The sequence below is a fragment of the Caretta caretta genome, chromosome 1 (genome assembly GCF_965140235.1).
Source record: "Caretta caretta isolate rCarCar2 chromosome 1, rCarCar1.hap1, whole genome shotgun sequence".
NCBI lineage: Eukaryota > Metazoa > Chordata > Testudines > Cheloniidae > Caretta > Caretta caretta.
This window is the reverse complement of record NC_134206.1, coordinates 148,329,326-148,473,504: the sequence shown is the minus strand read 5'-3', so window position 1 is coordinate 148,473,504 and position 144,179 is coordinate 148,329,326. Positions and strand designations below refer to the sequence as shown.

The following is a 144,179-nucleotide window of genomic DNA, read 5'->3' as shown; positions in this document are numbered from 1 at the left end:
TGAAATTGACAAGAAAAGCTGGTAGGCTCCCTGCTGTGAACCCTGCACTGGGAGCTGTGACCCTGGGGAAGGTGCGGGGGCTCCAGCTGTGAGTCCGGCTACCACCCGGAGCGCTCAACTCCCTGCTCCCTGCAGAGCTAGCCAGCTGGAGCCAGGCTGGCACCAAGGCTCTTGTTTCCCCCTCAGCTAATCAGCTGGGAGAGAGACGCTGAGAGTCTAGGTGGCAGCCGGGCTCAGGGAGCTGAAAGCCCAGACTCTCAGCCTCCCCACTGCACCTCTTAAGTCAATGCAGGTGAGGACACGCACCACCAATAAAGAGTACTGCGGACATGAAAAACAACTGTATGTCAACTTAAATTAAGTCGACTTAAGTTTGTAGTGTAGACATTGTCAGACAATTACAGTTGTGTTGGATCATCTATACTGTATCATCTATATTCTGCCTTTATTATTGCTTCTGAATGTCACTCATTTATTACTAAGGATGCACTCCAAGTGCTAGGGAGCACCATAATACAATAAATTAGAGAATAACCCTTGTATTTTCAGATGATATTTTATTCCAAATTCCTTAGTGTTCTCCACCCATTTATGAACCAATATTTTTTGCTTTTCTCATTGTTACTTGAAGCTTTGCAGCAATCGGCTACCAGCTAAGACACTTACTTTCATTCATCAGGCAGGCTGTTTTCATCAGTAGTCTAATTCATTTATTGCTATATGTAACTCAAATTTATTCTTGCTTTTATTAACTGTAGATCAGCAAAGTCTCAAATCTTCAAAGCTGTTGGCCTTTTAAAGATACAACTATGACAATTTCTATAAGGTAGCATAACACAAAGTACCAACTGGGGAGACTGAACAATACTGTATTTGGGACATTTTCCAGATTAAGATCCAATTTGACCTACCGCTATACCTTTTCCTCCTGTATCTGTCTGCAAAGTCCAGGTAACTTTTTCATTTGTAAGTTTTCTTTAAAATAAAAACCAAAATAGTTGAAATAGCCTTATAGTAACAAATCAGCGTGTGCAATGGAGCAATACGTTATCTGTTGCATAGATGTTCTATGGTCTTCTGCTGGATGTAATGTCAGAAGTACTCAAGGATTATGTTGTCATTTAGTGGTTGGCCAACAAAGGGGATTTAAGCCTTAAAGGTAAACTTCAAATGTGAACTGATGATTTCCTGAGTCTGTGACTGAACAATGCCCCGACTGTACAGAGCCAACAAGGGAGACCCATTTATAGTGTGTCAGTGGGAATTCTGCACATGGACTGAGGGCTGTGTGTGGACCTCAGCTATGGCCACAGTATAAGACCCATAGACTTTTTTCCCAAAGTTCCAGTCACTTCGAAACATTACATACTTAGAAAAAATATTAAAGGCTTCTAGTTTACTAGTCAGATTGTATTTTCCAAATAGTTGAATTAAATAGCTTTGAAAATGAATGTTTCACATTGCAAGCCTTTGACGAGGTAGGAATGAATTATTTTCAAAGTACTGAACAAGAGGAATGGGGATATTTCTTTAACAAGCATAATAAGGAAAATAGGAGTATTTAGATCCCGGTCCTGCAAAGACACATGCATGTGCTTGGCTTTCAACAAGTGAGTCAACCCACTGAAGTACCTTCAGGTATGTGAGTAGTTTCATTAAAGTTAAGCATGCAAAATCTTTGATGGACGGGGGCCTTATTTAGCATGGAAGACCTTGTAAATAGCTGTTGATGAGAAGCCAGTGAGAATATACTTCTGTGCAGCTGCAATAGGGGCACAAATTATCAGCCTATGATACAAGAAAGGAAAAATGTCAGATTTCATCCTAGTTACTGTTTACTGCACAATGACCATTTACTTCAGTATTACTGCAAAGATCAGTGTAGTATCTTGCAGCCCCTCACTGCGCTATATCCTCAAACAAGTCATGTATACTGTCAAAGATGTTTGTTTCAAAAAGAGAGTGGAGCATCATTTTTGTAGCAGATTCCATAAATGTCAGTGAAGATGTAAATATGTCAACCACATGTTCTTTGATTGTGACATGCCTTTGAAGCCACACTAGTCACTGCTAGTTTGACACAGAGTAAGTGGCATGCCACAAAAAGCAAATATGTACTATGCCATTATCTTCAATGACACGCGCACAACATGCCAATTAATGCTGTAAACCTCACTCAGATTTAGATTCCAAAATGGAGAAGAACCCAAAAATATCAAGTAAAACTGGCAGGGTATAAAATTGGATTAGAAAAGCTAAAGATGATGATGAGAGGATTGCCTTAGAAATTAACAAACAATATGGGTATTTTTAAATGCATTTTGGTGCTTATGATAAGTTCTGAACTGACATCTCTAGTGAATTGAAGTCTTCTGTTTAATTTCCAGGACAGCTATAGAAGAGGCAGTAGAAATTCAAGTTTCCTCACAATGCGCCACTAATGTACCTCCATTCTAACCTAGAATCAACATTTCTAATGATGATAGTATGTCTGACATAGGCAGGCAGGTCTCCATTTATAAATGGACAACTCCTGCAGACATAACCCATTCATGTCCACATACTTGCCACCTGATTGTGATATTATACGCACTGGGCTGTAACATCAATGGAAGAATCAGAGAGCACGTTGATTGCTAGAAACCTAATTCTGTAAAAATATCCATGTTTCCACATCACAAAATCTCATGGAAGAGAGGGGAACTGTATAGTCTACTGTTTCTGCAGTCCTGCAAGGGTATTTGTAGAACGACCCAAACTTTTAAATATAGAAATGGGGGTGAGTCCAAGATAAACTAGTGTTACCAAGAGCAGAATTTGGCCCAGTGTCTGTCATTGCCAGTGACATACGTACAAACATGCACAACTATTTTGATTTGATATGGGATGTGGTTGGTTGTTTTATAAGCACAGGGGTGTTTTGAATTTATTTTTGGAATCAGCTAGGAGCATTCGTGTTTCAGAGCGAGGCAGTTACATTAAATCTTATTTGCATTAGACACACTACCAAGTTCCAAAATCCTGACTTAGCAACACATTGTCTGGCTTAAGAAAAAACACCTTGTCTCAGCTGTTTACCTTTCTGACAACAGTACTCAAGTGTCAGATCTCATCCATTCCTTGCCATGCTGCCATGAGGAGAAATCCAGATGATATATGAAACAGGCCAGAACATCTTTATGCCTGCTTCTGTGCTCTGAGTGTGTCCTAAGATCCTTGCAAGTCTTGGCATAGCTGATCTGCAGGCCCCACTGATTATGAATATAAAGGAGGATCTCCACTTTCAGTTTAAATAAGTTTCTACACCTTTTCCTTGCAAAGATAACTTTGAAGACATGCATTGTTATAAACCAATGTAAATGAATTGCAGTTGCCAAGAGGCTCTTGGGTGGGAATGAGGAAACAGATCAAATGCTCCTTCTTCCATGTTCCACTTACTGCTGATATTAAAGATGGATTCTTCCCCCCACCCTTCCCCATCTGATCCAGTGACAGCACTCTGGTAGATAATCTCAGCAGCTTCCTCTTTCCCAGCAGTTGGAGGTAGGGATTGGCTTCTCACTGGGCTGGTGTTCCCCTCAATCTTGCACTACACTCCTTTGCCTGATGGATGTAATTCTCTAGCTACTAGTTGTCCATTAAAATTCCTAAGCCCTATGTGAGAGTAGATGAGGAGGAGAAGATGGGTGTGAATTGTTAGATGGAGAGAGGAGGAAAGTCATGGGGAAAGAAAAGAGAACCATGGTGTCATACAGAAATTCTGATGGGACAAGAGTGGAGAGACCTAAAATCTAGGGCAAGCGGTAGAGAACACAAGCAAGGGAGAGAGAGATGAACAAGTGTTTACGGGGAGAGAGAAGAATCAGATGCTGAGACAGCATAGGAAGACACATGCATGGATCTACTTTTTTCTTTTAAACACCATTCTCAAGCCACTCTTCATTCCTCTCTATCATTTGCTGTTGCTTCCATTTGCTCTGTGGTAGAGAGAAGAACTATTCTGCCCTCTGTGCTCAGGGTTCTTCTTAAGATTTCTTTTGGGCTCCCTCTTTTCTCACACCAGTTGGTTTCCACGTGATAGCTTCATGTGGGAGTCTATATGTTGCCATTGAGAGTACATGCCCCAAATATGTCTAGTGCTTCTTTTGAGTCGGGTGGAAATGAGCTGCTGATTGATGATTTCTCAGATCTCTTTGGTGATATCTTTCCACCTAATTCCCAGAATCTTTCCTAGGCCTTTATTTTTGAAGGCATCTAGTTTACTAACACTAGTAGAATTCCAGCTCTCACAGCCATGTGTTAGCACTGAGATTATATTTGAATAAAAAAAGTGTTTTTGTTCTGGTGCTGTTTATCTTTGATTTCTATATGTTGTGTTCAGCGAATGCTGTGGATACTTTTCCTATCCTCGATGTTGCTTCTTTCTTGAGATCTCCCTTGGCAAATATAGAGCTGCCAAGGTAGGCAAACTGTTCTACTTCCTTGATATTTTTTCCTTCTAATGTGATGTTACTGCTTGACATCTGGGTTTCAAGGATATTTTAGCATAAATAATTGAGCCCTGCTTGGTCTGCTGTTTTTGCCAAGTTGTCAGTGTTTGTTTGTTTTTAACTTTTCTGGGGGGTGTTGCTCAGTAGCGCAATGTCACCAGCAAAGTCTGGGGATTTGCCACATATTAATGCAGTACCAGTATTTGCATTGCTAATACAATTCTTCATTATCCAGTCTGAAGCAAAGCCAAACAACAAGTGGAGTGAAACCAGAGAGGATAAGGAGGTCTAAGAAAAGCAACAGATGTCATAAGTCACATTTAAAATATCAACTTTTTTCAGAAAGTTGATTGACAATTAAATACTGTACACAATGGGAGGGGTATATGGCCTTGTGGGAGGTGACATATCCTTCTTGCCAGCATGAAAGATGCCTTAAATGGGCAGGTAGGTGAGAAGCAATTTTTCTAACCCTATAGTTTACTCTTCACAGAATCCTTAAGCTGATCATGTAAACAGTGGCTTAATAATGGTGGACATGAATGGGTTATGTCTGTAGAGGTGGGAGGAATGGAATTGTTTCACATGCTAAGACTGATTCTTTATGTAAGGATTTCACAAGCCTGAAACAGAATCCTGCAGTCATTTCCATGGGGAATAAAGGCCAGCTTAGAAGTAACATGTCCTTCTGTCTTTATGCATGCCTGTGCAACTCCAGTGACTTCACCAAGGGGACAGAAGTGTAACTGAGGGTGAATTTGGCCCCATGACAGCAACGTTTTGCACTAAATGCCAATTTCTGTTTGTTCTTCTTGTATATGGATGAACATAACCATGAATACATGCGCAACAGTGACCCGCTGTGGGCCCTAGGTTGCTTTAGGCAGGTTCAGGCGGGTCTAGAATTCAAAGATGGCAGAAAGACATCTTCGTCCTCACCTGGGCTAAGTCTTCTGCAAGGTGCAGCACCGAATATGGCCCATTATTCTGAATGATTGCAGATGGGGCCATTTATGAAGTCAAGACTCACTTAGAAAACACATTCATACTAACAATATTCCTTTCAGAAACAAGAAATCAGGAGAGCATCAGTGTGAAAGTTTTAACTATTTCATGTCTGTTGTGGTTCACCCTAATGACATCACAAAAAATACTAACCTTTTCTGATTAGCCTTGCTTATACAACTCTTATTTTCATGTAAATAAACAAAGTGCATTCAACTAATATTGCAAAGCATATAAACATTCTGAGTTAGAGATTCTAATTGTGGCATGCCAGCTGTGTACCTAAAAGCTACTATTTAGGGCCAAATCCTGCCTCCTGTTTCATGGTCATGCAGGGCCTCTGGCAGCAAAACTGCTGCACCTTTGTAGTACAAGAAGGAAGCAGGCTTTGGGGAAGGAGATCATGGTGTATGGACCCCTGAATGTGGTGTGGAACTCCACTTTATGGTGCTTTTCTGTGCAGTTCGGGCAAAGCAGGATGAGGCTAGAGGAACTGACCCTTTGCAGATCCTCCAGCCCTCCCCACATAATTAATTTTACCTAGTTCTTGTATAACACTTTTTTCATCCACAGGTCTCAAAGCACTTTACAAAGGAGGTCAGTATCATTATCCCCATATTACAGGTGATAAAACTGAGGCAGAGAGAAGTGATGACTTGCCCCAGGACACCCAGCAGGATAGTGGTAGAGTTGGGCAACAGAATCCATGACCCCCGAGTCCTGATTCAGTGCACTATCCGGTAGACCACACAGCTTAGAAGATAGGAGTTACATTTGGGTCATGCTGCACCCTTCAGCCTGCAAAAATGGTCATGGAGTGGCTCCCCTCAGTTGAGAGAGCCTAACATTTAGGCTCGTGTGTTGAAGGGAAGTGTAATGGGTTGTGCTCACCACTGTGGCACCTCCTGCTGGTTGCTTGGGAATTAGCTCTGCCCCTCAGAAGGGCACCCTCCTCTTGTGGTGTCTCACTTTCCATCACTGCTTCTCCACCATCTCTGCTGTCTGTGGGGACCCGCATTGCTCCCGGACCTTGGTGTCATCTTCAGGGCATGGGTCCTCCGGCAGTGCCCCAACTCTGTTGTCTTCTCCACCCTTCCGGGGCAACCGGCAATCCTTTGCCTGGCCTCTTGCCTCAGTGGCAAACCGAAGCCGCTAGTCCAGCCCCTTGCTCAGGGGCAAACTGCAGTTCTTTGGCTGGCCACTTCCCTCAGCAGCCAGTAGGGCAAGAGGGGGGCCCAGGCCCCCCTGCTACTCTGGGCCCCGACCCAGGGACCCTATAGCTGTCAGCCGCTCACTGCCTCTCCTTCCCCTCTGCCACTACGTGCTTTCCCTGGGCCACTTCCCTGTAGCCCCAGCACCTACTCAGCCCCTGTATTAAGGCCACAGTCTGGGAGCCAGCCAGGCTGGAGCTCCGCTTGCTCCCCTGACTCTGCCCAATACTGCTCTGTGACAGGTACTTCTCTCTACAGGCAGCTAGTTCTTCTCCCTCACGCTCCAGGAAGAGACTGCGCTCCTCTCTGCCCTACAGCTGTTCTGATAGGGCCCAGCCTGGCTGGGTTCTGCGCAGCTGCTCCAAGGGCTGCTATTAACCCTTTGCCAACCAGTGAGGGGCAGCTGCTCCATCACAGGAAGGATTTGCTTGTAAGCATACATTAGATCTTCAAGATCCTACACAAGGATTTTGATGAACAAAGCATATTCAAATAGGGTGTGATTCTGCATGGTGAGTATTGTGTGACTAATTGAGTATCTTGCAAAATGCAGGTGGGAAGTGGGTGGGAAGAGCAACCATCTAAGCATAGAAATTAAATTAAATTATTAACAAAAGATGTTGGGCAACTTTAAACAATACAAATCAATGACTGTAAGAACATAAAAGGAACAGGAGTACTTGTGGCACCTTAGAGACTAACAAATTTATTTGAATGGAAGCTTTCGTGAGCTACAGCTCACTTCATCGGATGCATTCAGTGGAAAAAATGCATCCAATGAAGTGAGCTGTTGCTCACGAAAGCTTATGCTCAAATAAATTTGTTAGTCTCTAAGGTGCCACAAGTACTCCTGTTCTTTTTGCGAATACAGATTAACACGGCTGCTACTCTGAAACCTGTAAGAACATATAGACTGTATAACTAAACAAACTTTGGCAGGAATGCCTCTAATTACCCATGTTCATTACCGTCTTAAAATACTTTGGGGTGGGAGTTTGGATTAGAGTAAGAGAGACGCCCTACAGAGTATTGTTTAGTAAGCAGCTGAACCATTTCAGACTGCAAGGAAGATCAAATTTTAGCTAAACCTATGACCAAAAGAAATACTTTGATTTGACAGTTTCTCAGGAGGAGCTGTATTTTAACTACAGTGGCAAAATGCGTGATCATTCAAACAAGTTAATAACACACAACCTCACAAATTGTGGGCCAAATGCTGAACTCAGTTACATGCATGTAACTTCCCTGAGGCTGCACTGGTGTAACTGGGGCAGATATTTGTCCAACTATTCAAAGTGAAGGCCTGATTCTCCATTTTCTTACACAAGTGACTACACCCAGGGCAAAATGCTACCATTCTGGTCCTGGGAGCATTACACACACTTTGATTTCACTCTGCACAGGTATAAATGATTACACAAGGTGCAAGACAATGGAAAATGAGGCCCTAAATACATACCATTTATTCTGCCCTCTTGTATAGGATCATATCTTCATCTGGTAAGTTCAGCATTACTCTGCATTGGCTTCAGTGGAGCTGTGCTGGTTTACATCAGTTGAGGATCTGGTCTAAGATCTTTCATTACCTGATCACAGAAATCTAGGCAATATGATGTACTGTTTGGCAAATAATATATTGCATTTGGGCCCCAGCAAAATGTAATGAGCAGAAGAGCCCCTGGGCCTGCATGGAGCCCCACAGAAGTTAACAGGGATTATACAGGTACAGCAGTTTGGGCTGTGTGGACCAAGTTGCAGGATTGGGACTTTTAATTGACACTTTAAAAAAAAAAAGAGCGAGAATAAAACATAATTCAGTCAAAAAGGAACATTTTGGAGAAAGTTATAAACGGATGAAAAGAAGGTTTTTAGACTAGAATGTCCATCTCAGTCTTAACTACAGGGCTCCTCATGCCAATATACTCTTAAACTGAGTGGACAAAAGCCCTTGTTTTAGTTAAGATTCCAGGATTCAGTCAAGATAGTAAAAGGAAAGTTCTTGGACTACTAGATACACAACATCAAATTTCAAATAACGTAGCCTCTAGTAACCTAGACCTAGAGAGCAACTCTGCTGTTTTGGTATGTTAAACTTTAATAAGTCTACAGGTCTTTTCAGACGCTGTTGTGGTCATTTGATTTCAGGGGTATTGGCCTCCTGAGAGTATCATAGAGAAACGTGGATAAATCTCTCTGCCCACAATGACAGATAGTTCTGAGAGAGAGAACTGAAAACAAGTAAATGACACTTACAGGTATCTCTCATATCTAGGGAATGTGTCACTGGCAACTAAAAATTACACACAATCACAATATTCATGTTGTCATAATTCAAATGAGAGGGAGTTCACTTGAAAACTAAATAAAAAGGATTTTCTACAAAAACAAAAATGTGATTAGTAATATTTTGAATTCTCATTCATAGAATATTTCTTGCTTTTAATTCTTCTGTCAGTGATTAAGGCCCAAACCCAACGTCCAACAAAGTCCATTTATGTCTGTGGTTAAATTTGTTGCAATAAATTTCTGGATTTTGAAATACAAATTCCCCTGTGACTGGTTTCAGTTTTAAATATCTATACATTATAATCACTTTATACTGTTACCTTTATCTTTTTTAAGTGTCCAAAACTGAGTACATACAACTATTGTCCTATAATCACCTCATTCTTAAATATAACCAGATGGTTGGAGAATCCAAGCATAAATTACAGTCCTTGTAAATCATGTTGACTTCAGAGGGAGTTCTGTGGGTCCTGCAGCTTCACTCAGACAGAATTTGGTATGATTTACTTTTGTTTATGTAAATCCTGGCAAAGGCACCCATTGGTGGAAAGATTGCAATGGGGGAGGAATTTGAGAGGGTACAAACTAGTCTCAATCTCCTCCCTGCTGAAGGGTCCCAAGAGACTGGCGGTATCATCCAGGGAGGGGATGTGGCCAGGGCAGTGATTTACACCCCTTAGGAAGTTGCCACTGACAGAGTTGCAGTGGTATCTGATCGCAATGTAAAGCGGCTTGCCCACCCTTTCACGTGAATTTCTTCTGGGTTGCAGGAGGAGTAACTTGTGCAATGAGGTGTAATTTATGCACCTGGTGCCAGCTTATGTGCAAGTGGCCTATGAGTTCAATGTGACCAGGATCTGGCCCAACGTGAGTGAGTCTGAAACGGTATTATTTAAACAAACTGATAAAAATGGACTATGGATTTTGTACTCGTATGTACTAGGTATACCAAAAAAGGCAATCCTATCAGTCTTGTATTGCCATGCTGTGTGTTCCAGCTCACAAGCCATCTCTCTGTCAAGGCTTCTTACTTTTAGAATTTTTTCTTTTCAAATTTAGAATGTATAAATCCTGCCGTTTTTCTTAAATTTTTTACAGTAATCTGTTCAAGGATGAATAACATCACTTGATGTACTGGAGAGCTGGGGTTATTCAGTGGTTCTCAAACTGTGGGTTGGGACCCCAAAGTGGATCATGACCCCATTTTAATGGGGTCGCCAGGGCTAGTGTTAGACTTGCTGGGTCCCGGGGCCAAAGCCCAAGCCTGTGGGCTTCAGCCCTGGGTAGTAGGGATCAGGTTTCAGGCCACCTGCCTGGGGCTTTGGTCCCCCCCACCTGGGGGAAAGGGGCTCAGGCTTTGGTCCCCCCCCCTCCTGGGATCATGTAGTAATTTTTGCTGTCAGAAGGGTGTCGCGGTGCAATGAAGTTTGAGACCCCGTGGCTTAGATTTTCAAAGGCTTCTAGGTGCCTGGTGCATGAGTGCCATTTAAACCCTTGAAAATCTACCCAGGTTAAAAAAAAAAAAAAAGTGTGTGCGGGGGAGGGGAGAGAAAGGTTGTGAACATTTTGTCAACTGTCCGGTTTTCATTGAAACTTGAAATTTCAATGATTTTTTTGTCAAAATTTAAAAATAAACCCTTATCCAGCTCCAACTGTAGTTATTACAGGCTCCCCTCTGCTGAACAGTGCTGAGAAGAGGAAAGGGGCAGGAAAACTAGAGTGGACAGGAGACAGAAATAGCAGAAGGAAATTGAAGGCAGGAACTGTTGTATGTTCACTCCTCTGGCCAAGCATGTAGAAGTGCCTCCACAAAAAGAGTTTGTAGATAGGGCTCCACAGGAAGTCAAGTCACATGTGTATGGTCATCTTAGAGTCAGGGCCGCAGCTATGGAGGTAATAGCTGCTACTCATGGTATAGGTCATATATACATATCTACGTATTTGCAAGAGAAAAAGTCCAAGGATGTTGCATGTTGCTCAGAGTAACATGAAGTTTCGCTCTATGCATTTGGAGGGAATGGGTGTATGCAGGCAGAGGAAGGAGGATCAAGGGTGCACAGGTCTAGAATGAGACAGATTGTCATGGAAAGAGGTGACTCTAACCATCATAGTTTGGGGATAGAATTTTCTATGGATCATTAGCCTGTGACAATACAATCTAACCCTCAAGTTGGTGGCTTACTCCTCCCCACTAAAAGTGCTGATCCAGCCCCCACTTAAACCAGTGGCAAAGCCCCCATTGATTTCAATGGGTGAAGGATTGGGCTTTTAGATAAGAATCTGTTGGGTCAATCATTAATACTCCTTCACCCATTGTGTGTTGCATTGTGAAAGGGACGCATTTGGGCATACGGTGGGGAACACCAATAAAAATAGTTACTTCATTTTATTTTTGCATCAAAAATGAAAGAAACAAGCTGGCTGCCCGAAAAGTGTTTCTTGCAGTGTTGCAGATGATTTCTCCCATTTGACTGTACACTACTTTCTCTGTTCAGAAATGAACAAGTGCCTCATTTTTACATTTGATTGAGTGGCTTGATGAAGAGAACATTTCCAGGGGTAGATGAGGAAAAGTGTTCGTTTGTGCGGGGGGGCGTGTCATTCACTGTCATTAAAATGAAATTTAAGATGTCACCTGATAACTCCCTTCTGCTTCCAGATTAGTAGTTACAATTGACCTTTTATCTGTGACATGGGATATTCATTTTCTTTAGTGTATATTCTGTCAACACATTGTAAAACTAGTTTTTTCAGGTCTGCCAGTAACTTGATTTCAGCAGTAGCAATGTTGATATAATATCATGGATAGACTGCATAACCAATGAAAAAGTATTGGAGATTAATTGGAGGATTGGGCCAAATTGGAGGATTGGGCCAAAAGAAATCTGATGAGGTTCAATAAGGATAAGTGCAGGGTCCTGCACTTAGGATGGAAGAATCCAATGCACCGCTACAGACTAGGGACCGAATGGCTAGGCAGCAGTTCTGCAGAAAAGGACCTAGGGGTGACAGTGGACGAGAAGCTGGATATGAGTCAGCAGTGTGCCATTGTTGCCAAGAAGGCCAATGGCATTTTGGGATGTATAAGTAGGAGTATAGCGAGCAGATCGAGGGACGTGATCGTTCCCCTCTATTCGACATTGGTGAGGCCTCATCTGGAGTACTGTGTCCAGTTTTGGGCCCCACACTACAAGAAGGATGTGGATAAATTGGAGAGAGTCCAGCGAAGGGCAACAAAAATGATTAGGGGTCTAGAACACATGACTTATGAGGAGAGGCTGAGGGAGCTGGGATTGTTTAGCCTGCAGAAGAGAAGAATGAGGGGGGATTTGATAGCTGCTTTCAACTACCTGAAAGGGGGTTCCAAAGAGGATGGCTCTAGACTGTTCTCAATGGTAGCAGATGACAGAACGAGGAGTAATGGTCTCAAGTTGCAGTGGGGGAGGTTTAGATTGGATATTAGGAAAAACTTTTTCACTAAGAGGGTGGTGAAACACTGGAATGCGTTACCTAGGGAGGTGGTAGAATCTCCTTCCTTAGAGATTTTTAAGGTCAGGCTTAACAAAGCCCTGGCTGGGATGATTTAACTGGGAATTGGTCCTGCTTTGAGCAGGGGGTTGGACTAGATGACCTTCAGGGGTCCCTTCCAACCCTGATATTCTATGATTCTATGATTCTATGAAAAGGCACCATGATTATTTTCATCTACAACAGCATTAATGACAATGACAAACAAAATGGTAAGCACAAATTAAACAGAGTGAATGTGTTTATTCGACATGAGGGAGAATGTATCACCCTCCCTTTTTTCATCAGTGGAAAGCTGCATCTCAGGGTGAAAAACGATATTTACAAGATGCTATTTTCGTGCATTGTTTGTCAGCAATACTCCATATTCATTTTCTCTTCTCCCAATCACAATGCTACGGTTTTGAAACTGTTAGCTGGAAGAATACCACCTATCGCATTTGTGTTAGTGTTACTCAACAGCGCTCCTATCTCCTCTTCCTCCTTCATTGCCCCATTACTCATGAAAAAGCTGCCAGAAAGCTAATGAGAACATATTTCTGCACCCTGCTGACCTGCCTGTACCTGTACACTGCTTGGTTGTGATAGCATCGAGTAGCTTGATTTCTTTGGGTTTTATACTGCCACCCATAATCCTTGTATCTGAGCACCTTCTGTAACAAGAGATTTCACGCTGAATGTTCTGAGATACCTTGCAGCACCTTAAATAAAGGCTTGCAGAAAAACCTTGGAAAGGGGTTTAAATATCATAGCAATTTTTACCTTTCCCAACTGACATAATTAAGGTGGCGACAGTATCAGGGCACTTTGACTTGCATAAAACAGTAGTCAGTTTTTAAGATTAAGGCAGTAATTCAGTAGAAATTAATGATAGTTCAAAATTAGAAAATCCAACATGGAGGACCAAAATGGCAGAGACGGGAATGACAGTGGAAAGTTCTAGCAAACAAGGGTGTCAGGGGGAGGAGCTTAGAAAGATCTAGACTCTAAGATGGTGTCAGAAGGAAGAACTTAGAAAGATCTAGAATCCAAGATGGCATCAGGGAGCTTTTCCTATCTAAAAATAGCTATGATGTCATGGGGAGACAGGAAGTACAAATATGTTAATAAAAAGGGGAGGATTTAGACAGGAAGAAGAATTATACTAATATCTAGAAGCTGCCTGACTAAAGTCAGGCTAGTACATTATGTTAATGAGCAGACCTTGAGAGAGCAACCAGTCTATAAGGCCAGCAGCCATGAGGCTTATGTGTGGGATTTTGGGGGTTTGTGAAGATCAGAAGCCTCGACAAGCAGCAAGAACAGCAGCCGGGACAACTGCAGCAGCATCCTAAGAAGAGTCTGGAAAAGCAGCAGCAGACCTCTGAGGTTGCCTTGGCAACAGCGTTCGGAACCGCTACCTACAGCAGCAGCAGCAGCACTAGACTCTTCCAGAGGGCAGCAGCTTTAGAGCCCAGTAGCTACAGAAGCCTCTAAGGCAGCAGCCGCCAAGACTTCTGAGACAAGCGTCACTGCAGCTTCCATAACAACCAAGCAACTACCTGCAGGCAGCAACCGCCATTACCACAGCGTCTGAGGTAGCAGCAGCAGCTGCAGTTGAAGATAAAGGTGGCATGTTCAGCTTGTGTAACATCTTATTGGCAGAACAGACGGCCCATCCGATGTAACAGGGAGAATTTTAGAAGAAAGAGTGTAAGTCAGATTTTCCTATGTATTACTAAGGAATGATTGAGTCTGTCTGTCAATAAAGCTGGATACGTGTGTTTTGAGTGAGATATACCCCACCCCATTCTGCGGCATACTGATCACTGCTCACAGACTGGTAATATTAAAATATAACATTTAAAAGTAATTATTGTATCCTCCAGATGTGATATGGAAATATTCCATATAATCTGTCTTTTATTTTGCTGTGCCGCTTTATTGTATAGTTCTTAAATATAATTCTATTATGTTTTGTTAAATCCTACATATCTTTGCTTGCTCTATTAAACTTTTTTTTAATTTCTGTTAAAGACATAAGCCTTCTGTTTTCGAAGAATTTCTGCTTGTGTGTGTCAGTCCTGGAGCAGAAGAGTGTATCTGTGTCCCTCCGGGAGTTAGCAAGACTAGCTTGCTCTAGGGTTGGAGAAAAGCCCCCTGGCAATTCCTTTAGCGCGGGCCACAACCTTGTTAATCTTCTGTTAAATTAAGTGTGTTATCATAGGCTAACACTTTCATGAAATAGCAAAGCCCCTAGTGGACTTCATGGAGTCTCTGGCCCTTCTCACTTTATGGGGACAAAATTCTGGTTGGGTCGGGGTTTTTTGTTTGTGTTTTTTGAAAGGGGTTGATAGGGGTTTGGAAACAGAAGGGATGTTTATACTATCAGCATCACTTAGGGTGGACAGGCTTTCTCATAGAGGCACACTTTGTAACATTTCCTAAAGATGGTAGAACTGGATTCTCCTGATCTCCTCTGGAAGATTGTGCCATAGTTCGATCCCCATGCCTCAGCAACTGAGAATGCTTTGTCCCTGCTCTCAAATGGTCCATCTTAGGCTTTGTGATCTGCATTGTCTCAGCAGAGCAGTGGTTCATAGATCAAAATTTAGTCTTTAATCTATCATAGAATATCAGGGTTGGCAGGGACCTCAGGAGGTCATCTAGTCCAACCCCCTGCTCAAAGCAGGAACAATCCCCAAATCATCCCAGCCACGGCTTTGTCAAGCCTGACCTTAAAAACTTCTAAGGAAGGAGATTCCACCACCTCCCTAGGCAACGCATTCCAGTGCTTCACCACCCTCCTAGTGAAAAAGTTTTTCCTAATATCCAGCCTAAACCTCCCCCACTGTAACTTGAGACCATTACTCCTTCTTCTGTCATCTGCTACCACTGAGAACAGTCTAGATCCATCCTCTTTGGAACCCCCTTTCAAGTAGTTTGAAAGCAGCTATCAAATCCCCCCCCCCCATTCTTCTTTTCTGCAGACTAAACAACCCCAGTTCCCTCAACCTCTCCTCATAAGTCATGTGTTCCAGTCCCTTAATCATTTTTATTGCCCTCCGCTGGATGCTTTCCAATTTTTCCACATCCTTCTTTTAGTGTGGGGCCCAAAACTGGACACAGTACTCCAGGTGAGGCCTCACCAATGTCAAATAGAGGGGAACGATCACGTCCTTCGATCTGCTGGCAATGCCCCTACTTATACATCCCAAAATGCCATTTGCCTTCTTGGCAACAAGGGCACAGTGTTGACTCATATCCATCTTCTTGTCCACTGTAACCCCTAGGTCCTTTTCTGCAGAACTGCTGCCTAGCCATTCGGTCCCTAGTCTGTAGCAGTGCATGGGATTCTTCCATCCTAAATGCAGGACTCTGCACTTGTCCTTGTTGAACCTCATCAGATTTCTTTTGGCCCAGTCCTCTAATTTGTCTAGGTCTCTCTGTATCCTATCCCTACCCTCCAGCGTATCTACCACTCCTCCCAGTTTAGTGTCATCTGCAAGCTTGCTGAGGGTGCAGTCCACGCCATCCTCCAGATCATTAATGAAGATATTGATCAAAACCGGCCCCAGGACCGACCCTTGGGGCACTCTGCTTGATACTGGCTGCCAACTAGACATGGAGCCATTGATCACTTCCTGTTGAGCCCAACAATCTAGCCAGCTTTCTATCCACCTTATAGTGCTTATGTAGCTCTGGCTTGATCCATTAATTGCTTTGAAAAATAAGAACCAAGCCCTTAAAATGGCATCAGAAGTGGAGAGACGGGCATGATGTGCTCACGGTGGCTCTATAGAAGATGGACAGCTTCTTCCTATACCAGCTAGAGCCTGTGCAGCATCTTAACATTCAGATACAGTGAGTTACAGTAATCCAGCCTGGAGGTGACAAATTCATATATTATTGTGGCCAGGTCTTTGCCAGGGGAAAGGGATGAAGTTTCCAGGTAAGCTAGACCTGAAAGGAGGCATTTTTGGAAACTAACCTTTCCTGCTCATCCCAGCTCTGTGAGAAGGCCTCACACAGGTTTGATGAATGGAGGTTGAAGCCTTCAGTGGCCAACGTCTTGGCTAGTTCTTTGATGTGTTTCTATTTTGTGACTACATCACTTTGGTTTTGCCTGGATTCAGCTTCAGCCAGCTTCCTTCATTCAAGAGCTGATTTCTTGGAGGCACTCTGACATGTTAGTCGAGATGGTGGCTGCATCAGTTGAGAATGAGATATACAGTTAAGTATCAGCAGCATACTGGTGGTGGCTAAGCCTGTGGCTTCTCATTATCTCTCCCAGTGCTCTCTTGTAGATATTGAAGAGAAGTGGGGACTGTCTGGGTCCCTACAGGTGAGGGTTTTTGAAGAAAAGGAGTAGTTACCCATCACCACTATAAGTTCTGCTAGAGACGAATGAATAGAGCCACTATGTCCTCGCCCATCTATTCCTGCAATGTCATATAGGTGTGTTAGTAATACCTTTTGGAATGTATTAAAGGCTGCAAAGAGGTCTGGCAGTATAAGATCTTAGTTCATGGCCATGAGGAGATTATCTTTTAGTGCCACTAGAGTTATATCTGTGTCCTGCTCTCTACCAATTGTAAGGCATCCAGGATGTTGGCTGACATTACATGTTGTGGTTACTGTTTTTTATCAATCATTGCCCAGGAAAAGGAAGTTGGAGATGGGATGGTAGAGATCTTCAGGATCAAGTTTTAGCTTATTATAGATTTAGTTTTAGCTTATTATATTGGGACTAATGCTGGTCTCCTGTGAAAAGGCTGAGTAAATGGCCCTTGCAAAGTGGCTTAGAACAAAATCTTCCATCTAAGTTAGCAAAATATATGGGGCATGCATGTAGCCACTCTGCAACCACTATTTCAGCCCATGTACTGTAACAGCACCTAAAGGCTCTGTACCTCTTCGGTGGATTTTTTTTTTTTTTGGCTGATTGAATCTGCATAGTCTCATGTCCCTCCAACAAACCACTCTTTGGGCCTTCCCCATTAGACTCTAATAGCAATGAAACCACTGGAGTTTGACAGAAATGACTAAAAAACACAACAGAATTGAATAGAATAGGAGGGTTTTTTTTCCTTCTGAGCCATTGTATAGAATTCTACAGCAGGGTTAAAATTCTCAATTGAATTTGTATAGAACGGTTCAAAAATGTTTTCTGTTAAATTCTATAAGACTTTGCATAAGATTTACAACCCCTAACCTGAAGGTGTATCCTGTTCACAACCTAAGCACTCTGCTCCCAAACCTGCAGTAGACCCACACTGGTTGCACCATACTTTAGGCCCTGCATGCTTGCAGGATGTGTAGGGGAGGGAGAGAAACGATGAGAAACATTTGGTCCTTAGCCAAATAATGTTCCCCTTTATTTCTTGTGCAGCACCTTTCTACATGGCCTGAAAAGTTATTTCTTAAAAGTACTCCAGTTAAGACTAGATTTGTAATGGCATTTCACTTATACAGCTTGTGTGTTTCTGGCAGGTTTGGGTGTTTCTGTCTGAGATTTCTCTCCCCACCAAGCAGACATGATGCTACTGTATGTGATGTGTTGATCTGCTGGCTGCCTATTTTCATGCTCACATATTAAAATGGCATTGTGTCTATTCCTAAGCTGTCGAGCCAGTTTGACTAGGTTATAGATGGTAAGAGATTATTAGTTTAGACAGGCAGTCAGAACAACTCAGAAAATACGATCTCTTTCAAATGCCTAAACTTTCACATCTCATGAAAAATCTCCTGCGTGGAAAAAGCAGTGTCACCACGAGAACAACTCAGTCACAACTGAATCCCATTAAAGAAAAAGTAAAAATGATAGTCCGACACTGAATGGACTGCAATCCATCAAAGTCACCTACGATATGTGACTAAGAACAGGGCATGTGATGTTCTTTCATGATTTACAAATATATAATACCGCTCATTCATGAGGATTTCAAAAAGCTTTACCAATATATTTTACAAAATCACATATCCATCCATCTAGATATATCTGTTTAGTCATAAGTCATTTTGCCAGTCTGACTAGGTCACAGGTGGTGAGATGGATACACACACAACTCATTCCCCCCCCCCCCCCCCCCCCACAGATGAAGTACAGCCACCTCTGAGGAAAGGTGGCACCTACTTTTATAGTGCACCATAATACCACACAACAGCATTAGAACAGGAACAGTAGAGTAACATCTCCAATTTAAATTATTGAAACTACAGGGAAAATTCAGAATCTCTTTACATGAGTTTGAAGGGCATTTGACCAGGACACCAAGGTTAATGAAAAGTGCAAAAGGGAAGACTGTCAGTCATATCACACCAAAACCAAACGTAAGTCTCATGCAGGTTAAAGGCAAGCTCCCCCTCCCCCCTCCCCCATAACAAATCCTCAAGCCCACACGTCCTTCTCCCATTGTTATTACAAATACCTGTGAGCCTGAGTATAAAAATGCACTGAGACATAAGCAAGAAGCATGTCTTTTTAGGTTTAGTGGCCCCTTTAAGAACATCGTGACTGCCAGTAGTTCAGACCTCTTCCATACTACCCACCCTGCTCATATAATCAGAAAATACTCTATAAGCCACCATGCTTAATATCTGACAGTCCCAAACACTGTCAGATATTAGTAACCAGAAAATATCAACCTCCGCAAGGAGGGATAGCTCAGTGGTTTGAGCATTGGCCTGCTAAACCCAGGGTTGTGAGTTCAATCCTTGAGGGGGCCATTTAGGGATCTGGGGCAAAAATTGGGGATTGGTCCTGCTTTGAGCAGGGGGTTGGACTAGATGATCTCCTGAGGTCCCCTCCAACCCTGATATTCTATGATTCCATTCCAGGTGCACCAGGTGTGGGCAGGCAGGCTCAGCAAGGCAGCATCCAAGTGTGGAGGGGCTTAGTGTGGGGGGATCCAGATGTGGGTTGAGAGGGTTCTGTATTGGGCAATCTGGGTGCGGGCAGCTCAGTGCGGGACCGGGTGTGTGGGGGATCTGGATGCACAGGGGCTTGTTGTGGACTTGTCATGGACTTGTCATAAACATACAGCTAAGGGTTGTATAAAATCCCTCCTTTACCTGTAAGGGGTTAAGAAGCTCAAATAACCTGGTTGGCACCTGACCAAAAGGACCAATAAGAAAAAAAGATACTTTCAAATCTGTGCGCGGGGGGGGGAGGGAGGTTTTGTTTGGGCTCTCTTTGTTGTGCTCTCTCGAGACAGAGAGAGGGACCAGGCAGGTAAAAAACCTCTCCTAAAACCCTACCTGAAATAAGCATCTAAGATTACAAAAATTGTAAGTAAAGCAAGGAAATGCGTTAGATTATCTTTTGTTTTAGCTTGTGAATTTTCACTATGACAGGAGGGAGGTTTATTCCTGTTTTTGGAACTTTGAAGTTGAGCCTAGAGGGGAATCCTCTGTGTTTTAAATCTTTTTATTACCCTGCAAAATTACCTTCCATCCTGATTTTGCAGAGGTGCTTCTTTTACCTTTTTCTTTATAATAAAGTTCTTCTTTTAAGAACCTGATTGATTTTAGTGCCCTAAAGATAAATGGTCTGGTCTGTACTTTTATTAAAGGCAATTGGTTAGTATATTATTCTCAAGCCTCCCCAGGAAAGGGGGTGAAGGGTCTAGGGGAATATTTTGGGGAAACAGGAACTCCAAGTGGCCCTTTTCCCTGGATGTTTGTCTAAATCACTTGGTGGTGGCAGCAATACCATCCAAGGACAAAGAAAGGATTTTTGCCTTGGGGAGGTTTTAACCTAAGCTGGTAGAAATAAACTTAGGGGGTCTTTCATGCGGGTCCCCACATCTGTACCCCAGAGTTGAGTGGGGAGGGAACCCTGACAAGGCTTGAGTGCAACGGTAATGGGACTCTGCAGGGGGGTCCAGGTGAAGGTAATTGAGGCTCAGCAGTGTGGGGTCTGGGTGTGGAGGGCTCAGTGGGGGGGTCCAGATGCTAGGGAGTGGGGCTCAGTGGGGTGGGGATCCAGGTGCAGCTGGTTGGGGCTCAGTGGGGTAGGGATCTGGGTGTGGGTGGCTCGTTGGATTGGTGTAGGGGGAGTGGGGCTCATCAGGAAGGGGGTTCTGAGTGCAGAGGGGTGAGGCTCGGCGGGAGAGTCTGGGTATGACGGCGTCTAGATGCATGGTGGTTCGGTGCATGGGGGAGCAGCTCCCTGTACAGGGATCCCTCCCCCTGTAGCGGAGGACCTATGGGCGCAAGAAGCAGGGGAGGGAGGGTGCAGAGTTTGCAGAGCTTCCTGCAGCTGCGGGAGAAATCTGGGAGTTGGTCTGACCTGGCTCCAGATGCTGTGCAGGGGAAGAGGAAGTCCTGTCCTCCCCGGCCCTGCCAGGACTATCAGTTGAACCTGGGGCAGGGTAGGAGCCACCAGCCGTGTCTTCCCCAGTTCCGCCCCTGCCCCACAGTGATTTACCTCTCTGCTAGCTGCCCTGGGCACCTGAAACATAGTGCTGGGAAGAGTCACGTTACCATTCTTGTGGCTTCCCTTTGCTTCCTCATCAGAAAGTCATTTTTCTACAGGAAAGCAAAGAAATCTGTGGGGGACATAAATTCTGTGCATGTGCAATGGTGCAGATTTTCCCCAGGACTAAATACAGAAATCACTGAGAGAAAATAAAAATGGAATGGCATAATGTCATTTTTATCAACTAACCTTGCTGACTGTAATTCTAAGACACGAACATACATGAAATTGCTTTCTTCCAAAATAGGAAAATGGGTCTTTCAGACTGCTATTCAGTAAAAGGAAAGGGAAGCAGAACTAACTAGATTTTTGTTCTTCTTAAAAATGAGGGGAATATAGAATTTAAATCCCAACCTGAGGCCTTTCAAAGGCTGGTGATAATTACTGCCATAAGTAATAAACTCAAGGGTATTTTCATCTAGAAGGTTTGGTTTACTGTAACTAGATTGAACAGTGAATTCCATTCTACTTTACCATTCCATTCCATTCTAGTTACCTGTTTTAATAGTAAGTATTGATGCCTACTTTTTCAAAGTATATTTTACTTTTTAAAATATATACACACACAAACATATTTCAGACCATAGTTTAATGCACTAGTTCTTAAACAGCTGTTTGAAAAGAACTGGCTGATGACACAATACCAGCTTTCCTTGTTTCCAGCTGCTAAATCACATTAAAGAAGCTAAAATATATATTCAATGCTTTCCTAATATTACTTTTCCATGTAATCAATTGCTGTAGTTGCCACATGAATAGGAAAGGAAGTGGTCTGTGCGCTCTTGCATAGAAGAGGACGTGGATCAACAAGACAAACTTTCCTTTTAAGATGTGGTCCACACAGTGTGAACATGTCAAAACCCTTTGGCTAAGTGCCTGAGCAAGGCATGAACTCTTAATACCTAATCCTGGCTTTGCTGCTGATTCACTGTGGGACTAATTAACTTGCCTCGGTTTTAACAGGAACCTAAACCCCAGTGGCAGAAAATGTGAGGCACATGCCAGAGAAGCCAAAAGGATCAGTTCCTACCCCATAGGGCTCACAGTCTGACAAACAAGTGGTATGTATGGATCTATATCAAGAATAAGACAGCGTGGGCTGATGCCCTTTAGAAATTAAACCGTATCCTGTATTTCTCACACAATTGTTCTATATGTCTTTGGGCCTAGGTGGCCACCATGCACCCTGCAATAGCAAGAACCTCATGATGACTCTTTGCCTATGCAAACGCTTTGGCCCCATTACAGCACACAACATAAGTAGGAGGACAAATATTATTACTGCAGCTAGAGCCCCATGTTTTCCACAAATGCAAAATAACACTAAATAAGAGATTGTATAAAATGACTTAAAACTCATCCTACAGCAGCAGTTTCTGCAGCTCCTGTGCTGTGGGACAGGGCCTGGCTTCCCATTCCGAGAATTGTGACTTAGCGCATGGGGTCACAGCATTGCTCGGTTTGGCCCAGCCACCTCTCAGTCCCAGCTTGCTCTGCAACAACCCTGTCCCATGGTCTCCTACCCTTGGGGGCAGCACCTGCTTCCCTGCCTCTCCCAGGGTTGGGTTCCCAACAGACCTGTGTTGTAAGGGCCATCTGTAATTTTAATGAAAAATTGGCTGCCCAATACTAAATCAGTACAGGACTCCTTTTATCCCGTATTTCAACCCGTGCACTAAGTTACAACACCATTTGTAGATGGACCGAGAGTGGACAGCCAAATTTGAGTGGCGCCAGCAGCTCTTCAGCTGGGAAGGGTAGAGGAAAGTCCCTTTCCTAAGCTCCACATATGCCGTGCCTGCCATTCTGGAGAATTTCAAGGTCTTTTACGACCTTGGTTTCAGTATCATTCTATAACCGCCACTCAGTGAAAACTCTCACCGGCCTCAGTGGAAGTTTCTCCTGAAAAGCAGGCATTGGGATTTGTCTCAGGAAGGATTTTGTTCACCTTCAAACAGCATCTGCTCTGGGGTGGAACATGTCAGCCGTTCAGCTACAATACCATATAGTGATTTAGGACGGGATGTGAATGGGAAGCTAATTATGCAATAGCAACTCCAGCAGAGGGGAGGAAGGAGCAGATTTAGGGATCCCGAATGTAATTCTGCATATTGGAATTTGGCCAGGACAGTGCGGTGAGCGTTCCAACTTGTCACATCCAGGCTCAGTTCCTGCAGCTCTGTATCTATGGGAGGAGCCACCCACGAGAAGAAGGGTCCAGTGGGACCAGATGCAGCAGCTTGGCTGCCTTGCAATATTAGAGGGAACTTCAGACAGTCCTGGGCCTAAAGAGAAGAAAGTGAAGAGACTATATAAAAATGTCAATAGGAAGAAAAATACAGCTGGGTAAAACCTGTCAGTAGAAAGTCTGGTAAAACCTTTTGTACTTTGTGCTGCCATACATTCACTGATGAATTCATTTGAATTCATCAGGCATATAAGCAAAACTTATAGGAGAAAAACATACAAATTAAAGGTCTGACAAATATTAGCAAATTCTTTGTCTCTTCAAACACTGAAAGAGACAGAACTGCAGTGTGAAATTGCAGCTGTTTACCACACAGTTAAACACAGCCTTAGCTGGAAGAGCATGGACTATGGCAATAAGCTAGCTAGCGAAATATTTTTGGGATGTCAATGTTAACAAATTGTCTTGTGGAAGAAACAAGGCAGAGCTATTCGTGACTAATGTTTTGGTCCCAAAGTCTGTGAGGGATTGTTTATGGGATTTATTACCCTCACTACCAAAACAGCCTGTGTATTTTGCCATAGCAACTGACACCTCAAGTAAAGAGAACAGAAAGATGTGTCTGAGGAGCTTGCAATACTTTACTATATCACATGGTGTTCAGTCAAGTTGCTCAATTTTTATGAAGACTATGATGAATCTGCAAGAGGCATTCATTGTGTTATAAAGACTAGCCTAGATAAACACCAGCTTAACATTAATTGTATTACTGCATACTCTGATGATAATGCAAATATGAACTATGGTAAACTCAACTTGGTGTACCAGTTGTTATGTGCTGAAAATGATTGCATTCGGAGATGAACTTCCCCATACACACAGCCCACAATACTTGCAAATGTGAGTGATTGGCTATCAGTTGAAACAAAAATGATTTTATTGAAAATTTACAACAATTTTTCTGTCCCCACAAAGCTCAAAGAAGAATTCAGGTTGTTTTCTTTGTTGAAATTGAATGGAAAGAAGTAGAGTGATATGTGAATAGAAGTTGGCTATCCCTTAACCCAGCAGTCAACTGACTTTTGAGAAACTGGCAAGCAATTGAAGCCAACCTCAAGTCACTAGGGGAGACTTGCCCAGTAGCCTAAAAGAAACTGTTCACCAACGATGGTGAGTATTCCTGCATTAGGGACATTTACATATGTTTTTTTCACAATTTGGCTTGTGTCTTCAACTCAGTTGAAGGAATCCAATCTATGCATTACTGATGTGTATATAGATGTGCCATGTTAAGATGAAGATGCCAAACCTAAAGAGGACTGTTTTTTTTGTTTTTGTTTTTTTATTCAAAGCCAAACAACTGATGGAAAAACTACTACCACAACAAAAAGTGAAGGTAAAGCAAGACTTCGTTAAGTTTTATGACTTTGCATTTATACATTGATAATTGGTTCAGGGTCTCTTCTAACATCATAATGATGAAGGTATTGGCCTCTATAAGAAGCTTTGTTTGTCAAACCTTGAGTTGTAACAGAAGCACTCAGAACGAAGGAAATGATTAACATGGATCAGCTCTACAAGGAATTCTGCAACAATCAAGATGCGACTGAAAGATCAGAAAATGACATTTCCAAATCTGCAAGTGAAAACTTAAAAGTGTGGGGGAAAAAATCTGAAAAACGTGTTCTAAATTGTGCCATCTGCACTTAGCACACCAGGCTAAAACACAGTTGTAGAGAGCCGATGCTCAAACCACTGAGCTATTTCTTCCTCTAATGAGGTATAAATGGTCCAACAAATGGAATAGATGCAGGATAGACTTAATTAAAAGCAAGCTCAAAATTTGCATCAAGGGCAAGTTGGCCTGCAAAGAGCTCCTTTCCAGATCCACACACCAGGGCCAGAAGGTGCTGCGCGCAGCAGCAAGTGATGGCCCTCGTCAACGTAGGCGAGTTCACCTTATAAACAGTGGGCTTGTCGCCCTCCACATTGCTACCGCGGCACAGCTGCCCCGCTGAAGCGCTTTCGTGAAGACGCTGCCACGGGCACGGGAGACCTCCTCCGCCAGCGGAGTTAACCCACCAGAGGTGGTGGCGGGATCAGCAGCAGCAGCAGCTCTGCCATTGACGTAGCGCTCTCCACACGCGCCGGCCGGCCGGCATAACGCTGCCCCCCAGAGGGGCGGGTTTTTCGCACCCCTGAGGGAGGTAGTTACACCAGCCTAGGTCTGGAGTCTCGGCCTGGCCGCTACGCAAACCAGACCCCTCCCGTTCCATGGGTCACCATCCCATCCCAACCCTTATCACCGCAGCTCCGCAAACGTGGGCTGCTCAGCGCGGGCTGCGGCTCGCACCCAAGGGAAGAGAGCTGGCGACCCTTCCCCGCCAGCGCGACATGGGAAAAACCCGGCACCGCCCCCGGGCTCTGCAGGGCCGGCTCAGCGCGGGAGCCCCACGCTCTGCTGAGCCAGGCCTGGCAGCGGCTTCGCTCTCGCGTGATTTGTTCTGAGCGGGCTGCAGCATCCCCCGGCGGGCCCCGCCCCCTGCAGCTGCTGTCACGCCGCGCGGGCAGGGCGCGTCTCCACCGTTCTTAGCCCGACGCTCCAATCTCGCCGCGCCGCAATCGCGCGCGAGCCCGGCCAGCCCCTGACCCACCCCTCACATGTTTAATTATCCGCCGGCGCCAGCCCTTTTCTCGTCAGGTCTCGCGATATCTGGGCCGGCGGCCAGCCGGCCTGGGCGGCGCCATGTTGGCGCCTGGGTAGAGCGGGCCGGGCCCCTCCCCTTGTCGCCAGGCCCGCGGCCCGGATTCCGGAAGCGCTTTACGGCCGCGCCCAGGGCTCCTCAGCCCCCCCCCCCCCCCACACCCCGCCCCCTGTTCTGAGCTCGCGCTGCCCGGAGACCAGTTTCCCACCCCCCGCCTCCGCGAGCGGACAGGGGGGACTCGCCCCCGCCGGACCCAGGAGGAGGGGGGCGTCCCGGCAGCCCCCGCCCCTCCCCCGCGGAGAGCGAGGGGGAGCCGGGCATGCTGCTGCCGCCGCCGCCCCCCCAGCGCACGGTAAGGGGCGGGGGTGTGCCGGGAGCGAAGGGGGGCGAGGACATCGGTGCCCCGGGGCTGGGGCTTCTGGGGGAATCGGGGGCTGGGCTGCGGTGACGGTTCCTTGTCGGCTCCCAGCCGGGGCACCCACCGCTCCTCTGACGGGCTGGGGAGGGGGGGGCGATGGGTGTGTGGTGCCTCCTCCACCCCCCCCCCCCACTCTCTGGACAGCAAAACTTTGGCTGTGTGTGTTTGGAGGCGGCGTGGGGGTTGCCTGGTGATGCCGCGCGGGTCTGGGACTGGGAGGTGGCGTCTTGCGTGGGGCCACAGCTATTGTCTGGCTGTTTCTGGTGTAAGTCTTTGTAGGTGGGAGAGTTGCCACCGCCTCTTTCCACTCTTCGGCATGCTGAGTCCGCAGCCTGCTGCTGTTGTGGTTTTGGCTCTGGGCATAGAAGAGGTAACAATGGCCTGGTTGTGCTCTGGCCGGACTCCTCTCTCCGGGCTAGACTTGAGCTCCTGTGTGTTGTGTTCTGTAATCAGTCACACACATCAGAGAGGCAGACAGACCCTAATTACGCCTAGTAGAGATGCTTTGCAGCTGTTTTGAAATTGCTGTTTGACAGTATGTTTATACCCCTTTAGACATGAATTATAATCCTACATCAACTTCCCCCCCCCCCCCCGTCTCAGATTTTTTTCCCCTTTTTTGCTCTCGTTAAATATGCCCCAATAATCTTAAAGTTTTAGAATTTTAAAGTTTCAGAAACATTCTGTATGGTTTCCTTATCTCTGGAAAAGTGACATGGCCTTGATGGGTCAAGTTGAAAAGTTGTCCTTAGTAAAGTAAAGCAAGACACTGTACTAATGTTTCTGTAAGTCTACGTAAAAACGTTTAGGAAGATTGTGTTCAATTATATTGTCAGTTAACATCGTTTGCTATTTATATCCTGTTTTAAACTGATGAATCATTTAAAAATGGTAGTTGCTTTTCTAATGATTACAGTAGGCTATGCAGTGAATGTTGGTTGCTGAAGCCTTGTCAGCATGATTTTCTACAATGACTTTTTTTCATTTTTCATTTTACATAAATATTAATAGGCCAGATCTCACTGCTTATTTATCAACTATCAGTAGAGAATCTTTATGTTTTTAGCTCTGGCATACAGTACTACCCAAAAAAAAAAAAGTATGAATTGTCAGTTGGTAGACTGGTAGCCTAGAACTGGTATATATGAGCAGTTTAAGTTTTGAGTATTTTTTAAATTAAACACTCTTACAAGGCAAAACATGCCTTTTTTAAAAGGAGTTTCATTTTGATACTTACAGTAGAATAACATAAAAAGCTTTTTTTTTTAGTAAAATTCCTGAGGTTTATGATGCTAAGCTTCTGCTCATTTTATAAAACAAGTTATAAATGTGGTAGAAAAATGGTGTTTATATTTCATTTTTTAAGTATCTATATTATAAAGTGGAACTATGGCTCTTAATTGTAAAATAAAAATTCTCCCTCTCTCCAGTTCATGTTATTTTTATACTCTGCAGGTTAAGTTGTGAATTGAACTCATGATAATGAGGTTGCAGGCATGGCATACTACTATTCTGTCTGCTGTGTATTACCAAGGGATCCTTTCTGCCTTGTATAATAGTGGTGTGGCTTATAAGAAAAAATAACTATTACTTGACTGAAGCTGTGTCGTGACTGCAGAGTGAGAATGGCCACAGTGAAATGTCACGCAGCCTAACTCAAGTGTTAGGTTGCATGTCTATGCTACCGTGGTAAGTCGACCTATTCTGTACAATTCCAGTTACGTGAATAAAGTAGCTGGAGTTGAGGTACCTTAGGTCAAGTTACCGTGGGGTCTACACCTTGGGGGGAGGGGGGGTTGGTGGAAGAAACACTCTTTGACTTACCTTACTCTTCTCATTCGGGGTAGAGTTCAAGGGTCGACTGGAGAGCGATCTGCTGTTAAACGGTTCTTCACTAGACCTGCTAAATCGACTGCCGGTGGATCGATCTGAGAGCGTCAGTTCCAGCTGTAGTGTAGATGTAGTCTTATTGTATTAACAGCTGAGAGTTGTTAACTGGAGCCTATGCCCCTATCAGGCCAGTCAGCTTGAGTTAATGTTTTTTTGCGTGGCTGGGACTTGAGTTAGGGGAAACACTCAAGTTACAACTCAAGTTAACTCTGCAGTGAAGACAAGACCTGAGACTATTGGTTTGCAAATAAGATGAAAAAGATGCTGAAGGAGCTCTTGAAGTAGGTGACATTGAAAAGTCTGGATAGCCTAAATTGTATAGCTAAAAGTGATTTTATCAAACTGACACTTCGTCTTAGGTGTTGATAAACTTGTCCATGCTTATTGATCTAGAACAGTTTTTCCCAAACTTTGGATGCTGCTTGTTCAGGGAAAGCCCCTGGCAGGCAGGGCCGGTTTGTTTACCTGCCGTGTCTGCAGGTTCAGCCGATCGCGGCTCCCATTGGCCGCGGTTCGCCGCTCCAGGCCAATGGGGGGCCGCAGGAAGCGGTGGCCGGTACGTCCCACAGCCGACGCCGCTTCCTGCATCCCCCATTGGCCTGCAGCGGTGAACCGTGGCCAGTGGGAACCACAATCGGCGAACCTGCGCACGCGACAGGTAAACAAACCGGCCTGGCCCGCCAGGGGCTTTCCCTGAACAAGCAGTTTCCCAAGTTTGGGAAACACTGATCTAGAAAGTCTCCTAAAAAGCGGGTTTCTTAGTTTAGCTGAACTGTAACAAAACAACTTCATATTGGGATATTTTATCACAGGTGGTCTTGGCAAAGAATTTTCAGTATCCAAGAAAAGTAGCATGTTATAGTGGTAGAAGGTATTGGAGAAATTATTAATCATGACAGGTTCAGATATGTTTCGAATTCAGGCTGGTAATTTACTGGACATGATGCAGGACTTAAAGGGTGAAGTTCTGTAGCCTGTGTTATGCAGGAGGCCATATATAGGTAGTCATAATGGTCTCTTTTGGCCTAAAAATCTATCAATATTAAGTTTAAGTGTGCATAGAAAGTAATTTTATTGCCTCAGTTGTTTTTTTCAAGCTTAAAACACAGTTCTAATCTGAAAAGCAATTCTGTAAAAATAGCAAGTAGTGTTTTGTTTGTCTGTGATTTTATATCATATTTTCTCGGTTTACAAGTAACAGTTTTTCATAAGCAGAAACTTGTCTTGGAATCTGGCAAGATTCCTTTCTTGCTTTTGCCTTATCATACTTAATAAAGATTCTGCAAGCCAAACGTTACTTTCAATATTGCCTCTGCTAACCCTGTAGCTTTAAGTGGACTTGCTTAGGATGTAACTGAGGGCCATGATTTCAAGACAGTTGCCCCAATTATGCAAAGATTTACACTAGTACTTAACTTGAAGTAGGTTGAGTAGCCCCATTATTGTCTGGCCTGCAGAAACTGTATTTCTGGTGGTGGGACACCATCCAGACACAAACCAGTCAAGTTTTTGAGTCCTGTAGTGTAGTGTTAGGGCTTGTCAATGTCACTTTATGACCCCTTTGATGTGGAAACACAATAAATAATAAACATGAACCTCCTAAAGCCATTTTTACTGAGAAGTTCAGAATAAAATGGTACTTGTAACCTTTATATCTCTAAGTTGGGTAGCATGTTTTAAAAAAAGTTTTTACTTTTAGAGCAACAGTTCCATAACAGCCAACAATCAAACACCAACTCCGTGTTTGCTATGATTAGATTTTTTTGAAATATAAAACTGAAAAGTTTTAGTGAATGTCCAAAACAAATGAGTGTAATACAGTTCCAAATTTAATAAAATTTGGGTATGTTAAATGTGTTGTGTACACTTTCTCATGCTGTACAGTAGTTGAGTCTAATGACCTTTTTACTTTTAGAAACATCTTTCCGACAATGTAAGATGAGCTTTAATTAATAATAAGAATCTGGAATAATTTCTTGTTGTAATTGAACTAGGTAATGTGTCCAACTTTAATATATCAAGAAAGACTGATTTTTGTCAAGTAATCCAATAAAACATACATACATCATGGAGAATAAAACCTGTGGAGAGGTTTCCTTTTTGTGTATCAGAGCCTCCATATTATTTTTTTCTTGAGCACCTTTTGACGTTTTCATTGGGGGTAATGACCCAAATGTAGAAAACAAAAATGTCTGCCAATTTTTGTGGTTTTGCAGTTATATTTTCTTCTCCCCCTTTGGTATGTGGAAGGCTCACAAAAACCAAATGGGCAAATTATACAGCAGAAGCAGTAAAGCTGCCTAGCACAGTGTAACCAAACTAATATTGGGTGTTTATTTTCAGCAACAAACAGTAGCAAAAAATTAGAGGTTAGTAACTTTTTTTCAGTAGAGGGTGCCCTTTTAATGGCTGTGTAGTACATACCTTCTGCATGCTCCACATTTTAAAAACAATATATATTTTGTGCTATCTTGTCTGTATAAAGAATGTGGGAAATGAGGCTTTCTTGTGAAAGACTGACGATAACCATTTTGCTGAGATTGCATACAAATAGATGCAATTAATATGTGTGAGGGATTACAGCTAAATAAGGAGAGAGTTAGGCAAAATAAAAATTTCTCTTGGAGCCTGGGGCAGAAATTTATATGACTGTCAGAAGTGCTCTCTCAATTATTTTCAGAACAAGATCCTCAATAGATTCTACTGAACCTCAGATAATTTATTTAAAGCAGGTCTTGCAAAGGAGAGCAAATGCTGAAGATGCCAGCAACTGTCTGCAAATTTGTCACATACGTGTCCTAAATTGAACAAATTCTGGCCTGACATACATGCAGAAACCTCTGTGGTATTGAATGTCCTGTTCTGTCCGCTTATTCTTCATGAAGTAGATATCTTGGCTGTAACCTCATTCTAGTATCAATCAATACTTAAAAGATGGGGCTCTGATGTTAACATTTTAATGCAGTGGCTCTCAATCTTTCTAGACTACTGTACCCCATTCAGGAGTCTGATGTGTCTTGCTTACCCCCAAGTTACACCTCACTTAAAAACTACTTGCTTACAAAATCAGACATAAAAATACAAAAGTATCACAGAACACTGTTACTGAAAAATTGCTTACTTATTTTTACCATATAATTATAAAATAAATCAATTGGTATATAAATATTGTACTTGCATTTCCGTGTGTAGTATATAGAGCAGTGTGTAGTATATAGAGCAGTATAAGCAAGTGATTATATGAAATTTTTAGTTTGTACTAGATTTGCTACATGTACTTCTGGTTGAGAACCACTGTTTTAATGTATGCCAGGCAATTTGATTTCAGAAGTTTGCCACTGATTCAGTTTTTTATCCCACTAAGATGAAAGCTGCAAGAAATATGCTAAAGTTGAAGAGTACGTAGATATGGTGGATAAAGAAGAACTGTATGATGCTGGTATAGGCATTATAATCCAATATTTTTGGAGCACTGAGTCTTTGATGTTTTACCTTTCTTTTTCTCTCAGTCTTTTTCATTGATCCTGTCCCCTCTTGTACATATAATCGGGGTAAAAGTAACTTAAAGGACTTACCGGTATGCCGGAGTCCTGAGTGGGGGCGTGGCCTCAACAGGAAGGGGCATGGCCTTAACCGGAAGAGGCAATTTAAAAGCCCCAGGGCTTTGGTTGGGAGCCCTGGGGCCTTTAAATCAACCTGCTGCATAGGCGGCTGGGAGCTCAGGGGTGAATTAAATGGCCCAGGGCTCTGGCCGCCGCAGAGCTCCGGACATTTTAAATCCCTGCTGGAGCCCGGCTGCCAAGTTAAGGCGGGGATTTAAAGGGCCCGGTGCTCCGGCCACTGCAGGGAGCCCCTGCCCGAGCCCTGTTGCAAGAGTTCCGGTGGCGCTTTAAAGGCTTCGGGACTCCCCGCAGTGGCAGGGGAGCCCTGGGCCCTTTAAAGCACCACCCGAGCCCCACTGCCGGAGCTCCGGAGGTGATTTAAAGGGCTCGGGGCTCCCCGCAGTGGCAGGAGCACTGGGACCTTTAAATCATCACCAGGGAAGCCCATCCGGCACAACGTACTGGCTCTTGCCGGTACACTGGACTGGACCGGCTTACTTTCACCTCTGCATGTATTAGACCTGATAGATCCCACTATATATGTCTGCTCTTCAGTTTACTGAATGTTTTAATTGACCCAGATCCAATAGGTGTGCAGACTTTTTTTTTTCCCAAAATTTAAAACAAGTTTTAAAAAAAGGTAGAATTAGTGCAGTAAAGTTCAATTGCTTGCAAATATAATTTGCAAAGTAAGTAGACTTTATAAAGTTGTGTCAAGTTTTACCAAATAAGTTGATCCAACAAGCTGGGATTTTTTTTATTTCCCCCTGTGAACTGTCTTACAATGACCAATGTAACACAGTAATCATAGTTCAGTAGTTTGACAGTATAATATAAAAATGGAAGATTGGTTGTGTGACTGAATGAGAAGATTCTTAGAGCACTTTATTAAAAACCTGAATAGTGATTGTTGTGGACTTCTTGAAGTCCACCCTAGAGATTGCTATCCATATTCTCAGTTGCTGTAGGGATTAGATGCCTGGAAAGTGGCAGTAGATCGTTGACAGGAAAGCGCCAAAAAAAAAAATCACAAACTTTTTTCTTTTTATGAATGCCGTCCAGGAAAAAACTCTTGCAGCAATTTTTTATATCCTTTCTATATTTTTTGCGCTTCCCCTCCTGTTAAAATAAACACAAGTGCTTTAATCTCCCTATCTTATTCTCCAAACCACTTTTAAGTTTTTATTCTTTCTTTGCTTTGAATATTTTGTTTCCCAGCCATTACATGTGTTTACAGGCATCTCCTAGAGGCAGAGCTTTTATCAGTCCAGATAAAATGCTGTAAAAAAACTGGCTCACTCCATTTGCTTTATTTTTTATTTACTTTTTTATAATATGTGATCTAGGAAAAAACATCAAAACTGTAAAATATGTGGATTTATGTTTTCATTATGCTAGGAAATATAAATTCCCAATAGTATGAACATGTATTAAAAAGAACTTCTGGTCATTTCCCTTTTTTGTACAGTGGTTGTGATAAATGTGTTAGCTGAGTGGCAGACACCATTGAGTTGGTCGACTTAATGTATCCTCTCTACACACATGCACATCATACATCATTTGAAGGCTGATTGTGTCCTCTTCAAGATGAGGTGTGATGTGGAGCAGTCAAATGGTGCCGTTATAGAAATAGGGATAACCAATGATACCATCAACACATTAAAATGACTACTTCGGAATATTTGCTTTCAAGACATAAAGTTGGTTTTTTGTGGCCTCAAAGCATCACAACAACTATCTGGTAAAACAAAATATGATACATTTCAGTGATACCTATACAAACTTAATAGGACTGGTGATATTTCTAGTCCTCATCCTTATCATAACTAGGGCCTTACCAAATTTATGACCGTGAAATCTGATCTCTCCCTATTAAAATCTGTATAGTATAGGATAAAAGCACACAAGACCAGATTTCATGGGGACCAGTATTTCTCAAATTGGGGTTCCTGACCCGAAAGGAGTTGCAGGGGGGTCACAAAGTTATTTTAGGGGGCTTACGGTATTGCCACTCGTACTTCTGCGCCCCGCCAGCAGCAACGCAGAAGTAAGGGTGGCAATATTATACCATGCCACCCTTTACTTCTGCGCTGCTGCCTTTGGAGCTGGGCGACCAGAGGCTGCTGACTGAGGGCCCAGCTCTGTAGGCAGCAGCACAGAAGTAAGGATGTCAATACCATACTATTCCATCCTTACTTCTGCACTGGTGCTGGCGGTGGCTCTGCCTTCAGAGCTGGGCTCCCAGCAGGGTGGATTTGATTTAAGTCAAATTGATTTAAATCACTAGTCAGGAAGACGCGACTTAATCATGGATTTCTACATAAAAGTGCATTCTTGTTGGTTGTTATAACCTTAATACATATTCTTCATATGTATTAGATGTAGGTTTCATTTTTTAGAAGGTACACACTATACATTTTTAAGTGATTTAGTTTGAAAACTAAATGAACATGTGTTCAACATGTCTCTTAAGCCCAATGTTGAGAACTTTGGCTATAACAGTGCCATCTGTTTTTTCATGATTTTGTTCCCAAACTGTCATCAGATTAGGCCACCCCTTGATGTAGTGCTCAAAACAGTCCACTGCTGAGTTCCATCACACATCTAGTGGGAGAGTTAGCTTGTTTCCTCCCGCTTTTTTCAGAGCAGCTGCTGCAAAGTGGTTGTTACGGAAGTATTTTGCAATTTCAACAACATTAGCCTTTATTTCTGGAACACTGAAGTCTTTGGCTAGGAGGTGCATCAAATGAGCACCGCAACCGTATGTTATTAGCTTGGGACTCTTTTCACTCTCTTCTAAATAATTTCTTCTCATCTTGGATACATTTACAGCATTGTCTGTGACCAAGATGCATACAAGACATTTGAATTTTTTTTCACAGTTTGTTATAGCTTTTACTGGTACTACTTGTAAGTATTTAGCTGTGTGCGCATTTCCTGATGTATCAATTGTTTCTGAAAGGAAGACCTTCCTTCTTCGTTTGTCACACAAGCACATATGACAGGATCATTGAGGACATTGCTCCACCCATCAAGACTCAGGTTAACAATTTCACCCTCTAGACCTTTTGCACACTGCTAAATTTCTCTTTCATACACTTTATCCAGCAATTTGCCTGCGACATCTGCTCTGTTGGGAGGATTAGTATCCTGGTCTTAATGACTGAACCATGTTAATGAAGTGTGGGTTCTCAATCATACGGAAAGTAGAGTTTATTACATAAACAAACTGAGCAATTTTTTCATCAATTACCTCTTTTTGTAATCTTCTGGTTCTTATCACAAACTTATCTCTGGTTGTTTCTGGATGATGGAGATATTTTTTTCTTTTTGCTACAAGTGATATACTATGGCCATGTGACATACATGGTATGACTGAAATGCTATCATTGTCAGATAACTCTGAAACTATAGAAAATGATGGTGATCTTGAATGTGGATAGTCTTCAGAATCCTGTATGTTGATGATGGATTCTCCTGAACAGAATAAGTCAATGCAGTTATTTAATTATTATTACCTTACTGCTCATTGAGTATTACTCATTGCATTCACGGACACTCACTACTACTTTAAAGGTGAAATTGTAAAAGGAAGACCTGCCTATTTCAGCTATTTATTTTTTATCCCAACTGCATCTAAAATGATAGTACCAAAGAGTAACAACTATATTTTTTGCTCAAACATGAGAATTCAAGAATAGTCCAGAAGGAAGATAGGCAGTCCTTAAGAAAGTAGTATGAAATAAAAAAAGTTTACCAACCTGAAGATTCTGCATGTTCAGACATGTCCCTTTCATCCTCTTCAACACAGCTTCCTCCTGAGAAGGAACACTTCTCATGATGTTGTTTCATTGAGGCAACCAGGCCTTGCATTTCGTTGTGGCACTGTTTGCATTTTGTATGCATGTTTGTCTTACCCACAGGTAGAGGAACTTAATTAAAATATTCCCAAACTGGGTCTCTTTTACAGCCTGTTGCCATACCTTTTCCCTTCTAGTGAGAGAATGGTATAGTAGATCTCAAATCAATGAAGGCTTCACTCAGAAAGACTGCAAGACTTTGGGAATATGCTGCTCAAAACCCTTGTGACATTCTCTCCGGGCTTCTTCTCTTTGTCCAGATCTATTCCATCCCCAACAATCTTCTATTCATTTTTGAAACTTTGTACTTTAGAGAGAGGTAAGAGATTGATTCTGTGTACACACATTTTCAGAGGGACAGTAGGGTTGAGGTCTGTTATTTCTCACGTCTATATATTATTTATTTTAAAACATTTTTGCTGTTAACAAGCATGTTATCTCTGGAGACACAAATCCACAGTTTGAGTAAGAACTGCAAAACTAAGCATCTTGGATGGTATCTTCTAGACTGAGCACTGAGTCTCATTGGGTAGATAGAAAGATTAACCTAAATAATCTATACAGAAGCCCCTGGAACCCCATAAAATTGGGTCCCTAATCCATGAACTATTGGAACTCATTTACAAAACTTTTCTTAAACATTATATGAATATATTGTTTATACTATAGAATTAGAATTTATAATCAGTCTTCCATGATGATACATTATAACTCAGATATATCTTAATTAAAACTATCTTTAGTTTTATTGGTTTTTTTAGATAGGTTTTTTTCCTCAAAAAGCGTTTTATCAAAAAAATCCAATTTAAATAAAAAAATCCAATTTACTTTAATTTTTTTTAAATATCATTGATTTTTATTCACCCTGCTCTGTTCAGAAAATGAGAGCTCGTGTGGAAGGAGAATATTTGGACTTACTAAGGCTCTCCCTCCCCCCTCCCCCAACTCCTGGGCTTTTTGTGTTATAGAAGTGACTTCATAACATTTTATGTCATATATCAGTACTTGGGACCCTTTGTCATATGCTGCATATGAGACCCAGCTTTTATGGCAACATCTCTCTGTGTGCATGGGAGCAGCACTGAATTATGTGGCATAGATGAGTAGTAATTCAATTTTCAGTTATACTGAAATATTAATAAAATACTTGAAGGTGGAAGTTAGTCTGGAAAGTGTATTTTACTGATCACTTGGCTATGGAAATTTGCAACTGCATATGTTAATTGTCTGATATCTTGGTGGTGGTTGCAGTATTAACAGTAAGCACGTACTGTACAAAATTTTTGAGTTATAATATTTGCAGTAAGCGTGCTGAAGATAGTTTTATAGAGTATATTATTGAAAGATGTTACTGCAATTCATTACTGGTATTTAGCTAAGCTTTCTAGACATGTAATTTTAAATTTATTAACAAATGGGAAGTTGACGGAGTTATGAGAAGCATAATAGGGAAATGTTTAATTGTATACATCTTACTAAAAGTTAAAATTGCAGAAAAATTAGGAAAACATTAAGCATATACTGGCTGCACACATTTGCTTCTCAGTTTTATGAAATAACTTACTGCCGTGGAGCTGAATTTGATGTGGCATTCCGTGTTATAGGCAGTAGTGCTGATGGAATCCTAACCGCCTGTAGTGGATAACCTTCTGGTGGTATTTTTTTCATCAATCAGGAAAGTAAACTTGCCTCTTCCTTGTGATGCTACTCAATAGTATTCTAAAGCTTTTCTGATGATGCTGGATTTAAGTTATTAGCTCTGTATATAACTTGTTAAAACACAAAATATATCAGTGCTTATATGTTCAAAAGATTACCTACCTTTTGTAATCATTCCAGAATTATGCAGCATAATAATTCTTTCTTGCTTCAGTTATTTCCTCCCATTCTCTAAAATGGAAACATTTTCTGCTTCTGGCTGGAGCTCATGCAAATGACCTTGTCTCAAACAGATGCTGCAAGTGAATCAGCAGAGATGCACTCCTGGAAATATGACTTCCTAAGAAGATATTAAGGGGATTTATTCTTTATTTAAAGAGTAAGTATCTTAGATTCTTCTTCTTGTGCACTGTGTACCCCTAAAACACACTCTTGTGAAGTATCCAGTAGAACACATGAACAGATTTTTGCATTTTCTGCAGTCAGAGCCTAGTGACCATAGCCACTTCCTAGAGTAGACGAGAGTAGCCTCCTTGTCCCTTGTTCCCATCTGATGTGGCAAAGATAAAGTGGGAATAGAGAAAGGAGGATCGGTGGAGCAGTGTAAAATTTTCGAAAGCAACTTATGGTATGTCTATATTGCAGTTAAACACCCGCAGCTGGCCCCTGTCAGCTGACATGGCCTCACAGGGCTTGGGCTGCAGCCTGAGCCCAAATATCTACACAGCAATTTTTCAGCCTCAGAGTCTGAACCTCGTGAGTCTGAGTAGGTGACCCCGACCAGCCATGGGTTTTTTATCCTTTCATAAACATACCCTAAGTGACTTGAGCATCTAAGTCCTATTGAAAGTCAATGGGACGTAGGTTACTAAATAATTCTCATTATTTTGAAAATGGGGCTCAGGAACTTTTGAAAAATTTACCCATGTGCTTCCCTGGCCTGGAACACTGACTGGGTGGCTTATCAAAACAAAGCCAAAACTGCACAAACCTGCTTTAGCAATCTGAGCCTACAGTACAGCTACTGTTGCCTATTCCCTATCCACAGTGGGAGAGCACCACCATATGGAGCCCCAAGGATGCATGAAATACTATTAAGGGATCTTCAGCAGACACATGAAATACTATTAAGGGGCTTTCATCTCCACCTGTTGGAGTAGTGCACCCCAATGGCCTTCTTCCCCTTAGTGCAAGTGATAGGTCATCAGTCCATCAACTGGGATCTCTCCATTAAGGCCTTAATTTCATATCCATGCATTTAGAAGTGGGAAATATTTCATAGCGTAAAGCTTCATTTTCTGTGGGCAATCTCTCTCCAGTAGCTTGCATCCCTAAGTATGGGAACTACTTCTCTGAGCAAAAATCCTTTTTCCTCCAGTGCCTCAACAGGGGCACCTACAATCCAGACATTCTTCAAAAGGCTGGACAAGCCGGACCTAAGAAGGGAACCAAACCTTCAAGGAAAGCAAGTTCTGAGAAATCAAGGCACTTCCAGACCTCTGACTCTCAAAGGGATCTATTAGAATAGTCTCTGTTCAATCTCCCCATCTCTGTGACTCTGCATGGAAATGGGAAGTAAACTGAAGTCCTCACACAAGTGGAAACAATCTTGCAGCCCTCTGCCAAAGAATTCAGTAAGGAGCTGGATGTGTCTAGTTCAGGCACACTATCTGAGCAAGAAGCAATAAAGCACAAGAAGTATCCTGGATTTTGGTATAAAACAGGCCAAAAAAAAAAAATCCTTCCTTCTCTTTCTTGAGTTACTCTGGTGTATAAGTGTCATAAATATAAAGGGAAGGATAACCACCTTTCTGTATACAGTGCTATAAAATCCATCCTGGCCAGAGGCAAAACCCTTTCACCTGTAAAAGGTTAAGAAGCTAAGGTAACCTAGCTGGCACCTGACCCAAATGACCAATGAGAGGATAAGATACTTTCAAATCTGGAGGGGAAGTGGGGACAAAGGGTTTGTCTGTCTGTGTGATGCTTTTGCTGGGAACAGATCAGGAAGGCAGCCTCAGAACTTCTGTTAAGTTAGTAAGTAATCTAGCTAGAAATGCGTTAGATTTCTTTTTGTTTAATGGCTGGTAAGGTAAGCTGTGCTGGATGGAATGTGTATATCTGTTTTAGTGTTTTTTTTTTGTAACTTAAGGTTTTGCCTGGAGGGATTCTCTATGTTTTGAATCTGATTACTCTGTAAGGTATTTACCATCCTGATTTTACAGAGCTGAGTCTTTTACCTTTTCTTTAATTAAAATTCTTCTTTTAAGAACCTGATTGCTTTTTCATTGTTCTTAAGATCCAAGGGTTTGGGTCGGTGTTCACCTGTACAAATTGGTGAGGATTCTTATCAAGCCTTCCCCAGGAAAGGGGGTACAGGGCTTGGGGGGATATTTTGGGGGAAGATGTCTCCAAGTAGGCTCTTTCCCTGTTCTTTTTTTAAAACGCTTGGTGGTGGCAGCATACAGTTCAAGGACAAGGCAAAGTTTGTACCTTGGGAAAGTTTTAACCTAATGTGGTAAGAATAAGCTTAGGGGGTCTTGCATGCAGGTCCCCACATCTGTACCCTAGAGTTCAGAGTGGGGAAGGAACCTTGACAATAAGAAAATGAGAAACCATAGTACTGTGGATCATCACAATTTACTCTTTATTTTAAGACTTCCTAACTGAATCCCAAATTGGATGAGATTGTGTCTAATTTGGAGTCACGCTTATCTGATGAAACAACCTTTTCTGTTAGCAGTAGTGGTGGAGTTAAAAATGTACAGCCGTTAGAGGTGTTCCATTATTTACCCAAATGTGAAGAGAAAATATTTTCATATTTGCCTCCAAATATATCACAGAATTTTAAATCCCATTACTGGGATTCCTGTTGTCTCCAAGCTTGAATTCAAAAGAAACATCTGACAGCTGCTTTATTTGTATGTTTTTGGATCCCCTAAATTTACAAGACAGTGTCATAGCTGCAGATAATATTGTCTTGTCGGCTCAGTTTGGTCAATTCCTGCAGTTGATGGCTGATTGGGCAAGAAGCAGCGTGCACTGGTCTGGTTATTAATCTGGATCAAGGTAAATCCTTGGCCATTACCATCAAGAAGCCTCCAGCGCCGAATTATGACCAGCTGAACATTAACTTGTCTGGAGGAGACATCGAGCAGATGGCAGCTTTCAAACATTGTGCAGCATCTTAGACAGTGCTGGAGGTTACTCAAAAGGTATGGATGTGTGTATAGCTGCACCTGTGCCATGTTTCGGACCCTTCAGGGTCCACTGTAAGGATGTTGTGACATCACATTTGCTACAAAGTTGTCGATCTAAAGAGCCACAGTTATACCAACTCCGTCGTATGGAAGTGAAACATGGAAGGCTGAAGAACACTTGATTGATGTTTCTGATTCTTGTCATCTTCATGAGCTATTCTGTATCAAGAACAAGCTCAGAAATGAGATAGTTGAAGTCAAATGCAGCAACCGCTTCCATCAACTGTTGTTTAGTTTCAGTGGCTTTCTTGATATGGATACATTAATAGAACAAAGGATCAACAAATTCTGAAGTGTGTATACCAATAAATGCTCCTACATGACCAGCAATTGCAAGGGTGTCAAAAGCTTTAGTGGCATGACAAAATTGCCAGTGATGGACATAAACTGAATATATAACCAGACCACCTAAAGCACCTTGCCAGAGAGTGATCCGGGTGGAGCTCAGTTTGTGAGACCATGTCCCTTTGGGATTTGTCATGATGATGGATTTCCTAATTTTTTAAAGAAGTTTTATTAAAATTTACAGCATGTTGCATACAATTTAAGATATTTGCTGTAATTGTCTTTCACAGTGGAGTGTGCCAATTATTGCCAGGTTTGACGTGCACAATATAGTGCTTAACAAAAGATACAAATAAGAAACATGGGCTTTGACAACACTGTAGTTCTGAATATGAAACTGTGACCTAAGCTAAATGACCACTTATTTACTTGTGGACTCTCTTGGTTCTCATGCTCAGTTATTCTTAGAAGTTGTTAATGTAAACATCAGAAGGAAAAACTTTAATACATATTTGGAAAACTGCAGTCTTTTGGGCAATGACAGCACTTGGAATATAGTTACTGATTCTTGTGTTTTTGTTTTGAAAAATGTGTAGCAAATTGCTCTTCTAATCAGAGTAGATGCTTTAGAACCAGAGAAGAAATGAAGGCCCTGCTCCTGCAATCTAATTCTCCTGGGCAGATCCTGGCATCCATGCTGAGCACCACTAAAGTCAATATGGGCTCTGAGCGAGCAAGCAAGCATCTGCACACACAGGCCTTGATCCTGCAATTAAGATCCAACTGAATTTTTTTTTCTTGTCACAGCATCCATGTGAAAAATGTTTTTACTAGGGCCGTCTAGCAATTAATGAATCCTGTTTAATTGCATGATTAAATAATAATAGAATACCATTTATTTAAATATTTTGGATGTTTTCTACATTTTCAAATATATCGATTTCAGTAACACAGAATACAAAATGTACAGTGCTCACTTTATATTTTTGATTACACATTTGCACTGTAAAACATAAAAATAGTATTTTTCAATTCATCTAATACAAGTACTGTAGTGCAACTTTCATGATAGAGATTACACAACAGTACTTGTATTAGGTGAATTGAAAAATACTATTTCTTTTGTTTACAAATATTTGCACTCTAAAATGATCAAAAATAATATAAAGTGAGCATTGTACACTTTGTACTGTGTTGTAATTGAAATCAATACATTTGAAAATATAGAAAAACATCCAAAATATTTAATACATTTCAATTGATATTTTGTTTCAGTGCAATTAATACTGTGATTAATCACGACTAATTTTTCTAATTGTGATTAATTTTTTTGAGTTTATCACGTGAGTTAACTGCAATTAGACAGCCCTAGATTTTAGATTAATTTTTCTGAGTTGAATCTTTAAAATACTTTTAAGGTTAACTTTTGCACATCTCATATTGAAAAAGTAGGATATTTTCACAATAATGAAGAGCTCCCTTGATGGTGCAAGCTCCTGTACACGCGAGCTGACTTCATGGAGGCTCCATTTGATGCAGGTGGGTTTATAGGGTCAGAATTAAAATGTGTAAATGTGGGAAAACTTACAGATGATTTGGTTGTGACTTTGCATGTGGCTGTTATGAGCCTCATTTAACACTCTTCTCACCTACCTCCTTACTTTGAGTTAGGAAAGCCTTTTCACTTTTCTAGTTAATGTTGGGAAGGCCAACAATGTTTACATTTGGTTAAATTCTGCAAGTGACTTTTTGGATTATAGTTGTTTAAAAATGACTGTGTGAACATAACACTTATTGGAAAGAAGACCGATACCTTATGGAACTCTCAAACAATACTTTGTTTCTCCAGCAGTCATTAATATTTAGATGAATTCAGTAGCTGCTTAACATACTGCTAATACTGAAGACCTATTAAAGTATTATTGCCCAGAGTGTGATACCTGCCCTCTTGTGTGGGGAAACAAAGTGCTAGCCAGGGATGAAAGGACAGTGCTTTCATGGTTCTCCAGAGTGTTTTCTTTCTGCTGTTTTAATGAAAGTCTGTAGTTGTTATGATGGTACAGAAAATCTTAAAATCGTGACATAAATTACAATGATGTCTGAGTTTGCAGAGAGTCTGAAGCAATGAACTCACCCTCTTCTACAGCTGGGTGCTAACTCACTTAACAGGGATAATACTTTAAATGCCAACATTAGTAAATATTTTGCTGCTCATCAAAACATGAAGAATGAGAGAGTCATAGTATGTGTATCTATACCAGTGTTGGCCAAAGTGAGAGTGGGTAGCGAAATGGGGGAGTAGTTATTAAAAATCAATGTTTTAACATGGTATCACTGCGGAAGATAAATATGGCTGTTTGTCAAGTGGTCAGGGACTGGGTGTTTTTTAACTGGGGGGAGAATTTTACCTGAAACAGTGGCCTTTCACAGGCAACCAAATCCAGACAGACAGCATCTCAGCCCCCTCATTTGGGCATGAAAGCTCATGAACCATGCCAACAAAAATAAACAAATCTAAACGGTCGTGTGACACCCTGCGTGCCCCGGTATGTTTTCTCAAGCGAGGGGGTGGCCAGTGCTGCAAGGCTCAGTGCCACCTAAAGATCACATGGCCTCAAGGGCTTCCTTCTCCCTGGAGTGAAGAAAAAAAGTAGGATTCAGATCTGTTTCATGCAGACATTAGGAGGCTTTGGTCCTTGGTATCAGCACTCGGAAAAATCAGTTACCTGTTACAATGAGAAACTTTAGGGAAAGCTGAGACTATTCAGAGTCATTGGAATATTGCTTTACAATCCCAACTCCTGCCAGACATAGTAGAAAGAAATAAAGGTTATATGGCAAGTTGAAGCAGTTCATGAGGTACAGCAGGAGAAAATACCTCTTAGCAAGTGGTAGTTAGAACAAGTGCAGGTTCAGTATAGAATTTCTGTTGCCTCAGCGCTATCTGAGGGTTTCCTAACAAGCTCTATCTGGAGATAGACCCCCTGATTCGTGCCAGTTTGGGAAGAAAAAGGCTACCTTTGTTTTTGCTCAAATCAGGTAACCGGACGGACATTGTCCGGAGGGGGTACCCAAAAGAGCCATGCAAGGATTTCAGAAACAGTTTTTTGTTCCGTTCCAAGTTTCAGCAACCCAGGGAAAGGCCACAATGTTAATGTTCTCATCCCTTGTGTACTTCAGATTGGAGCAATGCAATCCACTTCCTATCCTATTTCTACCCTCAGAGAATCAGGGAAAAGCTGAGCAAGGCCCTATGTGAAACCTCTAAATAAGTCCCTAGTAGCGGTTTGTCTTCAAAGCATTCCTATTTTAACACTTTCAGACCATTCTTATGTTTGCAAGTGAACAGGAGCCTTTTTCCATTCCTAGTTTCAATCCTTACCATTTGATCTTGGCTGTCATTCAAGGGGGTCTCTCCAGTATCATGGTAGCAATAATATTGGCTTTAGGAGAGAAGAAATTTCATTTCTTTCCCCAGACAATTTTTCAGTTCAAGGTTTCTGTACAGCGAGAAAGCTTGAAGCAAAGACACAATGATCTGGAATATCTTGAATTCACGACAAACACAGATATAGTACCAAGAAACCCAGACATAGGCCTGGGCTGACGAAGAATACTATCAAATACAAGGTCTCCTGTCAGAAGAATGTTAACAAGAGATGTCACAAAAACAAAAATCAAATTCTTATTAGAGCCTATTTAAAATTTTGATCTTATACACAGGCATGCTTCAGTGATAGTTCATATGATACCTATCCAGTAAATCTGGGTATTTCCTCCCTATCTCATCCAGTGGCAGGGATCTAGCTGGGGTTCTGTATTCTCTACTCCCACAGCTAGTGAATGAAGAAAATCAGATTTTTCTTTTAAGGGGTCTTTCTAATTCAGTTTAGGTACCAGAAAGAGAGAACACAGTATCCACCTGCTGGGACACGGTGATTCATTGAGGTCTCAGGGCTCTCTGCTCCTTCAGTCATAATAGACAATATTTCTGATGGCGTTTTCATAATACCTGGGAAGTCTGTGATAAGACCTCAACTTGAAATTCTGTCTAGTATAGAACAAAACTTCAACCTCTGTCAACATGCACTGCCCACTGAGGAAGAGATGAACACCAAGATTTAAATGGCAGAAGTCATATTAACAGAGTGGCTGCTGCACCCAGAAATGTCGTCATAATCCAATTTGGTGGGCTGTTGACGGAACTCTTTGAATTTGGAAATCCTAAATCAAGTGCTCTGAGATCTCATTATGTGTAAGGAACTCGGATGTGAGGTGAACGACATCTTGCAAAACTGGGAGAGATCTCTGTCGTCTTTCCTTTTCCACCCCTCTGCAGAATAATACAAAGAGCAGCAGCGATAGTGTTCATGTCTTTCTTGCTGAAGAGACTTTGGCTCTCAGGTATGATTAACCTGGCAAATTAACATATTGCAAGACCTGTCCTCCATCTGGGAGCAGACAGGTTTTAAAATGAATACTTGGAGGAAGAGATTTTTTTGCTTTATGGACCCCAGTGGAGAAGTACAGATAAAATTTATTCTGTGGGCTGGTGCAAAGTCCATAGTATAACTTCCGTAGAGTTCTCCTAGGAAGGCTCTATTGTGGATTTATAAGTGTCCAAGCAAAAAGGTTAAGTCTGTGTAGCATAATGTTCTCAACATGTTCAAGAAGGGGAAGTTTTGTACATATCCCAACATTAAATTCTTCCTTAGTGCATAAACCTTGAAAAAGACATAGGGTATGACCTTGGAACCTCATTCTGTTCCTTACAGCACTACCGAGATAAAATGCATTATACTTCCTATCCATTAGAGTAGGCCTCCATATGGCTATTACCTTCTATCAGATTAGGTTTTTATTTGAAGTTGGGAACTTTATCTAATGAGACCCAAATATTGTACTTTTAATTCAGACAGATAATCTTTTCAACTGTCACCAACGTTCCTTCCCAAGAAGTATTCCTTCTTTGGTTAAGCATCAAAGTCTAGTCCTTGAGATCACTGAAAGTCTCAGGGCAGAGTAGTCATGTCTTCTGTATTGAGATTTGCTAGATAGTTCACCAGATTTTGCACATTGGTCATCCTATGTCAGCCAATTCCCTTTTACTTCTGGAAGAAGTCTTCTCCACTCCTGAGTAGGAGTAGATAATTGTATGTACTATACCTTGTTTTGGATGTCCATATTTACAGGATGATCCTGCCTTCTGCCCTGGAGGCACACTGCTATGCAAATCCTGTTGCAACAGATCTGTGGACTTTAGCATGAAGAATAGGAAAACTTATCCATGCTTATGTAGAAATTTCCTTTTTCAAGTAGCAAGGCTCAGAGATCTGGCCCACTCAGGAGACAAATGGATCATCCAGAATAGAAATAGAAATTGATATCCAAGGATTAAGGTTTATTGTCAATAGGTGGAATTTATCATGCTCTGCAGTAAGAGAAATTTTTGTATCCTTCCCCACCCCTGAGTATATTTAACACAATCTGTAATTTAGGAAAGTAGATTTGAATTATCCTGGCTATGGAAGTTGTCTCAAGTAGAAGGAACTTAAGGAGGTGGTGCAGTCTTCCGTTGCCAGTGCCTGACGGAGCTGGTTTTGCTTCAGGGCTGCAATCCTATTGTAGTGGATCTGTGGATCCTATTATTCTAAAAAAAAAATATTTTTTTCAGATAAGTTTGGATACCTTTCCCTATTATATTAAGCTTACACTTGGGGCAAAATATTTTAAAATCCGGCCATCTATGCAATTGCAGGTTCCGAATCTTTCTGCAATTGCATATCTAACTTGCACACATAAGTAACTAAAAATGGCCATACAAATTCAAGGAATTAAATTCACATTTTAAGTATATAAAAGGGTGTAGGCACTCTTAAAATATTGATTGTACTATGATGGAGAAGAGGGAAAAAAGAATAAAGCTAAGGAGAAGACATTTAATTTTTAACTATCCATTAATAATGGAATGTTTAACGTATATTTTTTTAAATAAAGAATTAATATTGTATGGTGGAAATATACTTGTTTTAGGAAATGAAGTGTAACTGTTATTGATTGGTTCCTGTATTGAATCAGTCTACTTCGGTCTCTGTGTGTGTGTGTGTGTGTGTGTATATAGTGTTCAAAAAGCATTTTATATGTCCTCCAAAAACTCAGAGGAATGAATGGTGGTGAGCCATCAAAACTTTAGATGTCTTTTAGCTCTCAAACATTCACTAAGTGTTTTATTTAAGTGACTGTGTTCTTTATTAATAAAACTAACATTTTACAAACTAGCCCCACTTGCACATCTAATTAGTCATTGATTCTTTTACTTAGGTGTTGGCAAAACTGTTGCATTTTCTGACAGATGCTTCAATACATCAAAACTAAAAAGTCAACCTTTCGTGAGATGACTCTATAATAACAATCACTGTAACTTTGTAAGTATATTCTAGTTTGTAAACCCAAGAGTTAAACAAATTACAAAAAATTGGAAGTATGTTATATAGAAAATGTGAAATTCAAAGTCTTGATTCTTTAAAATGCCCATTAATCTCGTTGTATGGAATTGAAGTGTGTACGACCACAAAAAATTGATATTTTGACAACACAGTGCAGAGTTGTTACCATTGTATCATGATAATTAACAAAGTGTATCCTTAATTGTTTAAATTCTGTTTGCTATCTATCTAATACAACATAGTGATGGCAACTGCAGATGTTAAAAGGCAAATCTGGTTTTCATATTGTATTCAAATCTACATTGAAAAAGTTAAAGTTGCAAAGTCAAGCACTTAGAAATTAAGAAATGGCTTCAAGCACTTAGCCATTGACAGCCCAGGAAAAAACAATAAGAAACCATCAAAGCAAATGGGAAGAGCTTGAAAATGAAAAGAAAACCACAGTATTCAAAAACTAAGAAAGGAGGGATCATTTCCACCCCTTTCCCCCCTCTCCCCCCACACCCTTTGAATATCTATAGTGACTAAAGGAAAGAAATGTACAAACGTTTCTCCTGGGGGAATTTTGTGCCAAAAAAATAAAAATTCTGTTCACAATATTTTAAAATTTTGCGAAATTCTGAAAATTTTATTTGTCAAAATAACAGTATATAACCATGCCATTTTTTCAATTATTTTGGTAATTTATTTAAAAATACCTGTCAGCAAATATGTCTAATGATAGACCCACACAAAAATCCCCCCAGGAGTAGAGGTAAACAACCCAGTTCCTGCTTCTCTGCCCCCTCCCCTCCACTCCCAGAGCCCAGCTGTGGGACCCCTCCCCCTGCCCAGACACTCTCACCCTCTATGCCCCAGAGGCCAGGGATTCAGAGGGAGAAGCACTCTGATGCTGGGTCCTGGGCTTGCATGGAGTTTACTGTATGCTGCCACTTCCTTCCTTCAGGGAATGCCAGGAACTGCAGCTGATGGGAACCCTCCAGTTCCCCCTCTCTCTCCTTCCCGCTGGCATTGTCTCCTATTTATGAGCTGTGCTCTGCCAGGTCCACCAGCCCCTAGTTGCGGCCAACATCTCTGCAGCCCATGTTGTGGGGGGGTGTAAGAGGAAATTCTGTGTAAGGTGACCAGATGACAAGAACAAAATATTGGAGGGGGCAGCCACAGGCTCTTCCAGGGCCGGCTCTAGGTTTTTTGCCACCCCAAGCAAACAAAAAGCCAGTGCTGCTGAAGCAAAATATCAGGACAAATGCCGTACATCGGTCAGGACGTGGAACAAACAACTAAATATCGTGACAGTCCCGATTTTATTGGGATGTCTGGTCACCCTATTCTGTGTACGCAACATTAATTTTTGCAAAATTCTGAATTGCACAGTGACACAGAATTCCCCCAGGAGTAAAATCTTTTAAAATGGAAAAGGTTTGAACTGAAGAACATCCAGAACTTGGGGTATAGTCTTGAGGCAGGATCGCTGCTACAGCCAAGGGGATATGCTGAGAAACTGTTTTAAGTCAGTGGGGAACCCATATTAGATAAAATCCCTCTTCTAAAATGATCATGTAAAGTCTGAGGTTGCATTTTTGTTTGTTTTCTGTGTAAGCTTACGTTCCACTTACTATTTCATCTTTGAATATATGATTTCTCTATTAAATAAGCTTTTTTGTTTGTTTTCATCCCAAGCAGATCTCTGGTGTGTAAACTTTGTGGATTTTATGTTCAAAAGTGATATGATAACTGGGGGGCTAGTTTCAGGACTTTGGGAGTGATGAACAAGAGGAGAATAGTCCAAGTGTCTGTTAATTAAGAACTTGGAGAGGATGAATTTGGGGAGACCTGGAACTTGAAGCAGTGTTGATGTCAGCCTGCAAAGTTTGATGAGAACCAGGATGAGGCCTTATTCTTGTAGGCTGGTGATTGGTGTCAGGACCCAAAGTTACAGTAGGGCAGGCAGTGAGAGACTGCCTTCCTGGTCTGGGTGGACCCTAAAACTTCAAGTTCTATCCTATTTTTCTCATAGCACCTATGCCTCATTCAGCACAAAGGATGGACTGTGCTCAGGGAATTAATGGAGGTTGCATATTGAAGGAAACTGTTGTCAGAAAGACTGTGGCCTCATTTGTTGCAGTTAAATGCCATGCTAGAGAATTAGATTCTGTCCCTGCCTCTGCTACAGAGTTCTTGTGTGTGATGCTAAGCAAGCCACTTAAACCAAAATGTTTTCAGTTTGCCACTAAGTCCATATTTCTCATTTTCTGGGTGCCCAACCTGAGACATCTGGTATCAGATCTGCAGAAATGCTGAGTGCTCGTGATTGCGACTGAAGCCAACTGAAACTGTGCTTTGAACATGTGTGCTTGTATCAGGGAATCCACTTCCCATGTGCCTGGGGTTACTCTACAGGCAGGCTGCCTCAGTTTCCTCAAGGGGCTGCTTATACTGTTACACACCCAGTCCAAAGGTAATTCAAAACATTCCCTTCTTGGTGTCCAGTTTATGTAGTCCTTACATAGTCTGGCTCTCCTGGCCTCACCCCCCATTTCAGTGTCTTTCCCCTTAGGTAGGGAGTCCTCAGCCCCCTTCCCAGAGCTGGGTTCCAATTTAGCTGCCGCTCCCAGGGTTTATCTGGCTGGAGCTCAGCCTTCTGGCTCTGACTTCCAAATTCCCCTGGAGGAGTCTTTCTCACTCCCTGCAGTTTCCTGTTCTCCCCACCCCTTCTCTGCAGCTTTCTGCTGCTCTTACAATGGAATCACTTGATCTTTCAGGTGTGCCTCTTCAGTAATCCGGGTTGCTAGCTGCAGGCCTTTCAGTTGTCAAGAGGAAAGCCATGCGGCTAGTGCTATACATATTCTAAGTACTCTGAAAATCAGTCCCGTGGTATGTGAAGTTAGGTACGCAAAATCAGTGGATGCTTTTTATCTTAATCTCTGTTCTTTAGTTTTCCAATATGTAAAATGGAGATCTCACCACCAGTTACAACTGGGTGTTGTGAAGCTAAATTCTTTAATGTTTGTTCAATGATACTGTGGTCAGAGTACCATAGAAACATAGAAATTAATATATTTGTATTCGGTGCAGGGTTTGAGGATATGTGTGTGTGGTAAATAAGGTATACGGCCACACAGTGAATAGAGGATAAAAATATACATTGAATAACTACCCATTCATTGAATAATGCAGGGGTCCTGGGGGGAAAAAGTATGTGATCAAGTGATCGTCTGTATCATAATGCATGTACAAGAGAGTCAAATAAAAATTGCATAGCCCTAATTTTGGCATTTTCTATCTTTTAAGTGCTTACTTTACAACCTTAATATTCTTCTAACATGTTTTTATATAATTTCTGAATTAAAAAAAACTTTAAAACCCTCCACAGAAATTCTGTGATGTGGAACCACATTGACCCCAGCTTAGGTCGTCTTCAGGGTTTGGGCCTTTACATCCACAGCATAGACCTCTACCACTTTGAGCTAATTGAATAACTGGTAACATTAATAGGCTGTTGTTCTATATGTGGACAAGCTGTTAGAGAGGGGTGTGACACATTTTGGGTTACACAGCTTTTTGTCATCGCAGACGAATGTAGAGACTCCGATTCAGTTCTAGGTTCTGGAAAGGAATGTGCTCTAGTGGTTAGATTCTTCTGTTCCTTGTGCTCCTCTCTAGTTCCCTTCTTCTCCACATCTTATGCCCTGATCCCTCCCCACTTTCCTCAGCACTCCATATTCCAGTGTGGTTGCTTCTTCCTTCTCTTCTGTGCTGCCTTGGTGCCAGCAAGCAGAGGCACTGAAAGGAGAGGAGATGGTCTCCCAGCTCTTAATGCCTGTGCCCGGTACTACAGAAACCAGAAGGAGCAATTGCAGGGAAACTCCTGCTCATCATTTGCATTGCTAGTATGGAGCATGCTCAGTCACTCTGTGGGAATGACATATGTGCAGTCCAGTTGGCACAAAGCAGCTCTAAGGGAATGGAGCATGCTGAGTGCAAATGAGATCTTCAGAGAGTTTAGCTTCCAAACTCTGGTAAGCCTCTAATGAGTGTGTGCAAGCTGTGATTGACTTATTTTAGAGACTCTTAATTTGGTGAAATTTAGGTGAACATTCATGGGGACTACAAAAGGTGCAGCTCTAACACCAGGGTGACACTCCCTCCCCACCCCAACCAAATTTCAAGCCCTTGATCCAAAGCCTGGAGGCAATAGTTTCTCAGTGAAACAATTGTTTTTTTAACACAAGCAAAACTTATTTTTTTCCCTAATCTTGTTCCTGTATATGGCTGTTTTTTTTGTTTTTTTTTTTTAAGGTGAAACTTACCCCCCAAAAAGTGAAGTTGACTGAGGCATACATCCAGCATGGAAAATTCTAGCATAATAATTTGGCAAAAGGATAAGCATCTGAAAATAGGGTCTTATAACAAAGTGTTGGGCAGCCTTACTATTGAGGATGCTGCCTGAACTGTGTGTTTATAAATTTCCTTAGGGATATGTCCATTCTCCCACTTGTATTCATATTCTAAACTGAAATGCGTATCAATTAACAGCTCCTCTAGCACAGATCTGTTGATATCTTCAAGTATTTGATTGCCTCCTTAATAAAAATGTGCTGATTGATGTTTTACTTAGTAGTGTTGAGATCCCTTCATATTTAATGATTGTCATCTATACTATAGTGCTCCTTTGTACGTGCAATTTTAATTAAATAGAAATATATTAAGCTATATAGAAATACTCAGTGCAGTCAGAGTATTGATCTGCTAATTCTACTCTTGGTTTTTAGATTTCGTTTTTTAATTGCTTCTGGACTGAAATATTGCCAAGTTTCAATCCAGAGTTGTTATATATGGCAGAGATTATATATAAACTTTTGATAAGTTATAATGGAAAGGCTTGATGGGTCTTTTGCTATAATAAGACTTCTAAGGATGCTATAAGTAACATTTGTTTATAAAATACAGAAAAATTGCCATTCTCTCAATGAAAGGATTTTCATAGTATCCATTTCAGAAGTAGGAGACTCTTAATCTGTCCACTTACTGCTGTTGCTTTTAGTGTTTTCTTTGTGACGAGCTACACAAATAACTCCAGAGGAAATAAGTTGGTCTCTGGGCTCTGAAATGCTATGCTTTGCTGGTGCCATGGAACAAGTAGAGTCTTCTGCATCTATAAGAGGGCAGGCAAAGCCAACACATTAATTTAGGTTAAACTTCCAGTAGTGGGGGGAAATGAAACTTTATATGTTTTAAATAAAAACAATTATAATAAACCTATAAATAATAGGTTTTTACAAGTTCTCCTTCACCATAGTATCTGGGCATCTTAAGATAGTAAGCAGTTCTGCTAATAGAGGTAGTATTGACTGCATATATTATTTGTCAAAATAACGCAATATAATCATGCCAGTTTTAATTATTTTGGTAATTTATTTCAAAATACCTGTCAGGAAGTATGTCTAATAATACAGACAACAAAAAAGATTCAGGAAATGTTGTATGACAAATAGATTCCTTATTAGGCATATTAATACAGAACTTTGAGTAGTAATTCATTAAAAGTACAATACAGAAATGTATTTCCCTAACCCCTCAGAAGCAGTGCAAAGACTTGGGGGAGTCAGGGTAACTGAGGAGCTGAGGGAGACGGAAGTCATTGCTGGGAAGGAGCCTGGGAGTGAACCTGGAGGGTTGTTGTGTGTGGGTGGGAGAAGTATGGAACATTTTTGGGGAGGGGAGGGATTGTTAGGGAGTTGGGAAGCCTACCCTTGCAGACCCTGGCAGATGACCCCTAGCATCTCCCAGTCAGTCAGGCACATCTGCCCCCGTCCCCACGTGCCCTAGCACCCCCACTCAGCCACTCCTCCTTTCCCTGTGTCCCAGCACCCCCACTCAGTCACCCCTCCTCTCCTCGTCCCCATGTGTCCCTGCACCCCCAGTCTGTGACACCCCCCCCCCAGCAGCCCCATGTACCCCACTCTCTTTTCACTCCATCCCACATAACCCGTTGCCACAGCACTTGGCCCTGCAGGCTGGGTGTTGTGAGGAATGCAGCCTCTGCTCTCTCCCTATCGGCTGCTGGCTGACTGCAGCCGGTGAGTCGGCTGCCTGTGTTCTGGTGTCACAGTAGCCCCTGGTGGGTGGAAGATATAACTGTAGAGCATCTCTCGCAGAATATATTTTCTGTGGAGAATAAAAAAAATCCACATGGGACACATGAATTCTGCATGTGCACAATGGTGCAGAATTCCCTCAGGAGTAATACACCATCCCTGCTTGTGTAATTTGGGGGACTGAATCCCCAGAAGTAAAAGTAGGTGCCTCCACCACTTGACCTAAACAGCCAGGTATCTTAGCATGGAAGTAACAGCAGAGTCATGAACCTTATAGCTGTATGATCTACGCTGTTACTGTGGATTACAGAAGTACCCAATTTGAAACATTTCATCTGAAAGACTATAGGCAAAATGAAAGAGTTGCTTCTGTTCTATTATGGACTTGGGTTCTGTATTCTCTACTCCTAGCACCATCTGACGTGACATTGTGCAAGTTCCCTTACCTTACTGGAAAATTAGTGCATAGTCCCCTTCCCCATCGCTTAATGAAACCATTGTTCATTATCTGCCCCCTTCCCCTCCCCAAGGGATGAAACCATGGCTCATTTTAAGAGTCGTTAAGAGCAAAAACAGTAACAGTTGCCTGTGGAAGAGCTGAGACTAGAACTCATGTTCTATGGGATTGCAGTTCAGTACATCTTCTGCTAAACTGCATAGCATTGTAAACTTTTCTGTTCTGTTCTCCAGTAATGTGACAGGTGAAATCTGCATCACGGTGAGATTGCATATAACGGGCCAAACTTGTGGTGTTCCTGAAAGCTGGCAAAGCTGACAGTGTGCCTGGTTAACTTCGGGGTTCTTTTTTCCAGCCACATCATATATTACATGAATTGCTTACTCAATAGCTATAGGTTGTGTGTACCAGCAAGTAAGCCAGTTCGCACCAGATTGCCATACAACTTTCTGGCTTCTGGCATTTGGTTTATATGGTAGTACAGGAATCAGCAACCTTTAGCATGCGGCCTGTTAGGGAAATCTGCTGGCAGGCCGGGCCAGTATACTTACCTGCGGCGTCCGCAAGTTTAGCCGATCGCAGCTCCCCTGGCCGCGGTTTGCCATTCCAGGTCAATGGGGGCTGCGGGAAGTGGCGCGGGCCGAGGAATGTGCCTTCCCGCAGCCCCCAGTGGCCTGGAACAGCAAACCACAGCCAGTGGGAGCTGCAATTGGCCGGACCTGCAGACGCTGCAGATAAATAAACCGGCCCGGCTTGCCAGTGGGTTTCCATGACGGGCCACGTGCCAAAGGTTGCCAATCTCTGTGGCAGTATATTGTTGCTGGGGAGTCCTTTATTCCTTCGCTGTCTGGTTGATGTAGAAATTTATCCTAGCTTGCATCTTTTTTGAGGCCCTGCAGAAATCTTCTGACAGCAACAACACATGGTCTTTCTGAACCCAAATGGATTATCTGGGCTGTTAATTTGCAATGAAGCTTATTTTTTATTATAAATTTGGTCCCACAGCATAGAGGTGGGGATCCCTCTTTGCCTGGTGGGAGATCATAGGTGCTCAGAGAAACATTCATTAGTAACAAAGGGAAAATGTTGTTAGTATCTTACTTATTTAGTAGATTTGAAATGATTAACTTTAAAATGCCATTGTCTAAAGGCCTTGCTTGATGCAAGGCTAGTATTGGTGATTTTAAACCTCCTTCTGTTACTTCAAAAAAGTGAAATAAAAAAATACAGTTGACTCTTTAAAATGGCTATCTTTGAGGGGGACAGACATATGCCATGGTCATGATTCTTATCAGGGGATAAAAGGCCCATAGAAAGGAGTATCAGTTTTGAAGCTGATATTATATTGTTAGTGAAATGCTCCCAACTTTTTTCCCTTAACATCCCAGTATATTGGGCAACCTGAGTATGCATCTGTTCCTAGCACTTCTTAGGTCATGCTTGTCCAGGCACAATCTGTGTGTAGCAAATTCCCTTTGATAGCTTCAGAGGATTTTAATATTCTGTGGCAGAAGAGGAAGAATAATAAAAAGAAGATATTTGCGGATCCCATTTAGATCTTGATGGATCATGAGGATGACATTGTCCGCTCTCCTGGTCTGGAGGCCATAAATGAAAGGAACAGAGAGGCCTGGGAAGAGATTGAAAAAAAGGAAGATGCAGGAAAAGATGGATGCCTCTTAGAGGATGTGGAATCAATAGTTTAAGGCAATGACTCTTGTGGTGCGAATAAACAACTTGCTCCCAGGCCACAGATGGGGACCCCACACTGCTCCAGCCCCATCTCCCATCAATGTCATAATGAGTTCAGTGGCAGTGAGTCATTTCCTTCTTCTAAAATGAAGGACCCTACCTGTCTCAGAAGTGCAGCCCTGCTTTCTATGAGTATTGTGAGGACAACAAGAATTATCCCCGAACGTGATCTCAGCTGTAAGTAAACAACATGTTTGTGCTTTAAACATTCTTTTCCATTTCCAACATGGGCTCTGTTTTGAAAAACTTGTTTATCAGTGTTTCATGAAGAAAAACAACCTTATTTTGTAGTATGATTTGTCTGCATAGAATCCATGAAAACACTTTTCAGTCATCATCCTTTTATTACATACAGCAGTCATTAAATAACAGCCGATTAATCTATAAAAAGATAAAAGGAATAAAAGATCATGTAGCGTAAGCACAGAAACATGGAGATCTGTGTCCTCTTTGCACTCTACTACTGCAGTGTCGGTATGAAAAAAATAATGGCACGTGGCATCCCTCATCATGCATACCGTACAGTGTGTCCAACAATTGTAGTAATTTGCCTAGGATAATAGGCAATATCCCATTTTGTGGTTTTGGTTGTGCATTTTTCCATCTGCTCACAAATGTTATGGAGGATTTAGCTAAGACTAGAGACATATGTCAGGTCAATATAATTTTGCTTCGATAGGCATCTACATAGACCCTCAGGATGCACTCAAACACCTTTCTGACACTAGAGAGGTAGTAGTTTAATTGCCAATTGTTAGCATCTCATAATCTTAGTATTGCAAGGCAACAGAATGTAAGCTAAGGTCCCCAAGGCATTTAGCACAGAAATATCACATTTCTTGGTTTTACTGCATCAGTGGCACCCTTATCTACTCTTTCCTGCTCATTGTCTAATTATTTCATATTCTGGTATCCTGAATCATGACAGGCGAGCAAGTGAAGCACCTTCTGTGATCCACCACAGCATTATTTTATGGTTGTAGAGCTCTGCAGATTGAGAGGGGAAATGAACAAAGAATTGGGACATGAATTCCATTAGTAGCCCCAGCATACTTTAAGAAGTCTTCACATCATTCACGGCCCTCAATGACTTGATTGGCATTGCTAACTTTAATGATGAATCAGTAACATTTACTTTGTTGCAGTACTATTTCTCTCATTGTCTTTCCCATGCCAAAGCTTTCAAGTGGTAGTCTGCATTCTTGGCTAGTCTCCAAAGTGCTATGACAACTCATGTCCAGAAGGACAGTCTTCCTCATCTAAGTGAATTTCAATTGTAAGGTAGTTGCTAATGCCACACATACAGTCAAAAGTGATTAGTTGCGTTTTGGGGTCTCGACCAGTTGCACTTGGTTTAGATCATTACTGTATTTTCCCAGCAGTGGGCTGAGCTCTGTTTTGCCGGAAGTCTGCTTTCTTTGTGATTTAGTTTGGCATTTTAAATGGACACAATTCTGTGTGTTCCTCTACCTTGTTTTCAGGTTACAATTGAGACTGTTCTTTACAGTGTAACTCTCTGCCCAGTCTGCTTCCAAGCTGTTAAGCAGCAAACTCCAGAATCCGGAGGATGTAGCAACCTGCAGTGCTAGGAATGTCTCCACAACAACTGGTCACTGTGATCATTGAGGCAGGAGATGGAGTTGTGTAAGCCATCCTTTAATCCTAGATGGATAATTTAGGGCAGGTTGGGGACTCTTGGAAAAGAAATACTCATATGCCTTGACATATGGCATTGCTTCCCAGAATACACTTAATAACCATGGTTAGGTAGCATGGTAGGTATGACAGTAAAGCTGCTACATGTGTACACATGAAACCACATTGTTTGTATCCAGTTGCTGGAGTCTCAAGATGTTCCAGTCGGCAAACACTTTTATAGATACATTTCCATAAGTTTGTCGTTGCCTTCACCTTTTGGTAGGGAGGGTAAAGAGACTTATTTGGCATGAGTTTTGGAGAAAAAGAAATTTTGTTACGGTTACACTGAATGTAATCATTAAATAGAGTGGTTAAATAAATAAAAATGTCACATACAAAACTTCTTTATATTTTTCCCATTGTCAATGGAGCCAGATCACTTAAACTACTTAAATAGTCAACCTAATTAATAGTGGCACTCCAGGCAAGTTTGAAGTTGAGCCAGTCTTGGTTCCAGAGCCTGTTCAAAGGATTAGAGTGTGAGATTACATGATTGCATCTGCAGCCAGGTCACATGCCAGTCATGTTTACAAGGCTATAATTGGGTGCAAATGACTACTGAATAGATAGTAGACATGACTGGGATGAAATGTTAAAGACCCCCCCTTTTTTTTTTTTGCCTAGTTAATCCTTGATGAAAGAGAATTTAACTTGAGCTATGTTCAGATTTCATGGAGTGGAATGAGGTTGTCACCTAGGTGTCCTACTTATTTATAAAAGCTTTAATGTCCTGGCAACCTTTCCTTCCCGGTCACTTATTTCTACAATCACTGTAAAATGTGTAGTAGTAACTGTCTTTACAAGGTTGCTGGAGTATTGAGGAGCGTGAGGGGAAATGATACATCTTTGCCTAGGAGTATAGACTAGACATTTGACCAAGAACTTACTCATTTTTGGGCTCTGCTCTGTTAGGCAACAAACCAAAAATAGTAATATACTTGTATTTAAATTCATTGCTTTCTAATTCTGTCTTCTGAGCTAGTTTCCTTCTTGTCTTTTGATGTTTTGTTGTTGGCATACAGTTTATGGTGGGTAGTCTTTTTTTTTTTTTTTTTTAGAAATATGTAACCAAAGCAGCAAGGGAGCTGAGAGAGTTTTATGGGTATGCTATTACTTATGTGGAATCACCTACAGTGATCAGCCTAATCTTTTAAAGCAGAACTTTCCTGGATCAGAGCATGATTTGGGCAGTGGCGAAACTTAGGGGAGGAGTTGAACAGCTTCTTTCCCTTCAACTCCCATCTCTTCCCAACAGCCACACTTCTGGCTCAGCTGCCAGGCAGTATTCCCTCATCTCCTCACGCCTAACACCTGGCTTCAAAACAGATCCCAGCCAGCAGAACCTTTCCTCCCCATTCACCAGCCTTCATATAAAAACAGCCAGCTTCAGCCCCGTGCCGCTCCTGGCTGCGGTAGGGGGGGCCACTGACTTCAGCCTTATGCCGCTCCTGGCTTCAGTGCTGGAACTCGGGGCACTTGGTTTCAGTTACGGGGTCCCCCCCCGAAAGAGCTCGCGGACCCCCAGTTGGGAACTGCTGGTTTACACTGTAACAAGCAAACCTTCCTAGTGCAATAGAATATTTTCCCATTTATTTACCCTAGTAAATCAAACCTCTGAACAACCCACTTCTTTGCCAGTAGGCAGTTTCTGGGAATCCTGTGTTTTGTAATGCCTAAATCAGTGGTTCTCAGATTTTTGTACCGGTGACCCCTTTCACATAGCAAGCCTCTGTGTGCAACTCCTCTTATAAATTAAAAACACTTTTTTACATATTTAACACTACTATAAATGCTGGAGGCAAAGCACGGTTTGGGGTGGAAGCTGACCACTCACGTCCCCCCTTGTAATAACCTTGTGACCCCGAGGGATTCCGACCCCCAGTTTGAGAACCCCTGGCTTAAATAGTAGTATCGTTTCAGATTGCTTGTTGAATCTGACCTCTTAACTGATCTGTAAAAGTGATTAGATATTGCTTGGAAAAAACTTACACTTAAAGCAGCCTTTTCTGAAGACTTCCTATGCTACATAGACTACAAGAAATATGCTTAGATTATGTGTGCTAAGATTAAATGTCTAGGCTTCATCTTTAAGATCACTGTTTTTACTCTTCAGCTTCACTGGAATACCAGAGAACTGATTATGTATGGTGTTTCTGAGAAAAGAATGTACAGTGTTCTACTGGGTGACTTGGTTGAGAATACATTATTTTAGGACTTTACCTGCATTCTTAGAGGATTCATAAATCAAAGCAATATCATATAACATATGAATTTCTTTATTGCTAATTTAAGTTAAGATCTGCAAGCTTAATGGGCATTACAGATGGCAAGGTGGTCATTGTCATATGTCAGTCAGAATTTGTTATCAGGATGAAATTATTGCTTTTTTTAGGGCTGTCGATTAATCACGATTAACTCAAAAAAATTAATCGTGATTAATTGCACTGTTAAACAATAGAATGCCAGTTGAATTTTATTAAATATTTTTGGATATTTTTCTACATTTTCAAATATATTGATTTATTCTACAACACAGAATACAAAGTGTACCGTGTTCACTTTATATTATTATTTTTTATTACAAACATTTGCACTGTAAAAATGATAAACAAAAGAAATCATATTTTTCAATTCACCGGCCGCCACTTCCCGCAGCTCCCATTGGCTGGGAACGGCAAACCGCGGCTACCAGGAGCTGCGGGCGGCTGTTCCTGTGAACAGTTGATGTAAACAAACTGTCTCGCGGCTCACTAGCGGATTACCCCGACAGGCCGTGTACGGCCTGCGGGCCACAGGTTGCCCACCATTGGGTTAAGTTCAGGTCTACACTACCACTTACTTTGGTATAACTTACATTGCTCAGGAGTATGAATAAGGCGATGTCTACACTAGCACTTTTGTCGGTATAAGTTACATTACTTAAGGGTGTGGAAAAAAAACTCTTCTCTGAGACACGCAGGTTGCACTGAGGAAAGCACTGGTGTGGACAATGCTATGTTGGTGGAAGAGCTTCTCCTGTCGACATAGCTACTGCCTCTGATGGGGGTGGATTTATTATGCTGATGAGAGCTCTCTCCCGTCAGCATAGAGCATCTTCACCAGATGCGCTACAGCGGCACAGCTGCACCAAGGTAGCACTTCTAGTAGACTAGCTCTTACAAAATCAAGGGGGAACTCTCCCTGTGAAGAATTAAGTTGCAGAATGTGGAAACCCAGGGCATAGTAGATCAGTGAAAGGATTAACTTAATGTATTTGTTGCTGGTGGTTGGATTCTGTTTTGAGTCATGGGACTGGGCTTGTAAATGGTGGTATTTATACAGTTTTCACAATGCAATCCGTTAGATGCCAGTGCTGCAGTTTCCTGTTGAAATCGTATGGAAGGATGGAAAGAGCTGATTAGCAAAAACCAGTAAAGTGGGGAGCTAAGGGACTAAAAAACTGGTCTCCAGCCCTGGGATCTCACTTCAGCCTGGTAGTTAAATTTAGCTCAGAAGCTTGCTCCAGTCTTGCTCCAGCATTTTAATCATGGGTGTTCATTTTAGTTTAGGAGTGAAGTCCAGGTTAGAAACTTGGTTTCAGCTAAGAACTCATCCTTAAATATAGGGTTTCAGTCAGAAGACTCCTTGTCTTTTAATGGTGGATTTTATGAAGGGATGTTTATTTTATGACTGTTACTGTAACTTTAAGTTAATTTAACATACCTTTTATAGGATCTCAAATTGTTACTTACTTTGATATTTAAAATGGATTCCAGATTATTTTCAATCTATATTTGAGTCAATGAGCTGCATTTTCTACACTATAATAGTGGAGTGACGCTCTTTACTAAATGCTGAGCACTGTGCTAGCTGCTGCTTCAGTGAAGAGAATGTGATCTAGAGTCTGCCTTAGCCTCCTTTCAGCTTTAGAGAATTGGATATGATTTCACATCAGTAGTTACAAGGGCCATTTTAAAAAAAAACCCAACCTATAATCATTTTTGTTTGATTTCTGGGGAAAAAACACACACAGTTGCTTTCTTTATATATCATTCTGAAGTATTTACAAGAAATTAAGATATATTGGGAAAGTTTTTTTTATTTGAGAAGTTTAGAAATTTTTCTGTAAATAAAAACTTGTGCAATTCTAAAAAGTTGAAGGGAGATATGATGAGAGCATCAAGGTTATGGTGCTTATTAGGAAACAAGTTATAGAATTATCTAGAAACACAGAGGGAAAGGGGAATGTGGAGCCCACTAATTAGGCAGAGATGGGTGAGTACTGGGTTAAGTGATCTCTTTTTGATTGAGAGTGGGGGGTTGGGGGCAGAGCGCTCGGTTTGTTGGAACCTAGAAAATTCTGGAGGTAACCAGGGCATTTGAGAACATGCTCATTGAATAAAACTGGTTGGGTTTTTCAGTCTTCAAAGTGTTGAAGTCACTGGTATTTGCTATTCCATTCTAATGTAGGACATTTGAAAGCTGCTAATTAATATAAATGTATTTAATTACCTAAGGTAATTACGTAAGACAATACATTTTTTTTTCTGACTCCACAAGTCTAAAGGAGTAGGAAAAAAGCAACTGGATGAACTGAAGTGCAAAGTAAATATGGTCAGGGTTGAAAAAAATACTCCTCTGAAGAGTACAGAAAATAATTGTGTTGGATTCTTCATGATCTAATGTGCCACTGAATAAAACTTATTGAAAGGAAGAACAGACTCGTGATAAGTTAGATCCATCATTAAAATGTAGGTGCAGTGATCATTTAAGTCTTTGTTCCAGGCCTCTGAGCAGCTTTTAAACTGCTAGAGGACAAAGACATGAACTTGAGAGAGAGAGTTGCAGCTTTCTTTTATGCTAATATTGACTTTGATGTAGCACAAGATGAGCAGTTTTTAAAAATGACCAAAGCACTTCGCTCTTGATGCATTCTTTTCAGGTATGCTGTTAGAAGAAATGGAGAAAATCAAAGGAAGAACAAAAAGAATTGTATTAGATACTAGGGCAAGAAGATTGGTTGAACATGAGAAATGACCAGATATTAGTTACAAGTATCATCTGTAAAGGGAAGAATAAAATCCCACTTAATGCTATTAATTTTACATCTGAAAAGAAAGCAGAACACCAGCCAAATTGCAAAAGATGACGTCTAGGAATGCTGAGAAAAGCACAGGAAGGAGGTCTGTGCCATTTTTTCATGTGATGAAATTAAAGTGGAAGTAGAGGAAAACATCTGAAGTTCAGTCATTCTAAGCTTCTCATATGTGAGCATATAGCACATTTTTACATAACTGCTCCACAGAAAGGCTGTAAATTTACAAAAGCAGTTAAAGGAGGCTTTGGAGGGATTTACTAGCTAGAGACTGACATTGCTGACTCAGTCTCCAAACCTGATTTCCACACTAAAAATAAATTAACGGAACACGTAAGGACAAATTGGAAATTATTTAAGAAGGTGTGGGATTTTTATCTAGGTATCATGACTGATCCAGACACACAGGTTGAACCCATATCAGGAAGAAGGCTGAAATATTGCTCATGGAACATAATCCTAATTGTATGCCTTTTAGGATTTAAAATTGAAGATCCAGATACCCACCCTACATTTGTTTGTAGATTAAGTTCTCACAATTCATTACTTCAAAATGGTGAAAAATTGGCTGTCCAGCCAGCTCATCATCAAGCAAGCATAATTTGAACACCATTCAGATTGATATGGTTGCGATCTCATAATAGGTTAGGTAATGAAAAAACAAATGAATTGATAAAAATGAATGACTATTGTAGATCAGATACAAAGGAGAGAGAGATCTTAATGGCTAGTAGCTTGGTGACTTGACTGTGATTTCGTTTTACTTATAGAATTGCTATTTCTTTTTGGACAATATCTCATCTTTCCACAAGGTATCATTTTTTTGGCAGAAGGACTACTATATAGCTCTGGATTAATTGAATCAGATTTTACATGCTTAAACATACATGCAATTTTACATGCTTAAACATACGTTTTCATTTCTACTCCATTGATCTCAATCTTCTCAGTCATTATTAAAATATTTTCCATTCCTCAACATCAGGCATTTAGGCTTTCCTTTGTGCATTTTCTTTGTTGTTCAGGTAGGGGATTAGTATTTGGTACTTTTCTGTATGATTCAGATTTGTGTTTTTTCAGGAAGAATAAAGAACTTGGAACAGTGGAATAAATATCACCCAAAATTTGCAGATCCATCGCATGCTGCTGCCAGTCATTGATCTGTAAACAGGGTTAACTGAGTTGTGAGCTGGCAGACTTTGAGATATGGAAACATACAAACAATTAAGGATTAACATTGCAGCAGTGTGTTGTGTATAAAAGACGGTTGGAATAGTTAGCTATTTCCATATACAAATAAATATGATCTATTCTGTTTTAACATCATTTATAGCAGTAATCCTACTTCTAACATACCTAGATTGTTTGTTAAGTCAGCGTTTTGCAAATGTACATCTGGTACATCTTGAATGTGCCTACATCTTGCATTTAATGCAATGGAGAGCAGAAAAAATTATGGAAAGGGGTAGCTTATTTTACTTCCAAATAAGTTTCAATGTGCACCTGAAATCAGTCATTTTTGCTCTGTAAAGATACTATATAAAAATAGCAACATCTTAGACATCAGATTTTCTCCCTGTATATATTGAGTTATATCTGTTTACTTCATCGTAAAAATGCACATTTACCACTTTTATTCCCTTTTAGTCCTGCAGAGCCAACACAGCTAAGAGAGGTTGAGCGGAATTCTCCTCCTTTTTGTGCACTGTCAGAATTTGGTTGGGGTTTTCAAAGGAGTTTTTGATACCTTGGGGTTCAGCCCAGACCAAAAAGGGTTTGTGTCACTGCCTGCCCTGCAATTCTGGGTGCCTTCAGTGCTGTGCTGCTGTGACTGACAACCCTGACACCAGCAGCCAACCTACAAGTGTGCAGGTCACCCTCTGGCTTCCATGACTCAGTTGGTTTTGTTGCAGTGTAACCCCAACACTTGCCACCCACACACACAGAGTCCTGAACTTCCCCAAAACTGTCTGCCTTGCACTGTTCCGCCCTCTCCCTGAACACTTACAGAACCTTAAGTTCATTGTTCCTTTAAAGAGACGATATGCTGCAGCTCATTAATTTAATTAGACTGTGACAAACACTCTTATTTCATTCACGGCATTGAATTGGTTTAATTTATTTTAAAAATAAAACAAGTTTATTAAATAGTCATAGGTTTAAATGATACCAAGTACAATGAGTCAAAAGATAAAAATAAGTACATACAAACATTTACAAAGATAAAAATAAGTACATACAAACAAGTAAAAATACATTTCTGAGATTAAAACTTAATTTCAGCAAGTTACAATCTTTGTCTAAGAAGATTTCTCACTTGTATTCAGTTCCCAGAGACCTCAGCCGCCTCGGATGAAGGATACAATGTTCTGTGATTCCAAGAGCCCTGGCCCTTTGACTCCCACAAGGCTTTTTGTTTCTGCTTATATCTCCCAAAGTTCACTGACCCTGTTACAAGAGGCAGGAAGGATTCCTGCTGTTTTTCCCTTCCTGTTGACCTCCCATCTTCCTGCTGATTCATATGCAAATAGAGCATCTATTGTTTTGATTCCCTGCTGCTTAATTTACATTGAAGGCAGGGAGAGAGCTACCTTTTCTCCTGTCTAGGAGAGAACCTGCTTTTCCCTGTTTGGTCACAGACTTTAAAGCATAATATCAGTGACTATCCACAATTCCTTATATATAGTGCTCTATGAAATCTGCTTTTGTTTTTTTTATCAAAATTGTTTGACACATTGACAGCAATTAAGTATCCTTACTATAAATACATAAAAATGTTCAGAATTGGATTGCAACAGGGAAAACTGATTTTAACAACAAAAAACCCCTATAATTTAAACAAAACATCCTGCAGATATACAGTATATGGTAAAAGTAACATTTTAAATCACTTGTTAAAGTAGCACTCGGTAATATGACCAAACTGACATTGCTGAACAGTAACACAAGAATTTAACAGATGTCTCTTACAGTGACAATATTACTGAATTCATATTTGAATAATTAAAAAATAAAAAAATGCACAAAACATAATTCATCCTTGCAGAAGTCGTTGCCATTTTATCTTAAACTCAGTAACTTTCGAGCTTCCTAAATGCTGAAGGAATGCTTAAATTAATTTCAAATTTGATTAAATAATGTCAAGCTAACAAATCAGCATTTTATTTCTGAGTACCGTAACTTTTTGATGTCTCCACTAACAGAGTAAATTTAGCATACCTGGCAGCACCTTCAAGAAACATTTGGTATCAATTGATTACAGAAACTTTACAGAACATATCTGATGCATAAACTTTTATGTTTAAATCATCTTTCTAGATTTCAGATAACTTCCCTCTATCTTACAGAGGGGTTTTAATTTCACTGTTTTATGACAGTGGAACCCTAGCACTGTATTAACATGTGGGGAGGGAGGAATTTAATGGAAACACAAAGCTTGATTGCAGTGAGTTCCTCTTTTCTGAGAGTCGCCCTACTCTTTTTCCCGTATGGTAAGTGGTGGTTGTCGTATAGAGCTAATTGGAGATCAGATCTGGAGACTTTTAGAGGATCCCTTCCCAACTAGCTACTGCCCATCAATGAGCACTCTCTTGACCTTTGAAGAAAGTGGTTCAGACAATGTTCTCTCTACTTTTTTGAAGTCAAAAGGGTATAGAGTTACTGTGGCATTACCACTGTGGACAGAGCTGAACTCTGTATCCAGCAGCTGAGCTGTGTACAGTGCCTTTATGGCAGACTGTATTGCTTACATCATATCATGATGATTTTAAAGACATTTCACCTCTTCAGATTGTCCTATTGATCCCAACGAGTAGTATGGAATGTGAGTGGTAGCGTTCACTAATAGTATGCATCAAATGTGGCAGGAGAACAAACCTTTGACCTGATGATGTTTCTGCTTTAATGGATATTAATTTCAGTGACAGAACGCTCCAAATAATGAAGTATCTTATCTTGACAGTGGTTAGAGACTAAAAGAAAGGGGAAAAAAATAGTGTAGGAAAGGCCCTAGAGAACAGAGTTCTTGGGGTGAGGTAAAGAGTGAGAGGCCGGAGCTTCGTATCATACAAAAAGGAATTAGCCATTTATATGGATGAGAAGAATATCCAAAATTAAATATTAAAAAATAAACAAAATAGACACCAAGATTTTGGAAAGAGTTTAAACAGTTAAGCTTCAGGGGCACAAACCAACCTCTTTACCTATTGGCGTTTAGGAAGAAGCTTTCTTTGGGGGCTGGTTGTGGGCACTGTCGCGTACAGGATAGCAGACTTAATGGATCCCTCATCTGATTCTGTATGTTCCTACAGAAGAGTTTGCATATTAGTGTCAAACTTAGTTTTTGAACTAGTGTAAACATGGCTTTTTAAACAGTTCAGTTTAATTCAGTTTTAACACAACTGACCAACTCTGTGCAAAGTTTAACCATATTTAACAACTGCATTTAAATGTTGCTTAAACACAGTTGAATTGGGTTGTATCGCTGTTTGGCTGCTAGTCTGTTTCTGCCCTGAGAGTATCAGAAAATTGTCCCACTTTTGCTCTAGGACTGATGGAAGTGATAGTGCAATCAGTCACAGCTGTTTTTACTATTTTGTCTACTGTTTGCCTAGATGAGATAGTGGTAAAATGTCTGTCAGGTCAACACTAGTGATCGCTGGATGTCTTCATTGTTGGCCAGACTGGGTTAAAAAGTTCTAGCATAAGTTTCTAACTGGACTAAAGCACAGTTTTAAACCTGTTTTTAAACATAGTTTAGTTACCTATACAGAGCCCAGTGAACAGTGTTATAACTCAGTTTGAACACAGCTAGGTTTAAACCCTGCCTAGGAAATATGGTTCTATATTGAGGATAACTCTTCACAGACAGGGCTGTTGGCCATTGGCCATTCAATATGGACCAGGACAAGCTTGTCTAAACAAAATGTGGATAGGCCAGAATATATGTTAAATCTCAGTTTAAACAGTTTGACATTGTCCACTCAAACATTTTGTACCAAGTTAACTGATGCAATTTTAATTAAATTTGTGTTAAAGCATTACAGTTGTCACAGTTCCTTTCTCTGTGGTTGGTTTGATGTGTTAGTTTCTGTAGGATTATGAAGGGCACATCTGTTCATGAAAAGATCTTTATGCCTTTTCATAATTTTTTTTATTCAGGTCTGGGTACGTTGCCAAAAGTGGCAGTTTCCACATAAAGTAGTCATAAGAATTATAAGAATGCCCATACTGGGTCAGACCAGTGGTCCATCTAGCCCAGTATTCTGTCTTGCAACAGTGGCTGTCGCCAGATGCCTCAGATGGAATGAACAGAACAGGCTAATTTATTGAATGATCCATCTCCTTGTCATCCAGTCCCAGCTGCTGGCCATCAGATTTAGGGACACCCAGAGCATGGGGTTGTGCCCCTGACCATCTTGGCTAATAGCCATTGATGGACCTATCCTCCATGGGGTTTTCTATTTCTTTTTTGGACCCAGCTGCATTTTTGGCCTTCTCAGCATCACCGGGCAATGAGTTCCACAGTCTGTGCTGTGTGAAGAAGTACTTCCTTATGTTTGCTTTAAATCTGCTGCCTAGTAATTTCATTGGGTGACCCCTGGTTCTTGTGTTATATGAAGGGATAAATAATACTTCCTTATTCACTGTCTCCACACCTTTGATTAGACATGTTAATAAAATTAGACCAAATGTTACAGCCATATAATGCAACCAGGAAGACCATTGCATGGTACAAGAAACTAGCTGTTGTCAAGACCATTCAGAGTGCTTGGGAAGAATCTATTACCTCGGCACATAGCATTTCTGAAATGCATTTAAATGCATTTTTTTGAAATGCATATTTTTTATGCAGTACAAATACAAGTCATAAAATAGAATAGTCTGTTTTTCTGCCCAGTTCAGCTAAGCTTTTCACTGTGGAATGACACTGACGTTTGTGTGGCAGTGTTTCACAGAACAAGTTTTTAAGTGCTCATATTCTGCTGAAAAGTTCATGCTTCAAAATTAGATGTACCAATACAGTGAGCATCAAACCTTTGGAGAGAATACTATTGCTACCACTGAAGTAATTATTTTATAAACACATGTACTTTATAGCTGCCAAAAATATCCTGATGTGCAATATAAAGTGTAATATTCAATTTATATTCTCTTGCTTAAGTGGCTATATTGAAATATTGAAATTTTGGGGGGTATGGGGAGAAGCTTAATTCAGTCTTGAGAATCCTTTGGTGAGGTGGGTAGCAAAGGCTCATGCAATTTACTTTCAATTAAGATTCCTATCTAGGTGTTTTTTAACATTCTTAATGCCATGCTTACAGTGTCAAGGCTAAAAGTGTGAAAAAATTATCTATAAATCTGGAAAAAAAATCTACAAATCACATGCAAGATTCTGTCCACCCTAAAGTATGATAGTCTCATAATGAAGTCTGGAAACGTTCAGAAGAATTTGTTGTGCTGGATAGTGCATAATCTTACTCTGAGCAAAGAATTAAGTCAGCAACCCAGGCTATAGAACACCCTTGTCTCCTTTCCACATCTGGCAGATGAGAATAATATTAACTCCCTCACAAGAAGGTTTTGAGGGTTAGTTAATGTTTGTAAAGTATGTTGAAATGTAGCTATAGTAAGTACTTAATATTACTAGTTACTTTCTGGCCAGAATTGTAGAAGGCATCCTTGGCTTGGTATTTTGACTTCAGCTACAGTACTTCAGGCTAGTATTGTGTTGATTAGTCAAAATGGGTAAACCTTGTTTACTCAAGATGCATGTGTCCTTTGTACACTTTTATTCTGGTTCAAATACTACTTGTTATAATATTACTAGATAAAAGAATCCTGACACGAAAGTAGACACTTTTCTCTCTGCCTTTAAATATGAAGGTGATAAATGTTTTATGAATACCCAAGATAAATACTTACTGTAATCCTAAAATCACTTTGCATGTTCTTGGTCACTCTTCTTTCCCCAGAGATATCTTGGATGCTCACATGACTTGAAGGCTTGAAAATATTCTTTTCCTACTGAAAAAAGAAAAGGACTTGTGGCACCTTAGAGACTAACACCTATTTCTATTTTGAAAATATTTTATTTTTTTAACATAATGGAATAGAAGCAGACATGGCTTTGTTTCCTGGTGTGCAAGATTAGATAATGTTAGCTAATTGCTTGAGTCAGCAAGAATTATTTTCCTATATAGGTCACAAAAATGGTGCCTGTATTTTTTTTTCTTTCTAATTAGTAGATGATATGAGAAGGAAAGAGATTAAATCCAGAGAACATTGCTCTGTATTTTGAGCAGTTTTAAGGTAGGGTACATATTATGCCTGAACTACTGAAGTGTCTAAACAGATACTTTATTAGAAACTTGTAGACTTGAGCTACAAAATCTGTTATCTGATGTCTTCAGCTGTTGTCTAATTTTAGTTAGTGGTATACATTTAAAGGTGGTGGTGTTTGTGCACTGCGGGAGTTGGAGATCTAATTATTAGCTAAAATACATAATTTAAAATACTACTGGTAATTGTACCACCTGGACTTCTATTCTGTCACTGTTAGCACATAGCTCTATTATTAAAATAATGAATGAACCCTTGTATAGTTCATCATATCCTCAAACACCACAAACTTTTAACTATTCAAAATGTCTTTGAGAAGTAAATTAATATTAATCCCATTTTTATCAACGGGGAAACTGAGGGAGTCTAATGCACATCTGGGATTAGAAATTCATGACTCAGTTTCTGTGTTTATTCCATGCCCCTTTCAATCTGTGAATCTAAAAAACAGTTCAGGTTGTCTGTACGCAAACTTCATTTGGTGGAGGGAGAATGTAGTTAGCTTCACTTTTACTTTGGATGAATTAGGATGTATTTTAATAAATCTGATGATCGTTGTCTGTTTTTCCCAATAGAAAATGCCTGAAGCATCAGAAGATCATATCCACTGGAAGGCTTATTGACTTCCATTCTTGAGAATCCCAGAACAACATCAGTCTGGCATGGCGCAGGGTAGTCAGCAACTTGATGTGCAGGTACTCCATGACCTCCGGCAACGTTTCCCTGAGATTCCAGAAGGGGTGGTATCTCAGTGCATGCTCCAGGTATGCTGCAGCAGAATACAGTAGCATAGTAACAGTTACCGTACATTTATTGTTGTGGCATAAAAAGGAACCCCCTTGTAATAGACTGATTAGAAATCAGTTCAATTTCATAGTTGTCTTCTGGGGATTTTAAGTTTCTAAAAGGTAACAGGAACTTGGAGAACAGCAAACTTTTTGAGTTTACATTCTATTGAAATATTTATTTATTTATTTATTTATTGGGTAAAAGAAAGTGGATATTCCCTGTGGCTGAGCAGAAAGACACTATTCAAGTTTCTGTCATCTCAGGATGTGAGAGTGGAAAACTCCTTTTTTCTCTTCTGCCATTCAATGTAGGCAATGTTGCACTCATACCTGAATTTAAACTGTGGGTTACTGGATTTTTCACAAGACCAGATTTTTTATTAGCAGTAAGGCCCTTGCCATTTTTCTTAAAGAAACTGTCTCTGTCTTCGAGTAATGCCCCTATGGGTGCTCCACTGTAGGGGTGCTTGTGTCCCTGTGCTGCTGGTTGGAAAACTTTGATATCCGTGTCTGGCTCTTTCCCTTTGTGCCCCACCATAAGGTTAACCAGTATGTGCAGGCTAAACCCCCACAGTTCCTTGCCAACTGCCTCTGGCTAGAGTCAGAGCCATCAGCAGTCCATTTGAGATCGTTAACGTCTTCCTTTTCTTTAGCATTTTTAGTAGCTAGTTAGTCTTTTTCAGTCTTAGTTGTAGTTTTTCTTTATCTTCTAAAAAAGAAAAACTTTTAATTTCCCCCCCTTTTTTGTTGGGGATCCCTTCCCTCAACAGGGTATGCCCAACTCACCAGGCTTCAAGAAGTGCCTCTTCTTGCAAGGAGGCCATCCCTGTGGCAGATGAACACTCTTGATGCGTATGCTGCTTCAGGGAAGGCTACATGCTGCAGAATTGTGGTCTCTGTCGACAACTTAAACCCACGTCTCGAAAGGACAGGGAATTCAAACAGAAGATAATGTCTGATGGAGACAGCCCTCCAGTCTTCTTTGGATCTGTGCCAGGAGTCGCCCAGAATGCATGAGTCTTCTCTGCAGCCCTCGACATCTAGGGACTATGGGTTGAAGAAATCAGCCATGGACCCCTCTCGTAAGACATCTAAAGAGAGAGCTGTGAGCCCTGAGCTAGCCATAAAAGATCTCTGGCACGCTCTGTATTGTCAGTACTGTTGACACCAAGGCCATCCAAGCATGGTACCCATAGCTTACGAGGGTCTAGAGCAGCAGGTATTGATGCGCCTAAAGACCTGATGGGCATAGACTCTGAGCCAATGGTACCAATACACAAAAACAGGAGCAGGGAGCACATGGTTAAGAAGATCCTGCTGGTATGCTCTGTACCATTGGCACTGTCAACGGTGAGCCATCCAGCACTGGTGAGATCCCTGACTGCAGGAGTTCTGGCACTCAAGAGAGCTCAGCGTATCTGATATACCAGAGTCTCCCCTTCTTGGCACTGGAGCTTCGGTATCAAGTCTTCTCCAAGCACGTGAGTCTTTTCCGGTACCTTGCCAGGCACCTCTACTTTCTATTCATCCTCCTTCCATACTCCCTATGAAGCCTGTTCCCTCAGGGAACTGATGGGCAAGATCCCCTGTGAGAATAACATGAGGGGAAAAGGAGTCCAGGAGAGCTGGCTGTATTTTAAAGAACCCTTATTGAGGTTACAGGGACAAACCATCCCGATGTGTAGAAAGAAAAGCCAAGCTGCTCGCCTGCCATATTTACTAAACAGTGAAATCCTTGCTGATCTTAAATACAAAAAAGAAGCTTACAAGAAGTGGAAGATTGGACAAATGACCAGGGATGAGTGTAAAAATATTGCTCGGTCATGCAGGAGTGAAATCAGGAAGGCCAAATCACACCTGGAGTTGCAGCTAGCAAGAGATGTTAAGAGTAACAAGAAGGGTTTCTTCAGGTATGTTAGCAACAAGAAGAAAGTCAAGGGAAGTGTGGGCCCCTTACCGAATGAGGGAGGCAACCTAGTGACAGAGGATGTGGAAAAAGCTAATGTACTCAATGCTTTTTTTGCCTCTGTCTTCACGAACAAGGTCAGCTCCCAGACTACTGCACTGGGCACCACAGCTTGGGGAGGAGGTGACCAGCCCTCTGTAGAGAAAGTGGTGGTTCGGGACTATTTAGAAAAGTTGGACGTGCACAAGTCCATGGGGCCGGATGCGCTGCATCCGAGAGTACTAAAGGAGTTGGCGGATGTGATTGCAGAGCCATTGGCCATTATCCTAGAAAACTCATGGCGATCAGGGGAAGTCACGGATGACTGGAAAAAGGCTAATGTAGTGCCCATCTTTAAAAAAGGGAAGGAGGAGGATCCTGGGAACTACAGGCCACTCAGCCTCACCTCAGTCCCTGGAAAAATCATGGAGCAGGTCTTCAAGGAATCAATTCTGAAGCACTTAGAGGAGAGAAAAGTGATCAGGAACAGTCAGCATGGATTCACCAAGGGCAAGTCATGCCTGACTAATCTAATTGCCTTCTATGACGAGATAACTGGTTCTGTGGATGAAGGGAAAGTAGTGGACATGTTGTTCCTTGACTTTAGCAAAGCTTTTGTCACTGTCTCCCACAGTATTCTTGCCAGCAAGCTAAAGAAGTATGGGCTGGATGAATGGACTATAAGGTGGATAGAAAGCTGCCTAGGTTGTCGGGCTCAATGGTGGTAATCAATGGCTCCATGTCTAGTTGGCAGCTGGTATCAAGCAGTTTGCCCCAAGGGTCGGTCCTGGGGCCGATTTTGTTCAATATCTTCATTAATGATCTGGAGGATGGCGTGGATTGCACCCTCAGCAAGTTTGCAGATGACACTAAACTGGGAGGAGTGGTAGATACACTGGAAGGTAGGGATAGGATACAGAGAGACCTAGACAAATTAGAGGATTGGGCCAAAAGAAATTTTGATGAGGTTCAACAAGGACAAGTGCAGAGTCCTGCACTTAGGATGGAAGAAACCCATGCACCGCTACAGACTAGGGACTGAATGACTAGGCAGCAGTTCTGCAGAAAAGGACCTAGGGGTTACAGTGGATGAGAAGCTGGATATGAGTCAACAGTGTGCCCTTGTTGCCAAGAGAGCTAACGGTATTTTGGGCTGGATAAGTAGGAGCATTGCTAGCAGATCGAGGGACATGATCGTTCCCCTCTATTTGACATTGGTGAGGCCTCACCTGGAGTCCTGTGTCCAGTTCTGGGCCCCACACTGCAAGAAGGATGTGGAAAAACTGGAAAGTGTCCAGCGGAGGGCAACAAAAATGATTAGGGGACTGGAACACATACTTATGAGGAGAGGCTGAGGGAACTGGGATTGTTTAGGCTGCAGAAGAGAAGAATAAGGAGGGATTTGATAGCTGCTTTCAGCTACCTGAAAGGGGGTTCCAAAGAGGATGGATCTAGACTGTTCTCAGTGTTAGCAGATGACAGAACGAGGAGTAATGGTCTCAAGTTGCAGTGGGGGAGATTTAGGTTGGATATTAGGAAAAACTTTTTCACTGGGAGGGTGGTGAAACACTGAAATGCATTACCTAGGGAGGTGGTGGAATCTGCTTCCTCAGAAGTTTTTAAGGTCAGGCTTGACAAAGCCCTGGCTGGGATGATTTAATTGGGGATCGGTCCTGCTTTGAGCAGGGGGTTGGACTAGAAGACCTCCTGAGGTCCCTTCCAACCCTGATATTCTATGATTCGGGGCTCCTCAGGCATACCATCAGTCCCGTACAGCCAATCATGGGCACCGCCAGGCTCTATCCCACTGCTCCAATAGCCCTACTGGGATTCCTGGGCATCATATCAACCACACACTTCTTGGGTTTCCAGCTTACATCCGTGAGCCCCCGAGATGTTCTCCTTCGGTCACTGAACCTCCAGAGGAGATGTGGAGGAAGAAGAGGGCGGATTCAAAGAGGAGGTTACATCGAAAACCTACATCGCTTCCTTCTCTCTAGATGAGGCAGTCATGCCCCCGCCACAATGCTTAGCCAATGATTTCCAGCTTTTCCAGGACTTGGCTAAAGTGCAGCAGACATGCTGCAGATACACGTAGGGGAGGTAAAAGATACTCACCACAAACTCCTTGACATCCTACTCTTCTTCGTCCTCCAGAATAGCCCTCCCCATCAGTGAGGCTCTCCTGGACCCCACAAAAACTATATGGCAAATTGCAGCATCGGTGATGCCTATGTGTAAATGGGCTGATAAAAATCTCCCTGCTATGGAGACAGAACCCCTTTTTTCCCACCCTCGCCCTAACTCCATTGTTGTGGATGCCGTAAACTCCTGGGGTTGCCAGCACCAAATGAGATCTGTCCCCTATGATAGGGATTGGAAACACCTTGACCTCTTCAGGAGAAAGGCCTACTCCTCTGACACATTGCAGTTTCAAATGCAAATTATCAAGCATTAACAGCAAATGTTAATTATTAACTGGGTTAATTATTCCAAGCTCAGCACCTTTATTGATCAGATCCTAGAGTCAGAGTGTGACCAGTTCTGAGCTGTCATCCAGGAAGGGCAACTATTAGCCAAACCAACACTCTGGTCAGCCCTCGATATAGCTGATACAGCGGCCCAGTCCATCTTCACTATAGTGGTTATGTGAAATGCGTTGTGATTACGCCTCTCTGGGTTCCCTAAAGAGGTGCAGACAACCATTGAAGACCTTCCCTTTGAAGGTACCAAGTTGTTTGCTGAAAAGACTGACACATGCCTCTACACCCTTAAAGATTCCAAGGCTATTCTCCGGTCATTTAGGGATCTATATACTTGGACAAAAAAGAAAATTTAGTCTGCAGCCCCAGCATAAATCCCACACCTGCCAATACCCAACTCAAAGCTTCTACAAACCTCAGAGAAAGAAATCTAGATTCTTCAGGTGCAAACCATCGAGCCCACAGTCTTCCACGGCACAACCAGCCACCTCAAAACAGCAGTTTTGACGTGTTGGTTGAGGTGTCAACAGACCACTCCCTTTAAGCGCTGCAGCTGACCAACCTATCCTGCCCATTTGCCTACCGCCTTGCCACATTCCGGAGCACCTGGGAATGTATAACATCAGATGGATGGAAATCATTCACAATGGGTACTCCATCCAACTTTACCTCTCCTGCCCCAACACCCTTTTCCATCCCTCTTCAAGGACCCTTCTCATGAGAGTTTACTACAACAAGAAATAGATCTCTTGCTCCAATTAGGAGCCATAGAATCAGTACCCCAGCATCTATGAGGCAAAGGTTTTTGCTCTTGCTATTTCCTGATACCCAAGAAGAATGGCAGTTGGAGACCCATGCTAGACCTCAGAGCACTCAACAGGTTTGTCAAGGCTCAAAAATTCAAGATGGTTACTCTGGTAATAATTATTCCAGCATTGGAACAGGGAGACTGATTTGCAGCAATTGACCTTCAGAACACCTATTTCCATATTTCAATCCTACCATCCCACAGACAGTTCCTCAGATTTACCATAGGATAAGACCACTATCAGTACAGAATACTCTCCTTTGGGCTATCATTGGCTCTGAGAGTATTCTCCAAGGTTCAATCAGTAGTGGCTGCTAACCTACATTCCCAGGGGGATCATGATCTACCCCTATTTGACCTGTTGTCTCCTCAGAGCCCACTCCTTTAATGAGGCCCGCCGGGTTACCAAGACTGTAATAGATTGTTCATGGAACTGGGTCTTCAGATCAGCGTCCAAAGATCAACCTTCACCCCTGTACAGTGCCTGTCGTTCATAGGGGCTGACCTGGACTCGTTACAGGCCAAAGCGCTTGTGCCTCAGCACAGGTTCCTTTCCTGGACCACGCTCCTAAAGAGAGTATGAAACAGCCCTCAAATATCAGCCAGACACTGCTTCCAATTCCTCGTACATATGGCAGCATGTGCAGCAGTTATACCTCATGCCAGGCTTCATATGTGGTGCCTGAAAATGTAGTTCAGCTCAGTCTACAGACCAAATAGAGACAGACTAGACACATCTCTGTCACTGTGCACCAAGGTCAAAAACTCCCTGGTTCAGTGGAAAAATTCAGCAGAGGTTTACAACAGGATTCCCTTTTTGTAAACTTCCCCATCGTTACTTCTCACCACCGACTCATCCCTCCTAGAATGGGGTGCACATCTAAAAAACCTTACAACACAAGGCAAATGGTCATCCATGGAGATGTCCCTCCACGTTAACCTTCTCAAACTCAGGGCAGTCAGAAATGCCTGCGTCCATTTCCTCCTGCTGATCAAGAGAACGCACGCTAGAGTCTTAACAGACAACACAGAATGTGTGTATTACATATGCTGACAGGGAGGAACAAGGTTGCCCTCCCTTTGTGCAGAAGCGGTAAAGCTATGGAACTGGTGCATTTCCCACAACATCACGCTATTCGTGCCTACCTTCTGGGAACACAAAACTCAATAGCAGACCATCTCAGTCACAAGTTCCACACGACCACGAATGGTACCCAGCAGTACTTCATGACCTTTTCAAGCAGTGGGGGGACACTGGCCACAGACCTGTTCACCACTTGCCTGAACAAGAAATGTCCACAATACTGATCCAGAGCAGGGATGGGGAAGCACTCCTTCCGTGGTACAAGGACCTTCTGTATGCCTTTTCCCATTGGCTCTTCTGTCAAAAATCCTATTAAAAATAACAAGGAGTACACCTCATACTGACTGCTCCCACTTGGGCGAGATGGACTTGGTATCCTTACCTGTCACAACCGAGCCAAGGCTGGGGGCAGGGTTGGAGCAGAGCTGGGGCTGGAACAGGACTGGGTGGCACTCCCTCCCCCCCACGAGGGCTGACTTGGGCCCCACTGCACCCCTCCAAACATTCTTAGGAGGATGCGTCCCACAGTTTGGGAATCTCTGTGCTAGTGAGAGCCAAAGATGGTGGCTTTGATATGCCTGCTTCTTTCCTTGGAAGCAGTGCCTCCACTCACCTGTTTCTCCTTGCTCTTCACCCCCTACCGCCTGACCTAGGACAGTATATAGGGACAAGGAAAGTAGCAGGTGGGGGTAGTTACTGCTGAATGCATACCTGAGGTAACTTTTTACCTGAACTTTTTACCTGAATATCCCCTCCTTTTTCCTTTGAGAGGAGGGTTGGGTTCTATGTAGTAGGCTAAACATTTTCCTTTGGAGTTGCCCCTTTTGTCTGCCACCTGGATGGTCAGAATGGCTTTCGTACTTCCCCTTTGCCAAGTCAAATTGCAGTCTTTTCCCCAAGCAGTGCCATTAAGGAGGAATCAAAATGGGGACACAGCTTAACTGTAGAAGTGCTCCAGCAATTTCATTACTGCTGAAATGACTGCATACAGTATCTCCACCCTTTATAGTTCTCAGCTGCTTTCAGATAAGAAGTGCAGGATGTTCTTGTAATACAGAACTTCGTTTACTCTGGCGTAGTCATTTCTTCCGTACTGGTAAGTAGATGATCTCTTGGATGAACCAGTTGAACTATCCGATGTCTGTAATTTGACAAAGCTAAAGGATCCCTGTGTCTCTGAAGTACAGTATCCAGATACACTCTGGACATCTGAATACAGGGTTCTTTTTAACATACTGTATTCCAACATTTTATTTTGTAGTCTTTGAAGTATATAAAAGGCTTCCATGTCCACACTAGGAGCATTTTACCAGTATGGGAATATCGGTATGCAAATCACTCTAGGTACAGTTGCAGGTAATCTGGCAATGCTGCTCTTTGTACTGGTATAGCAAAACCACTCTGTATGATTGAAATAAGCTATGCTAGTAAAAACACGGCTGATGTAACTATGCCTACCCTGGGACTTCTGCCTACACAGTTGTATCAGTCAGGGATCACACCTCTTCACAGCCCTGACCAACATAGTTGTGCCAGCATAAGTCCCTAATGTAGACCTGGCCCAAGGCTATGCAATATGTCAATTAAAAAGGCAGATGAACCAATAGTCATTGGCTGACCTGTCATCACACCACATATTCCAAATACTTAAAACTATATAAGTCTTGGATACACCAATAATATGGGGTCTTTCTAGACAGGTGATAGTGTGTTCCATGGAATGTCTCCTAGCTGCTGTCTTTCCCCCTCGTGTCTGTCGCATTGTGACCTGAGGGCGCCATGGACTCTACTGCGTTCTGCTTAGGTAACAGGTGGCTGTCTGGCAGCAGTTGGATACACCAATAATATGGGGTCTTTCTAGACAGGTGATAGTGTGTTCCATGGAATGTCTCCTAGCTGCTGTCTTTCCCCCTCGTGTCTGTCACATTATGTGACCTGAGGGCGCCATGGACTCTACTGCGTTCTGCTTAGGTAACAGGTGGCTGTCTGGCAGCAGTTGGCTGTGCTCTCTGGTGTCTGATGCTGCTCTCTGTTGCATCTGTAATTATGGGGCTGGAACACCGGGACCCTGCTTTAATGCTGTAGTACCTGCCACTTACGACAGCTCCGTTATCCAGCAAAATACAGACATGGAAATTGGTGTTAAAAGAATGGTGCATGGTGTGATGTGTCAGAGCCAAAGATGTGAACAGGGCTGGACTTTACAGGGCCGAAGATGAGAGAGGAGGAGATCTTTAGCTGAGAATATGCTGTACATCCTTCTTATTCTGGTTACTGAGGTCATCCGAAATATAGTGCTAGAATAAAGATGACTTTGCCGAGACCATTCGCAGATCACCTAAGTAGGAGAGCTACTTGTAACTCATAAGTCTATTGATAGAATATATATATTTATCGTAAGACAGTAAGCATCAGAGACTACAGTGATGGTTTTTAATCAAAAATGTGAAACTCCTTACTAATTAGAATTGATTCCTCAGTGCTGGAGCCCTTCAAAAATGTAGCATCAGTGGCAGAGGAGATCTTGATGAATCTATACATTTACTTTTTCCTGATAACTGTGTTTTATTTTTGACCTATTGAGATCTATGGTATGCTGTAGAAAATACCAATCTTGGGATCAATTTTGTAAAATGTATATGGTCAGAAATTGTCAAATGTGACTAAAGGCAATCAGGTACAGATTAGATTAGGGTTTAGATTCAAGGCTGAACCACAGTTTTTGTTTGGATTTTGTTCTAAAAATGTGGAAAAAAATCTAAGATTTCTGTGAAAAATAGTAGAAATCGCAACATTTCCACAATCTTGAGTGACTTTCTGATGGCCAAGATAGCGTTAGAACAGCTGTTGTAAGAATTTGGCTATAACTGAAGTGGGGAAAAAAGCCCCTTTTTGTTTTTGACTCAGAACCAAAACTTTACGTAGATTTAGGTCCAGGGTGTGCAGTCCAAACTACACCCCTCCTTAAATTTGAAGGGGTTTGGATTCTTCGTTCCTCTGAGGGCTGCACAAGCTTTTTCAGCGTGCTTTTTTATTTATTTTAAAGAAAATGTAATAGTTGAAGATGCAGTGTCAGAATATAAGGAGTCTCGGAAAATGGCTATTAATTTCCAAACATTTTAAAGATTCTAAATTATGTATTTATCAGTTGGCTAATATCAGATTTATTGTATTTTTAACTTTTCCTTGCTTTTAAGTGCTTGGGTTTTATAAACTATGTCATAGGGTAAGTACACTGTTTTAGCATCCTTAATTGTATTTAAAAGCGCTTTTTTTTTTCTAGTTTGACAGCCAAACCAGTAAGAGTTAATAATTTGGGCAAAATATTTCAGATTTCATTTTTTAAATTTGACACAGAATATTGGTAGTTTATCTTTAAAAAACATTCTTCACAAAGGACAGATTTCAATCTGCATTACTGATAATAAAATATTAATATGCACCATTTTCAGACTATTTGTAAGTAGTTTTTAAACTCTGTTTAGAAAATACTTCCAAGTCTCTGTATATTGTATTAAACATCTCAGTCCTGGTGAGTATTTGTGGCTGTTTACTACATTGAAACTATTTTCTAGAAAGAGGAAGGTGATCAAAAGAGTAAATTGAAGTGAATTAGGCTAAGGGATAAAGGACAGAAATCAGGGGAGGCCAGTTGCAAGGAAAGTTAGACAGAATACATTCAAACTGTGAACACACTTTTAAAATTAAATTTTTAACACTGGGGTTTATTTTAAATTGCAGCTAATGGGAAGAACAAACCAAAGTTAAACAAGATGCATATTAGGATTGCAAATTCAGTAATCATGGAGCCTGGATGGCTGTAATATGCTAATCCTCTTTGAAATATTGTTTTGAACACTTCAGTTTCAAGCTGTGAAATAGTTCTAATTTGTAGTATTTTCTCATTTGAAATAATGTTAAATATATGTACATCCTTTTCTAAAGAAACAGAAACATTTCAGGAATGAATGCCAAAGCTATAACCATTACCAAATTCTATTTCCCTTAACTTGGACTTGCTAGATTTTATGTGGGTCACTCAGTAGCTAATGTTATCATAAGATTTCACTGTAAGTAACATGAGCCACATACTTCTTATATAGCATGGTCTAACAGGGATTATCTTTAATTTATTTCAGGAGTCATAGGTATGCCAGCTACTGTGAAGTGTTATCCCTAAAATGTGTTCAAGCTAAGCTTAATTGGAACTTCAGTTGAATATACTGATTGGAGTTACTAATGTAATTTGAAGATAATTGGTGTCAATTCTTACTTCTAGAACAACAACAACCTTGAAGCATGTTGTCGAGTTCTTGCGCAGGAGAGCAACAAATACTTATATATGGAGTACCATAGCCCTGATGACAGCAGAATGAACAGGAATCGCCTTTTGCACATTAACCTGGGTATTCATCCCCCTACCAGCTACCATGCAGGGGAAGGAGCTCAACTTAATGGTGGTCGTACACTGGTACATAGCTCAAGCGATGGACATATTGATCCACAATGCACAGCGGGTAAACAGCTGATCTGCTTAGTTCAAGAACCACACTCTGCTCCAGCTGTTGTGGCAGCTTCTTCTAATTACAATCCATTTTTCATGAATGACCAGACTAGAAATGCAGCTACTCCTCCTCCGCAACCACCTCAACAGCCATCTTCCATGCCACCAGGAATGAACACATCTGCTATGCAAGGCCCTCATCCTCCTACATATATGCACATACCTCGGTACAATACAAATCCTATTACTGTTACATTATCACAAAACCTCCCCTCTGGACAAACAGTACCCAGAGCTTTACAAATTCTTCCACAGATTCCAAGCAATCTTTATGGGACTCCTGGTTCTATATATATTAGGCAGACATCTCAAAGTTCTTCAGGACGACAGACTCCTCAGAATGCACAGTGGCATTCTTCTCCACAAGGCCCAGTTCCACATTATACTCCACGCCCGCTACCTGTTTATCCACATCAACAGAACTACCAACCTTCACAGTATTCTCCTAAACAGCCCCAGATTCCTCAGCCAACTTATCAATCACCACCTGCATCTCAGTGTCCTTCTCCTTTTGGCTCTCCTCAGCATCAGGTACAGCCTACCCAATTAGGTCATCAGAGTTCACATGTGTTTATGCCTCCTAGTCCTTCAACTGTTCCACCCCATCCATATCAACAATCGCCCCAGAGTTATCAAAAACAGGGTGGTCACTCAGTATCTTATCTCCCTTATGGTGGACCTAGCTTATCCAAAGGTTCTATGAACAAGATAGAAATTACAGTTGAGCCACCACAAAGAGCTGGGACTGCAATGAATAGAAGTCCTTCACCAATAAATAATCAACCATCTCAACGAAACCAGCACCCGCTGTATGCAGCCACTACTCCACCTTCAGGCTCTCCTTCTAGAGGTATGTCAGGTCAACCAAAACCACCATTTAATGTTAATCCATTATATATTACCTACACACAACCAACTGGACCTACAGGTGCACTAACGCAGTCTCCCCGGGTAATGGTATCTCAGCCAAACTCAACAGTGTTTAAAATCACAGTAGGTCGAGTGCAGACTGAGAATCTTTTAAATTTAGTGGACCAAGAGGAACGTTCTGCAGCACCAGAACCTATTCAGCCCATTTCAGTAATACCAGGATCTGGAGGCAAAAAAGGAATCCATAAATACCAGAGGAGTTCCAGTTCTGGATCAGATGACTACGCTTATACTCAAGGTAAATTTCTTGAACTGCCTACTGCAATTTTAAAAATCAAATTAAACTGCATTTTACAGTCCAGGACTCTACTAGCTGTGTCTCAAGAGACACTGAACCTATTCAGAAGAACATAGATAACTTTTGGCCTGTGTGATCCAAGAGATTTTGATGTACTAGAAGTTCTTAAAATGTAACATGGAAAATATGAATTGATGAGATTGTTGTCAAATTCTAATGATTTCTTATAAATGGCCATACAAACCATCTTGTTCCATAAGAGAACAAGACAACATTTGAAGAAACTGAAAAGTTGTATATTTTAAAACTAACAAAGGCAAACACTTTTCTGTATAGTTCATTTACAAAGTTGTGTTGAAGTTTGAGACAAATATTTAAATGCGGATTAGATAATTTTCATAGACTCATAGAAATGTGGGGCTGGAAGGGACCTCAAGAGGCAATCAAGTCCAGCACCCTGCACTGAGGCAGGACCAAGAAATGTAGTTTATCTCAGACAGGTGTTTGTCTAACCTATTCTTTAAAATCTCCAATGATGGGGATTCCACAACCTCCCTTGCAAGCCAGAGTTTAAATACCTGTATAATTAAGTTTTTTTCTTAGTATCTAACCTAAATCTCCCTTGCTGCAGATTAAGCCCATTACTTCTTGTCCTTTGAATAAAATACATTTGAATAACTTATAACAGATGTATTTATTTGTTTAATAAGCAAAATTATTCTCGTTGCTACACAAAACCAACAACATTGTACCAAGACAAAACCAACAAGCCAGCAAGGGTAATAAAAAGGAGGAAAGGAAAGAGAAGTCAGGGGATAAAATATTAAGATTGCACAGTAAGACGAATCCACATCTTGATTAAATGTAGAATAATTTAGTTATTTTAAACTTTTAAAAAACTTTAATTTATCATAACTGACATGGCAGAAATGGTTTTTCAGCAGGATTTGGATGCAAAGAGGAAGGTTGTTTGGCGGTATGTTTTTCTATGGATAGGGGCAACAAATACTTTGAGGGAGCCCTAATATCAAATACCAAGTAACTACAGCTTAAGTAAAAGAGAATTGTGTGGAAACTCTACCCAAACATTTGAGCAGAAAAGTGCTTTCTTCAGAGTTGCAGCTTTTGAAAACTGATTGATATACTCAAACTCACTTGCACAGAGAAAGTTTAGTCTGCAACCATTCAAGCCAGTCAGCTTTAATTGTCATAATGCTAATTAGGAGCAATTATTCAAACCGTCTACTTCTTACTTTACTTAGATTTCTAATGAGATTAGATTATCTGCCTTTCCTCTCTCCTCCTCCTATCCTTTCTTTTCACTTCATTTTATTCCTATTTCACATTATTTCACCTCTCTAACTCTGCCCTGCAGTATTTGGCCCTCATTTCCACTGTCGCTTCTGAGCTATCTTTAACCTCTTAACATGGAATTGCTCTGTACCAGATTGTTTCCATTCTGTGCACACAGCATCCCCTGCTGATTCCTGGACTGAAAGCAGGCAGGAGTAAACTTTGTGAATGGGAGAGATCAGTAGGAGTGAGGTGGAGCCAGTTAGTATTTACTCTAGGCAGCGTTGCCAGCCTGGCCCTATCTGCTGGGGCCATACAGTCTCTCATGGCGTGCAGTTCCAAACAACCTTTAATAACTGGCAGAGTAACTATTGTTCCATAAATTAACTCAATTGTACAGGAAAAATATAACTGATTTCATGTGACTAAGACAAAAAATGGGTTCTGGATTGCAAAATTACTTGCTAAATAAGGTTTTATTTGCTGTTCAGTTTTTTTGCACTGTGGTTTTTTCCCCCTAGATACTATTTTCTTTTTTTGGGGGAGGGGAGGGAGGGGGAATTAGTTTCCTTCATTTGGACAGTTGAGTTTCTTAGGTTTGTATGGTCTTTGGGGCAGAGAACTGTATCTTCCTATATGTTGGGGCTTCAATAGTGACTGTGTGTGCTACTGCAATATAAATATCAACAGCAATAATATTTAGCCTCTGCAAACTTACATTACACACTTATGTAGCACAACTGAGATTTAAAGAGGAATATACTTAAAGTCTTCGGATTTTGCTAATTTAAGAAACAAATTAATTTTCTATCAGTCTCTACCATGGTGAAAAAGTTACAGAAATATATACATCACTTCTGATTTTTTTCTTTAGTGTGATATATTATATTGCATGATGCTATATCCTAATAAGATGCAGCACATATGAGAGGGCATTGTATATGTCAGGTATAAACTGGATGATGAATGAATATATAAAGCCAGGAATTGGTGAGCCATGTATCATTACTGTTGTGAATTTTTTTAAAATTAATACTGTAATTATGATCTTTCAAACTCTTCTCTTGACTGACACACACTGTTTTTATGAAAGGTTGTTGCTGGTTTTGTTGTTTTAATGTTATTTAATAAGATATCTTGTTTTCAATCCCTGTATTGCTACTGGCTTCTGAAATGTGAGGGTCCATACAAAATCCAAGTTTAGAATTTCTGCTTCAGGTAGAAAAGTGTCAGCCAATAAAAATACCATATTTTTATGCTCCTGGCTCTTCCTCTCTGTTTTCTACCCTGCCTCAGTAAGATCTGTCATGTCTGCACTTAGCTCCATCTGTGGAGTTTTTTCCTTTCTTCCAATTAGTATATAATTGTATTTTTCATACAGTGTTTTGTTTAACATTTTTAATTTCTCTTTGCACTGAATGGAGATCAGGAAGGAGAGACACTGCAGGTGCTTTGCATGTAATGGCACTTTGCAAGCTTCAGTAGTGTGTCCTTGTGCGTTCCTTTTTTCTGTTTATTTCACAGTAGAAACATAGGAATAACCTGCTGGCAAACCCATTACTTGGACAGTCTACCCATCTGCATACCAGCAGCAAATCTCTTCCCTTTGCCTTCCCCGGTCAATTGCCATTGTCAAGAAGGATCTTTCCTCTTCATTTGAGCATCAGTAAAAACAAGTAGATCAGAAAGTGGTAAACCTCAGACCAGTGACCTGTATTTACTCCTATTTGACATCAAAGTAAAATATTGAGTAAAAATCCTGCCTAGTCTGTCAGAGAAAATTGAATATTTATTCCTAGCTAGTAGGATTATCTTTACCTGCTCAGCAACTGCCTCAGGAACCCATGACAACAGAAGTCTTGTAGCTTGAGACTGAACATGACAAATTTCATCCCAAAGGCATACATTTTTGAGGAAGTTATTAACGACTGAAAGAGATTTAGAAAGAATGGCTCAACTTTAACTACAGAGTTAAAGGTCCTGAAGGTCTTTACGATTCTTGTAACTAATTTATGTCTACCTTCCTTTAATAAGGGATTCTCCTTGCTCCTTAGTTTTGCCTGTGAACATGAGTGAATTTATAATACTGGAAATTAAACCTTCTCCTGTTCCAAAGGGCAAAAGCAATTTTTAAAAACTTTGTTGTATAGTCTCTAATAGAACTGCAAAAATCAATACAGGCTTGGCTCTTGCTAATATGTGAGGTCTTCTGAGAAATCGGATGACATTATTAAACAGCAGCTGTGAGGTCATGTTCTGGTGCGGTCTTTCAGACTCTAATTTTTGCCTCTGGTATTTATTCTTGACAGTGCAGTGGTAGTATGATTAGGTTGCTGTTTCATCCTGAGAAGCTGTCTCCTTGTACAGGTGCCTTTGTATTTTTCAGTGGAGAAAGACCAAATACAAAAAAAGAAGCAGTGACCAAAATGGTAATATGAACTTCAAATTACTGTCTAAAGCCATTATTTTTATTCTGGAAGAATTTACTGTCCTAAACTATAGTTCAGTTGGCATGAAGCATCTTTACACTGATATGTGGCTGCATGTTTATACTCACCTATTATTTTGGAAAGGTCACTTGTGTATATTACACACAAATTAAGAGTTCTGTTTTTTAATTAAGTGCATTATATTGACTGTTTATTCCCTATACTGCTCTAGCCTTGCTATTACATCAGCGAGCAAGGATGGAGAGGTTAGCAAAAGAACTGAAGCTTGAGAAAGAGGAACTTGAGCGGCTGAAAACTGAAGTCAATAGCATGGAACACAATCTTATGCAGAGGCGACTTAGAAGAGTAAGCTGTACAACCTCAATCCCAACAGTAAGAAATCTGTATTTGTAAACATCAGGTTTTTTTTAAGCTCCCTTGTTCAGTTATTGTTCATGCAAGCAGCTTACAGAGTACAGTATGTAGTAAGATGTTTTGGAGATTAAACTCTTTGAATTGGCAAGTGATTTTTGCTCTTTGCTCTGTGATTTGTCTGCAAGATCAGTTTTCCTTTGAATAAACAGATATTTGGTACTTTAAGAAACACATATGGGCTACACTTTCAGAAACTTTGTTCTGCATACAGTGAAACCTATATGTGTTTGCTTTTCTGTACCCCAGAATGACGACTGCTTTCAAATATACTGGATTTGTGCTGGAAATGGCCCAACTTGATTATCATACACATTGTAAGGAGAGTGATCACTTTAGATAAGCTATTACCAGCAGGAGAGTGGGGTGGGGGGAGAGAAAACCTTTTGTAGTGGTAAACACCCATTTTTTCATGCTTTGTGTGTATAAAAAGATCTTGTGTACTCTCCACAGTATGCATTCGATGAAGTGAGCTGTAGCTCACGAAAGCTTAGGTTCAAATAAATTGGTTAGTCTCTAAGGTGCCACAAGTACTCCTTTTCTTTTTTTAAATATACTGTGAGTGCCCAGGAGATTAATGAGGAAGTCTAGTTTTTATACCTAAGACTTGGCATGCACAGTTTGGTTATGCATGTAGGACAGAGATTTTTGAAAAGGAGCTTCAGTATGCCAGGCTGCTGTCACTGCTTGGAATATATCTGTACCTCTTAGACCTCCCCCTTCTTACCCTCTGGTGTGGAAGCTCTGAGGGCACCTAGGGATTCACTTGGCTGGTCACACCTGGATATTCTCAAGTGTGTTAATGGGAGTTACTCTCCTCAGTTTAGCTGTACTCATTGTTAATCCCTGCTGTTAGTAATTAGTATGGTATGGTATGGACATGGTATGGTATGGTTTCTGGTATGGACAGGTCCATATGTATCACTTTCATTAATATATGCAAATGTCAGAAATGGATCAGTTGATCCCTTACTTCCCACTATCCATTCTATGCAGCACTGTACAGTTGAGAAGTGTTGGGCTAAAAGTTTTGGTGTAACGCATGTAATCTTGAAGTAGGAGGGAAATGTAACTTCTGATCTGCAGCTGCTAATATTAATACAAACTAGAGGTCAGATGCTGCTTTCAGTTTAGAAGGATAAAAATCTGGAGTAACTATACCCAGGGTTTTTGGAACCCAAAGCAGTGGTAACTTTACTGTATATTTTTTTAGGTGGTATTAGGAATAAATTAATGCGGGTTTATCTTTTTTGTTTGATAAATGATTGATACAAGCTAGAGTGCTTTTATTTAAAACTATTTTTTATTAGATTTTAAGTTCAGATACATACATATGCTGTTGCAGTAGGTTGAGAGCATTTTAAAACATTTATATTTACCTGAAGTTAAGAAATGGCTTTGAAGGATTACCTTTAGGGGGTCCCCTCTTTTGTTTGACTGCCGGAGATGCCAGATTCTTGCCCAAAGAAAACTTCTTTGGACTGCTCCAAAGCAAACTTTTTCACCGATTTTTTTACAGCCGACTTTAAACAAAACACAAATTTATAGTGACTTTCAGTGGGTCACCATAATAACCCCTAATTTTAGCAAACCTACTTATTTTTTATTATTAAAACATTTTTAGTTATAACAATAACATTTATATGTCAATGGTGTTAGAGGCACTTAAGACCAAGAATGGCTGTCCAAATAATACATTTATTATTTATTTTATATTTATTATTTTGATTGCAAAACGGCAAACATGACATTATTTGGCCTTGCTTCTTAGGGCCTAAGATTTTCCTAACTATGTGATGTTAGGTTTTCAGCTGGCAGTGGCTGAACATACAAAATTGCTGACTGCAGTACTGTCAAATTCTGGGGTAACAACTGCATTGATTTTTTAGGAGTTAGACCAGTTCAACTGACGACAAAATTTGGTCATTGACCTTTCAAAGATTCTCAGGGCAATATGCATCTGGCCTAAGGGATAGGAGTACTTTAACTGCCATCATAGGTTTTGTAACTTGATCATTTTAAAAGTCGAGCACAATTTGCTTTCTGGTGAGTATTAAAACTAATTTGTATACATTTATTTATCACCAAAATACCTAATGGAGAACTCATTTTAAAAATATCTTTTAAACATTTCCCTTGAAATCACGTCATTCGCTATGGATTTTTTTCAGCTGCACTTACTCATCATTGGCAACCCTGCCCCGGTCACATTATTAACAGGAACTGTTAACATATGAGACATATATAATAATTGTTATATCTACATTAGAGTTGATGCTGACTTTCCTACAATTGCTATTTTGGGTCCTTTCTTACTAGCCTGAGGAAATGACCAGATTGAGAAGCCTGAATAGACAGCTTCAGATAAATGTTGACTGTACTCTGAAAGAAGTTGACCTCCTTCAGTCTAGAGGTATAGACTTGATTTTTTTTTCTTTTTTGTAAAACGTAAGTTTTTTAATGTGGTGTATGTTTAAATGTGAGTAGATCTTTGGCTTTTTCTTTTCCTTTTTTTATCAAAACTGGGTTTTACTGATATCAAATCATTACTTCAGAATGAAAGACACAACCTGTCTTTTTTTCTTTGTCAGTTATAAGCTGGTTGGATAGTGTGGTTTTTGTTAATAAAATTCTCAATAAAAGTGTGCCCAAATTAAATTAAGTAATTACTTGTAAATAGCAATTTGAAAGGACTTTGTCAAGATAGTTGAATCGAAAAATGGACATACCTTGATAATGGTTCCATACTCAAGTTCTTTAGTTCATGATATATTCATTGTTGCTGCAAATGTATCTCTTTGCTGTGACTTATTGTGACACTAAATAAATTGTAGTAAATAAATTGCTACGTGTGCGCCTGCTGTGTCACATCTGCCACTTCCAAACTGGGAGCACACTTGCCACATCTGTATTTTGAAGACACATGGAGCAGCCTTACAAGATAAAAAAGACCATAGTGACTATAGTCTAAAAAGTCTGGTGTAAATCTTGTCTCATTTCTATGCTAGGACAAGAAAGAAGAAAGTAATACCAATTGAATGGACAATGTATCTTAACAACACGTTCCTTTGCTTGGCAAACTATTGAAGTTAGAGAAAAAGAATGGAAAATGAGGTCTGTAAGAATTAGAAGAACTAGCACCAAGGACCCTGAAAGTGATGCAGCTCAGCATGCCTTAAATCCAAGAATCCAGCAAATACAAATAATTCTAATTAAAAGATACTTTCAAAAACACTGAAGGAAATTTGTGGTAAATGTATTACAAAAATCAGTTTAAATTGTAAATCTCTGGGGCCTTCACCTAGAAGCTCTGTCCTGAAAAAGAAATTGCATTTTAAGTTATCTATGAAACAATCCAACACACTGAAATAAACTTTGTTGTCCAAATAGAAGCTGCCCTATGAAAACAAAGCAAAACTGGAGCTATGCAGAGAAAACCTCTTATCCAGTAAAAGCTGAAATAGAACATAACATGAAATAAACATAGAGGAAAGCTTTCAGATGACTAGAACAAAACACTTGTGTCATGAGCAAATAAACTACCTCTCGAATGTCTAAACACTGGTAACGATACCCGAATGACTTAGCATCAGTTCATTTAAAAGAAATAGAACATGACTCAGATTTCACTAAGAGCTTGATCCTGCAAGTTGCTGAGTAGTTCCTGGATTGCTGAGTTCCTCCCTAGGGAGCTGAAAGTGCTCAACTCATAGCAGGAGGTTTTATACAACACCACTGGAATTCATCCAGCCCATCTGCCAGAGATGAAATTTGGGAAGGATATCAGGAGCTCCAGTGGCAATTCTTACAGAAAATGGCATGAGATCCTGGATGTCCATGCAGAGCAAACAGAATCTTAGCGCCGCCCCCCCCCCCTTTTTTTTAAACGTTTATCTGGATGTTTCAAACCTGATCCATAGAAACACGCAAAAAAAAAAAAAAGGCTAGAAGAATATGGAATGAGAATGTCCTCTAGCAAAGGACACAACTTGCAAAACTTTCAGAGCAAACTGAAAAACGAATTCTCTCAGCATGCAGACAACTCATTCTCTGTGGGGACCATTTTATAAATGAGCATATTTAAAATAAATTGCATATCAGAACACCAACACTGAAATGGGATTGACAGGTGTCAAATTCACAATTAGGCATATACACAATCACTGCTAACCACAAAATTAAACCTGTGTGCCAGGTCCAGCTGAGAATATAGGAAATGTAAAAGACCAGTGAAACTTCACAGGATAAATGAAAATGAAGAACAGAAACACCCTGGGATTCATACCCAGAATGGTATGACCAGAGAGAACTGTTCAGAAATGAGTGCTACTCTTCACTTAAACCCAAACTGATTTTCATCTGCTTTTCTAACCAACAATCAGGAAGCAGCTCCTGTTCACAACCCTTTCTCTCCTGCATCTGCAGTTACAGTAGGTTTGCAGTACGTTTCTCTGCCAGTTTATTAAGAGCTCCACCTTTTGAAATGTGACACAGAAGAGGAAGAGACACAGTGTAACTAATCTGGAGCAAGTAAACTGAAAATTTAGGAGAGCAGCTGAAATATCAGAGGAAAAATTAAAACACTACAGAGGAGAGTTCTTTATACAACACTGAAAGTTGAACTTCAAGAGAAAATGTTTTTAGAAGCAGTTTGGAGCAGCTGCTATTAATTTCTTTATTTTCAAAAAAAAGTTAATGTTAGAACTTTAGTATGGCACCCTTAACAAAACAGTACCATTTTTAGGCACAATTATTTTGATTCCATTTCCATATGGTCAAGGAGATCTCAATTTAGGTATATAGTTCCTTAAACAATTGGCATCCTCATAGGAAATAAGATGGGTGGGGTGAAGCGTTATCTTCTTTTTCTCTTAGGCATTATTTGGCTTATTTAAACCTTTATTAGTTATCATTGCAGTCTGTGGAATACTGAAGCTTTTATTGATCAACTTAGTTCTGAAGAGTGGCAGAATTTCAGGGAGATGTGGCAAGTCTGCTAGTTTCTTCAGTGTAGTCGTATGCCTGCCCAGTAAATGCTGCAATGGGATAATATGGTATGAGTCAGAAAGATATGAAAGATACAATAAGCTGTAAACATGCTTCATGTAAAAAGGGACTTGTTGTGCATATGCTCTCTAATATCCTTGCTTAGTATTGTTTATATTTATGTTCCTCTTACCAGGTAACTTTGATCCGAAAGCCATGAGCAACTTTTATGATAATATAGAGCCTGGTCCTGTTGTGCCACCAAAGCCATGTAAAAAAGGTGAGTCGCTAAATGAGGGCCAAGAAAACCATTCGTATATCTCATTGTTATTTAGTAGTTCTCACACTGAGAAGGAGATTTTCCATGAGTTACAGTAAGTGTTAAAGCAATTATTTTTATACAGTCAGTAGTAGCCGGAAACATTCTACTTGTGGTGTTTATACATTTTTACAAGCTGTGCAGCTAAGACACTTAAACAGATCTATGTTGATACAGCAACAATAACACTGGCACTGAAAGCTATTTTCTATCAATATGTTTAAAATTAATATTCTGATCATATGTTTATATATAATACTGCTCATTAATAGAAAAGAAACTGAAAGTACATAAGATTTTACTGTTGGTTTCAGATTAACTTGAACTTCCAATTAACACATTTTTTAAAATAAATAATTTGGGTTAACTCCTATTTAGATTAGGATGCCTCAGTCTTCCCGTAACGTTCATTACTGGGATTTTTATAAACATAACTGCAGTGGTAAGCATACATAAATTAAATCAGTAATACAGATTCATAATTTGAATTGGTATTTTGTGTTTTTCTCATTAACATTGTCTGCTCAATGGTCACCACAGAATTACAGAGAGTAAATTTCATAATATTAATAATATTTCAGAGTAGTAGGAGTCCCACAGGTGCTGTGGTCCATATGTTGTAGGCTGTTCCCCCAAAACTGAAAACTTTGCAATGGCTAACCTAGTCAGTATTATTTGCTCTGTGCTGTTCACACTTCACTTCTTTTGTCCTGTGGATAGTATGATTGCAGAATACTATGGTGGTTAGCAGAAGAAAGATGATCTTGTGGTTGAGGCGCAGAATTGAGATCTGGGAGATTTGGATTCAATTCATGTTTTTGTCAGACTCCCAGTGACCGCAAGTCGTTTAGACCCAGGTTTTCAAAGGTATTTTGGTGTTGCTGTGCTCAGCATTGCAATGCCTAATTGATTAAGGAGACTATCTCTGTTTCAAAAGTGATTGAGACACTTAGGAGCCTAAATCCAATTGAATGCTTATTTACCATCATAAATACAGATTTAGGAGCCTAACTTTAAGCCTTTAACTTAGTCCTGTTTGAAAGAGGACTGAATTAACCCAAATTTAGGTATGTTTTAGTTTGCGCTCGCAGTGTCCACACCAGGGAGTTACTGCTCAGCATGCTATGGTGGGTGAAAAATCAAGACACTTATTTAAGAGCCTAAATATAGATTTAGGAGCCTGTTTAGGTATTTACATTTGAACTGTGGCCTTCGTAGACAAACCCTAAATTGTCTTATGGCTTTAAACAGGAGTAAAACAGTGGGGAAGGGAGTGAGGGAAAACAAAGTAGAGAATGGGCAGGAGTCAGGATATGGCAGAGAGTTGGATAAATTTACCACAGGTACACCTAAACTTTGCTTTTTTTTACCCTGATGCCTTGCAGGAAAACAGCACAAAGCAATTATTCCACAAGGCGTAGTGTTTCAAAAGATAGTGTGTGACAATGAAATGAAATGAGAGCAATGAATATTGATCAGTGCTTGCTTTTCTATCCTCCCTTCTCTCAGGATGTATTGGCTAGAAAAGTAGAGTGCATAGAAACTGAAGCTGGATTAAGCTACTGAAATTATAGTAATGTTAAAACTGTTTTTTTGGACAAGGGCATATCTCTTAATGGACTGTACCTGTCAGGCCATTATCATCAGACAAAGTATACAGGTTAAATAGGTCGTTAGCAGAGTGTGGTGCCAGAAGTCAGTTCTTTGGTCAGGGGTCTGATGGAATGTGTGCAATATCTAAAGTAAATTAGTTTGTGCTGTGTGGTAAAAATGGTACATCAAATACTGTATACAGTAAGTGACTAGTACTTTGTTTGTAGCACTTTGACAATGCTGTGCAATTTAAAAAACTGACAATCAATTTGTAGTTCATTAAACTTTTCAGACTTTGATAGGCTTGGGCCATATTTACATCCTTCTAAGTATGTATTTTACTACTGTTCTAGAAAGTGCCAACATAAGGGTAAAATTCAGGTTAAGTAATTTGTAAGAAATTCAAAGACATGACAGTGAAGCAGTTAACAAGTAACCTGGGACGAAATACTAATTGTCTGAAAAATGGATGATAAGATCTGAGATTAAGAAAAATGAAACCTGAGAATTCGTTTCTCCAGTATGTCTTGACAACATGACATGTTTTAGATTTTTGCAGAAAAAGGTGAAATATAAAGGTTTGATTTCTAAGTATATTTGTCCTAGGGCACAGATCAGTTTTAAACACATATATTTAATAAATGTTGAGGGTATTTTATGAGCAACTTCTGACACTCAGCTACTTGACACCAGTGTGAGTTGGGTCATGCCCCAGTTCAGGGCGTTGCTGGAAGGGGAGCAAAGGAATATCTTCAAAACTCTTATCACCAGACTGAAAGAAGGTTGGAAAGATTGCCCAACCTCAAAAGTTTTCCTTTTCAGGGTACTGTTGAATCACATTTGCAAGAAATACCTTTTATCCCTGAATTTCATAAGAGACATTTCTTGAAGAGCAGACTGCTCTTGAACCAAATCCAGGTATTTTCCTAAATAAATTCCCAGGGGAATATACCCTCCCTCAGATCTTCCCACAAACTCCTCTCTCTCTCTCTCTGTCTGTCTCTCTCTCGTTCCTCTATGAACATTTTTTTAGCAAAGTATATTGTACATGTTTGTCTGCTTGTCAGGGTGTTGCCTTCTTTCTTTATCTTGTTTAGGAACACAGACTCCTCAGTCCCTTCCCTATAACTTCATAGATGCTAGTTCCATGGAATTTATCACTGACTAAAGCAGGGATGGGCAAACTTTTTGGCCTGAGGGCCACATCTGGGTATGGAAATTATATGGCGGGCCATGAATGCCCGGTGGGGGTGGGGGACTCTATGGGATGTAGCGTGGGGGGACTCTCTCTAAGGGATGTTACCAAGGTGGGGGGAGGGAGGACTCGGGGGTGTGGGGTGAGGGGGGGGGGAGTTCTACAGGGGCGGTACCGGAACACCTGGGGGCGCTGCTGGCAGTGACACCAAGGCGGCCATACCAGGTACCCTAGCTGAGACAGGTGCAGCCCCCGGGCGGTTTCGAGGCTGTCAAAGGTGGGGCCGTAGAAGACCGGGAGGGGATTGGGTGCACGGCCGTGTGGGGAAAGGGCCGCCATGTAAGGGCGGGTTCTGATCCTGGAAACAGTGCGGTGACGTCGCGCCTGCGCAGTGTGGCTCTGCGTGCTAAAGATGGTTCTCATCTAGCGAATCGAGAGTCGGGGGCTGGGGAGCGCTGGGCAGGCAGAGCAGGGCAAGCCCCCAACCCCGCTCCCTGGCGGGAGCTCGAGGGCTGGATAAAGACGTCTGATGGGCCGGAAGCGGGCTGCAGGCTGTAGTTTGCCCACCCCTGGACTAAAGGAAGGGGTAGGAAAGGTGTGTGGCATTTATCTTCCTCTGAGGCATTCTACAGTGTCAACTTTTAGATGCAGGAAAGTGAATTAGACTATTTGTTGGGGGGGTTTTGTGGTAAATCTCTTGTTATGAATTACTGATAGCCTTTAATAACAAATATGGAAAGAAGACTTTTGGAAGAAGTCACTAGGGTAAAACAATATGTAAATTGGGTGCTGTGTGAAAGTATAGGCTTTTATTAAATTCTGGTTGATGGTAAGAATAATCTAATTGGAAAAGGAGTCATGCCTCAAAGAACAAATATAAAGCTTTTGGAAGTTTAAGAGTTTTTGATCAAATGAAAAACTAAAAATAATTATCCGGCTTCTGAAGTTAGTATCTCTTTGTAATATTATGAAACACGCAGGATGCAGGTAGTTTAAATAGGTAAAAGGACAACAGAAGGAAGAACCATCAAACTCTTCTTCCTAAATGGAAGTTTTGTAGGCACTACTAGTGGCATATTTGTACAAACCAAAGCAAAATATGTTGTATTACGTGCAATTCTAGTATACTGATTTACTGGCAACCACAGGGCAAGAGTGCATTGCAATGGACCTGCATGATGTCAAGATTCTTGCTGTCAGCCCACTGCAGACTAGTTTTGGGTCTGAATGCCTGGCACTTAGCATGGAGTCTTCAAACCTACTTTCTCTTAGAAAATTCCCTTCCTTTGATACATGTACAGACTCATACATGAGTAGCATTTACATGGGCCTTGGGGTGAATTCATGTCGTTCCCTGCTAACAACCATTAGCTTTGGACTGCCTTCTCAGTAGGTAATAAATACATAATGTATGTATTTTGTACATTCTGAATTTCAAATCCTAATCCAGTTGTACAGTGCCATTTAGATGCCTGTAAAACACAGCTGAAAACTACTAGCTAGCAGATGAAATCTACTTAATCTACTCTAAATATTTACTAAAATTGCATGGTATGCTTTCTTATGAAGGTTTTGTTTGAAAAATAACATTATTTTTTCTTTAGAGCATCAAACCAGCTCCAAACAGACTCCACAGACTCAGCCAAGAGATGAAGACTTTGAAGGGGCTCCATGGAATTGTGATAGCTGCACCTTTCTGAACCACCCAGCGCTAAACCGCTGTGAGCAGTGTGAAATGCCACATTACACCTGAATCTGGAAAGGGTCTGCATTAGGTTGAAAACAGGTTCTTGAGCCCACAGCCATAGGAGAAGGAAACATGGGGAACCTTTCAGTCCATCTGCCAGGCCTTTGCCAGTCAACTATTTTCAGATTACAAGGGGGGAGGAAAAGATGTGAAACTGTTTCCACTTGTACTGCCCTAAAGAATAAATTTGGGGGGCGGGGAGGGAAATATTCTTTTCTTATGCCATTGCAGTGAGCAAAGCAGAAAGGATAGCCAAAACCAGAAAAGGATTCACTCTTTGAAGAATGTATACAGGAAAACAGATAATTGCTGCAGTTTAATCCTGTGGCTACAGTTACTGCGTAGTGGCTCTTAATTTTTAAATATAGAACTTTTAGTAATGATGTGAAATATTACAGTTATCCTGACAAACTGAAGCCATTGCTGACCTACCTGGTCCCAGCTAGCTGGAAAACAAAGGCTCCCTGTGCTTCTGGATTGTAAACTACTGAAAAAGAAGACAGGAAAATGCAACTGTAAATTTTACAACATATAGAAAACAGAGAGAAGGGTATTTGTAATCGCTGCTTTTTTTAGGGTGATTTAAGTCTACACAAAAATTTGCTGTTTTGAGATTGACTTCTGGTGCAAAAATGAGGTACTGTATGAGCCTTACAAAAAGTAGAATCGGAGGTGATTCTACGATCCCTTTTGCTTGTAGAGTGCTCACCAAGCAGTGTCAACACTGGTAATTAACTAAGAACTAATTCTACCATATAACTGGTGAAAAGAGTGCTGCATGCTTTTATTTGGTCCTTGTGTGGTAAAGCTAAAAGTAAATTATGCTTTTATAAATAACGTTCTCCTAAGACTGCCCTGTAGCAGAACAGTGAATGTATGCCAAATGCCAGAACTATTCCAAATTCTGTTTGGAAGATTTGAGCTCAGCCATGATTATATATGAGAAGTGTTTGCACCCTGTTACTTAGGCCTTTTCTGCTTCCAATTTTGTGAAGAATTCTTGATGTTTACAGCACAGAAGGTACTTTGTGCCCCAATCCTGATTTAGCTGAAAAAGAATTAATCAATGTTAGCTCTTCAATAAAGGTTTATTTGCACATTGTTAATAAATCAGCCTGTATAAAATAGCAGATGGCCGATCTGGAAAAGTTGCGTGCTGCATTTTTTAATTTTGGTCAGGAAATGTTTGCAATACAGTGAAGAATACAAAACACTTGCAAACTAAAAACCATGCAGGTACTTTTATGCATATAATGTATTGTATTATATTAAATGATCAGTTTTGTTTAAATGCTTCAGTTTGCTGTACTAAAGCAGTCATTATTTGTGAAATCAGAACTTCTGGATTTGGGCAGCTGAATGATTATGATGTGAAATTGTGAGACTGATTTAGGATGTTTTTCATATCGGTAAGAAGCTGGTACCATGCAATTGAATTTTTACACTGTAACTTTGTTGTGTGAAATCTAACATTTTCACGGCATTTGAAAGGGAGAGTTTTTGTTGTTTTTGCCTGTATTGCCTTTCTGGTGTCTTCCCTCCATGCAGTTTAAAAAGATAGTAGCAAAAATTGCTATCTTGTGATTCAGATCAGGAACTACCTTTTATCTGGTATGATATTGAAATATGTTCCTTCAATCGTAAAATCTTCAGCATAACCTAAAATAATCTATTTAATAAGTCTGCTTGAGATCAATTGAAGTGTGCATCATTAATAAGCAAAATGAAGTCAAAGGCATCAGAGCTGAGATTTCTTTTTAAGTTGATGATGATTTTGCACTGTATGATGAGGAGCTCATATCTGAAAGAAAACAAAAATCCCCGCTGTCCAGATGAAGTTAAAAATAAGAGTAAATTTTTGTAATTCTGTTTTGTATAAATGGATAGTGTGGCAAAACTGAAGGGACAGTGTGGAAAACAGATGAGCTGAAGTATTTTACCGAAAACATTTTTCTTCCTTGAAAGATTAGCAACATCATTATCTGATGTATATTCAGGTATTCAATACAATACCAATTCTGTCATAGTTCTTCAGTGATGATGCCTTTTCTTTTGTATGATTTCAATTTTCAATCCTATTTATGTTGACTTTTTAACAGCTTTAGTTTCTGCTGGAATAGCAAAAATAACTAAAATGACAGTCATCAGATGAGAGTAACAGTAGCATGCTGGAGAACAGTTGTGCCACTTTGTTTTAAGACAGTGTAGATGCTGTTTATAAAAAAAAAAAAATGCATGCAACTCATTAATTCCGTGAGCTCTAATAATCCGAAATGCATGGTTTCTGGTGTTACAAAGACATTCTAGTCTTAGTCATAGCTGTCACCGGCTAGCAGAAGACAGAAAAGAGGCAACCTGTGAGGAGATGCTGTTGGGAGGGTGAGAGAGAGTGCCATCAAATGGGCAAGTTGATTTTAAGAGCAAAGCTGAGTTTTATTTGAGCTTTTTACAGTTCATTTGTTGTTTGTACAAGAAGTATTGAAAATTTTAAATTAATGAACAAACATTAGCAGTAAAAGAACGATATATGCTACTTGAATCTTTCGTTTGTTAGAACATAAGTTATATTTAAATATTAGATCCATTCATTTTGCTTTTGGAAGCAGGCAACACCTTTCACACTCCAGCTGAAATGTAGACTATGCCAAAAAAGGTTTCTTTGTGTAATATTTATTTAATGCACACAAAACCGTAATGTCAGCTGGCATATAAAATGCACTGTATTGTATAAAACTTTTGATTGTATAGGTATGTGGATGGCAGGATGCTAATGCCGTTGTGTTGTTAATGCACTACTTATTTTTAATAACAAGCTTTCCCTCAACCATCCTATTAGACTAGATCGGTTGGTAACTTAACTTGGACTTTAGGTATTCAAAAGGATTTCACAATTCATCTAAATTAACTTTTATAAAAGCTTATTTTATATTTATCATCTATTACTATCAATTATCCATTCCTACAACCACAGTTTTTTTAAAAGTTTTAGTCAGAGTGGGACTTGTGAACAATATTTCAGGGTATAGCAAACCAAAAGAAATCCTAAACTTGGCTATGCTTCAAATTTGATGTAATTATCAACCTTGCTTGTTTGGGAGGAAGAAGGGCAAGTAGGGGCTAAGAAGAAAATATTTTGTAAAATATAGTCTAAGGTCAGATTGAGTTGTGCATTTGTGTGTCTGTGGTACGTGTGTTTTCCCTTAAGATGGGAGGTGTGATGAGAAGGTGTAATAATTTTTAAAGAGCTGGGCTCAGTCTTAGTACTTCCTAATCATGTGCTACTAAATCATGTTTTCTTTAAAAGTATATTATTGCTTGCTTTCAGTTACTGTATCTATCCAAGTTATACTCTCATTTCAATTTTTCCATGGCAACACATGTTGACATTAAGATTGATTGTAAAATCCTTTGAAACTGAATTCAGAAATATTTAAGAGCTGAAATTGGGACAAAACAAAATGGGGAAAAAATAAAGAATATGAGACTATCAAATAAGTTAAAAATGAAATTGTCATCTTGATCCTTTTTAATATTCATTGGTGTACCCAGGAATGTGAAAATGGCTTTCATAGTTCAAGGTAGACTCAGAGATACTTAACTGCTTCTCTGAGACTGTAAAATTTACATGCTGTGATACTACTGTGACTCTCCACCCCATAAAGAGAGAAGACATGCACGCAAACAAAGCGTCTTGTAGTCAAGATTGCTTCTTGTGTTCTGCACCTATTTTATTTTCTTTCCAAATGTTAACATAATTATTTAAAGTTGGCCATGATTGAAACTTGCTGTATTTTTTAGTTTGGGGCATTCTCATTGCTTGTCTATAAATATTAATACAGGTAGGTTTTTCTTGACTTGTTTGAATAATAAGAGGTCATTGGAGTTAATGCAATATTATAATTTTGGATTTTCAAGACCTTAAAGAATTTTTTAAAACTCTGTTCTTGAAATTTATTTATTTATGGTGGCACCGATGTATCTAATCCATATTTCCTGCTGTGTGAAACCCTGTTAAATTTTTTCATTAAAACAGCAAGACTAGATCTTGTTAAATCCTGTAAATACGATGTCTCTAGATTTTAGATGTATATGCTGTGAATGAGATTATTACCAAGAGATGAAATTGTACAAAAGCATTAAGAGGCTATGCATGTGTGGTACCTCCAGAAAGTGCATACTCGGAAAGTTGCAGATTTCTGCAAAAATAAATTAATAAACTAAGAAAACATCACATCCTGCATTTGTTCTCATGTGTAGTAGAAGACATTTCCAAAATACCAAATTTTCTTGCTTTGACAACTAAACATGTTTCTGTGTTAAAGTGTAGCATTCTCCATAAACCCATAACTATATCAAACTTTCATTTGTGTCCTTGTAAATCAATATATTTGCCTCTGAACTGTTCTGTGTTGGAATTGGTCCCCAAACTTGCAGGTGGGTTTATGGGGCAGACCTTTGAGGTGTGTGGTGTCCCACTGAAGTCAAAGGTGGTTTGTGCAGATCAGATTGCAGGATTGGGACTGTGCACAAATGATGTTCACAAAGAGTTTTGATCTCTCTTCCTTTCAGCAGCAAGCCAGAGAACATTCTGATTCCAGAAGATGCTGTTGTTAATGGCAGTTGAACATTTATTGTAGATTTCCACAAACTCCACACCCCCCCCCACACCCCACCAAGTTCTTGAGGAAAAGTATATGATGGTGTAGAATTTTTGTCATTTTTCCCTAAGAATGACAGGTGTGACTGTTGAATCACTGCAAAGGTACTTTCCTTAGCGCAGTATCTTTCTTCAAACTATAAAGTTTATTAAATTGATTTGTCATGTGATCTGGTAGGTATTATAAGAATTAATCTTTTCAGCTGATCCTTTTAACCCTTCTATATGAAATATGGTGGTAGGTAAGTACTAATTGTTGCTTCTCAGGTTAAGTGTATCGAGGCTAGACAACTGATTTCATCTAATTTATATGAAAATCAGTCTCAAATTGTGGCTTGTTGATGTTTGTTGAATTCTAAATAAAAGGTTTCCATACTTTGAGGACTATTCAAGCTCCATGAGCAGGATTTTCAGAAGTGCTCAGAGTTGGCCTAACTGTTCTCCCATTGAACTCATTGGGAGTTTAACCATTTACTTCAGTAGGAACAGTCAAGCTAACTAATCCCAAGCTAACTTTGGATCCCCAATTTAACCTAGCTCAAAACTCTAGTTTGGGACTATTGCCTAAAATGTAAGCCATTATGTTGTAACTGAGCAAGGATGGGTCCTCCTGGTGCTGCCAATGCCAGTGAAGAGAGCAGTACTTTCCACTGTGGGAGCAACATGAATGTTTTTATAGTTTCTTGGGTTCTTGTTTTGTAGCAAATGAAGAAATGTTCGAGCTTCTAAAAATCCAGTGTAGCATAACTGGGGTGGAGAGGTGTGGGGGATAACCTACTATGAGGGAAGGGATTGCCTTACACAATATCAACACACAAACTTGGTTGCTTTAGCGTTAAGGTTGCTCAAGTGTGGTTTGTGTTACAGCAATCAATAAAAATCAAGGAAATCATCAAATTAGGCTACATTAACAACTAGGATAACCTCAGTGTACAGGTGTTGTACCAATAAAATAAAAACCAGCAGGATCTTATTAAAGGGAAAAAGGCAAAATACCACATTTATTGTGACTACAGAAAGAATCATAGTAAGCAGTTAGTTATAGTTATAACATTCCATTCAATCTCATATTTATTCACACATTCATTCATACAAACATACACACACACAGGTTCTGCAAGGTTGTTATCATAGTTACCAGCCTTAGAGTTGCTCATGCCAAGCCACTGGCCAGGTGGCCTGGACATGAGGAGGGAGCAGGGCCTTGTCAGATGCTCATCTGATGCTCCTGGAAGTTGGTTTGCAGAATCAGACCCCAAAGTTCTCACTTTTTAGAGTCTATTTTTATAGGAATTTCTTCCTATGCCAGTCTATGGGAATTGCTTCATCATGCTGTTGCTGAATCAATCAGCAGATAGCACATTCCTGACGGCTCCAAGATGTTATCTTGTTCTTTGGTTCTCCCATTCTTGAGGCTGTTGGGTGGATTCCAGTCTGCCCTCCGGGGGGTCCTCTGGTTATTTCCACTTGACGCCTTCTTCAGCCGATGGACACTGGATTCTTAGGCTGGCACCTCCCTGATCATTCAGTTCTTATCCACACCAAGCATCCATCCACATACATCCTCTATCTCTATTTTAATCACAATTGTTAATACAACAAAAGGGTGGGGAGTCTCTGGGTGCTGTTTCTGTTGTTAGAGTATTGCTTTGAGTCTCTCTCTCTGTGAATTGCTTTGAGAATAGACTCTGTCTTAGAATGTACTAACACAGTTAGCAGCTTGCAAGTTTCACACATAGAGGGAGAGAAACAGTACCAAAAACCAAGAGACCTCTTAATTAGTAATACCCTGGAATTTAAACTCTGGGGAGTCAAACTCATTTGTGATTTTAATACAGAACTTCTTTAATATGATCCAACACAGGTCTTCCCCACTTTCAAACACAGTGCCCACACGCAGACTCTTTAGCTGCATGACAAACTTATATTTACTTTCCACATATGCAGCACACACATTCACGTCCTCTAATTCATACTCGCTGTACAAGCTTAGCTATGGGTTCACAGTTAAGTTTTTGTTTGTGGGCTGCATCCTTGTCTAGTATGTGAGGAGCTGCTCATTAGCTAGGTTGTGGAGAAGAACTGATGGAGCACTTGGACCATTGCTAGTCTGTCTGGAAAACACTAACATTCCTCTGCTTTCTCCTTCACTCATCCTCTGGATGCTGCCTCAGGAGCTTTGCTCACGCCCTATACCATCTTCGTTGGTCTCCCATACCTTGAGTCCTTTTCCCCCCTCCCATATCCCTGATCGGTCCCCCATAACTCCATTGTAGGCTGTCTCACTCTTCCCTGCATGCTTTACTCCCCCATCTACAATCACTAAAAAGATGACCTCTTACAAGGAGCCTGACCTATAGAATGTGGCATTGACAAAACTTCCCACATCCATCAAGTTTTGTCAAAGGAAGCCAGCTCTGGTCAGGTAAACTTTGCTCCCACATAGCCTACAAATCAAACATTAATATCCTTACTGCAGCTGCAGTGTTTGTTGTGGCAAGGTGGAAGAAACAAGATAAGTTTTAACACTTCGCTTTCAACAGAATGTGAATAGATGAAGCATCAGCTTAGCATGTGAGCTAGAAAATCAGCACCAAATAGAAATTGAAGTACTGAATGTGAAGTATGGAATGAGATATGAATTTGTTCCACGCTACAAACGCCTCTAATTACTTAGCAATGACACACCCAACGTTGCACTAATTTAACTAAAGGTGCAGTTTTAAAACTAATTTATTTAAAATGGTACAACTTGGTCTTGTTACTAGGGAAATGTACCAGAATTACTATACTGGTATAATTATACCGCCATGATTACTTCTATAACACCTCATGTCAACACTCTTAGAATAACTACTTTTTTTGGTTTGCATCCACACAAACAATTATAATGGTTAAACTAGGTTGGTAAATATCCTGGTGTAGACTAGACCTTTATGTGTGAGACATTTACATTGATTTAAATCTGGTTTACTCTGGTTTAGCTTTGATGCTAAAATAATATAAACAAGATTTAAACTGATATGATTGTCCATGGTGGGATTTTCACTGGCTTCAGTACATTGTTTTTTAAACCAAACCTTTAGTTAAACAAATGCTGGTTTTGTGTGTTGACAAGCCCTTAATTTCTCAAAATTAAAAAACAAGTATCTTTTCCTGAAAGCATTTATTGTATCTGTTCATTGTTATGCTACTTTAAGAGCACACTTCATGCTGATAAACGTGAACAAATAGTTGATTTTTTTTTTAATTTGAACATTAAAATAATAATGAAGTTAGTGGCAAATATCTGCAGTTGTTAAAATGTTGCAAAGGTTGATTTTTGGTTTTGTGTGTGTCCTATACTTTGAGATAACTATGGTTTGTCTATATTAAAAAATTTTTACTGGATTAACTAAATTAATTTTTAAATTGGTGTAGTTAAACCAGTGCAAACCTCTAGATGCACTTAAAGTGGCTTATCCCTTATTTCAATTGATTTAGCTTAAACCAATTTAAGTGAGGGTCATCCTGGTTTAAATTAAGCTACATTACAGGTTTGAACCAGTTTAATTAACTCAAATTTTCTAATGTAGATCAGGTCTCAAATTATATACAGAGGCAAAAAGCAAGCTATTTCCATAAAACATTCCTATCAGTGAAACACTTCAGATTTTCAGTTGCATGAATCTTTTTCTTCTGGTATATTATAGATGTGCTGTGTGAAGTTTTATAGGAACAGGTGTTTGTTTTAACAAGTAATTCCTTCTTTAGAAGGTTTGCTAAATTGCTGATTATGCTATGTTGTTGTCAGGTAAGTAAATTCCAATCACGTCATTAAAGAGTCTCCCTTCAGGAATGACAATACGTCATGTTTATTTTACAAAAAGGTCTACAAAGGTTCCAGAAAATATTTTAAAATAAACATTTCTAATAAAATGTGTAGGAAATACATCGATAGACTTTTGGCAAATGCACTGTGTATAGCAATATAATTTCTGTGCAGATAGTCAAAGGGCATAGCATTCCAGTAACTTGCTGTAAAAGTCCATAGGCTCATTTGAGGGGGCATTTTTTATTATAGGTTGTCCTGGATTCATTATTCCCATGCCATAATGACCTTGCTGAAGTTCACAAATACTCCTTTGTTAGGTTTGCTAGGGGGGAAAAACCCATACAAAACATTCAGTTAATGTTCACAAAAGGTCTATCTTAAGGCTCATGTAAAAAACCCCACAGTAGTGAAGAACAAAATGCGGCTTTCCTCCCTCTCTCCAAATAAAGCACATGTATTTTAATTACATAAAGTGAAAATTTTTCATTTATGCAAATCAGTATAGCAAAATCTGGTTTGTCTAATAGAATAAAATTCTGCTTTTGGATCTGAAAGATCTGGATTCCAAACTTTTGTTACTCCTAAATATGCAATATTTCAACTGATACCAAGATTTGCAGAACTGACAGTAGGACTTTGCCCTAAACCAAAGTTGAAACCAGTTTTTTCACCTTTGATTGAACTCAGTCTGCTGATTTGGCATAATGTTGTGTTTGTTATGAACTTGGAAGACCATTATGGCTTGACACCCCTTTTTTCTGGTCTTGTCTCGGAAATGCTAAATGATTGTAAGTGCACCAACTATTACCTTACAAGCAGGGACAGGTGGCCAGACCATGCATTACAATTTTTATCCTGAATAAATTTGAAAGTTTATTCATTTTACTTCAAAGCTAGATGACCTGTCAGTGAAAATGGGCTCATTGTCTCTCAAGAATCATACTGTTCTTGGGGGAGAAAACCACAGAACAATGTGATTTTTTTTCCTGTTTACAAAAACCTCAGAATTTTGAGGTTTCAAAATTTTCTCACACTAACAAGACTACAAAAGAAGGACTGAAGCCTAAACAAGGGACAGCAATAGTCAAACAAGGAGAAATGAGAACAAAAATGGATTTCATGTGTTTTGGATGCCATACGTATTTCGGTCTGTATAGTGGTTTATACTGACTAGACAATGGCATGCTTTAGGTTTGGGGGCAGTTTCTGCTTGTCAAAGGAGATGTTAACAATCTCTCAGAGTAGAGGCCCCATCTATTTTCACTGACGATCCAGGACAGCCAGGAGTCTTGTGTCCCTGATTACCATTAATGCTTCCCATCACTGTTAGTTGTGTAACTGGGATACCTGGGGTGACTCTGTACCTGGTCCTGCTCTCTGCTTATTATTCTGGTGGCCCTGAAGAAGTTCCCACAAATGCACTCTCTCTCTGTTGGTTCTTAGGGCTAATCGAAATCCAGTTTATAAAGTGATTTAGGGTCAGGAAAACTTTGAGGAGTGACTGCTGCCTCAAGGACAGAAGAAGAGATGTTTGCTTTGCTTTCTAAGTAGTGGCCAACTTCACTTTTAAAAATGTTATATACTGTTGATGAAGGGCATTCGGGTGTGTTCCATCACAGGAGATGATGCGGCTTAACTATGTTACAGGAATGGTTGCTGTTCAAGAAAAATGTAAGAACAATCTATAATAGTCATCTCTTGTGCTTCTTAATTATCAAAGAAACTTTTGTCTTGGAAACCGATAACTTATCTGGGGATTTTTGTCTGATCATTGGAGATGGAATCTTGTTACACAGACATATTAAGTCGTCCATATTTTGTTTTCTGTTTTCCACTTTTTTGAGTCATTATTTCTAAAGCTGCAGTAACTGGTTAATCCAGCATATACTATACTTGTTAAAATATGGTTGTATTGTAATTCAGTGTATTATGCAAAATGGAAACTTTGCTAGCTAAGCAATTTGTTTAATGGGTGACTATTCACTGCGGTGGAACCCTCCTACTCTTAGTTAATTGGTAAAAATCTAGGATACTTTTATTAAAATTGCTTGTTTTGAGAAACATGACAGTAACTTGCTGACTCCATAATAATTCTGTAGACCAGGGGTCAGCAACCTTTCAGAAGTGGTGTGCCGAGTCTTCATTTATTCACTTTAATTTAAGGTTTCGCGTGCCAGTAATACATTTTAACATTTTTTAGAAGGTCTCTCTCTAGAAGTCTATATATTATATAACTAAACTATTGTCGTATGTAAAGTAAACAAGGTTTTCAAAATGTTTAAGAAGTTTCATTTTAAAATTAAATTAAAATGCTGATCTTACGCCGCTGGCCCACTCAGCCCCCTGCCAGCCTGGGGTTCCGTTCACCTAGGCCGGCAGCAGGCTGAGCGGGCCCTGCGGCTGGGACCCCGGCTGGCAAGGGGCCGGCGGCCAGGACCCCAGACCAGCAGTGGGTTCAGCCTGCTGCCACTCAGCCTGCTGCCGGTCTGGGGTTCTGTCCGCCGGCTCCTGCCAGCCAGGGTCCCAGCTGTTGGACCTGCTCAGCCCGCTGCCGGTCTGGGATCCCGGCCCTGCCCACATAGAGTGGGTACCTACCTTCTCCCTGGTTCTAGCCCATTCTCTTCCTCTCTCTCTGCACTGAGCTGAGGGTGGGAGTGCACTGAGCACAGGGCTGGGGGTGAAGGAGCAGGTTGGGGTGTAGGGTCTGGCCAGGAGCTAGAATGAGGGAGGGGGCTCAGAGTTGGGGCAGGAGGTTTGGGTGTGGAGTGCTTACCTGGGCAGCTCCCATTCAGTGCAAGGGTGCAGGTGGGAATGGGGGGGGGGGGTGCAGGAGCTCCCGTTTGGTGCTCAGGGTGGGGGTGAGAATGTGGGCGGCGGTGCAAGAGTCAGGGCATGGGGGGCTGGGTATGTGTAGGGGGTGCAGGAGTCAGGGCAGGGAACTGGAGGCATGTGAGGGAGGTGCAGGAGTTGGCATGGGGGGGCTGGAGTCAGGGCTGGGGTCATGGGGGGATGCAGGGGTCAGGGCAGGAGGCTGGGGTGTGAGGGTGGTGCAGGGGTTAGGGCAGGAGGCTGGGGGTGTGGGCTGGGGTCATGGGGCGCTCCCTGTCCAAAGCGGCTCACGGCAGGGGGCTGGAGGGGATATGCCCTGATTCCATCCCCGTTTCCCACCTCTCCTCCGTCTCCTCCCTGGAGCAGCTCCTGCGCTGTGGCTCTGCCTCTCCCTCGCAAGGGCCATCAGCAGATCGGTGGCAGGGAGGGAAAGGAGGAGGAGCAGGAACCCAGCATGCTGGGGGAAGAGGCGGGGGCAGGGAGCTTATCTGCCCTGCAGCAGCAGCTGGCAGAACCAAGCTTCTTCACCCTGCCCCCATGGGGGGCGGAGAAGAGCGGGGCAGGCAGGATTTTTAATGGCACATTGCTGCCTGCCGGGGTCCCAGCCTGGGTTCGGCAGAGGGCTGAGCGGGGCCGGTCTGGCTAGGAGCATGCCATTAAAAATCGGCTCGCGTGCCGTCTTTGGCACACATGCCATAGGTTGTTGACCCCCTGCTGTAGACCATTCAGAAAAGAGGTAAATGATACAGACAAGAACTGTCACTTCTGGTGCACCAACATCTGCCAGACAAAATAAAATCTGCATTGCTTATTTGGTATAACTGAAATGAAAGTTATAGTAGAACAGGATCAATGGTTTTAAAAATACATTTGCTTTGTTATACATATTTTTGATTTAATAAAACCTAAGCTATTTATCAGCAGATATACTGTGACAAATATATTAAATAATTCCTAATATTTATAGAACCATAAATTACATATTTTTCTGGGGAATAGTAAAGGCTTTTTTGTTTAAAGTAACTATAGGATTAATCTTACCAGAAATAGTATCGTGTTCCCTGAAATGTTCCATCATGTTTTCCCTCTTCGCTGCCCTCCAGTTCTACGCCAAGATACACGTCCTCTCTTCCAAGCAGGTGCCCCAAGTACTTGATAGTTCCTTTACTGATTTTCCCTGCTGGACGGGAGAATTTCACCACATTTCCAACTGTCAAGTCTGTAACACTTCTTGGTGCAAATGGTCGTCTTGGTAACAGCACCTTACCCACAGGAGTCCTGGTGTAAAAAGAAAAAAATTAAAAGCAAAACCTTTTTCTAAAAGAGTGAAACTAATTTTAAATTCTGAAGAACTCTGTTTGCTGGCTTCTGTTCAGAGTACCAAATATCTTTGTGTTCGTGATCCACTTGGATAAATGCCCTGTGAATTCCAGTTAGAATTCTTACATTTCTTAAAACTTCATTCTCAATTGCCAATCCACAAAGATTTCTAGGGGGAGGGAGGGTTGTTCTGCCCTACCACAGCACAGAGGCAGCTCAGGTAGATTTGTTTTGTATTTTTCTCCTGTTACATTCTTTCACTAGAAAGGGACAGGAATGCATAAGCAGACCCACTGCACTTCTTGATCACTGCTTGCTGCAACATTGCTTGCCTGCATAGTTACTAACCATAGCAAAAATATAATTTGCATCTCCACTGGGAATGAGTTGGGGAAAGCCCATTACTTGGGACTTACTAACAATGAATCCAACAAAGTGCTAGAAGTGTATTGTATGGAGTAATCCTGTTCGGTCAGGGAATGGAATAGGTGACCTAGTAAATCTTTTGTCACTAATTGTTAGGCCTCTCAATTCTTTCACTTCCCCTCCCTTTCTCCTTTTGGTGCCTGCTGGACCAATTGCAGTGTCAAGAATTTACCTTACTCGTGAGACTGTGGCTTAACCCAGTTCACTAAACTCATGGGAGCACCAGGCCTTAAAACAGATCACCCAGTATTGTGAACCAAATAGAAATGGCCCTGTGGAAGGCACCATGACACATAAAAGGATCAAAGGAGAGTTAAGCATTGTGAAAGTTAGGGAATTGGGAAGGGGAAGGGGGAAGACCTCTGAAGGCTGTGCAGATGTGGTGATGAGTGATTTTGCCATCTGGCAAAATTTAAGGCTAGCAGAGTCACTCCCATCCTAAGTTAACACTTTTGACTTCACCTGCCTTCTCCTTAGGCAGCAGGAGCCTAGCAAGGCATTCCAGATGAGAGGACCTGAACTAAGCATATTATGGTGGATGTGTACACCAAAATGTCCTGGATGAGTGGATCAGAAGCCTAACGTGTCCTGTCACTATCCTGAAATATTCATGTATGTTCCTCCCTTCGGCATATTCCCCATTTCCCTCATCTCCAAGGGGCCAAAGTTTCAGACCCCTCCATTTCTTAATAAAGCATCAGCCTAAGTATTTCTCGTTGTGCCTGATAAAAACTTAGTGTGCAAACAAACTGGGGAACAGCTTTGGAGTCTGGTTTACACCAAAGCAGAGGATTAACAAATCCCTTAGCACACTTTATTGGACAAGATTCTGAACTAACTGTTCGTAGTTCAAGAATTCTCTAAAACTAGGATTGAGGCCTCATTCCCAAATTCAGAATCTCTGGAGAAAAGTGGAGTAGTGAGAAACCATGACTGAGGGGAAGAGAGAATGTGTAAAAGGTCATAAGGTCAGAGATAAAGAACCAATACAGTTCTTCAAAATAAAAGTGCATGCATCTATTCCAGTCCTGACAGATTTGGATTCCTGTGCAGGTCTGAATTCCCTTTATATATGTTAAGTAAAAGAATGGAAGAGGCCTTTAGCTGAGATTGTGATTTATCAACTGCTTTGACTTTGTTACACACAGACAAACCTTACTCAGCCTCGAGCAAAGAAATCGACAACTTGCACAAAGCTAAATCTACTGACTGCAAAAAGATTTTTCTTTCTAGGTCCTTCAAAAACGTATTGGCGTTTAAAGCAGGCAGTTCACACCATGAAGAAACTTATACCAGCCCTGAAAACCCAAATGATCATAGTGTAATGTGATATCTGCACAGCCAGTGTCTTACATGTCTGCAGGAAGGGACCAAAAGACACCAGTCTAGATGAGAAGCAATAATCAGAATACACTATGCTGTACATCTTTATCAGCCTGAGTGAGGGAGCTGCTGACCTGAGCAGAACAGATGTGGCTCCCAGGAGAGGTGTCAGTTTTGTGATTAATTTCCTATTTTTGTGACTGGGGCTATTCAAAGAGTTGGATCTCTCCACGAAGCCCAACAGAGAGTCTCCTTTATTACTCATGACACTCCAGAAATTTAATGACTGACGCCTTCTCTGTGTTATGGGCTGGGCTCGGATGAATGCCTGCCGCCTTTCACTGCATGCCAGAGTGCAGAGGCAGTGCTGGGTAATCGCTCTCAGTCCCCTGTTTAGTCTTTCGGGTCTGGAGTTATAATCCTGGTTCTGCCACTGACTTTGTGTGACCTTGGGCAAGTCCACAAGTTTCTGCTTTCTCCTCTGAAATGGAGGTGATTACTCTTCCTATCAAGGGGGTGTTATGAGGACTTGGGCCTGATCCTGCACCATCTAAGTCAATGGGAGCTTTGTCATAGACTTTGTCATAGACAAGGAGTGTGTGCACTGGCACAGTGATACAAGTCAGCAGTCCCTGGCGTAGCCGGTGCCATCCTGGTTTTGGTCTATAGTACTTTGCTGACGTTGGCAGCCAACCCGGCACCCGTCCTAATCACTAAATTAAATTAGGCTGAGTGGTTTTTCTATATTTTAAAAACAAAAGTATATCTAAAAATGTCTCGTAAAGAATTGTTAGATAACACGATCTACTATGAGGCCATGACTTCAATCCCAGCCCTGATTGGTAGTAACCAAATATATCATCGTCTGATTCTTTATTCCTGGCCTATGTGAAATAACTGTTCCGTTCCTAATGAACAGCTGTCCACCTCACAATAAGAACAAGAAAAAGGACCCCCTTTGTCCCATATCCTCCGTCCAACGACTGAATGGCCCTGGATACTCTTCCTCTTGGTCAAGGCTAAGTCACGCTGGCTGCTGTGAAACCAGCAATACTCTTTAGTTAAACAAGAACATTTTGATGTATGATAAGGGCACAGCACACAAAGCAAGTGAGATACAATTTAGTTTTTTCTTTGTTTGAAAAACCTAAGTTATAAACATTGAGGGGGTCCTATCTTAGAAGGAGGGCAGAGGAGCAAATTTGCAGAAACACCTTGTGGATGAGAATCAAGATGACACTGATGGGTGTGAAGAAACATCTACTGTAAGGGGATACCTATCTTATAAGTGAGCTTCATATTTGGATTCCCCACTACCCCTGGGTTCCACAGTAGCCAAGGGTCTTTTCACCTACAATTAGCTTGGAAGTTGTGACATTTCCTGACAGAGGTGGACCTCACTGCATTTATCCAAGCTTTTGCCACCGGCTGATGCTCTGCCATACAGCAGTGGTTCCTTATACAGGGTTGCCCATTTGAGAACTTTAGTAAGTGGGTGCGTGCTTCCTTTAAAGGGCTTCTAGCATGGTATGTTTTACACAGGTCCTCTGTAGTCTTCTACTAGTTATAAAGTAGTTTCCAGAAGCAATTCAGTGTTGGTTTTGATCTACCAAAGCCCTACAGTTTTGAGTGATGGCTGCTTCTTTCCTCATGCTCCACCACAGTGATTGAAATTAACTTGTCTGTTGAGAAACTAGAAGCAGTGTGTGTTGAACCCTTGAATCCACTTCACCCATTGGTTTGACAAGGCCACAAAGTGTGGCCCGTCAGGGAATTCTGGACGGCATATCTTTACCATTACAGCTGGGTCTTTGCTTGAGGACAGTGACTTGAAGATTTTAGCTGATGTTTTAACAATGGCTGTTGTACACGGGAGGCCACTGGCATGTGTGTCAGGAGACTAAGTGCTTTTAACAATATAGTGACTTACGAAAGTGGCGATACAAGCAGCCCCTCAACCTCACACACCATTCCGAATTCCTCAGGAAGTGAGGGCAAGGGTGGGAAGCTAAGCAGATTTACACATGCTTCTTTTCACAGAAAATTAAATTGAGAGGGAGACTTTAATTCTACCAGTGCCTGAACAGCTGAAATGTTTCTGGATGTGCTCATCAGCATCTCTATGTTAAGGTTTTATACTGCAGCCCATCTCCAAAGCTGCTGAGCATTTTCTGGGAAAGCAGATTAGCACTAGCTGAGTCTGTAGTAGACTTCATGAAGTCTCTGCCTTTCCACATAATAGAAAGCTCTGCTTGGGTAGGGTTTATTTTGGAATAGATTTTTAATCGGATTAGAAAACTTTAAAATGTCTAGCAAAATTGTCTTGCTTTAATCACAATTAATTATTTAACTTAATGCTTAATTCTAAATTACCTGCTCATGGCATGTTTACTGCAGGTATTCGTTGCAGAGAGTCTGCCTGTTACATCTGCATCATGCTGTAGAGAGTTCCGATGATGTGTCCTATTGTGCTGGCTGATTGCAGACATATCATCATCACACGGTTCTGGGATCTCCTCACATGCACCATCTTGAAAGCAGCAATAAAATCAGCATGGTCAGAGGGTGCACTGAAGTTGTACATAGTTCATGGATTTTCTAAACCGAAGACTAGAAAGGTATCCTCAGAAATTTTTACCAAACTTGGTTACAAACGGCAACTTAGCCTTATCTGTCTGGAAGTAATACGCTGATGCATCAACAGAATGGCTCATAATGATAGATGAAGTTCTTCAATACCAGTCCCTGGTTCAATTCTGCTTAGGGCAAAAGTGGTTATCAGCTGACCCATGTGAACTTAACTGCGGACACAATTCAATTTCTAATGGTCATATGTTTGATTTGTCTAAATAAACTAAATATCCTATCATCAAAAGTGGCAGAGTTACAGGTAGTCTCAAAGGTGGGTCCAAAGGCTAACTGGCCATGAACTGGAACTGTGCGCATACACAGAGAGTAGTCCGTTTCTGGCTTCAAGACTAAGCTTGATACGTTTATGGAATGGATGATATGATGGGATAGCCTAATTTTGGCAATTCATTGATCTTCAACTACTAGTGGTAGATATGCCCAATGGCCTGTGATGGGATGTTAGATGGGGTGGGATCTGAGTTACTACAGAGAATTATTTCCTGTGTGTCTGGCTGGTGAGTCTTGCCCACATGCTCAGGGTTTAGCTGATTGCCACATTTGGGGTCAGGAAGGAATTTTTCTCCAGGGCAGATTGGCAGAGGCCCTGGGGGTTTTTTCGCCTTTTCTCTGCATTGTGGGGCACGGGTCACTCCCTGGAGGATTCTCTTCACCTTGAAGTCTTTAAACCACGATTTGAGGACTTCAATAGCTCAGACATAGGTTAGGGGTTTGTTACAGGAGTGGGTGGGTGAGATTCTGTGGCCTGTGTTGTGCAGGAGGTCAGACTAGACTATCATAATGGGGCCTTCTAACCTTAAAGTCTATGATTCTAGCACCTTGCTGAAGTACTTCAAGGCAGTGCAGGGAACTTGAATAGCCACTGCTCCTGTCTACTAGTGATATAGATTCAGCAGATTCAGACTCTCGAACCCAAGAGCCAGCGCATTTCACAAGCCCTAACTTTGCATAATTAAAAGAAAAAAGAAGCTAGTGATCTATGAATTTGGAAATTCCAGATGACACTTTAAAGCTAAGTAATCTCTAACAGCAGGTGTGCAATCCCTATTAATCACAGATTCTTTCTTACCTAACAGCTCATCTCCCAGGGATCAATGCATGTAGGGGAACGTCTGTGTGTTGGTTTTCCAGGAAGGATAAGCCACTGCACCCCCCACTTTGAAGGCTTGGGGGAAGGGCAGGGACTGAGCTCCACAACCATGAGGAAGTTGATCAAAAAAATAAATCAATCTGGGGCTGTGCTGCCAAGGAGCCACCAAACCAGGGCTGGTGCAAGGTTGCAAAACTTCCATGCAGATGGGAACGGCCTCCTGCAGCACCCCGCTGTGCTCTACAAGATCCCAAGCCATGTATGGTCTCTGGCCTCTTCTATGGGTAGACAAAGATGGTATGTCTAAGAGGGTCCTCACAGAAGTGAGACCCCTCTTGTGGGTTTTTCTTAGGGAAAATAGAACTAAATAAATACAATACTTATAAGAGTTAAATGATTAGAATTTACTTTAAAAGCTTCCTTGATATTATTTGTACAACACACTTCCATATCTAAAGTACTTTCAGGGTACCTATCAGTGCAGTATCTGAACCCCAGGGCCTACTGTATATATCAGAGAACATGTTTGACTGCTATTGTGAATATTCAGCTTTTTCAAAAAGAAGTACTATTGTAATCCCAGCTGAGAAGCAGTGATCATTCTGATACAAATATTTCCCAAAAGTATGAATAAAGGTCAGTCACAATGCTTTGTTTGAATATTTACACAACAGTAGATTGCATGTGAAAATATGGCAAGATTATTTAACTACCAGCAGGGTTCTGACCACAGAATTAACTCTTCCGTTCAGGTAGAATATATACTGATATAAAAGGTATTGGAAATAAAAATTCTATGTAATGCAATAGAAAAAAGCATCAATTGACCTGGAGAGAGTTTTAATGAACTACTCTAATCAGTATGTAGTTAAAACAATGTACCTTTTGAGGTTCTCTTAGATTCTTTCTTTAAGCCTGTATCATGGTATCCAGTGATCAGAATCTCCGTAGACTCGCTGTTCATAGACGCTGAGGAGGCATTGCTTTTAGAACATTCTTGTTGCCTTTCTAAAGAAAGAAAAAGGTTTGCTCATATCAACTTCACCAGCTCTTGATATTATTGTAAAGATGCAATTACTGTTTTGAGCAGTAAAAATTCACTACGGGTTAATAGTCTTGTATTATTATGTTGTTTGTAATGGTGTAGCACCTAGCAGCCACCATCATGGATGGTGGAGCAGATCTTAGTTTTAAACAGAAAGCGGAATTTGATACCACATTAAGAAAAGCAAAGCTAAGCTTATTATGATGAACCTGAGGCTTAATAGTAAAATTACTATTCTATTTATTAATAAAGGAATATACTAGCTAAGCAATTTGTTTAAAAGGCTATTTTTTCCATTCTCTGACACAGTTACACATTTTTGCCTATAAATGTGATTTTATTATTTATTTACATTTGAACACTCTAATGCAGAAAGCAGTAAACAATAAAAAAACAACATCCTTAAACTCATGTCATAAATCACTTGTATATCAAAGTTTTCTAAACTGGTGTACAGGACCATGGATCTTAAGCAATATTTCAGCTATCAGGAACAGCACATAAAAGTGATGAAGGTAAGAAGACAAAAGAGAAGTTCTTTCTTATCACCTCTTATAGACCAAGGCACCTCAGAAGCACTGGTTATGGATCATTTAACCTTAACTGCAGTGTGGCTGGCTTAAAAATGTAGGCATTAGGCTACATCAGTAGTTCTCAAACTTTTGTACTGGGGACCCCTTTCACAGAGCAAGCCTCTGAGTGTGACCCCCCCCCCATAAATTAAAATAACTTTTTAATATATTTAATACCATTATAAATGCTGGATGCAAAGCTGGGTTTGGGGTGGAGGCTGACAGCTTGCGACCCCCCCCCATGTAATGACCTCGTGACCCCCTGTTTGAGAACCCCTGGACTTTGTGGTGTTAAATTAAAAAATGGGGGAAACTTAGTGCTTATGCAGCTGGTAAGGAAAACACTAATAGTAGTAAAGTTGTTCTTCATCAGAAAGATAAAATGATAGCCACTCTATCTGGATCCTTTATGTTGGATCCTCATTTAACTTGTTCACACCATAGCCCTGTAATGAGCTGTGCATAAGGAGCCCGCACAGAGCTCATTGCATGTGCGTGTTAATCCAATAAGACTTCAATTGGCAAGTTTTTGGAAATACAGCTAAGAATCCCAGTATCACACCTTTATTACTGAAGCACAAGCCAATGAAGGCCCATTTTTAAATTTGAATCCCAGCATGGCAATTTCCGAACTCAACATCACTTACCATCACACGCACGGGGGCTGAAAACTTCGAGTACAGACACCATTCTGCTGCTGGGAATGCCATTCATCTCATCTGTTTGTAAACCTTCTTTCCTGCTAAGAGCAAAGATATGGGAAGACACTACCACTGATTGTTTATTGCTCTTTAAAGAACATGAGGGATCATGACCATGATCATTAGGTTTATTTTTGGGGGGAGGAGGTATACAACTCATATCAAAACAAAGATTTCCAAAGCTGGTGAAAGCAGATGGGAGCTTGGAGAGAATTATACCATCTTATCAGAATTGCTCAAATCTTAGCACATCATATCCAAAACAGAGTCTGACATACTGGTTGGTTAAAGCAGATTTTTGACAAGAAGGTACAATTTATCACATTCTGTGGGTGGGAAACTGAATAAGATACATCTATTATGTATTTCCACTACTTGTTTAGGTAGTAAAAACTCTGCCTATAGAATTGCTCAGCATAGATGGGCATTGAGTACAAAAACAAAATACAAAGGGGGCTTGTAAAGGCTGGAGTGCAACTTGCTGTTCTGGTAAGCGGGGAGTAAAGTGTTGATTATGGTAATACCATTATTTTACACTTCATGCAGCTTTTTCCATGATGTCCAGTTTGACTCATTTCTTCTTAATGTGTACTGCTGGCTTATAGTGTCATTCCCTGGCTAGCGTAAGGTTAATAGAAAAAGATTACATGCATTTCTCCCATGACTTACCCATATTGCGATGATAGAATTCTAGTCTGAGAGTCTTTCTTGCAAAGATCAGTCCAAGGAATTAATGTTGTGGTCTGGCCTAAAAAAGGGTAGTTGAATGCAGAGTTTATTTTTTTGACTACTGTCTATTGATATGTCTATTGTCAAATTACCTGCCTTTCACTTCTCAGTTTTTCTCAGGGTAGTTTTTAGAGATTCAAAAAGCGCTGGCGAAAGATGGCAATTTTTACATTAACAAGACCATTTTTCAAATAAAACTGAAATGAAAAAATAAATAGGCTGATTTCTGAACATTCAAGTTTAAACTTTGTAAAGGAAGGAGGTTTTGATCTTTGAAGGATTTGAAACACCTCTAATTGCTAAAAATCTATCTAAATTCCCACCATTTTCACTCAGGTGCACTGTGCTGATTTGGTTGTTTGCTTTGTCTTGTTCCTTCCTTTTATCCCTCCAGTATAAGCCTTGCTCTTCCTGTTCCTCTCCATCCTTCATTTCCTTCTTCCAACCTTTTCCTTGGCCTTCATTTGCCAATGGGGCTTCAGCCCTGTACTTAAGGATATGTTTAAGGCTTTTGCTGAATCAGGGCTTTCAATGCAACAAATATGTGGAATCTTTGGAATGTGTGCATGCTGCAATGCTCAATAGCTGTTCTCTTATGAATAAGGGTTCCAGTAGCTCAAATGTGTCCCCTCAGTAAATGGCAGAAGGGATACAATTCATCTTTAAAAAAAGTGTATCGAATTCATTTATAACTTTTTAGTGCTTTCTAATGAGCATTTGAACCAGCTTCTATATGCACAGAATGGTGCCATTGCTTTGTCTATTCATTCTTCCATAGCTGTGTCCTTCATTCTCCCATCCCAATGACTTTTCAAGCAGGACCATTGATTGGTCCTGCTTTGCCCTTTTTACACGTACAGGTTTTCCAGTTGGTTTCAATCAGTCTCTCATTTGTCAAAGATCATTCAGACTGGGGCTCAAAACTTTTCTAAAGGGGAACTGTCGCTTCAAAAAGGTGGAATGTTTAAAATGAGAGCAGCAGAAAGTTAACCGAGTAAGATTTAGGGACCATTCTATAGGCCCGAAACCTGTCTTGAGAGAGCCTGTTGGCTATCCTGAGCCCTTGGGGTTGAGTGTACATAATAGAATTCAAACTGTGAATAACATCCATCCTGTAAAGGCATGCTTGCCCAGTTTCAAGTGTGATCAGTATGGCACAGAGTTCCAATCATAACAAGAAAAATTGTTCTGAAGTGTACAGCCCTGGTTGTAAATTGTGTACTTATGCAAGGCACCACATTCATGGTACAATATATGGAAGAAGAGTAATGACTGAAATTGAAAGAAATTGACTAGTTGGTTTTTCCAGTAAAAGCTGGAGTCTTAGAAATAAAACAAGTGTGCATTACGTTTCACCAAGACACTCTTTTATAGCTCTTGTTCTTATTAGAGCCTGGGGTAAGATGGTGTACTTCACGGTGGCAGAAAATACAGAACAGAGTTTAGAACACCCTGCTCTGTATTTTACTTCCAAAATGATGGGATATCACATGCTGTAGAGGGGAGCTACATGTTTTTCATGAAGTATTTTATTTAAACTCTAACCATTTCAAGTAGAACCATTAAAATGTTTTAAATGCCGTGCATCAGTGTCATGCATTTCATTGCTTGTCTTTTCCTAGGCCTCTAAAGAGCCTGAGGAATAAACTGTAAAATGACATTTTTGGGCTGCCTGCTTTACCCTTCTTTCTGGCTGTTGCCATCTGCGCTAGCCGTTCGTATTCCCTCTTAACATCCCATAGCTCTTCTTTCAGTCTGTGGTTTTCCTCATTTAGTTGGTGACAGAGTTCTCTCAACCTCCTGGACTCGCGTCTTATTTGAAAAATCTCTTCATGCAGGTCCTGCTCGTAGGTTGCTAGTGGAGCGTGTCTCTTGCTCACCCTGTTCATCTTTAAAATAAAAAAGGCATGACATTATTTCATTGCCTATAGCATTTAGATAATGCCTGGAGAGTAGCTGCGGAGAGATTTTACATTTTGGAGAGAGAAATTTGTGTGTGTGTGTGTGAGAGAGAGAGATTGAGATTATATAAAGTACAGACATAAGAAAGCAGAAGCTAACTTCTTAAATGTGCTTTTGAAGTCAAATACATCTTCTCTGAGCTCTTGTAATGCTCATTTAAATACAGATCTGAGTTAAAATAATGCATAGAATTGCTTTGAATTCTACCTGCATGCTTTCCACAGCAAGAATAATTGCTTGGGAAGTTGCAGTAGTATAGGAAAGCCTGTAAGATAAAAAACGGGAGAAATATAATAACAAGGATGATGCTAATAGAGTAATAGCAGGGCATTATGCAAAATATGGTTAAGCCATTTAAGTGCAGGCTGTGACTCTAAGAATCTATCAGCCAAGGAGTGAAATGTACATGTGTTCATGAGCCATACAGATCACCAAGTGTATCATGAAATCCCCATACTACGTTGCCTACCTTTAAAACTGAAAGCAAATTTTATTATAGCCATAAAAGCAGTGTGTGTAGATGCTTCCCAGTAGCTTTCGGTGCTGTTCTTTAAAACTGGAATTGAAATAACCATATTGCCCTTTCCTCAATTGCTCATAAATAGTACTAAAAACAAGTTTGTTTTATTAAAGAAGCTACTTTGTCAATACTGAAACATTACTTTCAGTTAGGGGCCCAATCCTAGAAACCTTACGCACAGGGACAATCCCATGCGAGGAAGGAATTGACTTCAGTTGGACTGCTCTCGGGAGTAAGGACTTGACGGATCAGGGCCTAATTACTGTACGTGAAGCAGATCACTTTTGTTTTGTTCAATGAGACGGAGCTTGATGTCCTGTTGTAAAGACTAGAGGTACTGTATAAAAAACAGCAAGTTGGTAAAAACGCAGTGCAAAGCCAGCATGGTGGGAGTGGGAGGAAAGAGAATGCACAGGCCTGAGTCTGTTTGATAAACCAGATATTCTCCTTGGTTCATTTTGCTATAATACAAGACAGCCGTTTACATTCATTGTGTTGCTTTTTTTGGCCAACCAAACGGAGACTTGTATGCATTTTAATGCGTAAAATGTAAATGACTCTTGTGAGAAGGGACAGACCTGTGAGACTGAGTCCCCTTACAGCTCTGCTCATTTCCCCCCCCCCCTTCCCCTTTCCAGAAGGTCACACACTGGGCTGGCTGTGGCCTTCTCCTGAGTTTGCCAGTAACACGCTGTCCATCAGCCAGAAGGGAAAGCTGGAGAAACTCAAGGCCTCCAAATTCAAATTCCCCTCGGCTTTATGTTCGCATTGTACTACAGAGCTAGCACAGCCAGTGCAAGTTCTTCTTACACCGCCCCATTCTCCACATACCAACTGGGGTGGGGTGAGCTTGGGGTTTCTACCCTGCAGCAGGGTGATGGGGCTAAGGGCTTCTGCCAGAGATGACTGGTACCTGCTGAGGGGGGGGGGGCACAATTTAAAGGTTCCCCCCCCCCGACAGCTTGAGTTATGCCCCCCAAGCCCAAACTTTACCCTCTTTACCCTCCGTGGCCCCTCCCTGCAGCTCTCAGGTGTTTGCTGCTGCCTCTCCCCACAGCTGTAGCTCCCAGGTTGCCAGCTTCAGAAGCTGCCATGGACGGCGGGGCCCGGCAGCAGCATGTGACCAAGTGGGCCAGCAAACTCTGCAAAGATGTGGGGGGCGGAACATGACCCTAGGTGCCCCCCCATGTCGCCTCAGGCTTCTGCCTAGCAGGATGGGGAGTCTCGGGGCTTCAGTAGGAGCAGAGCTAAAGCCCTGACCCCCAGAAGGTGTTAGCTGTGGGGCAGAAGACCCCCATCCCCACAGGGCAGAAGCCCCAAGACCTCCCTCCCCACAAGGCAGGCGCGTCCCGGCTCTCGAACTTCTGAAGATTATCGTATGTTGCTCAGAGCCACCCCTGAGCTAGGCTTTCTCTGGCCTGGGAGATTCCTTACCATTTCCTCGAGAAGAAGATTTTCTTCTTTGCATTCTTTTATCTTCTGCAGATATTCAGATTTTAATTGAGCCATTTCATTTTTCAATTGTGAAATCTCTTCGTCTGCATTTGCCAGCTCCAGAACAGCAGCCTCTCTGGCCCCCAGAAGATCACCAACCTGATTCTTAAGACTTGCTGTAAAACAAACGTATCAGCGTGTGTGACTTGGATATGTCAAAAGGGAAACATACCTTGCATTCGTTCTTTGACAATGCACTCCTAAGGAGAAAGAGCTGTGGGCTAGTGCTCCGAGCATCCAATTAGGAATTGGGAACTCCTAAGTCTTAATAACTCTGACACCAAATCCAGCTAAAATGTAGCTGCATCTCTGGCAAAGGGATTAGAGGTTAGTGGGTCTCAAACTGTAGGTCGGGCCCCCAAAGTGGGTCATGACCCCATTTTAATGGGGTCACCAGGGCTGTCATTAGACTTGCCCAGGACTGAAGCCGAAGCCCAAAGACTTCAGCCCTGGGCAGTGGGGCTCAGGTTACAACCCCCTGCATCTGGGACTTCAGCGTTGGCGCTTCTATCTCTCTCTCTCTCACACACACTCACACCCCGGGGCGGCGGAGCTTGGGCTCAGGCTTTGGTTTCTTTTCTCAGGGTCATGTACTAATTTTTGTTATCAAAAGGAGGTTGCGGTGCAATGAAGTTTGAGAAACGCTTAATGTTTAGCAAGTGCTGAATCTTATGATTAATAAATACTGAACAACCATAAAGTGCCTTTCCAATGCAATATAGATGGAATGAAAGACAACATGAAGCTGAATACGGAGAAGTTTTTTTGAGGCCCGATCCTGTGTACGCTCCTCTTGGTGCTTAATTTCTGGCACATGAGCAGTCCCATTGAGGTCAATGGAACTATTAATGTGCCTAGAGTTTAGTAAGTCTGTGTTTAGGGGATCAGGGTCTTAGTTAGTAAGAAGTTCTATTGATTAAAATTGCCCATTCCCAGGTGGAATTGCTACCCTATTTTTGCTCATATGATTCCTTATTTGTGTATTAGAGGAGAGACATAATGAAAAGAAAGCTCAAGGGAAAAAAATCCATTAAGTTTCTAAATAGTCATTTTTTGTTTGTACAGTTATTTTACAAATATTGGATCAGCTTGTTAGTGGAGGGCAAAGTGGAGTACCAGGAATAAATGATCAATGTGATAAGCTAAGAGTTTTGATGTGTGGCTCCCTTTAATGTTAGTAAGAGTTGCAACTAAATTCCATGACTCACGTTACTCCACCCATAGCATTTAATATGGCAATATAAAGCAAAATACATGGTTTAGTGAATAGGACACTAGACTGGGACTCAGAAGACCTGAGTTCACGTACAAGCCACAGGCTCCTTGTATGGCTTTGCATAAACTATAAACTGGGGAAAATGTTTTGTTACACCATGAAGAGAGTTATGAGGGGGAATGCCGTCCGATGATTGTGTGGTACAATGGTGATGAGGTCTGAGTAAGTTCTCAGATAGTACTTGGATAAAGAACTACATATATTTTCTGTACGTGTATGCCTAGACCAGTGGTCCTCAAACTTTTGTACTGGTGACCCCTTTCACACAGCAAGCCTCTGAGTGCAACCCCCCCCTTATAAACTTAAAAACCTTGTTTATGTTTAACACTATTGTAAATGATGGAGGTGAAGCGGGGTTTGAGGGTGGAGGCTAATAGCTCATGACCCACCCCCCCACATGATAACCTCGTGCCCTCTGGCAACCCCCCACCCCTCACATGACCCCCAGTGTGAGAACCCCCGGCCTAGACCCTGCACTGAGATCTACTAGCAGGAAGTTTTGTGCATGTGGGGAGTGGCACTGCAGCAGTGCCCAGTGCCGGATTGGACCCCAGAGTGCAAAAAGAAATGTTTTTTAAAAATATATTAACATGACAGTCATGAGGTCTGTCAGAAACCAAGAATAACCTCTTAGTTTTTCACCTGGCCTCTGGACATCAGCCAGTCTTTACAAGCCCTTACCTAATATAGCGGAGTACCATGATTTCCCAGAAGCAGTTTTGTAATGCAACATGACCTGTCAATTTGTTGACATTTTAAAAGCCTACAAAATGGAGACTGTTTCAAAGTGTAACATCTAAAAACTGAGGCTGATTTTTCTCCCTCTTCGTGTGACTTCTCTTTTGTTAATGTTTTTATAGAAGTTTTCACCTGAGGTAAATATAAAGGTGCAGTAACTCTGATATAGGTGGCCAGAGAACTTGCTTACAGTACCAGAGATTTTGTGTTAGCCAGCATATGAACCTTAAGAAGATATGAGAATTTAATGGAAATGTTTAGTTTAATATTTTCATTTAACAGACAGAACAAGGACTCCACCCAAAACGTGAGGGAGAAAGAAAGGGAAACACAGCAACAATAAATCATGGAACTACATGACACTTCCCAATCATCCCTTCGTTAACTCTGCTTATATGTCATAGCCCTTTCCTCCCAAATCCTTTGTCTGCTCTTTGGAACATGGATCATTTTTTAATCTGAATCACAAGGCCCTGATCTCAGTTGGGGACCTAGGTGCTACCATAATACAAATAATAATCCTAGTTTGTTCAGATCAACCTTAAATGTTCTTGTTTTTTTTTAAATCTTGCTAAAACTCTTTAGTGATATTTTATACCCATATGTCATTTAGCAAATTCTACCTGAGCTCCTTGTTTTAAGCTACAGTGGAACCCAGAGTTATGAACATCTTGGGAATGGAGGTTGTTCGTACTTTGAACAATATGTTATGGTCCTTTCAAAGGTTTCCAACTGAACATTGACTTAATACAGCTTTAAAACTTTACTATGCAGAAGAAAAATGCTGCTTTCCGTTTATTTTTTAGTAGTTTACATTTAACACATTACTGTCCTGTATTTGCGCTTTTTGTTGTTGTTTGTTTTTGGTCTCAGATGCTGCCTGATTGTGTACTTCTGGGTTCAAATGAGGTGTGTAGTGTAACTCTGAGGTTCTACTGTAGCTTCCAATTGCTGGGTGAAAGATGTGCTAATTTGTGAATGTGTCCGACAAAGAAAAGGAACAACAGACCCAGATAAATGACATTGCTTCATACCAATTTGCTGCTGTAGTACTAAAGGTGAGCTGTGGTCCAAGCTGAGGTGACTGGGAGTTGTCATCTTTTCCTTAAAACTCCTTGCCTCCTGATAATGAAATCCATTTGTTTAGCATTAATAGCATTTATTACCAAGGAAATGTTAACAGCTTTCCGGAGTTTTCTTCCCTTTATTACTTGCTTTAGTTTTCTCTTCATTCTTACTATTACACATACGTTTACTCTTCAGTCCCTAGTTTTCTCCTTCATTCTTATGCTCCTTAGTAAATAAAAATGTGAAGCTGCCCTGAGTTTCAGGATTGCAGCACATCTTCTGTTCTGACCATGCATCTGCAGCAGCTCAACAGTTCAAAACTATTTTTATCTCCTTTCCAGCCATTGCCATCTGTCTAGTGAAGAGCGCAGATTATCTGTTTCCGAAGCATTTCATTTCTGTGGCCCAGATTTGCTACAGCCCCTTTTAAAGGAACTCCTTGCTGGTGTTAGCTGCATGGCTGCACACTGTGATCCTGAGTACCACCAATTTATAACCGGTTTTTCGGTTGAAGTTGGTTATTTGTTCACATAAGCGAAACAGAGAGGCAAGGAAATGGGATGAAAAAAATGAATTAATTGTATGTTGGGGCGTTTAGAGTAGCTTTTGTTATTGCGGCTGCTTTAAATGTTACTTCACAATATACTGCAGCTAAATGAATAATTTTGATTTTATTCAAGGACTGATCCTTATATCAACTTAACTGAATGTACTTCAAATAAAATTTTTTCACTTTGCCTGCTTGATGTTATGCACAGCATTACTGTTACTGAGTGCATTAAATTGTCATTAAAGGGGGTTATGTCAGTTGTTTTTCCAGGTATCACTCAATCAAAACCCTTTGTCAATGGGTAATATACACCCAGGACAAATTCTCAGTTTCAACAGCAGGTGGGCCAAAATAAACATGTCTCCTCAGCTCTGAAGGATGTATGTCTGTGATCACATTAATGTATAATGGCATGTCTACTTTGAAACAGGGAAGGAGGAGGGGTATTAGAGAAGCAGGCATTGTGTGTGCCAATAAGTTGTGCAACAGAGTGTGCATTGATTGGGTGATGGCACAGTTACAAGTATACTGCAAGACAGGAGACCACAAACTGACGGCCTTCAACGGTCCAGAAAGTGCACTTTGGCCCTGATTTGCATCATAGTAGTCAATGGGAGTCGAAAGAATTTGCCCACTGGTATCCTTGCTAAAAGACCTTTATTTGTGAGGTGAAGCGGGTGTGTGCAATGTATCCTTCCCATGGAAACACAGCTCATGGTAAAAGACTGGTTTTCTCCATTTTGAATCTATTTATTGTTAACTTAGTTTTTTATAACATTTGTCTTTTTATTTTTTTCTTCTGAAGTTCTCTGGACTCTTTGGGTCCCTCTTTTCTGCTGTTACCCAGCAGCAGTTTCTGATTCAAATGCCTCCTTCAACTCACCACGTCATTTCACAAATATGAAACTGGAGATATTGAAGAATTCCTAATTTTGTAATTTCTCTTTTTTATGACAGAGTTGACCGTGACCAGTGGGCCACAACCTGCTGGCAGCCAGGCATCTGAACTCCAGGAGTAGACAACAACTTAACACTGCCCTCCAATCCAGGCCTTTCTTCACCCCCATCTAGATGCTGCTTTGCTCCTCAGCACCCTCAACTGTCTGTTTTGAGCACAGACAGGGAAGAGGATAAGGAGAGAATTTTTTTTTTTAATTTTTTTAGCTTATTAAGCATGATGGATGTAGGGTTTTTTAAAATGTCTTTGTGCTGGTGAGATCTCAGTGGGACACAACTCGGAACTGGTGTAATAAGTTGCTGACCACATCCAAAGGGCCCAACTAGACAATTAGAACATGACTTTGGATAATCAGTCTCCCCAGCCAGAGTGAGTGAGTAACGACTTGGGGGTTTAATGTTCAGTGTCTGTGGATCAACGTGAGGTGCAACTGGGATTTTCTGTCTGAATGCACCCCCTGGTAGTAGGTGCACACTGCTCATAGGTTATGGGGGATGCTGTAGTACTAGAGGTTTTTTGTTTAACCGAGGATTGAAAGCTTCTCTCTCTTTTCAAAGGACTTATGTGGGACATTCCATGCTCAAGTTGCATTCATTTGCAGTGACCGAACGAATCAGGTAACTGAAAGTTCAAAGGGTCCATTCTAGTAACTTTTGCATGCCGGTCTTTCATCTGCATGTGCAATTGTTAAACTTGTGTGTGCAATTATACACCCTGCTTGTTAGAAAAAAAAATCATAATATTGAATCAAATTTGCCCACTGAAAATGTAGCATCCAGTGGAAAGCTATCAAACTAAAGTATATGCAATGCAACAGTACCAAATCTAAAATTAACTGCCCTGCTATAGAGACAAAAATGGTTTTATTTTCAATTGTACAAATATATAACCCCTCCCATATACACATGGACACATCCTTGAGTTTTGCAACCCTCTGTTTACTTGTGATTATTCTGGGGGTAGCAAAGTGGAGAGAAAGGACTAGTAACAACAAATCTCCAATTATATTATTATTGTTTTTTGGGTATCTTCAAAAGAGGAACAAGGGAACAAATATCTGGAATCATCAGTAGTTTATAAAGATTTGTTCCCAACTCTTACAATTTCTAAGGTCATATTAGGTTCTCCCCAGACATAATATTAAATATAGTTGAACTGTACTGGTCACAAAAGACCGAGTCAAAGGATTATGTGGGTAACAAAGAATTGCATGTGCAATATCAATACGTTTATTTCATATCTTTCGCATGTTGAAAGGGATCCTGAGCACAGATAATTATCTGCATGTATTCAGAGGTTTCACTTCTATACAATATTGGCAGGTGACTCTAATTTCCCAGACATTTAGCAGCAGAAGTGTAAAGTGCAGCAAGATCAGGACACTACATCAACTAGCGTTACTGGTATCAAACTAAAGAAATATGCCCTCTGTTCTACTTGTCTCTCTCATTTTTTAAAGTGCTGTTTATTTAAAAAAAATTATATATATCAATCATCCTATATTTTCTTCTTTGACAGGGTTACTGTGCTAGTAGGTGGAGGGAAAAGCAGTAGAGGTGATATATATTGATTTTTAGGAAGACAGCTGACACAGTACCACATGACTTTCTCATAGGCAAACTAGGGAAATTCAGTCTAGATTAAATTACTATAAGGATGGATGCACAACTAGTTCAAAGACCATACTCAAAGTTATCAATGGCTCACTCTCAAACTGGGAGGGTGAATGTAGTGGGGATCTCATAGGGGTCAGGCCTGGGTCTGGTCCTATTCAATATTTTCAAAATTGGAGAATGAAGTGGAAAGTATGCTTATAAAATTTGCTGATGACACCAACCATGGGAGGAATTGCAAGCACTCTGGAGGATAAGATTAGAATTCAAAATGACTTTGATAAATTAGAGAATTGGTATGAAATCAACTAGATGAAATTCAATGAAGTGCAATGTACTTCATTTAGGAAGGAAAAATCAAATGTACAACTGCAAAATGGAGAGAAACTGGCTAGATGGTAGTACTGCTGAAAAAGTTCTGGGGTAATAGTGGATCACAAACTGAATGAGAGTCCACAATGTGGTGCAGTTGCGAAAAAGGCTGATATCATTCTGAGGTGTAGTAACAGAACAGTCCTATGTAAGACACTGGAGGTAATTGTCCTGCTCTACTCAGCACTGGTGAGGCCTCTGTTGGAGTAGTGTGTGCAGTTCTAGGTGCCACACTTAAGGAAAGATGTTGACAAATAGGAGAGAGTTTAGCCCTGGTCTACACTGCGGGGGGTGGGAGGGGGAGATCAATCTAAGTTACGCAACTTCAGCTATGTGAATAACGTAGCTGAAGTCGACATACTTAGACCTACTCACTGAGGTGAGTCGACTGCTGGCACTCCCCCATTGACTCTGCCTGCACCTCTCGCGGCAGTGGAGTACAGGAGTCGACGGGAGAGCGCTCAGGGGTCGATTTATCGCATCTAGACTAGATGTGATAAATCGACCCCCGCTGGATCGATCGCTGCCTGCCAATCCAGCGGGTAGTATAGACATACCCTTAGAGGAGAGCAACAAAAATGAAAACAGTTTTAGAAAACATGATGAGTAAAGGTTTAAAAAAAAAAAAAAGAGGGCATGTTTAGTCTTGAGAAAAGAAGACTGAGGGTGATCTGATAAGTCTTCAGATATGTTAAGGGCTGTTTGAAAAGGACTGTGATCAATTGTTCTCCATGTCTACTGAAGGTAGGAAAAGAAGTAATGATCTTAATCTGCAGCAAGGGAGATTTAGGTTAGACATTAGGGAAAACTTTCTAACTATAAGGGTAGTTAGCTCTGGAATAGGCTTCCAAGGGGGAATTGTGGAATCCCCATCACTGGAGGTTTATAAGAACAGGTTGGACAAACACCTGTCATCGGCGGTCTAGGTTTAGTTTCTCCTGCTTCAGCACAGGGAGCTGGACTTATTGACTTTTTGAGGTCCCTTCCCACCCTACATTTCTCCAATTCAGTGATTCTAAAACAAACCTTGCATGAACACATCATTCTCTTTTCAGGACTTCACAGCTATTTTTACCAGAATGAGGCATCACACACTTGAGATAAGAAAAGTCACAGTAAAAAATGAGTAAAATCCTCTTTACCTCCTTTTTGAAGCTTTCATTTTCTGCAGAAAGCAGGCCCCGTTTCTCCAACTGCTGCTGGTTTTCAATCTGCACTTTCTTCATGAGCTGATTAATTTCCTCTGCTCTCTCAACCAGGGATTGAGGCAGATGCACGGATATATCCTGAGATTCTTCTGTCTCTGTTGCCTAGTATTTAAAGTATAACAAAGGGTATTTTAGTTAACAGTCTGCTGTTGGCAGCAAAGTGAGAGCTCTAAAGCAGCTGAGACCACAGATACAATGAACGAGTTCCCATATTAAATTATATATTAAAAATATACCATGTAGCTGAAATAGAAGAACCATTTACCATTAGACCCAGTTAAATATGGTATTTTAAATGTCAGGCAAACAATTCTTAGCTTGTTACCTCTATAATATATACATCATAATTTGTGGATGGTTATGTATTTGAATGAACACCTAAACCAGAAGTATAATTTTAGAACGTTTATATCCTTATGATACGGCTTACATTTTCTTTTTTAGTCACCTATATCTGTATAGGGTAAACTTTTAAAGTTGAATAAACAGTTACACAAGCAGAGAGCCATTAAAATTAGAACTCATCAAAGACTAAATTATAAATATTAATAAAAGACTCAACAGATAGAAGTGGGATCTTGGAGCAACACAGTGCATTCAAGATGAGAAAAGGAACTGGTCAAATGAAATTTCTGCAGTCGTTTAAGCTTTGTTGAGCCAAAAATGTCCCTGAAGGTAATGACTGTTAAGCAGATCAAATTATAAATGTATTTTTCTGGCAGATAATCAGTATTCAGGGTATGTAAATACTATATGCTGCAAAAACATCTTCTAGGCATCAGCATATAATCACACAAACATCATACCACGTCAGACTCTCAGTAGCAAGTGGAATGATTTATCTGGTTTTTACACACACAAGGCTTATTTTAGACAAGCTGCCATCAAGAAGGTCCCTTTCTTTAATTGTTTTGTGCACAAAGGCTGTATTTCAGGTTTTTTGTTTTAAATCCCTGACCAAACTTAACAGCTGTTTCTTTCATTTTACCTTCATTGTCTTAGTTAGTCACTCTGTGCTCATGCATCCCAAATTCAGCATCCCCAAAGCTCCTTGTGCGCGGGCATTACCTTCCATTTACATCCATGTCACCCTTTGTGTTAGGCTTTAAACAATACAGAGCACAAGAGATGAGGCTCCAGCCAGCAAGACTGCTGGAGCAGCTGCAGTTGTGGCCTGCCATTCAAAATGTCAGTCAATACCAGGGGGATCAGAGGGTCTGAACACTTGCTTCGTGCAAAATCTGATCAGCTCAGAACATCACTTCAATGTACAGAGAAGGGGCAGGACTCATTAAACTGTGAAAGCCACTTTTAATTTTGGCCAGCTCCAACATTTATAATCCTAACTTGTGTACTATCCAGCTATTTAAAAGGGCACTGTGCAGGGTGATTGTCAGCCTACAGCATAGGAGAATTTCTGCCCACATTGTTTGGGATGATAGGAAATCCAGCCTATTGTGAAAGGTTCAGTATTGTCTGAAACAGCAACATTTGGTGCTTGGCAAATTTACTCTATTAATATACAGTATGTCTCTGGGTTGTATGTGCTCTCCACTGGTTTTCTTTTGAGTTAATTGTACACAGGTAATTACAATACCTGCCATCACTTTCAATTAGGGCTGTTGATTAATGCAGTTAACTCACGCAATTAACTTAAAAAAATTAATCACGATTAAAAAAATTATTGAGATTAATCAGTTTTAATAACATTCTTTAACAATAGAATACCAATTGAAATGTATTAAATATTTTTGGATGTTTTTCTAAATTTTCAAATATATGGATTTCAATTACAACACAGAATATACAATGTACACTGCTCACTTTATAGTTTTTATTACAAATATTTGCATTGTAAAAGTGATAAACAAAAGAAACAGTATTTTTCAATTCACCTCATACAAGTACTGTAGTGCAGACTCTTTATTGTGAAAGTGCAAATTATAAATGTAGATTTTTTTGTTACATAACTGCACTCAAAAACAAAACAATTCAAAACTTTAGAGCCTACAAGTCCACTCAGTTCTACTTCTTGTTCAACCACTCACTAAGACAAACAAGTTTCTTTATATTTACAGGAAATTATGCTGCCCTCTTCTTACTTACAATGTCACCACAAAGTGAGAACAGGAGTTCGCACGAGACTTTTGTAGACCGCATTGCTAGGTATTTGTGCCAGATATGCTAAACATTCATATGCTCCTTCATGCTTTGGCCACCATTCCAGAGGACATGCTTCCATATTAATGATGCTTGTTTAAAATAAATAAATAAAGTGTTAATTAAATTTGTGACTGAACTCCTTGGGGGAGAATTGTATGTCTCCTGCTCTGTTTTACCCTCATTCTGCCATATATTTCATGTTATAGCAGTCTTGGACGATGAATCAGCACATGTTGCTCATTTTAAGAACACTTTTCCTGCAGATTTGACAAAACGCAAAGAAGGTACCAATGTGAGATTTCTAAAGATAGCTACAGTACTCGACCCAAGATTTAAGAATCTGAAGTGCCTTCCAAAATCTGAGAGGGATGAGGTGGGGAGCATGACTTTTCAGAAGTCTTAAAAGTGCAACACTCCGATGCGGAAGCTACAGAACCCGAACTACCAAAAAAGAAAATCAACCTTCGGCTGGTGGCATCTGACTCAGATGATGAAAATGAACATGCGTTGGTCCACACTGCTTTGGATTGTTATCGAGCAGAGCCCGTCGTCAACGTGGATGCATATCCTCTGGAATGGTGGTTGAAGCATGAAGGGACATATGAATCTTTAGCGCATCTGGCACGTAAATAATCACGATGAATTTTTTTAATCACTTGACAGCCTTACTCTCAATAAATCTTTAACTTGAAATTTAGGGGCCTGATTCTCACGTACACTGAGGCTTGAAGTAGCCTTGAATGTAAATAAAGCACATCTGAAGACCCCTTTGCACTGCCAGACGAATGTAAAGGAATCTTAGTGTAAATGAGAAAATCAGGCCCCGCATTTCTTTTCCACTGTTGCCTCTTTTTGTTTAGTAAACTATCTTTTTCCTGCCAGAGTGAAGCTGAAGGTAACTCTTTTTGTTCCTTTTTTCATGTACTAATAACTATAACGAAGCTGGTTGTCAATGGTATTGTACCCCTTGATAACAGTATTGTTTTAAAATCTACCAGTTACCACATGCTAACGTAAGCATTGCTAAAAATAGTCAAGTAAAAAATAGATTGACGTTGCTTTGTTTTGGTACGATCAGCGTCGGTTTAATTTTCTCCCTGAGCCCAACTTTGCACAGGTGGTGGATGATGAGGCAGGCAGTAGGACTTGGCAGATTAGAAGCCCTGATTCCTACTTTGATCTCCGAACAAGAAGACATGCTGCAGTGCTTCTTAACCCCAAGTGCAGCCCTGAACTGCTTTTATAAAGCAGCTCCTCCTTCCTTATGCCCATCAACAGCCACACAATAAACCCACTCCACATATAGCCCTAAACAAGAGTATCTGCAATTTTTACCCCATGTAGCATCTATTAACTCCAAAGAAAATTCCGCAGCCTTACCTGACCCCAGCAATATGATTAGTAGCTACTATAAAGCTGCTTTCCCCTCTCCTGTTCCCCCTCGTTCTAAGTGTGTTGAGTATTGCTCCCACATTTGTCCTTGTGCCTCTCCTATCCTTGGCTTTCCCCGCACACTCCCAACCTCCATCCTCCTTCACTTCTGGTGTGGGAGACAGCAGGGCTCTTTGTAAAGGCCCATTCTCTCTTTCGAGCCCTCCTGCTGTGTGCTTTAGAAATGGAGATGAACAGAAGCTGTTTTTTCCCTTCCCTTTTGTTTTTAATGAGTGGATTTTCTCAACTTAAGAGGATATATGTATTCATTTAAATAAAAAAAACCCAGAAATAAGAAAAAAACAAACACCCATTTTAGCTAGTTAGGCAGAGGCAGCAGGGGGAGGTGATAGCAAGATTTATATATGGTTCCATTACTTTAAAATGTTTATGTGAATTTAGGGCTGACAAATAGCAGTGCTGGAGTCTCAGGTTCTTTGCCTATTCCCGTGAGAGGGAACAGCACAGAATGCAACTATCCCCGTGAATTTGGTCCAGGCTGTTTGGGTGAGATCACCTTTCACCTTACCACTAGGTACAAGAGGTTAGTTCAATTCTTGGCCTCTTAGCTGTGACAGTCAACCAATGCCAGTTGTTATTGGCTTCTTGAGCTCCCCTGTGCACAAGGAGCGGGGACCACAGAGGCCACGGAATAGTCACGTGAAAAAACATTCAATCATTGGGTGGGGTTTTCAAGTGTCAAAGGAGTTAGGGGCCCAACTCCCACTGAAACTCAACAGGAGCTCTTCACTTAACTCCTTGAGATGATTTTGGAAATTCCACCCACTAGCAACGTGATCTGAATTTTAACAAGAAAGCATTATATTCCACTTCTAGTCCCCCAAACCATGAAAACCCTACTTTGTTTTCTATGTTCCTGTATTCAGTAGAAAACACACTGCTTCTCAGCACTCTCACATACGTAGATGCTTTTTACCTTATGAGTGTCAGACACTCTGTCTGCAGCTGATAATGTGCCACTGCCATATGCGCTCTTTGACAATGCTGCAATCACCTTAATCCCATGGATAAAGCCAGGACTTTCCTGACTCATTTCGGCAAAGGATCCATTACAGGAGCATTGCGATGCTGCTGTTTGTCTCTGACAACATCAGCATTTCAGGCGAATCAAGCAAATTCTGCGGATTAGCCAAGCTGAGTGCTTGTCCATCTGGCATCCCATCTTCTGGAAGCCCCTCTGACCTTGAGCAGGGTGCAAGCGAACAAGGTGCAGTATCTGGAGAATGTTCTAAGTAGGCAGCTTCACCCTGACTTGCTGGTCCAGTGTGTATCTGGGGGTAAATGTCTCTGGAAGCCATGCTGTGAGTAGCACCTGGACTATTATTATTATTATTATTACTAATCAGCTGAACAGATATTTTTAAAGCAACTTCATCACCTATTTATATCATCCACAATGTCCTGAGTAGTATCTGGTGTTGGTTTATGTCTTCCATATGTGCTGCCTTGAGCTATGCTTGAGGAATGTGCCAAAGCACACTCTGGCTAGATCTCAATGGCTTTCTTTCAAGTGGGTCAAAAGGCTCAGAAGAAGCAAGAGACCGTACACTGTCAGCTGACCCTCCTAATCTATATCTGGAATATTTTAAGGATTCGTCCTCATTCTCCTTACTGAGGAAAGTCTGCGAACTCCAGCTAGTTATCTGCCCCAGTGGCTCCCTCAGTCTTGGCTCCCTGGCTCCAGCAGCCATGCCAGATTGCTCTTTTTCCTTCAGAGCAGTATCATTTTCCTGGGCATCTCTGCTCCAGTCTGGAGAAGTCATCATGTTGTCATCCTGAAGCTGAGCTCCTTCAGCATTCCTTGAGGTTGCATCCAATGCTGCATTGGGCATTATGTTATTCATACTTGTTTAATTCCACGAGGTTTATTATGAACTTGCAGTATCAAAGTGACCAATCAGCAACAACACTCTGCTCAGAATCCTGACAAAAACAAATATAATTTTGTTAAAGTGCTGGAATGTGCCATGGTGCATCTCAGCCATGTCATATTTTCAATATACAAGTATAATACAAATGTGAGGAAAAGCAATGGATGTAGCAGCTAGAGAAAGTGACAGGGAGTCAGAATACTTAGATTTGGTTCCTGCTTTTCCCACTGACCTCTTATTTGACCTTCAGCAAGTCTCACAAGACTTCTGTTCTCCAGTTCATTTATGTGTTAAATGGCTGTAGTCTATAGATATGGGAAATTCCCCATCATTGTATGAGAGAAGACAACTCAGATGCCATTGGTGAATTTAGCCCTTGACTTGTCTTGAGGTGAAAATCAAGATTTACCAATCCAAAGTGAAGCATAAATTGGTGTTTACTTTGAGGCATGACAAATCTTGAGACTCATCGAAAAGAATAAATGCACATTACGTGCCTTTGAAACATTTTCCTTTGAAATCAACACAGATGTAGGGCTGCATTCTGTGAAGTGTTGAGCTTCTTAGAATCATAGAATCATAGAATCATAGAATATAAGGGTTGGAAGGGACCCCAGAAGGTCATCTAGTCCAACCCCCTGCTCGAAGCAGGACCAATTCCCAGTTAAATCATCCCAGCCAGGGCTTTGTCAAGCCTGACCTTAAAAACCTCTAAGGAAGGAGATTCTACCACCTCCCTAGGTAACGCATTCCAGTGTTTCACCACCCTCTTAGTGAAAAAGTTTTTCCTAATATCCAATCTAAACCTCCCCCACTGCAGCTTGAGACCATTACTCCTCGTTCTGTCATCTGATACCATTGAGAACAGTCTAGAGCCATCCTCTTTGGAACCCCCTTTCAGGTAGTTGAAAGCAGCTATCAAATCCCCCCTCATTCTTCTCTTCTGCAGGCTAAACAATCCCAGCTCCCTCAGCCTCTCCTCATAACTCATGTGTTCCAGACCCCTAATCATTTTTGTTGCCCTTCGCTGGACTCTCTCCAATTTATCCACATCCTTCTTGAAGTGTGGGGCCCAAAACTGGACACAGTACTCCAGATGAGGCCTCACCAATGTCGAATAGAGGGGAACGATCACGTCCCTCGATCTGCTCGCTATGCCCCTACTTATACATCCCAAAATGCCATTGGCCTTCTTGGCAACAAGGGCACACTGCTGACTCATATCCAGCTTCTCGTCCACTGTCACCCCTAGGTCCTTTTCCGCAGAACTGCTGCCTAGCCATTCGGTCCCTAGTCTGTAGCTGTGCATTGGGTTCTTCCGTCCTAAGTGCAGGACCCTGCACTTATCCTTATTGAACCTCATCAGATTTCTTTTGGCCCAATCCTCCAATTTGTCTAGGTCCTTCTTGGAGATGCTGAGATGCGGGAGGAGGGTGATCATTCTCTTTCAGAATCAGGTCCTCATAGTCTTATCACACAACTCTTTTCAGCAGCCATGAGCCAGGATATGAACATATTTACTTCCCTCACAGATAATGTGTTATAGGTATTTTTATGGCCCTCATCGCTATGGTATCTGAACATTTTACAACATTAACAAATATATCCACACAACATTCTTGAGAGGGAGGGAAGGATTATCATTTTACAGAGCGGGAACTGAGGCATGGAAAGATTAAGTAGCTTGAAAAGGATGTATGTGGCAGGCTTGAGAACCAAATCCAGGTGGTTAATCATAAATATTAAGGACCAATCCCCAACTAAATCATCCCAGCCAGGGCTTTGTCAAGCCTGACCTTAAAAACTTCAAAGGAAGGAGATTCCACCACCTCCCTAGGTAAAGCATTCCAGTGCTTCACCACCCTCCTAGTGAAATTTTTTTTTCCTAATAGCCAACCTAAACCTCCCCCACTGCAACTTGAGACAATTACTCCTTGTTCTGTCATCTGCTACCACTGAGAACAGTCTAGATCCATCCTCTTTGAAACCCCCTTTCAGGTAGTTGAAAGCAGCTATCAAATCCCCCCCTTATTCTTCTCTTCTGCAGACTAAACAATCCCAGTTCCCTCAGCCTCTCCTCATAAGTCATGTGTTCCAGTCCCCTAATCATTTTTGTTGCCCTCCGCTGGATGCTTTCCAATTTTTCCACATCCTTCTTGCAGTGTGGGGCCCAAAACGAGGTTGGGGTCACTAGGTTGCCTCCCTCATTCAGTAAGGGGCCCACACTTCCCTTGACTTTCTTCTTGTTGCTAACATACCTGAAGAAACCCTTCTTGTTACTCTTAACATTTCTTGCTAGCTGCAACTCCAAGTGTGATTTGGCCTTCCTGATTTCACTCCTGCATGCCTGAGCAATAATTTTATACTCCTCCCTGGTCATTTGATAGCAATGCTCACCCTGAGAACAGCTTGCTCCATGAGCATAGTCCCATTGATTTCAATGAGAATACTCAGAGTAAGGTACTATTCACCAGTAGCAAGGGTGTCCGAATCTGGCCCTAAATAACCACAGCTTGTAACAGACACACACTTTCTGACATGACCCCCTGATACACAACTCTCCAGAAGGAAATAATCACAGATATTATTAACATAGCCAGAACGACTTCTGGAAAATTGCTATTGAGGATGAACAAGCTGAAAACTTCTGATGTAAGTAGTTCTGATATATTTATGAAATAGTGCCGCCTAATGGCTTTATAAAGAAAACAATCATCAAAATACTTCAGTAAAATAGCTTGGATTCAAATATTTGAACTTTTAAAATTCGGTTTTAATAAATTCTGTACTAAAAAACAAAACACCATTCCACTTCTGAGATATTGTGAGCTATACTGCAGTCTTGCAATCCAAGAATGAGAAGGCTCTAGAAAAACCATGTAATAGGCAGGTATGGTGCTGCCCATAGAGCAAGGAGAGCACAGCCACTGCACAAGCTCATTAAGTGTAGACATTTGGGCCCCAGTTAAACAAGATACTTAGCATGTATGAGTGTGTGTGTGTATTCCCTTTGACTTCAATGGGACTAGCTGGATGTTTAAAGTTAACCTCTTGCTCACAGTGCCTTCCTGAATCAGAACCTTGGAAACCTAACACCTAGCAACAATAGAATTTAAATTAAGCCTTTGTGATTCACACAGAGTACAAGTACAACTGTTTTATTCTACGTCTCAAAGAAAAATATTTTCTATTCCTTTTTATCTCTGAGTCCAAGTCTGGAAGGTGCTGAGTTCCCTCAACTTCAATGATTTCTATGGGCATTGAGGGGCCTCAGCACTTACTAAGATTGGGCCCTTGATGGTAAGAGAATCCATTGAGGGAAGCAAAACACTGCAGCCAGTGCACTCCTTAACAGGGTCGTTCAGTTGCTGTTCAGCTTGATCTTTATTTTCCATCTTCTCCATAATCTGGTGGTATTTGAACACATATTAGCTGTCATATTAAATGTAACTATTTCAATTTGATACGTTAGTGCAAATTAACATACCATATGAGTATTACAACATTTATTGAGAATTAACTGTTACTGATCTGAGTCTACAGCAATTACTTCTTCATAAACTTTAAAAGCGTATTTTATGTCGGTGCAATAACTTCAGCCTGGCTTGAATGGGCATTTGGGAATCCTACTGTAAATTAAAGCAATTAATGAGAGTTTTATATAATGGAGAATGAAGACCTATTAGACTGTAACACATAGTTGCCGACTTTACTTGCAAAAGTGGATTTGTCCCGTTTGCTCTTGCCAACTAGTCAAGTTAAAGTGGAGTGCAGAGGAGGGCAAGCGAGTGGCCATGCCTGCCCCACATGGGGTGGGGGGTGTGAGAGAGGCAGGGCTCAAGTGAGGGGCAGAAATGGCTTGAGTTAGCAATGATGCCAGCTCCAGCCTCATGGAGGGGGGGCCCCAAGCAGGCCTTGGGCACGTGGCTCGGGCCAGCCCTGTGCGGGGGGATGGAGCCCTCACGCTACCCCTTGCGGTGTCCCATTTTCCTTTTGGGAAATATGGTTGCCCTGCTCTGATTTGATAACCAGTGGTTAGGCCTTTGAGCTCGGTCTCAGGAGATCTGCTTTTCATTCCCAGCTCTTCTAGAGACTTCCTGCATCTCCTTTCTCTCCGTTTTTTGTCAGTCTTGTGTATTCAGATTGTAAACTCTTTGGTAAAGGGCCTGTGTAAACAGTTCCTAGCAATAATAACAGTAACCCCATCTTAATAGCAAAACTTTATGCCAAGGAAAGTTGAATATTATTTTACTTAATAAGCATAACAACACTTTATATAGAACAAAATGGGATGCTGTCAAAGCAGGAGTTTAAAGTGCCCTTATTTGCCCCTTCTTCAAATCAGAAAATAATTACCTAGTTAAGTCTTCCAGTAAGGAATCTCTTTATTATTATTTTTTTTAAGTAGATAAAGAGTGGATCCTCGAAGATTCATAAGATATTAATTTGTACAATTAAATTCTTCTCTCTGTGGGGAAAAAAATGATAAGCTCATGCAATGTAGTAAACAGTTCTCTCATTGGAAAAAAAGGGAAAGGGGCAAATGACTTGCTTTTCAAAACAAAAAGTGGATAAAAACTCCAAAACTGAAATTAAAGTACAGGAAGACTAAAAGCTGTTGTAGCTGAATTTGAAATTTACTGTAAAACTCTTTATTCCTATAAGCAGTTAATTAAAAAACATTAAAGAATTATTGACAAGGCACTCAAGTACCAAGACAATTAGATAATCCTATACCTAGAGAGGAAGTTCCAAGTGTAATTCATTTATGTTCTTGTAATGAAGCTCCTAGAGCAAGTGGTTTTTCTATTGACTTGTGTTTTCAAAAAAAAAAAAATAGTAATTTTTCATCCAAATGTTTAATGATGGTTTACATTGAGGTTGGCTCCCCAACACTTCAGGATATTCTACCCTATTGCTAATATAGGAAAAATTCTAAGGATAGAGAAAACTGTGGTTTGTGGTGGTCCTATTTCTCTCCTTAGAGATAGTGCTTAGCCTGGAAATAATGACTAGCCTAAATCAGAGATTCGTACAACACATTTTTGAATATGTGGATCATTTTCATTGTGGATGCTATAAATACTATTGAGCTAAGAAGCTATCTTTGCAGAAGTTTTCTGCTTATTAAAGTTAATTTTTTTGACAATATGGCCAAGATTTTTAAGAATGACAAGTGTCTTTGGTTGTCAGTTTTTGGGTACCCAACTTCTGAGGTACCTTGACAGGGTCTGATTTTCAGAAAGGACTATGATTTTACTTTCTGAAAATCACTGGTAACTTTTGAAAATATTGGTTAACGTTTACTGTGTTCAGAAACACTCTTAATGATTGCCATTATATTTGTCTCTTATATTATTTGTCTATGATGGCCTGCATGGCTGTGTGTTTATTTCAAGCTAACTTCTTGTGTTTGCTGAATGACTGAAACTCATGTAGCTATACTACCATTCTGTGACTTCTATAAAAACAAACCAACAAAATAAAACTAATATTTTCCCATATACTTTTCTATAACTGTCTTTGTGGTATGTTATCCAGTTATCTGATATTTTTAAAGTACTTTTAATAGTAAAAGGGAAACAAAGTGGGGAGCGAAACTACCTGTGAGGGACTTGCTTTTAGTCAAGTCTCATACCTCTCAAGATAAAAAGGAATTAATTCACAAATCCTGCATAGCAATTGCCTTACTTCAACTTGAGTGGGAGGGTTTTGCAATACCTAGTAAGGTACATTCATGCACTCTTATGGTTTTAGCTTAGTACAACATAGAGCTTTCTTACCACGTTCTGAATAATCTCAATTGTTGTGTCACATTTCATATGAGATTTACCAGAAATGCGGGAGGTTTATACTCAAAACTGTTCAGAGACTGACCATTTATTCAACAAAGCTATTTAATCTTTACTCAGAAGAAATGTCCCAATTTCAACAGATGTTGATGAGGCCATCTGGAAGCAGAACTGACTGGGCAAATAAGTAAAGTCTACTTCCTTTTACTGCTCCCAACAGAGCATTAACAAAAATGTTCTTTTAAATAAAAGCATCTGCAGCTATTTATCACAGTTTAACAATGCTACTGCCTATTCAAGTAAAATACTGAAGAGAATTGACTAAGAGCTGTTGTAAAGCAATAGGGAAAACTTAATTATTGGGTTTTTTGGTTCTTGGTGTCTTTCTAAATATTGAGCATTCAGGTAAACACCTACTGATGTTAACAATACAAGATATAATGGAAAAGGTGGAGAACACAATAGCGGGAAAAAAAGAGTGAGCAATACAAGGAGGTGGAAGGAGAGTGAAAGAAACTGATACTGAAATCAGCACAGTACAAGATACACTACGATCTAGTCCATTTGCATATTCTTGTATAGATAACCATCCATTTATTTCAAATCAGTCTGTGTATTATTTTATAAATAAGTTACATACAAACACACATTAAAAATACAAAAAAAAATTATCAGTTGTGTCTGCAAACTAACAAAGGAAAAATAATTGCAGGTGCCAGTTGTTTAAACTAGCCCAAACCACAAGGGAAAAAAAAAAAGGAATGGTGCTGTGTGTGTGTGTTGTGTTGTGTTTTGCTAAAATAAATTAAAAACAAATTTAAATGCATGTCTGTGTGGTTGTCTGTCTGTGTGTTTATCGGTTTAAAAAGAAGTTAGATACCACTATGGTAAAATTGTGTCAAAATCCCCTGCCTTGAGAACAGGGTGAGAGCTCGTATATACCTAGTTATATTTTCCTCTACCCATATTTTTACAAAATTATTCTGCTTGCATGGTTTTAATTTTGCCAGCTCTTGACAAGACTGTCAGCCTCAGCTGAGCACTGACAAATTTATTGCTGGAAAACAGATTCGCTCACCTGTGTGTTAGTATGGTTAAGATGGGTATTGGACTTGTAACCATGTGTTTATACATTATGAAATGCTTGAAAGCTGCTTCATGTATTAATTCTATTTATAATGTCTGTATCCCATGCTATAAGGTAATACTTAAGTGTTTGCTACATAGCCATAAAATGTTTGTTCTGAACTATGTAGCTCACCAAACAAGAATCAACTTTACCTAGTGCAAAATGCTAAATCTCTATGAAAGGCATTACCTCTTGCCCATCAGGAAGGCTAGCAAAACTAAATGGGCCATTGTGGGACATTACAATACAAAGACTTTGCTAATTGACCCTGCACATCCATGAGGAGGCTACGTGCAAAAGGGCTTGTCCCATCAGCTTGAATTCTGGAAGAAGGAAATAAAGATAGAGGACAAGAAAAGTTTTGATCTCTTTGCTGTTTAGACTCTCACAGGGCTGGATCTACGAAACAGAAGCAGAGATCCTCAGGGTCAACCTGGGTTAGCCTTAAAAGACATTGTGTGCTGACAGACAACTACAACTCTGTCACCTTGTGGAACCATAGACCATAACTCATTTGTGTATATACGTTAGCCTGCTTTAACCTGTAAATAATTCTCCCATTTCTTTTTCCTAGTTAATACATTCTTAGTTAGGATGCTATAGGATTGGCTATGAGCATTGTCTTTGGTGTGAGATCTAAGGTACCGACCTGTGGTAAGTGACTGGTCTCTTGGGACTGTGAGCAACCTGAATATTTTGTGATTTTATGTGTATAGCAATCAACTATCACTAAGTCCAGCTTGCTTGGGTGGCAAGACAGACTGGAATGCTCAAAGAGACTGTCTGTGACTCCATGGTAAGACTTTCATAGTGCTTTAGGAGGTCACATTTGATACCGGGTTGGTGAAATCTAATTATAGAACATACAACCAGTTTGGGGCCTGTGTCCTGAGGTTCACACTCACGGTCATGAACCACTCCAGACAACATGACACACACATCACAAGTGTTTTCTCCATTCATCATTACAGCGGGGTATTATGAATATATAATATATATGTGACAACACACACACAAACAGTACAAGCATTTTCCCTCTTACTTTAAAGTCATGAATAACAAGAAAACTGATGCAGTAGTTAAATCAGGGGGGACAACGCCCAAGTTCTTGTGGCCACGATGATAAGAACAAATCCTGATGAGTCTGAAGTTAAATAAAATCGTTTAGGATCTTTGTGATAATATCAACTACCTATATTTTATCATTTTGGTTACAAACACATAAGCCCCCTACAGAGCCAAATAAAATAATTAAGAGAAATTGAGTGACTTACTGCCTGTATTAGATTACCAATTGAGGTAAAATGGGCAAATGAGGTGAACTGAGTTTTAAACATCATTAACTGAATTTTTGCAAACACCAATCTGCATACCTACTGGGCTGCAGCTCTTCTATATCCCTTCGCCTTTTGTATTTGCTCACTCTCTTTTAGTGCTTAGAAGAGGTATTGACAATCCCGTTTTAACTTTTTATTTAAAGCCTGACATTTTCTTTCTAACAACAAATATATAATTTATATAATTCATATCACAAATTATTAAAAGGTATAATTATTTATACCTTGGTTTTTTAAATAATTTTATTTCCAGTTATGCATGCGGCAAAACTTTTTACTGTGTTTGTAGTAACATTTGGATTTACAAACATCCCTTTTTCCTTAACAGGTCTCTTTGCAAGTCTTTTAAAACACTTCTCTTTTTATATTTTAGCTTTTCTCATACTTTTAGTTGCAGTTTGTTTTCATTTCTAGGGGGTGGTAGTACTTATCAGTCCATTGGTTTAGGGGTTCTGGGCCATCTGTCAAATCTTTTTGGTTTCCCTCTGTAGGTAAGGAGGGCCTTGGAGAGGTCATAGGGGTCTGGACTAGGGCCCTCTCTCACTGGGATTTTTTGGTTAATACTTAAATTCTAACAGACTTTTTTACAAATATTCATTTTTTCCTTTAGCCAATCTCTCTGCACGTATTTTTAACTCCCCTGCCCCTTTACATTTTAGCTTTTTCATTCTTTTAGCTGTTTCTTTATCATTTCTGGGGTGGTGCTACCTATCAACCATTGGTTCTGGGCCAGACACCTAATGCTGTTGGTTTCCTTCCCAAAATGAAGAGGGCCTTGGGGATCTCACAGAGGTTTGGGTCACGACCCCCTCCAATGAAAACATTCTGGAGCATTTTAGTTATTTACAAGGATACACCTTTTCCTTTATAGGTCTCTTTGCACATAGTTATAAACATCTCTCTCTTGCTTTACATTTTAGCTTGTTTTTGTACATTTAGCTGTGTTTCTTTGTCACTTAGAGGGGTGGAGCCA

At 40.7% G+C, this 144,179-nt stretch overlaps 2 protein-coding genes and 1 long non-coding RNA gene across 7 annotated transcripts; 2 read left to right on the top strand and 1 right to left on the bottom strand.

Annotated features, from left to right (window-relative positions):
• The first annotated feature begins 25,900 nt into the window (after positions 1 to 25,900).
• TAB3 (TGF-beta activated kinase 1 (MAP3K7) binding protein 3) lies at positions 25,901 to 100,779 on the top strand. Of its 4 annotated transcripts, XM_048863558.2 has the most exons (9): positions 25,903 to 26,226; positions 37,597 to 37,682; positions 47,170 to 47,273; positions 70,290 to 70,478; positions 81,102 to 82,554; positions 86,509 to 86,669; positions 89,028 to 89,121; positions 91,891 to 91,974; positions 96,406 to 100,779. In XM_048863558.2, the coding sequence occupies exons 4-9, from the start codon at positions 70,377 to 70,379 to the stop codon at positions 96,552 to 96,554; spliced, it is 2,043 nt and encodes a 680-aa protein (XP_048719515.2). In that variant the 5' UTR covers positions 25,903 to 26,226; positions 37,597 to 37,682; positions 47,170 to 47,273; positions 70,290 to 70,376; the 3' UTR covers positions 96,555 to 100,779. The 4 variants fall into 4 exon arrangements, with proteins under 4 accessions (XP_074988174.1, XP_048719515.2, XP_048719533.2 ...); XM_048863576.2 differs by lacking the exon at positions 47,170 to 47,273; XM_075132073.1 differs by lacking the exons at positions 37,597 to 37,682; positions 47,170 to 47,273 and having other exon boundaries at positions 25,901 to 26,226; positions 86,509 to 86,642.
• A 4,110-nt stretch (positions 100,780 to 104,889) lies between these two features.
• Positions 104,890 to 130,682, bottom strand: LOC125642365 (uncharacterized). Of its 2 annotated transcripts, none has more exons than XM_048863606.2 (11): positions 130,451 to 130,682; positions 129,397 to 129,564; positions 124,728 to 124,815; positions 121,620 to 121,795; positions 119,385 to 119,592; positions 117,644 to 117,722; positions 116,921 to 117,012; positions 115,539 to 115,664; positions 113,291 to 113,447; positions 108,890 to 109,126; positions 104,890 to 105,341 (listed from the first exon to the last, which is right to left on the bottom strand). In XM_048863606.2, the coding sequence occupies exons 1-11, from the start codon at positions 130,454 to 130,456 to the stop codon at positions 105,284 to 105,286; spliced, it is 1,395 nt and encodes a 464-aa protein (XP_048719563.2). In that variant the 5' UTR covers positions 130,457 to 130,682; the 3' UTR covers positions 104,890 to 105,283. The 2 variants fall into 2 exon arrangements, with proteins under 2 accessions (XP_048719563.2, XP_048719553.2); XM_048863596.2 differs by having other exon boundaries at positions 116,921 to 117,015; positions 130,451 to 130,664.
• On the top strand, positions 113,442 to 115,968 carry LOC142073157 (uncharacterized). Its single transcript, XR_012669838.1, has 2 exons — positions 113,442 to 113,535; positions 114,643 to 115,968. It is a non-coding gene; the product is annotated as an uncharacterized LOC142073157 (long non-coding RNA).
• Positions 130,683 to 144,179: the final 13,497 nt, after the last annotated feature.

Bases quoted from the DNA above. Each gene is read 5' to 3' on its own strand.
- LOC125642365 (XM_048863596.2), bottom strand. The intron at 117,723-119,384 runs GTAAAGCAGGCA...ACCCTTTTTTAG, and splicing joins GGCAACAGCCAGAAAGAAGG to GCCAGACCACAACATTAATT. The intron at 105,342-108,889 runs GTAAGATTAATC...TTTCCCCCCTAG, and splicing joins GGAACACGATACTATTTCTG to CAAACCTAACAAAGGAGTAT.
- TAB3 (XM_048863567.2), top strand. From the start codon at position 70,377: ATGGCGCAGGGTAGTCAGCAACTTGATGTGCAGGTACTCCATGACCTC. The intron at 82,555-86,508 runs GTAAATTTCTTG...ATACTGCTCTAG, and splicing joins TGACTACGCTTATACTCAAG to CCTTGCTATTACATCAGCGA. The intron at 91,975-96,405 runs GTGAGTCGCTAA...TTTTTTCTTTAG, and splicing joins ACCAAAGCCATGTAAAAAAG to AGCATCAAACCAGCTCCAAA.